Below are 144,179 nucleotides of genomic sequence, written 5' to 3'. Positions count from 1 at the left end.
AGGGGGGAAATGGGGAAGAGACATACAAGGACAGTAAACAAAAGAGTTAGAAGAAAACTAGAGGAAAGACAAGTTAGAGATCTACCTTCGACTTGGAGCACTTCTCCTTTACGGTGCACTCATTGGTGCAGACGCCCACCCTACCATGATCCTGCAAGGCCAATGTAAAAATCAATTTAAATGACAGGATCCCTTAGAGAAGCTCCTCGTCACTCAACCCTCCTCATACAAACGCTGCATGGTTCCAAATTTGAACAATTACTCGCACATACTAAACATTATAACAAATTTATTTAAATTAAGAAACATAAAGAAAAGGCAAATAAAGTAACAAATGAAAACATGGACGGAATATGAAATAACGACGTTGAAATATTAAAGCTAATTTAAATCTATTTCATAAATACTTAAAAACTAAATAAATAGATAAATAAAATAAATATGAATAATAGGAATAAATAGCCAATATTTCATTTTGCAATTTTTTTAAATATGGAGCGCTAATTTACTCATAGTTTTTATACGATATAAAAAAAAAACTATTTAATTAATGACCCATATCATAGTAGGGCAATGGACCAACGGCAAATGCTCAACGCTAAGAAACTTAAGGTTTCTCAGGTGCAATGAAATTAAGCTGCCAGCAAAAAAAAAAAAAAACAAACTTCTTTCGGACTATAAACTTTGCATTCAACAGATTCAATGCAAAAAGCTCTAATGCGTACAATATGTAAATAAAAAGTTATGCATAAGAAAAGCTCACTTACATCATTCTCCAGCGACGAAAGATCTTTCACAGCCGGTGATATGTGTGTGTGTGTTGTTTTTGTTGTCGTTGTTTCAGCTGTGGAGCAAAAGTTTAAAGCCCTGACAAAAGCTTTATGCTAGCATGGTGATCTGAGCTTTTATGCAGATGTTCCATTGTTTTGGTAAACAAATATAACTTAATTTTTTTAAATTGCAAATCTTGACAGAAAACATAAATATTGACGGACAAGATATATGTAGGACAACTTATTGTAACTCATGAAGTTTATTTACCTCTGATACATAGTATGTTATACCACGTAATCATAGGTAAATTTACAACACAGTTTGTCATTCAACATATATACATGTACGCAACCAATACATTAAATGAACAAAATATAATACAAAAACGTACTAATTAAATGGCAGAAGGCCCAAAAGATATAACGCAGATATACATTAACTAACAAAGCAAAACATCTATAGGCGCGGACATCAGCTGCGCCAACTCTCTGGGTGGTGCTAAGCCACTTTTGCAGGTGGTCGCACGGTCACTAGCACAAATCCAACATCCGTGGTAATGCTGGCGTCCTCCTTGCTAGTTCTCTCAGGGACAAATCTCAACGAAATTTCAGGTGGCGGCTGCGCAGTATCGCTGCAAAACGCTCCTCCTAATTTCTGCCAGATGGCAGAGCTTGCCTTTCGCTTGTAGCTATCAGCTGATCCGCTGTAGCTTCCGAAGCGGTCGTGCGAAAGCTTTCAAAGCTTTCGCGCAAGCTTTTGGCTGCCGGGTGACGATGCGGCGTGGATGTAATTTGTTTGGGTGGGTTATCAGAGCGTTATATGATATTTGTAAATTTTACATCTGCCGTCAGTAATATTTACCCTGCCTTATTAGACGGCACCATAGAAAACTCCAAAAATTCTATCCGCCTGTCGCCTGTTGGCTGCTGGCCGAAATGGGGGGGGGTGATTTCACTCAAATATATACATATTATATTTTTTTTTCCTTTTTCCCGCACTGTTCACTATTTATTTATGTATGTCACTTTTGTCTTTTACTTGGCGATATACGTATATAATATATTTTTTTTTCTCTACTTTGTGAGAACTGCCAAGACAAAATAAACAGGTGACTTGCGAGAGAATGACTAGCACGAATGAAAAATCTAAGCCTTGTCAAACGGACATTAAACTTTGATGCATTCTTATCTTCCCATTCTTTGCCATTCGCTGCCTTAAGATGCATCTATCGCGAAAATCTTTCTGCAATGTTGCTAAGCCCCACACACAGAGGGCGCTAATTAATATTTCCTAACAAAATACATATATCCTACAAGTTTATACTAACACTAAACCATTATTATACATCTAACATTTAACTAACAAAAATTGGATTTTTAACATATATAAACATAACTTTAATAAATATATTACATTAACTACTTTTTCTACAAAAAAGAGCCGGGGCGCTGACGTTTTTCCACTAGCAAAAAAACTTTGCCTACTTTTAGGCCCAACAAATAAATGTTGGCGGTCCAAGCGACCACTACAATCCCCCCTGCTAAAATCACACTTTGGGGTCATCACTCCAAAGAGTGATACTCGCTTGGACGAATTTCCTGGCTACCCGATTTATTGTTTTATATCTTTAGCATGATATTTTCCAATTAATCGCCCTTGGGTATCTTCTAACCCGTAATAACTATTGCCAAGCTTACGCTTAATACGAGATTTTACAAAAGTTGGTGCCAGTTTTGCATTAAAGCCTTTTGCAAAATTACTTTGCTGAAAATTACGTCTATAAACTTCTTGACCAACTCTAAAATCTACTTCTCGACTTCTAAGATTGTACTGTTTTTCGTTTTGTTCGTGCTGTCGTTGTATACTCTGTTGTGCAGTTTTCCTTACTATATCAAAGGAATCTTCTCGATCAAAACTAACTGTACGGTCTTCTAGAAGTTCTAGATTTCGTAGAAGAGGATAGGTATTACCATTCACTATCATGTGTTGTCCAAATGCAACACGATAGGGACTGTCATTGATTGCTGAATGTCTGCTGGACCGTAACGCGCAACTGATATGGCTAAGTTGCTCATCCCAATTTGTTTGATCGGGTTTAACGTAAGCCTTGATTGCAGCAATTACTGATCGATTTACACGCTCAGACGCATTAGCTTGTTGCACATTATATTTAGTGAGCAAAGCCTTAAATTTATGTGATTTAAATTGCACACCGTTATCTGACACAATGGTTTCAGGTACACCAAAACAATGAAATAAATCCTCTTCCATGAAACGAAGAATAGCATCCGTGGTGAATTTTTTACAGGTTTTAAAAATGGGTATTTGGACAAATGGTCTAACACTACGAATATACCAACATTTCCGGACTTACTTCGAGGATAGGGTCCCAAGAAATCAATAAACATCTTTTAAAATATTCGCTGCGTTTCCTTTACTGGAGCTAATGGTGGACGTCACGAACGATTGGGATGTTTGGTACATTTGCACACCACACATCCGTTTACAAATGACTTGACATCACACACTAAATTTGGCCAATAATAATATCGCCGAATTTTTTCCAACATTTTATTGATTCCACAATGAGACGCTAAAGGAGGCTCGTGACTTTGTTTCAACACCTCCAGCACAAGATATTTTGGGACCCACAACTTCCAGTGCAAATCGTCAGCAACTTGATCGCCGGACGCGTGCTCTGCACGACGATAAATATATTTATCGATAACTTTAACGTCAGGTAGCTGAGTCGGGTTTGCTGTTATTTTGTCCTTAAGCTCTTGGTAATCTTTTGATTCGAACTGCTCAGACTGTAAATCTATCAGGTATCCACACCTAATGATGACAAATCTTCAGTGTGCACACGTGATAAAGCGTCGGGAACAATATTCTGGCTGCCTTTGCGATGGAAGATCTTAAAAGCAAAACCTTGCAGCTTGAGTGCCCATCGAGCCAATCTGGAGCTTAAGTCTGTTTGAGACATGAGTCACTTCAATGAAGCATGATCGGTATGAATGGCAAATTCATGCCCTTCAACATATGCTCGAAATTTTTTTACGCACATGATCGCTGCCAAACACTCCTTCTCAGTGACTGAATAATTTCTCTGCCTTCGATTCAATTTACGAGACATAAATACGATTGGAACGTCATCAAAATCAGGACTATGGAGTACAGGTGCCATACATAGTTGCTCTTTCAAATTCTCAAAAGCCTTTTGCGCTTCGTCGGACCAAGTAAATGATTTTCGCTGCTTAAGGGTATCTGAAAATGGAGCAGCAATTTCTGCATAATTTTTTATGAACTTGTGGTACCACCTAGTGGTTCCTAAAAACCTTCGCACCTGCTTGCACGATCGCGGAACAGGAAACTCATGAATGGCTGCCACTTTATCGGGATCCGTTTGGATTGTATCATGACCAATAACATGTCCTAAATATTTAACCTCTTTCAGGCAGAATTTGCTTTTCTCTACATTTATGGTGAGTCCGGCTTGAGTTAACCTATCGGCTAAAGCCCTCAACACTTCGACGTGTTTGTCAAATGACTCGAAATTACCAGCAAATCGTCTAGATAAATGAATATGTAATTTCTCAGATCTGGTGGAATAACTTTGTCCATCAATTTCGACATCGTCTGTGGAGCATTAACCCAAACGGCATAACAGTAAAATGATACAGTGGTCTTCCCGGCACTGTAAATGCGGTTTTCTCGCGCGCTCTTGGAGTTAGCGGAATCTGCCAATACGCATCCTTCAAGTCGATACTTGAGAGAACTGCCAAGACAAAATAAACAGGTGACTTGCGAGAGAATGACTAGCACGAATGAAAAATCTAAGCCTTGTCAAACGGACATTAAACTTTGATGCATTCTTATCTTCCCATTCTTTGCCATTCGCTGCCTTAAGATGCATCTATCGCGAAAATCTTTCTGCAATGTTGCTAAGCCCCACACACAGAGGGCGCTAATTAACATTTCTAACAAAATACATATATCCTACAAGTTTATACTAACACTAAACCATTATTATACATCTAACATTTAACTAACAAAAATTGGATTTTTAACATATATAAACATAACTTTAATAAATATATTACATTAACTACTTTTTCTACAAAAAAGAGCCGGGGCGCTGACGTTTTTCCACTAGAAAAAAAACTTTGCCTACTTTTAGGCCCAACAAATAAATGTTGGCGGTCCAAGCGACCACTACAATCCCCCCTGCTAAAATCACACTTTGGGGTCATCACTCCAAAGAGTGATACTCGCTTGGACGAATTTCCTGGCTACCCGATTTATTGTTTTATATCTTTAGCATGATATTTTCCAATTAATCGCCCTTGGGTATCTTCTAACCCGTAATAACTATTGCCAAGCTTACGCTTAATACGAGATTTTACAAAAGTTGGTGCCAGTTTTGCATTAAAGCCTTTTGCAAAATTACTTTGCTGAAAATTACGTCTATAAACTTCTTGACCAACTCTAAAATCTACTTCTCGACTTCTAAGATTGTACTGTTTTTCGTTTTGTTCGTGCTGCCGTTGTATACTCTGTTGTGCAGTTTTCCTTACTATATCAAAGGAATCTTCTCGATCAAAACTAACTGTACGGTCTTCTAGAAGTTCTAGATTTCGTAGAAGAGGATAGGTATTACCATTCACTATCATGTGTTGTCCAAATGCAACACGATAGGGACTGTCATTGATTGCTGAATGTCTGCTGGACCGTAACGCGCAACTGATATGGCTAAGTTGCTCATCCCAATTTGTTTGATCGGGTTTAACGTAAGCCTTGATTGCAGCAATTACTGATCGATTTACACGCTCAGACGCATTAGCTTGTTGCACATTATATTTAGTGAGCAAAGCCTTAAATTTATGTGATTTAAATTGCACACCGTTATCTGACACAATGGTTTCAGGTACACCAAAACAATGAAATAAATCCTCTTCCATGAAACGAAGAATAGCATCCGTGATGAATTTTTTACAGGTTTTAAAAATGGGTATTTGGACAAATGGTCTAACACTACGAATATACCAACATTTCCGGACTTACTTCGAGGATAGGGTCCCAAGAAATCAATAAACATCTTTTAAAATATTCGTTGCGTTTCCTTTACTGGAGCTAATGGTGGACGTCACGAACGATTGGGATGTTTGGTACATTTGCACACCACACATCCGTTTACAAATGACTTGACATCACACACTAAATTTGGCCAATAATAATATCGCCGAATTTTTTCCAACATTTTATTGATTCCACAATGAGACGCTAAAGGAGGCTCGTGACTTTGTTTCAACACCTCCAGCACAAGATCTTTTGGGACCCACAACTTCCAGTGCAAATCGTCAGCAACTTGATCGCCGGACGCGTGCTCTGCACGACGATAAATATATTTATCGATAACTTTAACGTCAGGTAGCTGAGTCGGGTTTGCTGTTATTTTGTCCTTAAGCTCTTGGTAATCTTTTGATTCGAACTGCTCAGACTGTAAATCTATCAGGGTATCCACACCTAATGATGACAAATCTTCAGTGTGCACACGTGATAAAGCGTCGGGAACAATATTCTGGCTGCCTTTGCGATGGAAGATCTTAAAAGCAAAACCTTGCAGCTTGAGTGCCCATCGAGCCAATCTGGAGCTTAAGTCTGTTTGAGACATGAGTCACTTCAATGAAGCATGATCGGTATGAATGGCAAATTCATGCCCTTCAACATATGCTCGAAATTTTTTTACGCACATGATCGCTGCCAAACACTCCTTCTCAGTGACTGAATAATTTCTCTGCCTTCGATTCAATTTACGAGACATAAATACGATTGGAACGTCATCAAAATCAGGACTATGGAGTACAGGTGCCATACATAGTTGCTCTTTCAAATTCTCAAAAGCCTTTTGCGCTTCGTCGGACCAAGTAAATGATTTTCGCTGCTTAAGGGTATCTGAAAATGGAGCAGCAATTTCTGCATAATTTTTTATGAACTTGTGGTACCACCTAGTGGTTCCTAAAAACCTTCGCACCTGCTTGCACGATCGCGGAACAGGAAACTCATGAATGGCTGCCACTTTATCGGGATCCGTTTGGATTGTATCATGACCAATAACATGTCCTAAATATTTAACCTCTTTCAGGCAGAATTTGCTTTTCTCCACATTTATGGTGAGTCCGGCTTGAGTTAACCTATCGGCTAAAGCCCTCAACACTTCGACGTGTTTGTCAAATGACTCCGAAATTACCAGCAAATCGTCTAGATAAATGAATATGTAATTTCTCAGATCTGGTGGAATAACTTTGTCCATCAATTTCGACATCGTCTGTGGAGCATTGGATAACCCAAACGGCATAACAGTAAAATGATACAGTGGTCTTCCCGGCACTGTAAATGCGGTTTTCTCGCGCGCTCTTGGAGTTAGCGGAATCTGCCAATACGCATCCTTCAAGTCGATACTTGAGAGAACTGCCAAGACAAAATAAACAGGTGACTTGCGAGAGAATGACTAGCACGAATGAAAAATCTAAGCCTTGTCAAACGGACATTAAACTTTGATGCATTCTTATCTTCCCATTCTTTGCCATTCGCTGCCTTAAGATGCATCTATCGCGAAAATCTTTCTGCAATGTTGCTAAGCCCCACACACAGAGGGCGCTAATTAACATTTCCTAACAAAATACATATATCCTACAAGTTTATACTAACACTAAACCATTATTATACATCTAACATTTAACTAACAAAAATTGGATTTTTAACATATATAAACATAACTTTAATAAATATATTACATTAACTACTTTTTCTACAAAAAAGAGCCGGGGCGCTGACGTTTTTCCACTAGAAAAAACTTTTGCCTACTTTTAGGCCCAACAAATAAATGTTGGCGGTCCAAGCGACCACTACAATCCCCCCTGCTAAAATCACACTTTGGGGTCATCACTCCAAAGAGTGATACTCGCTTGGACGAATTTCCTGGCTACCCGATTTATTGTTTTATATCTTTAGCATGATATTTTCCAATTAATCGCCCTTGGGTATCTTCTAACCCGTAATAACTATTGCCAAGCTTACGCTTAATACGAGATTTTACAAAAGTTGGTGCCAGTTTTGCATTAAAGCCTTTTGCAAAATTACTTTGCTGAAAATTACGTCTATAAACTTCTTGACCAACTCTAAAATCTACTTCTCGACTTCTAAGATTGTACTGTTTTTCGTTTTGTTCGTGCTGCCGTTGTATACTCTGTTGTGCAGTTTTCCTTACTATATCAAAGGAATCTTCTCGATCAAAACTAACTGTACGGTCTTCTAGAAGTTCTAGATTTCGTAGAAGAGGATAGGTATTACCATTCACTATCATGTGTTGTCCAAATGCAACACGATAGGGACTGTCATTGATTGCTGAATGTCTGCTGGACCGTAACGCGCAACTGATATGGCTAAGTTGCTCATCCCAATTTGTTTGATCGGGTTTAACGTAAGCCTTGATTGCAGCAATTACTGATCGATTTACACGCTCAGACGCATTAGCTTGTTGCACATTATATTTAGTGAGCAAAGCCTTAAATTTATGTGATTTAAATTGCACACCGTTATCTGACACAATGGTTTCAGGTACACCAAAACAATGAAATAAATCCTCTTCCATGAAACGAAGAATAGCATCCGTGATGAATTTTTTACAGGTTTTAAAAATGGGTATTTGGACAAATGGTCTAACACTACGAATATACCAACATTTCCGGACTTACTTCGAGGATAGGGTCCCAAGAAATCAATAAACATCTTTTAAAATATTCGTTGCGTTTCCTTTACTGGAGCTAATGGTGGACGTCACGAACGATTGGGATGTTTGGTACATTTGCACACCACACATCCGTTTACAAATGACTTGACATCACACACTAAATTTGGCCAATAATAATATCGCCGAATTTTTTTCCAACATTTTATTGATTCCACAATGAGACGCTAAAGGAGGCTCGTGACTTTGTTTCAACACCTTCAGCACAAGATCTTTTGGGACCCACAACTTCCAGTGCAAATCGTCAGCAACTTGATCGCCGGACGCGTGCTCTGCACGACGATAAATATATTTATCGATAACTTTAACGTCAGGTAGCTGAGTCGGGTTTGCTGTTATTTTGTCCTTAAGCTCTTGGTAATCTTTTGATTCGAACTGCTCAGACTGTAAATCTATCAGGGTATCCACACCTAATGATGACAAATCTTCAGTGTGCACACGTGATAAAGCGTCGGGAACAATATTCTGGCTGCCTTTGCGATGGAAGATCTTAAAAGCAAAACCTTGCAGCTTGAGTGCCCATCGAGCCAATCTGGAGCTTAAGTCTGTTTGAGACATGAGTCACTTCAATGAAGCATGATCGGTATGAATGGCAAATTCATGCCCTTCAACATATGCTCGAAATTTTTTTTTACGCACATGATCGCTGCCAAACACTCCTTCTCAGTGACTGAATAATTTCTCTGCCTTCGATTCAATTTACGAGACATAAATACGATTGGAACGTCATCAAAATCAGGACTATGGAGTACAGGTGCCATACATAGTTGCTCTTTCAAATTCTCAAAAGCCTTTTGCGCTTCGTCGGACCAAGTAAATGATTTTCGCTGCTTAAGGGTATCTGAAAATGGAGCAGCAATTTCTGCATAATTTTTTATGAACTTGTGGTACCACCTAGTGGTTCCTAAAAAACCTTCGCACCTGCTTGCACGATCGCGGAACAGGAAACTCATGAATGGCTGCCACTTTATCGGGATCCGTTTGGATTGTATCATGACCAATAACATGTCCTAAATATTTAACCTCTTTCAGGCAGAATTTGCTTTTCTCCACATTTATGGTGAGTCCGGCTTGAGTTAACCTATCGGCTAAAGCCCTCAACACTTCGACGTGTTTGTCAAATGACTCCGAAATTACCAGCAAATCGTCTAGATAAATGAATATGTAATTTCTCAGATCTGGTGGAATAACTTTGTCCATCAATTTCGACATCGTCTGTGGAGCATTGGATAACCCAAACGGCATAACAGTAAAATGATACAGTGGTCTTCCCGGCACTGTAAATGCGGTTTTCTCGCGCGCTCTTGGAGTTAGCGGAATCTGCCAATACGCATCCTTCAAGTCGATACTTGAGATAAATTTCGCCTTTGGCAACCTACTCAAGATGCCGTCAATGAGAGGCATGGGATACGCATTTTTGACTGTTATGTCATTCACCTTGCGGCTATCTAAACAAAGCCGAACCTTGCCTGGCTTACGTACAATAACAACTGGAGAGGACCAAGGGCTTTCGGATTCCTCAATCACACCAAGTGCTAACATTCTGTCAAGCTCATCATACATTAGTTTTTCGATGGCCGGTGACACTGTATAATGGCGTTGTTTAATTGGTTTCGACTCGGTCACCTCTATGTCGTGCATAAGCCAGTTCGTCTTGCCTAAACCTTTTTCAGCAAATGACGGAAATACCTTAATAGTGGATACTAACACCTTTTGCTGCAACTCAGTCAAAGGTATTTGTAATGGGTCATCGAAATTTAACGCTGCTAACCTGTGTGCACTTGCTTTATTCATTAAAAACAATGGCAAGAGATTAAAACTTCGCCCAAAATCGATGCCTAAATATAACTCTTGAGTTAATGACGGTACGATATACACACATATTCTCTTTGATTCACCACGAAAACAGATTGACGTGTTAATTCGACCTATTATATTTTGGCTTTGGCCATCTGCACTTCGTACAGCTGCACGTATTGGTTTAAAACCACTGTGCGTTTCTGCCAATTCTTGCGCAAATCTGCCACCAATGCAACTTATAGAGGCACCAGTGTCCATCAAACCACTCATGGTTCTGTCAAATATGATAACATCAGCATATGGCCGCAAATCATTACAACTATTTACCACAGATGCCAATAGTGCTCTGCGAGTATCTTTATCTAGCTTACTAAAGGTCTTTCTACGTTTTTTTTCGCGTGGCTGTGCTTTTACACGTTCGTGAACTTTCGGCAAAGCCTGCTGCTCACGTTTGTGTAAGGGAATCGTCGGGATGTGGGGAAAGTCTGGGATATTTTCAGAAGTCGTTATATGATCAACTATTCCGTATTGGTCGATTTCGATATTAGTTTGCGTGCACGAGACCACCCGTTTTTTGACGCAGAACTTGTACATTTTCTGCAAGATGGCCTGTACGTATCAGCATCACCACAACAATAGCAAAACACAGTGCGCTCGGCTTTGCAGTCTTGGTAGTGGTGACCTGGCTTTCGATAATTCCAGCAGGATATCATCACTGCCTCAACAGCAAACGATTCATCCTCTTCCTTGTCAGAACCAGTAGCCAATTCCGCCTGCACTGAGATTTCATTGATCTGCGGGCGTGGACCAAAACGTCGTGTAGCTGGTATTGATCGTGTCGTACTCAGCATGAATCTCTCTCGCTTTCGTACAAATGCCGCAATTGCACTACATTATTGATGGGGACATATAATAATTCGTGCTGTACTTCAATTAAAAGATTGGCTCGCAGCACCTCTAACAATGACTGTTCAGACATGGGCTGTTCGAGCTTATCAGCCAGATTAACAATCGCCTTATAAAAATTGTCAAATGTTTCATTTGGCTTTTGTTTGCGATGTGAGATAGCAGTTCTAATTTCCAGGTCCGTTCGTCCGTCTGAAAACTGCGTTCTGAGCGCTATACTCAAATTAATCCACCGCACACGCGATACACTACGGTGATACCTCCAAAACCACTCGCTTGCACTACCTTCAAAAAGATTGCTTGCATACCGAGCTAGCATTTCAAAATCACCACCTAGTGTCTGATTTGTTAGCGCTTCGACGCGATAAAGAAAATCCTCTACAGTTATGGACGAATGACCAGAAAAACGTACCTTCCAATTATAAATGGTGTGACTAATTCTATCAGGCCGTAAGTTGTGCATCTCTTGAAACTCTGCATGAGGCGCCACCATCTCGGGCACTGGATTTCGTCTATCCACCCCATCTCTGTTAGAGATTCCAAACAGCTGCTGAAATGATTGATGCTGCTGTTGCCTGGCTGGAGACGATTGCCTAGAAGCAGAGTGAACTCGATCATTTCCACCTTGAGCCACTGAATTAAATGACAACCTGTGGAAGCCATCTTCGATCGCTTTCGACAACACATGCGTCTGCTGCGTCAGAGCGGCTGCCACCGCCTCAGCAATACTTTGCTGCAAGCTAAACATTGGTTGCACAACTGGTGCTGGCCCGGCAACCAATGCTGGGTTATCGGTCGAATTCTGTGGTACTGGTTCTGGTATACCTGTCTGTATACTATTGCTAGAACCTGCGACTAACAGATCTTGCGCTACTGTCTTGCTCTTGGACTTTGATCGCGTTTGTATGCCTGAACTGTGAGCTGCACTTAGTTCTTCTGCCAGACTCAAAGTTGATTTGGTTAACTCCGTCTTACAAATTGGACACACTTTACTATTTCCAGTCGCAGTACTGAAGCACACATGATGGAAATAGTGATTACATCCGGTTGCTAGCAGTTGAGCTGGATACTCTACTTCTTTTGAGCATACACAACAGAAAGTTTCTCCCGCCATTCTTTTGATATAGCGGGTTAGACTTTTCACTAACGGGTCTGGCCATCTTGAATATTTATAAATTGCTAACAAAAAAAATAACTTATGAACCACAAAACAATATTAAATAAATAAACAGTACTTGAATTCAAACTCGAACCAAAAAAATATACCAATATAACATGAATAAGTTTGGAACCATGCAACACTTATCGAAGGAAGAGTTGCTAACTAATAGTCGAAAGTAGATATTGAAAACAAAGAAAATAGGGAATCTGAAAAATTGCTTCAGATATAGCGGCAAGTTAAGTAGTTCGAAACCACTTACTTGTTCCAAGCGAATATCTTGGAACAATATCCAAATACAGATAGGTTTTGCTTCATCACTAACACTTGCACTCGTATCCACGCAAAAGATAACGACCATGTTCGTGTGTAGTCATCAACACAAAATCGAAAAAAGCGGAAGAACTCCATTGTTTACTTTGCATTAATTGCTATGTTTCTGTCTAGCGGCAAGTTGCAGTTTTATCCGCAAGAAGACTTGGCTCCAGCTAAGACTCCACATAAGCACCAATACACTTTGGTTCGCTGACAATGTTTTCTCTCTTGTTTTCACCATACAGCTCGTTGAAGCTCTCTCGAAAGACAAGTTACACTGCAGCTTTCGTCATGAACATTCTGCACACTTTGCCTAAAGTTTGATTGCAACCATCAGGCATCCAAGCTCAAGATATTCACAAGGAAAAGGAATAGGAATGAGTGAAAAGGATACATAGATGTAAGGGTATTTCAATATTGCTTTTTTTCGAAAACAGGCTAGCTAACATACAACAATATAATAAAACAATAATGCTAACCTGGCCTTACGTTTGGGCGCCAAATAATATAATTAAACTGTAACGTGTAACGAAGCTGGTTCGTTTAAGAAGCTGGTGGACTTGTAACGATACGAAAGGCGTACGCGATCACTACGGCTGAAGTCTGGTCGGATGGGTGTGGGCAAGAAAAATATCCTTTCCGCTACGTGCTTCCATGGATTAACTATACTATTAGAAAATTCGCGTACTTAAGGAAGGGGGAAAATGGGGAAGAGACATACAAGGACAGTAAACAAAAGAGTTACAAGAAAACTAGAGGAAAGACAAGTTAGAGATCTACCTTCGACTTGGAGCACTTCTCCTTTACGGTGCACTCATTGGTGCAGACGCCCACCCTACCATGATCCTGCAAGGCCAATGTAAAAATCAATTTAAATGACAGGATCCCTTAGAGAAGCTCCTCGTCACTCAACCCTCCTCATACAAACGCTGCATGGTTTCAAATTTGAACAATTACTCGCACATACTAAACATTATAACAAATTTATTTAAATTAAGAAAAAGAAAAGGCAAATAAAGTAACAATTGAAAACATGGACGGAATATGAAATAACGACGTTGAAATATTAAAGCTAATTTAAATCTATTTCATAAATACTTAAAAACTAAATAAATAGATAAATAAAATAAATATGAATAATAGGAATAAATAGCCAATATTTCATTTTGGAATTTTTTTAAATATGGAGCGCTAATTTACTCATAGTTTTTATACGATATAAAAAAAAAACTATTTAATTAATGACCCATATCATAGTAGGGCAATGGACCAACGGCAAATGCTCAACGCTAAGAAACTTAAGGTTTCTCAGGTCCAATGAAATTAAGCTGCCAGCAAAACAAAAAAAACAAACTTCTTTCGGACTATAAACTTTGCATTCAACAGATTCAATGCAAAAGCTCTAATGCGTACAATATTTAAATAAAAAGTTATGCATAATAAAAGCTCACTTACATCATTCTCCAGCGACGAAAGATCTTTCACAGCCGGTGATATGTGTGTGTGTGTGTGTTGTTTTTGTTGTCGTTGTTTCAGCTGTGGAGCAAAAGTTTAAAGCCCTGACAAAAGCTTTATGCTAGCATGGTGATCTGAGCTTTTATGCCAGATGTTCCATTGTTTTGGTAAACAAATATAACTTAATTTTTTTAAATTGCAAATCTTGACAGAAAACATAAATATTGACGGACAAGATATATGTAGGACAACTTATTGTAACTCATGAAGTTTATTTACCTCTGATACATAGTATGTTATACCACGTAATCATAGGAAATACCTTAATAGTGGATACTAACACCTTTTGCTGCAACTCAGTCAAAGGTATTTGTAATGGGTCATCGAAATTTAACGCTGCTAACCTGTGTGCACTTGCTTTATTCATTAAAAACAATGGCAAGAGATTAAAACTTCGCCCAAAATCGATGCCTAAATATAACTCTTGAGTTAATGACGGTACGATATACACACATATTCTCTTTGATTCACCACGAAAACAGATTGACGTGTTAATTCGACCTACTATATTTTGGCTTTGGCCATCTGCACTTCGTACAGCTGCACGTATTGGTTTAAAACCACTGTGCGTTTCTGCCAATTCTTGCGCAAATCTGCCACCAATGCAACTTATAGAGGCACCAGTGTCCATCAAACCACTCATGGTTCTGTCAAATATGATAACATCAGCATATGGCCGCAAATCATTACAACTATTTACCACAGATGCCAATAGTGCTCTGCGAGTATCTTTATCTAGCTTACTAAAGGTCTTTCTACGTTTTTTTTCGCGTGGCTGTGCTTTTACACGTTCGTGAACTTTCGGCAAAGCCCGCTGCTCACGTTTGTGTAAGGGAATCGTCGGGATGTGGGGAAAGTCTGGGATATTTTCAGAAGTCGTTATATGATCAACTATTCCGTATTGGTCGCTTTCGATATTAGTTTGCGTGCACGAGACCACCCGTTTTTTGACGCAGAACTTGTACATTTTCTGCAAGATGGCCTGTACGTATCAGCATCACCACAACAATAGCAAAACACAGTGCGCTCGGCTTTGCAGTCTTGGTAGTGGTGACCTGGCTTTCGATAATTCCAGCAGGATATCATCACTGCCTCAACAGCAAACGATTCATCCTCTTCCTTGTCAGAACCAGTAGCCAATTCCGCCTGCACTGAGATTTCATTGATCTGCGGGCGTGGACCAAAACGTCGTGTAGCTGGTATTGATCGTGTCGTACTCAGCACGAATCTCTCTCGCTTTCGTACAAATGCCGCAATTGCACTACATTATTGATGGGGACATATAATAATTCGTGCTGTACTTCAATTAAAAGATTGGCTCGCAGCACCTCTAACAATGACTGTTCAGACATGGGCTGTTCGAGCTTATCAGCCAGATTAACAATCGCCTTATAAAAATTGTCAAATGTTTCATTTGGCTTTTGTTTGCGATGTGAGATAGCAGTTCTAATTTCCAGGTCCGTTCGTCCGTCTGAAAACTGCGTTCTGAGCGCTATACTCAAATTAATCCACCGCACACGCGATACACTACGGTGATACCTCCAAAACCACTCGCTTGCACTACCTTCGAAAAGATTGCTTGCATACCGAGCTAGCATTTCAAAATCACCACCTAGTGTCTGATTTGTTAGCGCTTCGACGCGATAAAGAAAATCCTCTACAGTTATGGACGAATGACCAGAAAAACGTACCTTCCAATTATAAATGGTGTGACTAATTCTATCAGGCCGTAAGTTGTGCATCTCTTGAAACTCTGCATGAGGCGCCACCATCTCGGGCACTGGATTTCGTCTATCCACCCCATCTCTGTTAGAGATTCCAAACAGCTGCTCAAATGATTGATGCTGCTGTTGCCTGGCTGGAGACGATTGCCTAGAAGCAGAGTGAACTCGATCATTTCCACCTTGAGCCACTGAATTAAATGACAACCTGTGGAAGCCATCTTCGATCGCTTTCGACAACACATGCGTCTGCTGCGTCAGAGCGGCTGCCACCGCCTCAGCAATACTTTGCTGCAAGCTAAACATTGGTTGCACAACTGGTGCTGGCCCGGCAACCAATGCTGGGTTATCGGTCGAATTCTGTGGTACTGGTTCTGGTATACCTGTCTGTATACTATTGCTAGAACCTGCGACTAACAGATCTTGCGCTACTGTCTTGCTCTTGGACTTTGATCGCGTTTGTATGCCTGAACTGTGAGCTGCACTTAGTTCTTCTGCCAGACTCAAAGTTGATTTGGTAACCTCCGTCTTACAAATTGGACACACTTTACTATTTCCAGTCGCAGTACTGAAGCACACATGATGGAAATAGTGATTACATCCGGTTGCTAGCAGTTGAGCTGGATACTCTACTTCTTTTGAGCATACACAACAGAAAGTTTCTCCCGCCATTCTTTGATATAGCGGGTTAGACTTTTCACTAACGGGTCTGGCCATCTTGAATATTTATAAATTGCTAACAAAAAAAATAACTTATGAACCACAAAACAATATTAAATAAATAAACAGTACTTGAATTCAAACTCGAACCAAAAAAAAATATACCAATATAACATGAATAAGTTTGGAACCATGCATCGAAGGAAGAGTTGCTAACTAATAATCGAAAGTAGATATTGAAAACAAAGAAAATAGGGAATCTGAAAAATTGCTTCAGATATAGCGGCAAGTTAAGTAGTTCGAAACCACTTACTTGTTCCAAGCGAATATCTTGGAACAATATCCAAATTTGGTTTTGCTTCATCACTAACACTTGCACTCGTATCCACGCAAAAGATAACGACCATGTTCGTGTGTAGTCATCAACACAAAATCGAAAAAAGCGGAAGAACTCCATTGTTTACTTTGCATTAATTGCTATGTTTCTGTCTAGCGGCAAGTTGCAGTTTTATCCGCAAGAAGACTTGGCTCCAGCTAAGACTCCACATAAGCACCAATACACTTTGGTTCGCTGACAATGTTTTCTCTCTTGTTTTCACCATACAGCTCGTTGAAGCTCTCTCGAAAGACAAGTTACACTGCAGCTTTCGTCATGAACATTCTGCACACTTTGCCTAAAGTTTGATTGCAACCATCAGGCATCCAAGCTCAAGATATTCACAAGGAAAAGGAATAGGAATGAGTGAAAAAGGATACATAGATGTAAGGGTATTTCAATATTGCTTTTTTTTTCGAAAACAGGCTAGCTAACATACAACAATATAATAAAACAATAATGCTAACCTGGCCTTACGTTTGGGCGCCAAATAATATAATTAAACTGTAACGTGTAACGAAGCTGGTTCGTTTAAGAAGCTGGTGGACTTGTAACGATACGAAAGGCGTACGCGATCACTACGGCTGAAGTCTGGTCGGATGGGTGTGGGCAAGAAAAATATCCTTTCCGCTACGTGCTTCCATGGATTAACTATACTATTAGAAAATTCGCGTACTTAAGGAAGGGGGAAAATGGGGAAGAGACATACAAGGACAGTAAACAAAAGAGTTACAAGAAAACTAGAGGAAAGACAAGTTAGAGATCTACCTTCGACTTGGAGCACTTCTCCTTTACGGTGCACTCATTGGTGCAGACGCCCACCCTACCATGATCCTGCAAGGCCAATGTAAAAATCAATTTAAATGACAGGATCCCTTAGAGAAGCTCCTCGTCACTCAACCCTCCTCATACAAACGCTGCATGGTTTCAAATTTGAACAATTACTCGCACATACTAAACATTATAACAAATTTATTTAAATTAAGAAAAAGAAAAGGCAAATAAAGTAACAATTGAAAACATGGACGGAATATGAAATAACGACGTTGAAATATTAAAGCTAATTTAAATCTATTTCATAAATACAAAAACTAAATAAATAGATAAATAAAATAAATATGAATAATAGGAATAAATAGCCAATATTTCATTTTGCAATTTTTTTAAATATGGAGCGCTAATTTACTCATAGTTTTTATACGATATAAAAAAAAAACTATTTAATTAATGACCCATATCATAGTAGGGCAATGGACCAACGGCAAATGCTCAACGCTAAGAAACTTAAGGTTTCTCAGGTGCAATGAAATTAAGCTGCCAGCAAAACAAAAAAAAAAACAAACTTCTTTCGGACTATAAACTTTGCATTCAACAGATTCAATGCAAAAAGCTCTAATGCGTACAATATTTAAATAAAAGTTATGCATAATAAAAGCTCACTTACATCATTCTCCAGCGACGAAAGATCTTTCACAGCCGGTGATATGTGTGTGTGTGTGTTGTTTTTGTTGTCGTTGTTTCAGCTGTGGAGCAAAAGTTTAAAGCCCTGACAAAAGCTTTATGCTAGCATGGTGATCTGAGCTTTTATGCCAGATGTTCCATTGTTTTGGTAAACAAATATAACTTAATTTTTTTAAATTGCAAATCTTGACAGAAAACATAAATATTGACGGACAAGATATATGTAGGACAACTTATTGTAACTCATGAAGTTTATTTACCTCTGATACATAGTATGTTATACCACGTAATCATAGGTAAATTTACAACACAGTTTGTCATTCAACATATATACATGTACGCAACCAATACATTAAATGAACAAAATATAATACAAAAACGCACTAATTAAATGGCAGAAGGCCCAAAAGATATAACGCAGATATACATTAACTAACAAAGCAAAACATCTATAGGCGCGGACATCAGCTGCGCCAACTCTCTGGGTGGTGCTAAGCCACTTTTGCAGGTGGTCGCACGGTCACTAGCACAAATCCAACATCCGTGGTAATGCTGGCGTCCTCCTTGCTAGTCCTCTCAGGGACAAATCTCAACGAAATTTCAGGTGGCGGCTGCGCAGTATCGCTGCAAAACGCTCCTCCTAATTTCTGCCAGATGGCAGAGCTTGCCTTTCGCTTGTAGCTATCAGCTGATCCGCTGTAGCTTCCGAAGCGGTCGTGCGAAAGCTTTCAAAGATTTCCCGCAAGCTTTTGGCTGCCGGGTGACGATGCGGCGTGGATGTAATTTGTTTGGGTGGCTTAACTTAACGCCTACACCAACAATATCCAAAAGAAAATTTTTCACTGCGTGCCGTCTGATTTTAAGAGAAAAATCAGAGAGTTAATATGATATTTGTAAATTTTACATCTGCCGTCAGTAATATTTACCCTGCCTTATTAGACGGCACCATAGAAAACTCCAAAAATTCTATCCGCCTGTCGCATGTTGGCTGCTGGCCGAAATGGGGGGGGGGGGGTGATTTCACTCAAATATATATTATATTTTTTTTTCCTTTTTCCCGCACTGTTCACTATTTATTTATGTATGTCACTTTTGTCTTTTACTTGGCGATATATGTATATAATATATTTTTTTTTTTCTCTACTTTGTGAGAACTGCCAAGACAAAATAAACAGGTGACTTGCGAGAGAATGACTAGCACGAATGAAAAATCTAAGCCTTGTCAAACGGACATTAAACTTTGATGCATTCTTATCTTCCCATTCTTTGCCATTCGCTGCCTTAAGATGCATCTATCGCGAAAACCTTTCTGCAATGTTGCTAAGCCCCACACACAGAGGGCGCTAATTAATATTTCCTAACAAAATACATATATCCTACAAGTTCATACTAACACTAAACAATTATTATACATCTAACATTTAACTAACAAAAATTGGATTTTTAACATATATAAACATAACTTTAATAAATATATTACATTAACTACTTTTTCTACAAAAGAGCCGGGGCGCTGACGTTTTTCCACTAGCAAAAAACTTTGCCTACTTTTAGGCCCAACAAATAAATGTTGGCGGTCCAAGCGACCACTACACTTGGTCGAACGCTGAAGTATATTCTCACAAATGAATATAGCAAAACATAAATTACGTATTTGTATGAGCATTATAACATTAAATGCGATATTGCATATAAGGTTAGTTTGAGTTTAAACAATTGAAAATACGAGCCGATATAGCGACAGGTTGCTAGTCTCGCTAGGAGACTCCTACCAGCTAGACCGTTGAGGCGATTGAAGCGTCAAGGTTTCGCCAAAACGATAACCCAATCGTAAACTTCACATAATCTCCTTAAACTAATATGAGGTTTGGTTCAAAAAAAATACATTTTTAGCTGTGTTGTTATAGTACTATTTTCTTCCTGCTGTACTGGTTCGATACTTAATAAAGAAGCTAATTATATGAAAAAAAAAAAAATTAAAAAAAAAAATATTTATATATGTATTGGACTACATAGGCATAACAAATGTTGCCATAATTATGTACTTCCCTACGAGTACTTAGTTAAAATTTCAGGAAACGTAAAGTACACGGTACAGTTCTAAGTATTTTGTAATGTTAACAAAAGAAGATATAAAATCCTGTTTATTTAAATTTTTTAATTTTTAATTTCAATATTTTATTCTCAAATTATTTAAAAATGTACATACTATTTGAAAAAGAACATTTACAACATTTAGCAATTTTTTGGCAATTTTTTTTTATAATTTTTAGCAACTTTTTTCTTAAATCTAGCAACTTTTACTCCGGAAAATCTGGCAACTCTGATCGATACATACACACCACGTTTACCACCCAGCGTGACCGAATTGTGTACTTTAAATACTAAAATATTATTTAGCTCTTTGTAGCTTTTGGGTACTTGGTATTGTTTGGAGTAGAAAATGTTGAAAACCAGGTAAGGCAGATATATTGAATATTTCGAAATTCTTTAACAAAAAAATAGATCAGTATGCTAATATTTATTTGAGTTGTCTCTCATTATTTTAGACCGAAGTTAATTTGTACAAAGACGCGGGAAGAAAAAATCCTTTTAACGATTTGGCTTCACTTTCTGTCTTGCTCCTAAGCTTATAATGCTCAAATGCAATGCACATTGGGATGAAAGGCCTTTATTTTGGCAAAACCTAAAAAGTTCATGTTAATATATCAATAATGTTGCAATTATTTCAAGCTTAGAAATGTCCCTAGACATCGAAAATATTTAATTTGAATTTTATTGCGCAGCCCTCGTCTTGCACCAGCTGTTTAAAATCAGCTGTTCTTGCCACGTGGTGCGTGCAAGCTTGCTGACTAGTCAAATTTCTTAATTTTGGCGTTGTCGTATTTTTAAACAGTTTGACTTATTAAAATACCTTAAATTGGAAAATGTTCTTCATGGTATGTAGAAAATATTTGTATAAGTTTTTAATTATATTTGTTTTTGTGTTGTCATGTTTTTAATGAAATACGTAAGCATTAGTTTTGTTGGTTCTAACCTTAAAATATTTGTGTTTCGTGGAGCATATCTAGCAAGATACAACAGAATTCAAAACACAACTTATGTGGTAGTATGAGTTATTATGTGTATATTCAGGTAGCATTTAATTAATTTGCGGGAATTTGCGGGGGGGGTTAAATATTTCAATAGATACAAGCAAGGTTTCTCTTCGTCGGGGTGACTAACTAAAAATTTGGCTGGATTCAAATCGCAATGTCAAGGCCTCTTTTGACTGGGTAATTTCAAATGATTTTCCGGAAAACGATTTAGAGGTGAATAAAAAAAAAAAAAAAATAAAAAATAAAAACTAAAAAAAATAAAAAAAATCCGAAATTCACATAAGCAGCAAATTCTCCAAGTTTCAACTTTCTAGCTTTAAAATTACGGTTATGGCCAAAATAAAGGCATTTCATCCCAATGTGCAATGGTAGAACGAGTTGTTAGCTAGGTGAACCTGGTAAGTCATAAATTTTTCAGATATGGATTGCAACGAGCTGAAGATCGCTGTTTTCAGTACGAAGTCCCCCACATGATACAATAACACAAGATAGTCCCGTCGTCAAAAGCTGTCCGTTAACAATACGATACATAAGTGCGAGTGAGACGAGATCGCCTAGTGAGTGCGAAAGAATCGGCAGTAGGGCTTTCTGATTAACCTTTAAATGGTTCCATTATATTAAAAAGAGTTGAAAAAATAAAATGGCAATCTGACATTTTTGCCTTGCACAAGGGTTAAACATTTAGGGAAAAATCGTCTGCATACAATCTTTCCCTTCAACAAGCGCTAGCGCACTGAACGTTAATGGACTGAGACCGAACGATAAGGCGCGCGACGGGACTACCTTGTGTTAAGTGTCCTTCACAGATTGGTACAATGGGAAAGTTAAGCAATTTGCTTAATCATAAAATCATAATCATATCATAAGATAATCAGCACCTAATGAACAAAAATATAAGATTTTGTTATTTAACACTAACGGCTATTTTAATTTACTATTTTTGAAGAAATCTAGTTATCTTTGGCTATTTGTTTTAGCCTTCACTGCTATAAATGAACACTAAGAGTTGGCAACACTGATTGGGGCTATATCTATGATTAGGTCTTTAAATTTCCATTGCGACAGTTTCCGAAAGAAAAAAATTGGTTATCTATTGTTTAGTTTGTGGAACATCCGATTTGACATCCGCATTTATTTCAGCATCGATACTCTTTATTTATTTTGTGTATGTATTTCTTTTCACAAGAAAATGCCTCCATTTTTATTGTTTTGAAATTTATCATATTTTTCCATGTAATCGCTTAGCCGATATTAATGCGAAACAAGTTAGAAAGCTACAGTCGAGTGTGCTCGACTGTGAGATACCCGCTACCCATTTTGAATAAAAGCAAAATATTGCGTTATTATTTTTTAAATATACCGAAAATACTTTAAAAATGCTAAAAATATGACAAATTGTATATTTGGTATATCGATATAGTACACCATTCAAAATATACCATAGGCGGCACAATGTGCCAGATTGTCGGTTAAAGCAACTCAGACCCCTAGTAAGTAGGCGTTTACAACTATTTACCACAGATGCCAATAGTGCTCTGCGAGTATCTTTATCTAGCTTACTAAAGGTCTTTCTACGTTTTTTTTCGCGTGGCTGTGCTTTTACACGTTCGTGAACTTTCGGCAAAGCCTGCTGCTCACGTTTGTGTAAGGGAATCGTCGGGATGTGGGGAAAGTCTGGGATATTTTCAGAAGTCGTTATATGATCAACTATTCCGTATTGGTCGCTTTCGATATTAGTTTGCGTGCACGAGACCACCCGTTTTTTGACGCAGAACTTGTACATTTTCTGCAAGATGGCCTGTACGTATCAGCATCACCACAACAATAGCAAAACACAGTGCGCTCGGCTTTGCAGTCTTGGTAGTGGTGACCTGGCTTTCGATAATTCCAGCAGGATATCATCACTGCCTCAACAGCAAACGATTCATCCTCTTCCTTGTCAGAACCAGTAGCCAATTCCGCCTGCACTGAGATTTCATTGATCTGCGGGCGTGGACCAAAACGTCGTGTAGCTGGTATTGATCGTGTCGTACTCAGCACGAATCTCTCTCGCTTTCGTACAAATGCCGCAATTGCACTACATTATTGATGGGGACATATAATAATTCGTGCTGTACTTCAATTAAAAGATTGGCTCGCAGCACCTCTAACAATGACTGTTCAGACATGGGCTGTTCGAGCTTATCAGCCAGATTAACAATCGCCTTATAAAAATTGTCAAATGTTTCATTTGGCTTTTGTTTGCGATGTGAGATAGCAGTTCTAATTTCCAGGTCCGTTCGTCCGTCTGAAAACTGCGTTCTGAGCGCTATACTCAAATTAATCCACCGCACACGCGATACACTACGGTGATACCTCCAAAACCACTCGCTTGCACTACCTTCAAAAAGATTGCTTGCATACCGAGCTAGCATTTCAAAATCACCACCTAGTGTCTGATTTGTTAGCGCTTCGACGCGATAAAGAAAATCCTCTACAGTTATGGACGAATGACCAGAAAAACGTACCTTCCAATTATAAATGGTGTGACTAATTCTATCAGGCCGTAAGTTGTGCATCTCTTGAAACTCTGCATGAGGCGCCACCATCTCGGGCACTGGATTTCGTCTATCCACCCCATCTCTGTTAGAGATTCCAAACAGCTGCTCAAATGATTGATGCTGCTGTTGCCTGGCTGGAGACGATTGCCTAGAAGCAGAGTGAACTCGATCATTTCCACCTTGAGCCACTGAATTAAATGACAACCTGTGGAAGCCATCTTCGATCGCTTTCGACAACACATGCGTCTGCTGCGTCAGAGCGGCTGCCACCGCCTCAGCAATACTTTGCTGCAAGCTAAACATTGGTTGCATAACTGGTGCTGGCCCGGCAACCAATGCTGGGTTATCGGTCGAATTCTGTGGTACTGGTTCTGGTATACCTGTCTGTATACTATTGCTAGAACCTGCGACTAACAGATCTTGCGCTACTGTCTTGCTCTTGGACTTTGATCGCGTTTGTATGCCTGAACTGTGAGCTGCACTTAGTTCTTCTGCCAGACTCAAAGTTGATTTGGTTAACTCCGTCTTACAAATTGGACACACTTTACTATTTCCAGTCGCAGTACTGAAGCACACATGATGGAAATAGTGATTACATCCGGTTGCTAGCAGTTGAGCTGGATACTCTACTTCTTTTGAGCATACACAACAGAAAGTTTCTCCCGCCATTCTTTGATATAGCGGGTTAGACTTTTCACTAACGGGTCTGGCCATCTTGAATATTTATAAATTGCTAACAAAAAAAATAACTTATGAACCACAAAACAATATTAAATAAATAAACAGTACTTGAATTCAAACTCGAACCAAAAAAAAATATACCAATATAACATGAATAAGTTTGGAACCATGCAACACTTATCGAAGGAAGAGTTGCTAACTAATAGTCGAAAGTAGATATTGAAAACAAAGAAAATAGGGAATCTGAAAAATTGCTTCAGATATAGCGGCAAGTTAAGTAGTTCGAAACCACTTACTTGTTCCAAGCGAATATCTTGGAACAATATCCAAATACAGATAGGTTTTGCTTCATCACTAACACTTGCACTCGTATCCACGCAAAAGATAACGACCATGTTCGTGTGTAGTCATCAACACAAAATCGAAAAAAGCGGAAGAACTCCATTGTTTACTTTGCATTAATTGCTATGTTTCTGTCTAGCGGCAAGTTGCAGTTTTATCCGCAAGAAGACTTGGCTCCAGCTAAGACTCCACATAAGCACCAATACACTTTGGTTCGCTGACAATGTTTTCTCTCTTGTTTTCACCATACAGCTCGTTGAAGCTCTCTCGAAAGACAAGTTACACTGCAGCTTTCGTCATGAACATTCTGCACACTTTGCCTAAAGTTTGATTGCAACCATCAGGCATCCAAGCTCAAGATATTCACAAGGAAAAGAAATAGGAATGAGTGAAAAAGGATACATAGATGTAAGGGTATTTCAATATTGCTTTTTTTTTTCGAAAACAGGCTAGCTAACATACAACAATATAATAAAACAATAATGCTAACCTGGCCTTACGTTTGGGCGCCAAATAATATAATTAAACTGTAACGTGTAACGAAGCTGGTTCGTTTAAGAAGCTGGTGGACTTGTAACGATACGAAAGGCGTACGCGATCACTACGGCTGAAGTCTGGTCGGATGGGTGTGGGCAAGAAAAATATCCTTTCCGCTACGTGCTTCCATGGATTAACTATACTATTAGAAAATTCGCGTACTTAAGGAAGGGGGAAAATGGGGAAGAGACATACAAGGACAGTAAACAAAAGAGTTAGAAGAAAACTAGAGGAAAGACAAGTTAGAGATCTACCTTCGACTTGGAGCACTTCTCCTTTACGGTGCACTCATTGGTGCAGACGCCCACCCTACCATGATCCTGCAAGGCCAATGTAAAAATCAATTTAAATGACAGGATCCCTTAGAGAAGCTCCTCGTCACTCAACCCTCCTCATACAAACGCTGCATGGTTTCAAATTTGAACAATTACTCGCACATACTAAACATTATAACAAATTTATTTAAATTAAGAAAAAAGAAAAGGCAAATAAAGTAACAATTGAAAACATGGACGGAATATGAAATAACGACGTTGAAATATTAAAGCTAATTTAAATCTATTTCATAAATACTTAAAAACTAAATAAATAGATAAATAAAATAAATATGAATAATAGGAATAAATAGCCAATATTTCATTTTGCAATTTTTTTAAATATGGAGCGCTAATTTACTCATAGTTTTTATACGATATAAAAAAAAAACTATTTAATTAATGACCCATATCATAGTAGGGCAATGGACCAACGGCAAATGCTCAACGCTAAGAAACTTAAGGTTTCTCAGGTGCAATGAAATTAAGCTGCCAGCAAAACAAAAAAAAACAAACTTCTTTCGGACTATAAACTTTGCATTCAACAGATTCAATGCAAAAAGCTCTAATGCGTACAATATTTAAATAAAAAGTTATGCATAATAAAAGCTCACTTACATCATTCTCCAGCGACGAAAGATCTTTCACAGCCGGTGATATGTGTGTGTGTGTGTTGTTTTTGTTGTCGTTGTTTCAGCTGTGGAGCAAAAGTTTAAAGCCCTGACAAAAGCTTTATGCTAGCATGGTGATCTGAGCTTTTATGCCAGATGTTCCATTGTTTTGGTAAACAAATATAACTTAATTTTTTTAAATTGCAAATCTTGACAGAAAACATAAATATTGACGGACAAGATATATGTAGGACAACTTATTGTAACTCATGAAGTTTATTTACCTCTGATACATAGTATGTTATACCACGTAATCATAGGTAAATTTACAACACAGTTTGTCATTCAACATATATACATGTACGCAACCAATACATTAAATGAACAAAATATAATACAAAAACGCACTAATTAAATGGCAGAAGGCCCAAAAGATATAACGCAGATATACATTAACTAACAAAGCAAAACATCTATAGGCGCGGACATCAGCTGCGCCAACTCTCTGGGTGGTGCTAAGCCACTTTTGCAGGTGGTCGCACGGTCACTAGCACAAATCCAACATCCGTGGTAATGCTGGCGTCCTCCTTGCTAGTCCTCTCAGGGACAAATCTCAACGAAATTTCAGGTGGCGGCTGCGCAGTATCGCTGCAAAACGCTCCTCCTAATTTCTGCCAGATGGCAGAGCTTGCCTTTCGCTTGTAGCTATCAGCTGATCCGCTGTAGCTTCCGAAGCGGTCGTGCGAAAGCTTTCAAAGATTTCCCGCAAGCTTTTGGCTGCCGGGTGACGATGCGGCGTGGATGTAATTTGTTTGGGTGGCTTAACTTAACGCCTACACCAACAATATCCAAAAGAAAATTTTTCACTGCGTGCCGTCTGATTTTAAGAGAAAAATCAGAGAGTTAATATGATATTTGTAAATTTTACATCTGCCGTCAGTAATATTTACTCTGCCTTATTAGACGGCACCATAGAAAACTCCAAAAATTCTATCCGCCTGTCGCATGTTGGCTGCTGGCCGAAATGGGGGGGGGTGATTTCACTCAAATATATATTATATTTCTTTTTCCCGCACTGTTCACTATTTATTTATGTATGTCACTTTTGTCTTTTACTTGGCGATATATGTATATAATATATTTTTTTTTCTCTACTTTGTGAGAACTGCCAAGACAAAATAAACAGGTGACTTGCGAGAGAATGACTAGCACGAATGAAAAATCTAAGCCTTGTCAAACGGACATTAAACTTTGATGCATTCTTATCTTCCCATTCTTTGCCATTCGCTGCCTTAAGATGCATCTATCGCGAAAACCTTTCTGCAATGTTGCTAAGCCCCACACACAGAGGGCGCTAATTAATATTTCCTAACAAAATACATATATCCTACAAGTTCATACTAACACTAAACAATTATTATACATCTAACATTTAACTAACAAAAATTGGATTTTTAACATATATAAACATAACTTTAATAAATATATTACATTAACTACTTTTTCTACAAAAAAGAGCCGGGGCGCTGACGTTTTTCCACTAGCAAAAAAACTTTGCCTACTTTTAGGCCCAACAAATAAATGTTGGCGGTCCAAGCGACCACTACACTTGGTCGAACGCTGAAGTATATTCTCACAAATGAATATAGCAAAACATAAATTACGTATTTGTATGAGCATTATAACATTAAATGCGATATTGCATATAAGGTTAGTTTGAGTTTAAACAATTGAAAATACGAGCCGATATAGCGACAGGTTGCTAGTCTCGCTAGGAGACTCCTACCAGCTAGACCGTTGAGGCGATTGAAGCGTCAAGGTTTCGCCAAAACGATAACCCAATCGTAAACTTCACATAATCTCCTTAAACTAATATGAGGTTTGGTTCAAAAAAATACATTTTTAGCTGTGTTGTTATAGTACTATTTTCTTCCTGCTGTACTGGTTCGATACTTAATAAAGAAGCTAATTATATGAAAAAAAAAAAATTAAAAAAAAAAATATTTATATATGTATTGGACTACATAGGCATAACAAATGTTGCCATAATTATGTACTTCCCTACGAGTACTTAGTTAAAATTTCAGGAAACGTAAAGTACACGGTACAGTTCTAAGTATTTTGTAATGTTAACAAAAGAAGATATAAAATCCTGTTTATTTAAATTTTTTAATTTTTAATTTCAATATTTTATTCTCAAATTATTTAAAAATGTACATACTATTTGAAAAAGAACATTTACAACATTTAGCAATTTTTTGGCAATTTTTTTTTATAATTTTTAGCAATTTTTAGCAACTTTTTTCTTAAATCTAGCAACTTTTACTCCGGAAAATCTGGCAACTCTGATCGATACATACACACCACGTTTACCACCCAGCGTGACCGAATTGTGTACTTTAAATACTAAAATATTATTTAGCTCTTTGTAGCTTTTGGGTACTTGGTATTGTTTGGAGTAGAAAATGTTGAAAACCAGGTAAGGCAGATATATTGAATATTTCGAAATTCTTTAACAAAAAATAGATCAGTATGCTAATATTTATTTGAGTTGTCTCTCATTATTTTAGACCGAAGTTAATTTGTACAAAGACGCGGGAAGAAAAAATCCTTTTAACGATTTGGCTTCACTTTCTGTCTTGCTCCTAAGCTTATAATGCTCAAATGCAATGCACATTGGGATGAAAGGCCTTTATTTTGGCAAAAACCTAAAAAGTTCATGTTAATATATCAATAATGTTGCAATTATTTCAAGCTTAGAAATGTCCCTAGACATCGAAAATATTTAATTTGAATTTTATTGCGCAGCCCTCGTCTTGCACCAGCTGTTTAAAATCAGCTGTTCTTGCCACGTGGTGCGTGCAAGCTTGCTGACTAGTCAAATTTCTTAATTTTGGCGTTGTCGTATTTTTAAACAGTTTGACTTATTAAAATACCTTAAATTGGAAAATGTTCTTCATGGTATGTAGAAAATATTTGTATAAGTTTTTAATTATATTTGTTTTTGTGTTGTCATGTTTTTAATGAAATACGTAAGCATTAGTTTTGTTGGTTCTAACCTTAAAATATTTGTGTTTCGTGGAGCATATCTAGCAAGATACAACAGAATTCAAAACACAACTTATGTGGTAGTATGAGTTATTATGTGTATATTCAGGTAGCATTTAATTAATTTGCGGGAATTTGCGGGGGGGGTTAAATATTTCAATAGATACAAGCAAGGTTTCTCTTCGTCGGGGTGACTAACTAAAAATTTGGCTGGATTCAAATCGCAATGTCAAGGCCTCTTTTGACTGGGTAATTTCAAATGATTTTCCGGAAAACGATTTAGAGGTGAATAAAAACAAAAAAAAATAAAAAATAAAAACTAAAAAAAATAAAAAAAATCCGAAATTCACATAAGCAGCAAATTCTCCAAGTTTCAACTTTCTAGCTTTAAAATTACGGTTATGGCCAAAATAAAGGCATTTCATCCCAATGTGCAATGGTAGAACGAGTTGTTAGCTAGGTGAACCTGGTAAGTCATAAATTTTTTCAGATATGGATTGCAACGAGCTGAAGATCGCTGTTTTCAGTACGAAGTCCCCCCACATGATACAATAACACAAGATAGTCCCGTCGTCAAAAGCTGTCCGTTAACAATACGATACATAAGTGCGAGTGAGACGAGATCGCCTAGTGAGTGCGAAAGAATCGGCAGTAGGGCTTTCTGATTAACCTTTAAATGGTTCCATTATATTAAAAAGAGTTGAAAAAATAAAATGGCAATCTGACATTTTTGCCTTGCACAAGGGTTAAACATTTAGGGGAAAAATCGTCTGCATACAATCTTTCCCTTCAACAAGCGCTAGCGCACTGAACGTTAATGGACTGAGACCGAACGATAAGGCGCGCGACGGGACTACCTTGTGTTAAGTGTCCTTCACAGATTGGTACAATGGGAAAGTTAAGCAATTTGCTTAATCATAAAATCATAATCATATCATAAGATAATCAGCACCTAATGAACAAAAATATAAGATTTTGTTATTTAACACTAATGGCTATTTTAATTTACTATTTTTGAAGAAATCTAGTTATCTTTGGCTATTTGTTTTAGCCTTCACTGCTATAAATGAACACTAAGAGTTGGCAACACTGATTGGGGCTATATCTATGATTAGGTCTTTAAATTTCCATTGCGACAGTTTCCGAAAGAAAAAAAATTGGTTATCTATTGTTTAGTTTGTGGAACATCCGATTTGACATCCGCATTTATTTCAGCATCGATACTCTTTATTTATTTTGTGTATGTATTTCTTTTCACAAGAAAATGCCTCCATTTTTATTGTTTTGAAATTTATCATATTTTTCCATGTAATCGCTTAGCCGATATTAATGCGAAACAAGTTAGAAAGCTACAGTCGAGTGTGCTCGACTGTGAGATACCCGCTACCCATTTTGAATAAAAGCAAAATATTGCGTTATTATTTTTTAAATATACCGAAAATACTTTAAAAATGCTAAAAATATGACAAATTGTATATTTGGTATATCGATATAGTACACCATTCAAAATATACCATAGGCGGCACAATGTGCCAGATTGTCGGTTAAAGCAACTCAGACCCCTAGTAAGTAGGCGTTTTTGCCCATACAGAAGTATTTCTTTAATAACTTCCACAATTTTTATCTGATCGCAACCAAATTTTCAGGAATCATAACTACTATAGTAATTATTGTATATACCAAAATTCAGCTTTAGCTTTAAAATTACGCTTGTTATTCGATTTTTTTGATTTGCGGAGGCGGAAGTGGGCGTGGCAAAAATTTGAAACAAACTTGATCTGCGTGCAAACATAACAAATGCTGTCGAAAAAAAAATTATAGCTATCTCTTATAGTCTCTGGTTGCGATCAGATAAAAATTTCGGAAGTTATTAAAGAAATACTTTAGTATGGGGAAAAACGCCTACTTACTAGGGGTCTGAGTTGCTTTTGGTGACAATCTGGTATATTGTGCCGTCTATGGTATATTTTGAATGCGGTACTATATCGATATACCAAATATACCCGTTGGTACGTTTTTAGTACTTTTGTAGTATATTCGGTATATTTTGAGAATAATACCTCAAAATATATTGCTTTTACTAAAAATGGGTATCTCACAGTCGAGTACACTCGACTGTAGTTTTTTGTGAGTTATTTTGTTTTTAATGTTGCTTGTTTTTAATGTTGATTCAAGTTATTTTTGTTATTCGTTAATAAATTTATTATGTTCGTTTAATTGTTTATTTCTATTTGGAACCATGCATCACCAAGCAGGAGTAGGTTAACCGTCTTCAAGGGATCCTTCCAACATTTTTCTTGACATTTGCATGCAGGATCACAGTAGTGTGAGCGTCTCTACACAACAACACCAGAGAGAGCTCCGTCTTCTTTCTAAATAAACCTTGCACCAGCACCAAACGAATGCGTTATTCGGTACACTATGTTGAATATAAAAGTTTTATTTGTTCGTTCAATCAGCTAATAAAAAACAAGCAAATCAGATTCCATTTTGAGTTGTTGTATACAAGAATTGGATCATAATATTTAATTTTTTTTGATCAAGTGATCTTTCTCGAAATCAGACTTCTAAACAAACTTATCATACTACATGCGGTCTCTACTCAAAGGAAGGATTACAACGTGTGAGCAGTTTTAGGCTATGGATGAATCAAAACGATTTAGCCATGCGATATCGTCTCTGCTTCAATTGCTTATGGAAAAGTCACTAAATGGCGTATTGTGCATTAACAAATCGATGTCGTAATGTAATGTAAAACAATGTAATCACTCAGATTCTACTCTGCTGCATAATAATAACTCATCGCTTTCAATTTAATCACCTCAGACAACTTAGGTATAAGCCATCGTTCATTCCCATTCCCAACCTAACCATCCTACACATTCTCATGTGATCTTGGAAACCAGTATAGTCTTAGTTAGACATACGGTACATATCGGTTAGACCGATATCGCAGGTGAACTTTGTAACCGAAGCATTTGCGTCGATTGCGTCACGAGCAACATGGCATGCAGATTTGCAACATTGGTGAAGCCCATACTGATGTAAATGTACGGACAACGGTATCTATAAAGTCTTGTACATCAACGTGAAAGCATCAACGTGAAAGCTAGATAATGATCTATCTCTGCAATTCCAATCCTTCTCCAATTATTCAGAAAACGGATAGTGTCTAGAAAATTACAACCAAAAACTTCGCACAAACGTCGATTTGTTGTAAAGTGAGAACGGGTTCAATAAAAAATATTTTCAATCGACTTCGGGAAATTGACGTCCGTAACTTAGCCCACAGTCTGCTGAAGCCGGAACATAAAGCGGTTGAAGAGGATTACTCCAAAACTATGCTTGTGAATTATACTGGAAGGATCGTTGCTCGACTGACTTTTAAGGACGATCCTTGCTAGTTTGGAAAATCTTTCTAAATCGCTCGACGCATGTTCTCTAATCTGGACCGTTGGCTGCCTCAGTCACCGTATATACAAAAGCAGTCTTAACCATTTGTCACAAGAAAACATTAGCTGTCGAAATCACATTATTACATCCCGCACCATTGTGTCTTGTGTGAAGTTTGTAGGCTTGTATTTTGTATGGATATTTATTAGAATAATGAGATATGATGAAATTATAATTAAAGGTACACTTGTTAAAATAGATCTTGCTTTTTGCGTGCTTTCCCTTCTTCGCTCCTTTTTTAGAGTGTGTTCACATAGCGTATGATATCGATAAAACGATAAATGATACCCTAGCACTCACTGCAGGGCTCATGTGGCACTGTAAAAGTTATGTTGGTAACAGCTTCTGTTACCCGAGCTTTACATTCGGCCTCTCCTGACAAATCGCAGCGTCCTCGCAAGAGTCGTTTGCTGTGATCTCGCCATTGTCTTCTTCGTCTGATTCATCCGGCGGCAGCTGACACCAATGTTTCATTTTGCCGGAAGAGTAGTCAGATTTGCAATGTTTCTGCTTTCGTTTAACATGTGGCAAATCTTCGACTAGATATCTGTCGTTAGGCAGCACCTTGGTGATAATAAAAGGGCCTTTATAGCGAGGCTCCAATTTGCGGGAGGTACCCGTGCCAAACGGCTCATTCTCGACCAGAATAAGATCATCTACTTTATATACGTTGGCGTTGGCTTTATTATTGGCCAATTGCAATGGCACATCCTCAGATGTGTAGCCCGATTGGGAGGCATCGATGCTATTGATACGACTACAATGGGGATATTCCTGCTGCTGCTGCTGCTGTTGCTGCAGTCTTTGCTCGTCCTGCAGCAATGCCAGCTGCACCTTCATTTCTTCCAAACGTTTCTCTAGCTGTAATTTGTCGTTGTATGCTTTTGTACGTTCCACGATAGCTTTGGAGGCTTGTAAAGTGCTCTCGTCGACTTCTTTTTTGAGCAAGCGTGCAGTCAGCTCATTTTCAACAAGCGTTTGCTTAAGTTCCTTTTCACTTTCTTGATAAAACTCAACGGAACGCTGCAACTCGATAAGTTGTGTCTTAACCTCCTCGTACTTGGTCAATGCCACCCAGTTGCAAGTCAACTCTTCTTGCTGCAGCTTTTGCAGTTCCTCCAAGCGCTGCGCCGCTTTACGTTGGTATTGGGTCAATTCTTCCTCCATTTCTGCCATCTTTTGATGTGCTTCCTTCAGTTCAAGTTCAGTGATCCGTGCATCAACACGTAACGTATTTTGCGCCAATTGCAGCTGTTCAATCTGCTGTGTCCTCTGTTCAATTAATTGCTGCAGCTCAACTATTTCTTTATCATCATGACTACCAATTGCCTGCAGATCAGCAATCGAAGTTTCGTTTTGTGCGCGAAGCTTTTCCAACAACGCACGCATTTTGTCCTTCACTTCTTGTTTCTCGAAATTACCAAGAAGTAAGTCTGGAAAATTATCGCATGGAAGCTCTGCTGACATCGGTACTGCTCGGTTGACACTAGACTGGATCTTCTCAAAATCGAATGACAGTTTAGCGCTTACGATGACGTCTTGGCCCAACAGAAAATCTTCTGGGAGTATCTTATCTTCGACAATGTAAACTTTGGCGGAAACACTTTTTCCATCGATGACTATTTCCAACTGTATAGCTTCGGTTGACATACATGAACCTCCACAAATGCCTCTGATTTGCATGGCACACTTGCTGTGAACGGCTTTAATTTCTTTGGCTACTGACCTGCGCACAATACTAGCCTCACTTCCGGAATCAATGAACGCGACGTAACAGTGCGAGCTGACAACAATATTCTTTAGGAAGGGCATGTTTGGTTGCAAGGTGCCCACGCGCATTACAGTTGCAGACTGACAATTCTCATTCCGTGCATGAAACTTATTGCACTTGGAACATCTTGTTTTTGTTGGTGGCTTTGGACAAGAATTGGCAGTGTCCCGACTCTCCGCAATTATAGCATTTCAAAGCTTCCTTCTGCTTTGCTGATTTAGCATTGACCTCGCCTTTTTGATTGTCGCTGTAATCTTTTGGTGTCATACTCCTCTTATTCTCGCTGAAACGGCTTCGGTTCATGAAGAAGTTTTCAGTTGCATCCCGTAGCTGCTTCATACTATAAAACTGAATCGCTGCAATGCTATTTTGCAACTCTCGATGCTGTAGACCGGCTCTGACGTACCTGATGACCGCTGCTTCACTAAGCTTATACCGAACTCCAAGGGCTGACATATGAAAACAATATTCTTTAACAGTTTCGTTCGACTTTCTCGTTGCATTGGCCATAGTGAAGTGGATCTCTGCTTCGTTTGGTTCGATACCAAACTCGTCGTTTAAAGCTTCGGCAAAGTTACTCCATCGGATATGCACCACTGGTGATGAGTCGAGCCACATCTTGGCAGGACCCTTGAGGCGAGTGTAGATGGCGAGCAGCAAAAATTTCTGATCCCAATTGTAGGCATCAACTACTTTGTTGACCCGATCAATGAATTGTTTGGCAGTGATGGCGTTTTTGTCACTGGGGTCGAACTCTGGCAAGGTATTCGCTATTTCTTTCACTGACGCTTGCCTCGCTGTGTTAATTACTTGCTGACCTTGACTGCATACATTGTTTGAATCTGGTGATTGAATTTCACTATTGCTAGCGGTTGCTGGCTGGGAACTGTCGATGTATTCTGTTTTTGAACGCTCATAAACTGGGACATCATCTCCATTAGCTGTCTCATTTCGCCTTCTAGTTTCGAAATAGCTGTTGCCTGTGACGCAATTGAATCTTCTTGTTGACTGGCAAGACTAGCTGCTTGCGGCATCTCAATCTCTGTCGAACCCTTATGCTCGATCAGTCTCTGGATTAATTTAGCACGCGTTCCTGATATTGCTAAATCCACACCGCGAAGAAGGAATTTCAACTGATCAACCTTAAGATCAGTTATTTTGTGCATATTTTGTCTTTTCTGTTTAGTTCTCTTATTGTTTTTAATAATTCTGCACACACTCACACACGTACACTGCTGCTACGTATTTCACAATGTCTTGTATTTCGCAAATACACACACGCACATTGCTGCTATGTATTTCACAATGTCTTGTATTTCGCAAATACACACATGCACACTGCTGCTATGTATTTCACAATGTCTTGTATTTCGCAAATACACACATGCACACTTGTAGTATGTTCTCTAAGACTCCACCGTCTCTTGGTGTAACCACGACTTTGAATCCGTCTGCCACGAAGAAAAGGAACTAATCCGTTATTTGCAGTTTTCTTTGTCACACAGACCTTGAGAACACATCTCACTGCAAACTTTCAACGCCGACTATTCTTGCTGGTTTTCTCTGTCTCAATTTTGTCTTTTCCTATTTCATCATCCTTAATTTTCACGCTTTCAAATCCATACAACTTATCAGATCCCACTTCTGAACTGTGAAGTGATGGCTTTTTGTAGGCTTGTATTTTGTATGGATATTTATTAGAATAATGAGATATGATGAAATTATAATTAAAGGTACACTTGTTAAAATAGATCTTGCTTTTTGCGTGCTTTCTCTCTCTTCGCTCCTTTTTTAGAGTGTGTCCACATAGCGTATGATACTGCAGGGCTCATGTGGCACTGTAAAAGTTATGTTGGTAACAGCTTCTGTTACCCGAGCTTTACACTTGTATCCCAATTGCGAGTCTACTAAGCTCCGAGGACTCTCTTGACGCGTGAGATGATTTATTTAATTTAATTTCTAGTTGCACGGCTTGTGTGGTGACTCGATTCGACACTACGGTTGATGCATCTACAAGTATTTGCGTACAGAAACAGCATGCGGAAATGTTTACGTGGGCTTTTTACGACGTTATCTCGGGTAGTTCCTGTTTAAAAAAAAACGCTTCCAAAATTTGTTGATATACTTGTTAAGACAGTTCCAGATAGATACCCTTTGCTTTTTATTTTGGAACAGATAGTGATACTTCAGGATGTGAAATATTTTATTTGCTGGGATATGGCAATGAAAAACTGTAAAATTCCCTTGCATGAATAGAATGTACTGCTTATATCGTCAAATATTTTAGTAATGACGCTTCTCCTCCCGAGTCAAAGTATCATTCCTACGAATTAGGGACCCTGTTTATTTACCTATAAAACATTTTTCTCATTATTTATGGGGTACACATTTTGATGTTTTACAGATTTCAACTCACGTAAAGCATGAAAGACTAAAGATGAAATAGTGGGCCTATTTTCAATCAATTACATTTAAGTTACATATGACGGGTCAAGAAATCTGTTTTCATAAAATTTTGATTACCACAACTTGAAATAAATTGTCGAGTGTGCTCGACTGTGAGATACCCGCTAACCATTTTTAATAAAAGCAAAATATTGCGGTATTATTTTCAAAATATACCGAAAATTATACAAAAATGCTCAAAATATACCAAATGGCATATTTGGTATATCGATAAAGTACCACATTCAAAATATACCATAGACGGCACAATATACCAGATTGTCGGCCAAAGAAACTACGACTACAACCCCTAGTAAGTAGGCGTTTTTGCCCATACAAAAGTATAATATTTCTTTAACAACTTCCACAATTTCAAAATTCTGATCGCAACCAAACTTTCAGGAATCATAAATTCTATTATTATTATTGTATACACTACTCGCGGCTCTAGCTTTAAAATTACGCTTGGTATTCGATTTTTTATTTGTGGGGCGGAAGTGGGCATGGCAAAATTTTAAAACAAACTTGATCTGCGTGCAAACATAACAAATGCTGTCGAAAATTAGAACTCTATCTCTTATAGTCTCCGAGATCCAGTGTTTCATGCGGACAGACAGACATGGATAGATCGTCTCAACTGTTGACGCTCATCAAGAATATATATACTTTTTAGGGATGCCTCCTTCTACCTGTTACATACATTTCCTGCCAGCACAAAGTTATAAAACCCTTCTCATAGGGTAACCTAGCGGGTATAAAAAGAAAGAAAAGTAATTAATAAAAGCAAGTATTACAATTCCAGGCCAAACGATTAAACATCCTAAGTTGCTGTTGCTATTTATTCTATCAATTATTTGTACATCTAAAAACACTCAACAAGTTTAACTTCACTCTATTCAAAACGACCAATGATTCAACCTATTCAAATCAGGAATAATCAATTTACCTATATCTTTCGAACATCATTGCCTCACTGTAAACTTGTCACAAATAGAAAATTCTTTTGACTTATTAGTAACTCATAGCCATATCTTCAATAAATACCCTCAAATAAGATACTTAATGAATAAACTTGAAAAACAAATGACCGGTATTAGAAAAGCAAGTCGTACCAAACGTAGTTTATTCAATTTTATAGGATCTTCTTTTGAATTCCCTTTCGGTACATTAGATAATAAAGATAGAAAACAAATTAGAAATCAGATTAATATCATCGCCCATAATTCAATCCAAGTAAGCAATCTTAATGATTTTATAAATAAACTTAATCAAGGCATAAATATCATAAATAACCAAAGTAAAATCCTGGAAGAAGAAAGACAACTAAATTCGTGAATATTTAATACACTTTAATACACTTTACCGAATATATTGAAGACATAGAATTAGGATTACAATTAGCCCGCTTAGGTATCTTTAATCCAAAACTACTTAAACATGATCAAATAGATAACATGATCAAATACATATTTCATTCCAATTCAAGTAGCCAGCGATACCAGCACGGGCTTGTTGACGCGCGGAAAAAAAAATTAATTTGTGAACAGCATGCATTAATCGAAAACCGCGAATAAATATTAAAAGACGCTGGACAGCTAATTAAGTTAACTTAAAAATATGTTAGGATATATGTATAAGATGAAAAACAATTAAATACTCGATCAATATGCTGTTGATGCGAGCGCATTGTAGGTGAGTGGCACACTCTCCGTTCCGCCGACCGAAAAGCACTCGATGCTTTTCGCTCACCCGCAATGCGCTCACGCGTAAGAAAGCACTCAAGATCCTGTGCGCTCAATGCCGTTGGCATTTTGCCTCTCCAGTATCGATCTACGTTTGTTTCAAATATATGTATATATAAGGTTGTCAAAAAAGTCTTGCGGTATTTTTATTGGATTTTCAATTGTTCATAAAATTGGTTATAATAATGCGATTTAAGTCAAATATGCGCCGTTTTGTTCGATGACGAGTTCCCAACGAGATGCCAACTTGATAATGCCCCTATTTTAGAAGCTCGCTTCCCTATTGGCAAAAAACTCGGAGAGCCAATTTTCACAGGACTCTCTTGTGACCAACTTCCGACTACCAAGATCGTTCGCCATGGACAGAAATATTATAATAAAAATCGCGAGTGTTTTTATTCCAATTTGCGAAAGGGAAATTTGGAACTATCTGCGCCACCACAACATTTGGTCCTTTGAGCCGGATCTTCATCATCGTTTGCTTCTCCAGCATATCGCAGATAAGTTTTAAATCGTTTGTCCTTTCTTTACTCTCTCCTTTCCCACGGTCGAGCGGCCTTTACGTTCTGCATTCTTTTTCACATTGTCCGGATGACCTTTCCTCCATATTTTCCAATTGCTGTCTTAAATATCTTTAATCCAAGACATTTACTATTATTGATTTTACATATATTATATTATATGCATGTGTTTTTTTTGTGAGTGCAAGTGCAAGTGCATAATAGTGAAAAGTGAAAACTATTAAAGTGCAACATATATTGTATACTTCATACATGTAAAGTAGTATGTAGACACGCTAAGCAAGAAGCAAGTCGCAAGCAGAACAGTCATCGGATATTTAAGTTGATACAATTCGAAACATTTAAACTGAAACGTGTATTTTATATTACAAAACTCCCACCCGGTACTTATATTAAATAAAACTATCAATAATCTTACATTTGGGGGCTCAACCGGTCCGGTGTGCGTGAGTGTAATAAAAAATCGGTGACTTGAAAACAGATTGGAAAATTTATCTACGTTGAAGAAGCTGATTATTGGTAATTTGGAGTCAAAGTTGTAAAGTTGTAAAGTTGTGCATTTGTGAAACTAAGAAATTACAATAATAAGCCCAAAGTTGAAATAGAACAGAGAAGAACCAATTTAGTGTTCAAGGTCAAACGATCGCGTTGGTGTACATGCAGAACATTGAAGTCTCTATTGCGTGCAGTGGTGATATAGCGACAGAAACGGTGTACCAAAGCGCATAGAGAGAAGAAAGAACCGTTACAATTGTGTGTATTCGTCTGTGAGTTGGTGTTTGGTGTGTATTGCAGAAGAATACTAAACACAAGCATACACCAGTTAAAATAAAGGGGAAGAACACAATTTTAGGTATTAAAGAAGAAAAGATGGAAGGGGACCACGAAATAACAACAAACTGACAAGAAAGTTTGGACTTTCATATGGCGTTGCAGGGTTACATAAACGTATCTACCAAGTTGGAGCAGCTAATCCAACTAATGGCGCTGAAAGTGGAAGTAGATGAGCAAAGGGAGAATCGCGTCAAGATTGCGGCCAATGGTTTTGAGAAAATGATCAACGAATTTGACGGTACAACGGTGCCAGTGCTGAAATGGTTTGAAAATTTCGAATGCAATGCCGATGCATATGAACTGTCGGAAAAACAAAAATATGTCAAAGCTAGGCTTAGATGACTGGTGCGGCTAAATTGTATTTAGAATTGGAATCGGTGTGTGACTTTAAAAACTTGAAAGAGAAGCACTTGGAACAGTGCCGATATTCATCAATTGTTGCGCGATCGTAAAAAGAAAAGGTCTGAATTGTTCCATGAATATACTCTCCAAATGAAAAAGATGGCAAGTACAGGTAATGTCGAGGAGGCAGCAGTGATACGTCACATTGTCAATGGCCTACAGATAAAAAGCGAGTACAAATATGCTTTTTACCGGTGAAAGACATATAAGGTACTTAGGCAGAGTACGAAATCTATGAACTGACACAAGAACCTGAAAATAAAAGTAACGAGATGAAGACCAGTGGCTCAAGTACAGAGGGCGTTACTAGCAAAGATGAGGCAAACAAATCACGTAAAGAACATTGTTATAATTGCGGTTCACCAGATCACAAAGGAAACGAATGCAAAGCCGAAATTAAGTGTTTCCGTTGCAATGAGAATGGGCATATATCCCGCAATTGTACTCAAGGTAACAACAAAGAACACATTGTTGCAGATCAGCGCCGTCTACAAACAATTCTTATAAACGATGTGCGTGTTGACTGTCTTGTCGACACTGGCTCTGATGTCACTATTGTAAATGAAAACGTGATGGAAAAGATGAACAATGTTGATATGTTTAAAAGTGCATCTACCTTGCTTAGCCAATAAGTGCACAAAGCCAATAGGCTTTCTCAATGCTCGTGTAAGGATCGACCAGTTGCACACAGAGCGCAAATTCTTGGTGGTGCCAAATAGTGCGATAGAGTATAGTTCGCTGTTGGAATATGACTTTATCAAGAAATTCAAGCTTTCAGCTGATGCCAATGGATTCATATTCGATAGCCTTGATTCTGAGCAGAAGTGCTTAATGGAATATTCAGGTGACGTTCTCAGCGTATTCGAGGAGCACAATGACATTGCAGTGGCGCCTCAATACAAAGAAAAGGTAATGGAATTACTCGATAACAGTTTTCAAAGAGTTGGCGCATGAAAGCAGTGCCCAATCGAGTTGAGCATCACGCCAGATGGAGTTATAAAACCTTTTCGTCAGCGTAAGCGAATGGCTGGACAAAGGTATTGTGCGTGAATCGTTTTCACACGTAGCTAGTAGAATCGTTGTTGTTAAAAAAAAGATCAAACGCTAAGGGTCTGCGTCGATTATCGCAAATTGAACAGTATGGTGTTGCAAGATCAATTCCCGGTGCCACTCATTCAAGACGTTCTAGAAAAGCTGCAAGCCGCTAAGTATTTCACAATCATGGATCTCGAAAATGGGTTTTTGCACGTGCCCGTGGCTGGCCACGTGGCCAGCAAACCGTTCACCGCTTTTGTAACACGAGAAGGCTTATTTGAATTTAATAAAGCGCCATTCGGGTTCAGGAACTCACCAGCAGCCTTTATACGGTTCGTAAGCCATATATTTCAAAAACTTATAAACGAAGACGTGATGCAGTTATATATGGACGACATTGCCGTATATTCCAAAACCGTGAACGAATGCATGGAAAAGACAAAAAGAGTACTGGAAACAGCAGCCGAGTTCAACTTAAAAATAAAATGGAAGAAATGCAGTTTCCTGGAGCAGCGCATATGTTTTTGGAGCATATGGTAGAAAATGGAAGGATCTGGCCTGGATCTGAGAAGACAACAGCTGTTAGCCATTTCGAAACTCCAAAAAACATCAAACATATTCAGTCGTTTCTTGACCTGACAGGTTTTTTTCAGAAAGTTTATTCCACGGTACGCTGAAGTCGCTCGACCATTTACCAACTTATTGAAGAAAGACGCCGAGTTTAAGATTGGTCCTGCACAGATGGAGTCAATAAAATTGTTAAAAATGTTGTTAACTTGTGAACCGATCTTGCACATATACGCCAGAGATGCTGCTACTGAGTTACATACTGACGCATCCCAAGAAGGGTTCGGAGCAATGCTGATGCAGTGGATCGATGGAAAGCTTCACCCCGTCCACTTCTGGAGCAAAAGGCGTCCGAAGCTGAATCTAAAAGCAAAGCTACTGTTTGGAAATTAAAGCCGCATACTTTGCATTAAAGAAATTCCGTCATTATCTGCTAGGAATCCGATTCAAGCTAGTAACTGACTGTGCACTTTTTAAACAAGCAACGACCAAAGAAGATGTTCCAAGAGATGTCCAGCAATGGGTGCTTTACACCGAGCTGGAGAAAAGATGAAACACGTAGATCATCTAAGTCGCTACCCACAGAATGTCCTTATGGTGTCAACGGAACTTTCTGCTCGGTTGGTGAAGGCTCAGCAAGAGGATGAACATGTTAAGGCAGTTGTTCAAAGCCTTCAAGAAGGACCGTACGAACACTACAAGATGAAAGGAGGTCTAGTCTTTAAACAAGTCGCTGGAAACGAGCTTTTGGTGGTCCCAAAGATGATGGAGCGTGAGGTGATAGCCAACGCCCACGAAGATAGCCATTTTGCTGTACGGAAGACAATGCATAGCATTAAGCAGCGGTATTTTATACCACACTTGGAGGGTAAGATGTCGAAATTCATTTCTAATTGTATCCGTTGTATCATCCATAGCAAGAAGTTAGGCAAGCAAGAGGGCTTTTGCACTGCACCTCCACACTTTGCATATCGACTATCTAGGCCCCATGGATGCGACATCAAAACCCTACAAGAATATTCTAGCAGTGGTCGATGCATTCTCCAAGTTCGTATGGCTTTTTCCAGTTAAGTCAACATGATACGAAGAAGTTGTAAAGAAGCTAACCGAATAGGCAAGCATTTTCGGTTTCCCAATGCGCATCGTTAGCGACAGAGGTGTTGCCTTCACGTCAAATGGATTTGCAGAGTTTGCAAGTGCTAATATGGTGGAGCACGTTTGGTCGACGATAGGAGTGGCTAGGCAATGGTCAAATCGAGAGGGTCAATCGCACCATTCTTTCGATTATCGCAAAAGTTTCCGCAGAAGAGCCATCCAAATGGTTTAAGCACGTATCCAGTGTGCAAAGGGCTATAAATTCGCACATGAATTCGTCTACACACGCATCCCCATTTGAGATAATGTTTGGTAACAAGATTCGTAATAAGGTCGACGATAAATTACTGGAGCTGCTGAATCGAGTCGAACAATTTAACGAAGAACGTCAATATTTGCGTGCCGAAGCCAAACGCAACATTGAGAAAACTCAAGCAAGCTATAAGGCCAACTAAGATAAGAAGCGTCGTTCGGAAAGTATCTACAAGCTTGATGACCTCGTTGCCATCAAAAGAACACAATTCGTAGCAGAGCGTAAATTAGCGAACGAATTCCTGCGTCCATACAAAATCGTAAATGTGAAGCGCAACAGTCGATATGATGTAAAGAAAGGAAGGACCAAACATCACAGCGACAAGCTGCGACAACATGAAGCTGTGGAAGTTCGTGGCAGAGAATGAGGAGCTGTTATCATCCGAGACGGATGATGAGGATCAGGAGGCCGAGTTTAAAGTAGTATGTAGACACGCTACCAGACCGCTGCAGCAAGGTGTGGTATTAAAGGCTACGCAAAGGACGGTCACACAGCACGAAGAGGAGAACACAGTCGAAAAAGAACACCAAAGAAGCAAGTCGCAAGCAGAACGGTCGTCGGATATTTATGTTGATACAATTCGAAACATTTAAACTGAAACGTGTATTTTATATTACCCGGTACTTATGTTATATTAAATAAAACTATCAATAATCATACAATAATCTTACATACATATATACATAAATATATGCTTAAATAATTCAAATCCAAGCTGTGTGTACAAGCATTTCTTATTTCATTTAATTTTGTCCGTTTTTACGTACATACATATGTATGTCGCGATAATCGCCTTTGATAAATGAAGGGTTTCAGTCGGTTTGATTCAACTTGACTGAGCGTTTCGAGAGCAAAGGGTTGCTCGTAAACAGTCAGCTAAGAATTTTGTTTAATTTGCACGCCATTGGGCAAGAGTCGGGTTCCGCTATTCAGGAGCTGCAGAGCACAATTCAAGGGTGTTTGACAGCCTTAGAGTACTCAAAGATCAACATAGAGAACTGGGATTGCATCCTTGGAGCTCACCAAGTTAACCCTTTTTCTCTGGGAACAATCGATCCAAAACAAAAACGATATTCCAAACGATATTCATATGGCGTTGCAGGGTTACATAAACGTATCTACCAAGTTGGAGCAGCTAATCCAACTAATGGCGCTGAAAGTGGAAGTAGATGAGCAAAGGGAGAATCGCGTCAAGATTGCGGCCAATGGTTTTGGGAAAATGATCAACGAATTTGACGGTACAACGGTGCCAGTGCTGAAATGGTTTGAAAATTTCGAATGCAATGCCGATGCATATGAACTGTCGGAAAAACAAAAATATGTCAAAGCTAGGCTTAGATGACTGGTGCGGCTAAATTGTATTTAGAATCGGAATCGGTGTGTGACTTTAAAAACTTGAAAGAGAAGCACTTGGAACAGTGCCGATATTCATCAATTGTTGCGCGATCGTAAAAAGAAAAAGTCTGAATCGTTCCATGAATATACTCTCCAAATGAAAAAGCTGGCAAGTACAGGTGATGTCGAGGAGGCAGCAGTGATACGTCACATTGTCAATGGCCTACAGATAAAAAGCGAATACAAATATGCTTTTTACCGGTGAAAGACATATAAGGCACTTAAGGCAGAGTACGAAATCTATGAACTGACACAAGAACCTGAAAATAAAAGTAACGAGAAGCAGACCAGTGGATCAAGTACAGAGTGCGTTACTAGCAAAGATGCGGCAAACAAATCACGTAAAGAACATTGTTATAATTGCGGTTCACCAGATCACAAAGGAAACGAATGCAAAGCCGAAATTAAGTGTTTCCGTTGCAATGAGAATGGGCATATATCCCGCAATTGTACTCAAGGTAACAACAAAGAACACATTGTTGCAGATCAGCGCCGTCTAAAAACAATTCTTATAAACGATGTGCGTGTTGACTGTCTTGTCGACACTGGCTCTGATGTCACTATTGTAAATGAAAACGTGATGGAAAAGATGAACAATGTTGATATGTTTAAAAGTGCATCTACCTTGCTTAGCCAATAAGTGCACAAAGCCAATAGGCTTTCTCAATGCTCGTGTAAGGATCGACCAGTTGCACACAGAGCGCAAATTCTTGGTGGTGCCAAATAGTGCGATGGAGTATAGTTCGCTGTTGGAATATGACTTTATCAAGAAATTCAAGCTTTCAGCTGATGCCAATGGATTCATATTCGATAGCCTTGATTCTGAGCAGAAGTGCTTAATGGAATATTCAGGTGACGTTCTCAGCGTATTCGAGGAGCACAATGACATTGCAGTGGCGCCTCAATACAAAGAAAAGGTAATGGAATTACTCGATAACAGTTTTCAAAGAGTTGGCGCATGAAAGCAGTGCCCAATCGAGTTGAGCATCACGCCAGATGGAGTTATAAAACCTTTTCGTCAGCGTAAGCGAATGGCTGGACAAAGGTATTGTGCGTGAATCGTTTTCACACGTATGTAGCTAGTAGAATCGTTGTTGTTAAAAAAAAGATCAAACGCTAAGGGTCTGCGTCGATTATCGCAAATTGAACAGTATGGTGTTGCAAGATCAATTCATTCCGGTGCCACTCATTCAAGAAGGCTTATTTGAATTTAATAAAACGCCATTCGGGTTCAGGAACTCACCAGCAGCCTTTATACGGTTCGTAAGCCATATATTTCAAAAACTTATAAACGAAGACGTGATGCAGTTATATATGGACGATATTGCCGTATATTCCAAAACCGTGAACGAATGCATGGAAAAGACAAAAAGAGTACTGGAAACAGCAGCCGAGTTCAACTTAAAAATAAAATGGAAGAAATGCAGTTTCCTGGAGCAGCGCATATGTTTTTTTTTGTTGGAGCATATGGTAGAAAATGGAAGGATCTGGCCTGGATCTGAGAAGACAACAGCTGTTAGCCATTTCGAAACTCCAAAAAACATCAAACATATTCAGTCGTTTCTTGACCTGACAGGTTTTTTTCAGAAAGTTTATTCCACGGTACGCTGAAGTCGCTCGACCATTTACCAACTTATTGAAGAAAGACGCCGAGTTTAAGATTGGTCCTGCACAGATGGAGTCAATAAAATTGTTAAAAATGTTGTTAACTTGTGAACCGATCTTGCACATATACGCCAGAGATGCTGCTACTGAGTTACATACTGACGCATCCCAAGAAGGGTTCGGAGCAATGCTGATGCAGTGGATCGATGGAAAGCTTCACCCCGTCCACTTCTGGAGCAAAAAGGCGTCCGAAGCTGAATCTAAAAAGCAAAGCTACTGTTTGGAAATTAAAGCCGCATACTTTGCATTAAAGAAATTCCGTCATTATCTGCTAGGAATCCGATTCAAGCTAGTAACTGACTGTGCACTTTTTAAACAAGCAACGACCAAAGAAGATGTTCCAAGAGATGTCCAGCAATGGGTGCTTTACACCGTGCTGGAGAAAAGATGAAACACGTAGATCATCTAAGTCGCTACCCACAGAATGTCCTTATGGTGTCAACGGAACTTTCTGCTCGGTTGGTGAAGGCTCAGCAAGAGGATGAACATGTTAAGGCAGTTGTTCAAAGCCTTCAAGAAGGACCGTACGAACACTACAAGATGAAAGGAGGTCTAGTCTTTAAACAAGTCGCTGGAAACGAGCTTTTGGTGGTCCCAAAGATGATGGAGCGTGAGGTGATAGCCAACGCCCACGAAGATAGCCATTTTGCTGTACGGAAGACAATGCATAGCATTAAGCAGCGGTATTTTATACCACACTTGGAGGGTAAGATGTCGAAATTCATTTCTAATTGTATCCGTTGTATCATCCATAGCAAGAAGTTAGGCAAGCAAGAGGGCTTTTTGCACTGCACCTCCACACTTTGCATATCGACTATCTAGGCCCCATGGATGCGACATCAAAACCCTACAAGAATATTCTAGCAGTGGTCGATGCATTCTCCAAGTTCGTATGGCTTTTTCCAGTTAAGTCAACATGATACGAAGAAGTTGTAAAGAAGCTAACCGAATAGGCAAGCATTTTCGGTTTCCCAATGCGCATCGTTAGCGACAGAGGTGTTGCCTTCACGTCAAATGGATTTGCAGAGTTTGCAAGTGCTAATATGGTGGAGCACGTTTGGTCGACGATAGGAGTGGCTAGGCAATGGTCAAATCGAGAGGGTCAATCGCACCATTCTTTCGATTATCGCAAAAGTTTCCGCAGAAGAGCCATCCAAATGGTTTAAGCACGTATCCAGTGTGCAAAGGGCTATAAATTCGCACATGAATTCGTCTACACACGCATCCCCATTTGAGATAATGTTTGGTAACAAGATTCGTAATAAGGTCGACGATAAATTACTGGAGCTGCTGAATCGAGTCGAACAATTTAACGAAGAACGTCAATATTTGCGTGCCGAAGCCAAACGCAACATTGAGAAAACTCAAGCAAGCTATAAGGCCAACTAAGATAAGAAGCGTCGTTCGGAAAGTATCTACAAGCTTGATGACCTCGTTGCCATCAAAAGAACACAATTCGTAGCAGAGCGTAAATTAGCGAGCGAATTCCTGCGTCCATACAAAATCGTAAATGTGAAGCGCAACAGTCGATATGATGTAAAGAAAGGAAGGACCAAACATCACAGCGACAAGCTGCGACAACATGAAGCTGTGGAAGTTCGTGGCAGAGAATGAGGAGCTGTTATCATCCGAGACGGATGATGAGGATCAGGAGGCCGAGTTTAAAGTAGTATGTAGACACGCTACCAGACCGCTGCAGCAAGGTGTGGTATTAAAGGCTACGCAAAGGACGGTCACACAGCACGAAGAGGAGAACACAGTCGAAAAAGAACACCAAAGAAGCAAGTCGCAAGCAGAACGGTCGTCGGATATTTATGTTGATACAATTCGAAACATTTAAACTGAAACGTGTATTTTATATTACCCGGTACTTATGTTATATTAAATAAAACTATCAATAATCATACAATAATCTTACATACATATATACATAAATATATGCTTAAATAATTCAAATCCAAGCTGTGTGTACAAGCATTTCTTATTTCATTTAATTTTGTCCGTTTTTACGTACATACATATGTATGTCGCGATAATCGCCTTTGATAAATGAAGGGTTTCAGTCGGTTTGATTCAACTTGACTGAGCGTTTCGAGAGCAAAGGGTTGCTCGTAAACAGTCAGCTAAAAATTTTGTTTAATTTGCACGCCATTGGGCAAGAGTCGGGTTCCGCTATTCAGGAGCTGCAGAGCACAATTCAAGGGTGTTTGACAGCCTTAGAGTACTCAAAGATCAACATAGAGAACTGGGATTGCATCCTTGGAGCTCACCAAGTTAACCCTTTTTCTCTGGGAACAATCGATCCAAAACAAAAACGATATTCCAAACGATATTCATATGGCGTTGCAGGGTTACATAAACGTATCTACCAAGTTGGAGCAGCTAATCCAACTAATGGCGCTGAAAGTGGAAGTAGATGAGCAAAGGGAGAATCGCGTCAAGATTGCGGCCAATGGTTTTGGGAAAATGATCAACGAATTTGACGGTACAACGGTGCCAGTGCTGAAATGGTTTGAAAATTTCGAATGCAATGCCGATGCATATGAACTGTCGGAAAAACAAAAATATGTCAAAGCTAGGCTTAGATGACTGGTGCGGCTAAATTGTATTTAGAATCGGAATCGGTGTGTGACTTTAAAACTTGAAAGAGAAGCACTTGGAACAGTGCCGATATTCATCAATTGTTGCGCGATCGTAAAAAGAAAAAGTCTGAATCGTTCCATGAATATACTCTCCAAATGAAAAAGCTGGCAAGTACAGGTGATGTCGAGGAGGCAGCAGTGATACGTCACATTGTCAATGGCCTACAGATAAAAAGCGAATACAAATATGCTTTTTACCGGTGAAAGACATATAAGGCACTTAAGGCAGAGTACGAAATCTATGAACTGACACAAGAACCTGAAAATAAAAGTAACGAGAAGCAGACCAGTGGATCAAGTACAGAGTGCGTTACTAGCAAAGATGCGGCAAACAAATCACGTAAAGAACATTGTTATAATTGCGGTTCACCAGATCACAAACGAAACGAATGCAAAGCCGAAATTAAGTGTTTCCGTTGCAATGAGAATGGGCATATATCCCGCAATTGTACTCAAGGTAACAACAAAGAACACATTGTTGCAGATCAGCGCCGTCTAAAACCATTCTTATAAACGATGTGCGTGTTGACTGTCTTGTCGACACTGGCTCTGATGTCACTATTGTAAATGAAAACGTGATGGAAAAGATGCACAATGTTGATATGTTTAAAAGTGCATCTACCTTGCTTAGCCAATAAGTGCACAAAGCCAATAGGCTTTCTCAATGCTCGTGTAAGGATCGACCAGTTGCACACAGAGCGCAAATTCTTGGTGGTGCCAAATAGTGCGATGGAGTATAGTTCGCTGTTGGAATATGACTTTATCAAGAAATTCAAGCTTTCAGCTGATGCCAATGGATTCATATTCGATAGCCTTGATTCTGAGCAGAAGTGCTTAATGGAATATTCAGGTGACGTTCTCAGCGTATTCGAGGAGCACAATGACATTGCAGTGGCGCCTCAATACAAAGAAAAGGTAATGGAATTACTCGATAACAGTTTTCAAAGAGTTGGCGCACGAAAGCAGTGCCCAATCGAGTTGAGCATCACGCCAGATGGAGTTATAAAACCTTTTCGTCAGCGTAAGCGAATGGCTGGAAAAAGGTATTGTGCGTGAATCGTTTTCACACGTAGCTAGTAGAATCGTTGTTGTTAAAAAAAAAAGATCAAACGCTAAGGGTCTGCGTCGATTATCGCAAATTGAACAGTATGGTGTTGCAAGATCAATTCCCGGTGCCACTCATTCAAGACGTTCTAGAAAAGCTGCAAGCAGCTAAGTATTTCACAATCATGGATCTCGAAAATGGGTTTTTGCACGTGCCCGTGGCTGGCCACGTGGCCAGCAAACCGTTCACCGCTTTTGTAACACGAGAAGGCTTATTTGAATTTAATAAAGCGCCATTCGGGTTCAGGAACTCACCAGCAGCCTTTATACGGTTCGTAAGCCATATATTTCAAAAACTTATAAACGAAGACGTGATGCAGTTATATATGGACGACATTGCCGTATATTCCAAAACCGTGAACGAATGCATGGAAAAGACAAAAAGAGTACTGGAAACAGCAGCCGAGTTCAACTTAAAAATAAAATGGAAGAAATGCACTTTCCTGGAGCAGCGCATATGTTTTTGGAGCATATGGTAGAAAATGGAAGGATCTGGCCTGGATCTGAGAAGACAACAGCTGTTAGCCATTTCGAACCTCCAAAAAACATCAAACATATTCAGTCGTTTCTTGACCTGACAGGTTTTTTTCAGAAAGTTTATTCCACGGTAGACGCCGAGTTTAAGATTGGTCCTGCTCAGATGGAGTCAATAAAATTGTTAAAAATGTTGTTAACTTGTGAACCGATCTTGCACATATACGCCAGAGATGCTGCTACTGAGTTACATACTGACGCATCCCAAGAAGGGTTCGGAGCAATGCTGATGCAGTGGATCGATGGAAAGCTTCACCCCGTCCACTTCTGGAGCAAAAAAGGCGTCCGAAGCTGAATCTAAAAAGCAAAGCTACTGTTTGGAAATTAAAGCCGCATACTTTGCATTAAAGAAATTCCGTCATTATCTGCTAGGAATCCGATTCAAGCTAGTAACTGACTGTGCACTTTTTAAACAAGCAACGACCAAAGAAGATGTTCCAAGAGATGTCCAGCAATGGGTGCTTTACACCGTGCTGGAGAAAAGATGAAACACGTAGATCATCTAAGTCGCTACCCACAGAATGTCCTTATGGTGTCAACGGAACTTTCTGCTCGGTTGGTGAAGGCTCAGCAAGAGGATGAACATGTTAAGGCAGTTGTTCAAAGCCTTCAAGAAGGACCGTACGAACACTACAAGATGAAAGGAGGTCTAGTCTTTAAACAAGTCGCTGGAAACGAGCTTTTGGTGGTCCCAAAGATGATGGAGCGTGAGGTGATAGCCAACGCCCACGAAGATAGCCATTTTGCTGTACGGAAGACAATGCATAGCATTAAGCAGCGGTATTTTATACCACACTTGGAGGGTAAGATGTCGAAATTCATTTCTAATTGTATCCGTTGTATCATCCATAGCAAGAAGTTAGGCAAGCAAGAGGGCTTTTTGCACTGCACCTCCACACTTTGCATATCGACCATCTAGGCCCCATGGATGCGAAATCAAAACCCTACAAGAATATTCTAGCAGTGGTCGATGCATTCTCCAAGTTCGTATGGCTTTTCCAGTTAAGTCAACATGATACGAAGAAGTTGTAAAGAAGCTAACCGAATGGGCAAGCATTTTCGGTTTCCCAATGCGCATCGTTAGCGACAGAGGTGTTGCCTTCACGTCAAATGGATTTGCAGAGTTTGCAAGTGCTAATATGGTGGAGCACGTTTGGTCGACGATAGGAGTGGCTAGGCAATGGTCAAATCGAGAGGGTCAATCGCACCATTCTTTCGATTATCGCAAAAGTTTCCGCAGAAGAGCCATCCAAATGGTTTAAGCACGTATCCAGTGTGCAAAGGGCTATAAATTCGCACATGAATTCGTCTACACACGCATCCCCATTTGAGATAATGTTTGGTAACAAGATTCGTAATAAGGTCGACGATAAATTACTGGAGCTGCTGAATCGAGTCGAACAATTTAACGAAGAACGTCAATATTTGCGTGCCGAAGCCAAACGCAACATTGAGAAAACTCAAGCAAGCTATAAGGCCAACTAAGATAAGAAGCGTCGTTCGGAAAGTATCTACAAGCTTGATGACCTCGTTGCCATCAAAAGAACACAATTCGTAGCAGAGCGTAAATTAGCGAGCGAATTCCTGCGTCCATACAAAATCGTAAATGTGAAGCGCAACAGTCGATATGATGTAAAGAAAGGACGGACCAAACATCACAGCGACAAGCTGCGACAACATGAAGCGAGTTTAAAGTAGTACGTAGACACGCTACCAGACCGCTGCAGCAAGGTGTGGTATTAAAGGCTACGCAAAGGACGGTCACACAGCTCGAAGAGGAGAACACAGTCGAAAAAGAACACCAAAGAAGCAAGTCGCAAGCAGAACGGTCGTCGGATATTTAAGTTGATACAATTCGAAACATTTAAACTGAAACGTGTATTTTATATTACCCGGTACTTATGTTATATTAAATAAAACTATCAATAATCATACAATAATCTTACATACATATATACATAAATATATGCTTAAATAATTCAAATCCAAGCTGTGTGTACAAGCATTTCTTATTTCATTTAATTTTGTCCGTTTTTACGTACATACATATGTATGTACATTTGTATGTCGCGATAATCGCCGACATACATATGTACATACACACATACTTTGTGCACTCTCTCTTGTCCGCAAGCGCACCGGCTTGCAGCCGCGCTTGCGCTCTCTCTCTCTCTCTCTCGTCACACACACACATACTTTTGTGCACTCGCTCTTGTTCGCAAGTGCACCGGTTTGCAGCAGCGCTTGCTCTCTCTCTCCGAATACATAGATACGTGCACTTCGTCTGCTCAAACGTTTGGCAGCGCAGTGCAGACATACATACATCACTACGTACGTACTGATTTGCATGGAGTAACAGCGGGCACAAGTACTTAATAGATTAGCAGGGCAGAAGTAGTCGCACTCGACATACCCTACCCTTTGTTTTTCCAAGTGATATATTCTGTGTGTGTACTATAAGATTAACTCTCAGCTCAATTGTCTGTGTATGGGCTTTACTCCAGCCAGTGTTCAAACATACACAGACATCCACACACACATACATTATGATACTTCCATACACACGTAATATAATTTATTTTTATTTTCTGTTTTCCGATCCAACAGCAATTGAAACAGTTGTCGTTTCAAAATACCAATATATACCTACATTTTTGTTTTTTTTCCAGCATCTTGTTTTTTGGTATTTTTTTGTGCAATTGTTCAATTTTTTTGCTCTTTTCGATGAATCTTTTTTTTGATTATTGCGGGAAATTTCGCTTCTGAGAAAAATTAGTGTACAGTCCGTATCCTTGTCGGACTGTAAGAGCGCCCAGTTAGTTTTCATCCTCTACCTAAATCCAAGAAGGAGTCGGCTCTTCGTGCATCCAGCACTTCGCCGTTTCGGCACACAGCTCGGGCTCTGATCGATTCTGGATCAGAGGCCACCTTCATTTCTGAACGATTGTTCAAGCGCTTGAAGATGCCATACACATCCGTTCAAGCCCACGTCTCTGGGCTGACTCAAGCTGTAGCAGCCCACCCCCGAAAGCATTGCCAATTCCTAATTGGCTCCCCGTTGCGACCAGATCTACAGATTGAGGCGTCGGCTTTCGTCCTTCCTCAATTAGTAGGAAAACGGCCCTCATGCTCTGTCCCACAAACCATCCTCGACAATCTGCCAAGCATCCCGCTGGCCGACCCCAAGTTCTATGAGAGTTCGCAGATAGACGTGCTTTTAGGTGTAGGTATTCTCATTTGTGGGACCCTATTGGTCAAGAGACCATTTTCGGTTGGATTTTGACCGGCCCAATGTCGGGATCCACTTCTAACTCCATCTCGTCCTTTTCGACTCGACTGTCCGTCGATAAAACCCCTACGATTGGTTCTGTGACAGGACCCCCCTCCAAATCTATATCAGTCTTTTCGGCTCGACTCTCCGTCGAACGAATCTCTAAGATCGATCCTGTAATAGAACCCCACTTGAAGTCTATTTGGACACCTTCGGATCGACTACCTATACGATTGGTCCTGTGACCTCCCTCAGAACCTCTTTCAGCTCGAATGTCCGTCGAACGGTCCAGGACGAAGATGAATTCCTCCCCGGCACCGATGGCACCAATCACTCCAATCGGGGTTTCCGTGCCGCCCGGCACCCTCCAGAGAACAACCACCAAGGACGTCCCATGTCAACGTTTCCCAGGCCGGCATCCACAGGCCCACGCACCAAGCCCGTGCATAGCCCCGCCATAACACTGACGGCACTCCCCAGTGCAAAGGAGTGAGTATACGCCCCACCGCGGCGGTCAGGCTCGACACGGGGACGGCGGCGTTCGAAACGCGAGTGCTTTTGGATCCGTGTTGTCCCGTAAGCCGCATTAGCGAGTTGACGCCAGGGGCCTTGGGCCTCTCCATCCCTCTCGTGGGCGCTGAAGAAGTCTGCACGACGATGTTGCGCTTTAAGACATCACTCACTCTATCTATCCAGATATTGTCCTGCCGGGTATTCTCCCAAGTCTGATATTCTTTGCAATCCCAATATTGCAAGTGGGGGAGAATGTTGATGCGAGCGCATTGGTGAGTGAGTGGTACACTCTCCGTTCCGCCAAGGTTTCAAATATATGTATACAATTCGGGAATGGGAGATTTGGAACTATCTGCGCCACCAACCACAATATATGCTAATAATAAGGTTTTGAGCAGAGGAATAGATTTACTGGAGCAAACTACGTTATTAAGATTATTATAATTCACACATAGAATACGAAAGAGATTATGGCAAGCAAAGTTAGTAGTTCTAGGAGAAATGAGAAGAGGATGAAAATTCCTGACCGGAACTGCAAAACTAATTTGACTTAACAGCTCCAAGGAGTCTATTTCACCATTAATTAGTCTCTGTATGAAAACAGCACCTTGCATAGTTTTACGATCAGAAAGAGAAGGAAGGTTTAGTAATAAAAGTCTACTGCGATAAGGTGGTTATCTAATATTAGGACTACAATTTAAGCTACGAAAAGCAAATAACAAGAATTGTTTCTGCACCGACTCAATCCTATCTTGATAAACCCTGTACTGGAGATTCCAAACAAGAGATCCGTACTCAAGGATAGGACGAACCAGTGAGACGTACAAAGTTTTGGTAATGAAGGGACAGAATATGTTTATAAAATTTTAGCTTTGCATTAAGCAGAACCCCCAAGTCATTCACAACTTCAATTCGCTCTAAAGAAGTATCATATAAAACATAGTTATTTACCTTGGAAGAACCACTACAGAAGGTCATAAACTTACATTTATTGCAATTGAGATGCAACATACTTAATCTGCCCCAAGATTCTAAACGATTAAGGTCACATTGCAACAGTGACATCGCAAAATTATCATTAAATGTCAGGCAAAGTTTAACGTCATCAGCGTATATAAGTACACGGAAATGCTCAATAATAGAAGAAAGATAATTTATAAACAAAGTGAACAATAGAGGACCAAAATGACTACCCTGGGGCATACCAGAAGTAACTTGGACACAAAGCCATTGAATTCTGTTGGAAAGGTATGAGGAGATCCACTCAATTAGGCTATGAGGAAACCCTAAAAGATTAAGTTTATACACTAAGAGGTGATGATATATTGAGTCAAAAGCCTTACTAAAATCGGTGTAAATGACATCTGTTTGCATTTTATTCTCAAATCCTTTAATTACGATAGAAGAGAACTCCAATAAGTTAGTAGAAGTAGACCTAGATTTCACGAACCCATGCTGGTAAGGTGAAATTATAGATTTACATAGGTGTTGCAGTTGAGATGTTATGATTTTTTCAAATGTTTTCGGAATCGCAGACAATTTACATATACCGCGATAATTTTGAACTTTAGATATGTTCCCTTTTTTTAGGATAGGTATAATGTATGACTTTTTCCAGAATTTTGGAAAAGAGCATGAGTTTACGGATAATTCAAACAATTTAAAAAGCGGTTTACAGATACTACTAGCACAATACCTTAGCACACAACTAGGCACTCCATCCGGACCTGCCGAAAAAACAGGTTTTATAGCCAATAGTTCCGTTAAAATAGAGCTTTCAGTAATTAAAATACAATTTAACTGATAAGGATAAGAAGAGAAATTTTGAAAACTTGGAACAGAATATGTCGTTTGGAAAAAGTCTGTAAATAAATCGGCAATACCAGGACCATTAGATACTGTCATATTCTCCAAAAACATAAATGAAGGCGATGACGCAGATAAAATCGTTTTGGATCACGCTGAAATCTTATTCTGCACCTACTCAAACAATTATTATAACACTCATCGCTTTTTTGCTTAAGCAACAGTATCGCGGACAAAATCAAAGAAAAAGCCAGTTTTCTTGTATTTTGTGCAAAGTCTCGACTTACTATTTTTTATCTTCGATAATTTCTTAGTAATCCATACAGGCTTATCAGACCTATGTGGAATACTTAATGGACCACAACCCTCAAATAGCAAGCTCAAAGTAGATGAACAAAAATTAAACCGCTATCCATGCTCGTACACAAAGAAAGTAGCGACCAGTCATTCTGAGATATAAGCAAGGCGAGTTTCTCAAAATCGGTTTTCCGAAAACAACGAGAACGCTCCCCTAAGCGTATACTAAGATTCGACACATTAGATGGCAACTGCAGCAAAAACTCTAAAGTGGTATGATTGGAATCTTCATTAGAGGATATTGGAAAGGTTCTCGATAAAGAACATGAATCAGGACCCACAACCCTGTTAACGCCATTTAGAATATCATTTATCTGAGACATTAATAGACCGAAAAAGATGTCACTTAAAACGCGCTTACTGTCTGTGCTATGTTTGTTATGTGCTCTTTGTAAGGACGGATCACATTAAAGCGATCAGAAACAAATTGTTGAAGCTATCAAATGAATACTTTTGTATGTTCAAATACCCCTAATTTGTAGGGGTCTTAGTTGCTTTGCCCAACAATCTGGTGTATTTTGCACTCTAAAGTCGCATCAATATACCAAATATACAATTTTACACATTTTTTAAAAGTATTTTTATGGTATATTATTTCGGTGTATTTTTAAAATAATACCGCAATATTTTACTTTTATTCAAAATGGGTAGCGGGTATCTCACAGCACACTGGACTCTAGCTTTCCAACCTGTTCCAGTTACTCGTGTGCCCAATTCAGTTCCTCTGCATTGATGATCTGGATATTCCTTAGATCATAAACTTAAATTTTGTGGCCATATTTCAAAAATGAGCAATGAAGAACGTTTTGAATATGTTAAACAAATTTTTCTACCTTTTGTTATGTGCGGATTGAATTATAATGTTTAAGTGAGGCAGCCATATATAGAAGATCGCTTTTAATTAACCTACTTTTCCTTGCTAATGCTTAGTATTAATTATACCCGCTACCCATAGGGTAGAAGGGTATTATAACTTTGTGCCGGCAGGAAATGTATGTAACAGGTAGAAGGAGGCATCTCCGACCCTATAAAGTATATACAGTAGATTCCGGTTATAGCGACTTTCAAGGACCGACGATTTTACGTCGTTATACCCGGAAGACGCACTAACCGAAAGGAGCAAAAAACATTTTTGTTTTGTTTTTTTTTTATGGTTGCCATGTTCGTAATAGGTTTTTAATACAAAACAAATTAATTTTTAAACAAAAAAAAAAAGTACAAATTTAATTAAATAGCATGGTTGTTCTTGCATGTACTTGCATGTTCCATAGCATAACCTAAGGCGTCAGCTAAAACTAACAGAGAGTAGTGAGAATATAAGAACCTTCCTGTCGCTCCTACGAACACAAGCAAGAGTCCCGATCACTGTGAAATACATACATTTCTAACAGCGTCGTTTGATGCTTAAATTTTTCGCAATATCCGGTTGAATTCTGAAAAATTTCGTCGGTATAAGCGGTTAGTCGCTAAAAGCGGAGACGTTCTAAGCGGAGGCCCTTTCATATAAGGTTGTATGGGGACCAACCAAGCCATCGACTTTTCGTCGCAATAACCGGACGGACACTATAAGCGGAGTCGTTATAACCGGATTCTACTGTATATTCTTGATCAGCGTCAACAGCCGAGACGATCTAGCCATGTCCGTATGAAACACTGGATGTCAGAGACTAAAAGAGATAGAGCTATAATTTTTTTTTCGACAGCATTTGTTATGTTTGCACGCAGATCAAGATTGTTTAAAATTTTTGCCACGCCCACTTCCGCCTCCGCAAATCAAAAAAAATCTAATAACAAGCGTAAATTTATAGCTAGAGCTGCGGTATGTGCAATGGTATGTACAATAATAACTATAGTAAATGGTGATTTCTGAAAATTGGGTTGCGATCAGATAAAAATTGTGGAAGTTATTAAAGAAATACTTTTGCGTGGGCAAAAACGCCTACTTACTAGAGGTTTTAGTTGCTTTGGCCGACAATCTGCTATATTATGCCGTCTATGGTATATTTTGTATCTGGTACTATATCGATATAACATATATATCTTTTTGTATATTTATTAGTATTTTTGTTATATTTTTAAAAATACCGACATATTTTGCTTTTATTCAAAATGGGTTTCATTAAAATGATTTAATGAAAAATAATATATTGTTTCACAAATATGTAGCTCTTATTTGCAGTTCATGGCGGATGAAATCAAATACATATATTAAAACGTTTTTTTGATTATACAAATTTATAGCAACAGGACGTGACCGACGCCACCCAGCACCTCAGCTTGACTGATGAGACGGAGGAGGTGGGGGAGGAACTGTCCATGCACACGCGAGTTTGCTAACCTCTAATGAGTGTGCTGCAATTCAACCTCCATAAGTCCAAAACGGCTTCGGCGAAGCTACTCCTTGCCCTGGAGGAAGTGTCCGCCTACGCGGCTTTGGTCCAAGAACAGTGGATAGCGTCGGGCAATACGGTTGCTGGGCTGAAGTCGCCTAACTACGATTTATACGTCCCGACATTGGTAAGTATATCAAGAACTGCCATCCTTGTAAAAAAGGGGCTAAAAGCTCATCTACTACCTAATTACAGCAATGACGATATAGCCGTGGAGGTACTGGAGAGCCGTGAAGGATGTTTGCTGCTGGCATCCTGCTACATGGCCCACGACATGCCGGCTCCACCTGACGAGCAGCGGAGGCTGGTGGACATGGTCTGCTCCTCCAACAAACATCTTATAGTCGGAATGGACGAAAACGCCCACCATAGCGTCTGGGGAAGTCCCGACATTAATGACAGGGGTGAGTCAGTTCTAGATTTAATTCTTAACTATAAGCTTAGACTAGCCAACAGAGGCGAGGTATCTACCTATGTAGGTCCCACCTCTTGTAATGTGCTGGACTTAACTATTGCGACTGAGTGTACCAATGTAAAAGAGTGGAGGGTCCTGGATTGACCCTCCTTCTCGGATCATAAGTACACTCAATTTACCATTCCTTTTAACAGTGTACCTGCTGCTCAGCCGTTCAGACATCCCCGTAATACGAACTGGGCGAAATTCTCTAGCTTTGTTTCCAAGTCTCTTGGTCCGCCGGGTAACATCAACTCGGTACAGGACCTAGAAACAACTGTCAATGTCCTCTCAGCAGGACTACTTTCCGCGTTTCGCCAATCCTGTAGGCTCTCAAGACCGACGAGAAGATCGAAGCCACCGTGGTGGAACCCAGATCTCTCATCGCTACGTGGGGAGCTTACTAGCATGTTTCAACTTGCTAAGAAGGCGGACAACGAATATGTCTGGGACGAGTACAGGTCTCTCCTTAAGTCCTACAAGAAGATTATCCGATCATCTAAAAGGTCTTCATGTAGAACCTTTTGCTTAGACCAGGATAATATTAAAGACACCTCCAGACTGAGGAAGCTGCTGTCCAAGCTCCTGCCCAAGGCGGTCAAATGCAGTCATGTGGTTCCAAATGACTTCCGGCCTATCAGCCTTACCTCTTTTCTGCTAAAAACATTGGAAAAGCTACTTGATTTGCACATCAGAAGCAATTCAATGCATCTATTGTCCCCAAATCAGCATGCGTATACTAAGGGCAAGCCCATTGAGACGGTTCTCCATGCTCTAGTAGCCTCCATCGAAAAAGCAGACCATTACAAAGAATATGCCTTGGGTGCATTTCTTGATATTTCAGGCGCCTTCAATAACGTCACTACTGACGCTATTATGAAGAGCCTTACCTCAGTTAACACAGCTCCAGCGATCCACAGGTGTGTCAACTGCCTTCTTTGCGACAGGCGGGTAGTGGCTACGTGGGGCGATGCGGCCATTACAAAGGAAGTGCGAGGTGGCACTCCCCAGGGTGGGGTTCTCTCGCCTCTCCTTTGAAATTTGGTCGTAAATAGCATACTTCAAAAATTAACTAGACGGGCCCCCAAGTTAATTACCTATGACGATGACATAAGCATTCTGATAACCGGGTAATGCTCCGCCACCATCAGTTCCGTAATGGAACTTACTTTACGGTAAGTTAAAGCATGGGCCGAATCAGCCGAGCTCAGCATTAACGCAGACAAAACGGAAATTATCCTCTTCACGAAAAGGTATAAGGACCTGCGTGGTCCCCCCCCAAAAAAAGCTGCACTCTGCTAAAGCCGAGCCAAGCAGTAAAATACCTAGGTGTGGTACTGGACAGCAAACTGTCATGGAAGCTCAACGTGTTAGAAAGGGTGAAGAAGGCCACCGGAGCCTTGTATATGGCGAAAAAGATGATTAGTTGCACTTGGGCCTCTCTCCTAATCTAATGCGGTGGATATACATCTCAGTTATTCACCATATCCTCACCTATGGTGTTCTAGTGTGGCCACGGAAAAAAGGACGTACCTATCCATCATGGAAAGGACACAGCGTCAAGCGCTATTGTGTATCATAGGCGCTATCAGGTCGACCCCTGCTAAAGCCCCCGAGGTAATAGCTGGTGTCGAGCCGTTGAACCTATACGCGCAATCCATAGCCGCAAAATCGGCCCTTAGGATTGCTGCAACAGGCAATCTGGGTCTACTAGGCTATGGTCACAGCGCCATTGGTAGCGAGACAGACTTGGACTGAACTATCCCCCTTACCAGTATTGACCACATAAACACGATATATGTACATGGAACCAGACTGCTGGCGGGAAGGGTTATGCATTCCCGAACCCCTCAACCTCTTTACGTCGAGTCGAAGATGGACGAAGGAGTCGGTGGGGCCGTATACTGCCCACACCCAGTTTCCAAACACTTCTATAAACTCCCTAACCATTGCATCATCTCCCAGGCGGAAGTCTTTGCCATTGGCAAGGCTGCAGAAGTGGCTCGGGGTTTACATCACAATCACAATTCGATTAATATCTTTGTTGACAGCCAGACTGCAATAAGATCAATGCACTCTGATGTGGTCAAGTTCAAAGTTATCCAGGACAACTTTTAGCAATAGAGTCGCTGAGTGCATCTGCGGTCGTGCGCATCTATTGGATCCCAAGCCACCAGGTCATCGATAGCAACGAGATCGCAGACACTCTCGCCAAAGAGGGGGGTGGGCTCGACATCGGTAACATGTGCAATGTTTCGATATCCCTGTGAACTCTAGCAGGGAAATTGAAGTGCGCTTTGGACTTCAGTGGAACACGAGCTGGCGCAATACCAACTCGTGCTAAACTGCAAGGCTGACGTGTGCTTCAATAAACAATAACTTCATCAAATTCGTCATGCAGCTTTCAAGAAAAGACTGCAGGCTAATGCTAGGCATTTTAACTGGTCACTGTATGTCGGCTGTCCATGCTGTAAAGCTGGGTACCACGAACAGTGATCAGTGCAGGAAATGCAACGAGTCCGGAGTTAAGGAAACACTTGAGCATCTTCTCTGGCTTTTGCCAAAAATGCATACCAAAATGCAGACGAAGATACTGGTCTATGCTTTGCTCCGAACAGGGGCAGCCGGTCCCACCTATACCTATAGTCGACGCAGCATTTTCCGATCCTTCGCAATCCGTATCTGCATATTAAAATAAAAATGAATGAAAAATGAAATTAACACTTTACTTCATGCTTAGAATACTGTTAGTCGTGCTGAGGCCTATCAAATTCCTTAACTTGGATTTAATTAGGTTAACATGGCTAAAAACCCTTTCTATTTCCGCGAGAAGGGCAAACACAATATTTGGATAGCTACAGTGTCAACTCAGAAAATCTGTAGTTTTTACCAGAATCTTTAAAGAATAGCACCTCAAACCAAATGTTGTTTGTGTCGTTGATGTTGTTCCACTTGAACGAATTGTGTTGTTGCATTGGCGTTAAATTTCAAAAATATTCTTACATTCCAGGAACTCTAAAATTTCTGTCGCCGCGCACAATATCCTGGTGAAGGAATACGTGTAGTGGTCGGATTTGACCAAAGCGGTTGTTTAGGTCGACACTGTTAATTTGGATTCTGTTAGGTCAGATTCTGTTAAAGTACATTCTGTAATTTTTTTATTCGGTTAGGAGTTCTGTTAAGTCAGTCTGTTAAGTTTGCTTTGCTGTTCCTCTGGTAAATCTGCTGATCCGTTATTCCTATCTATTTTATCTGCTAATTTTGTTTTGTTCATAATTTCTGGTCGATAGCGAGGCAGCGCAGGCTTACCGCGTCTCCCCCCCTCCTCTCTATTCTTGTAGTCGCGGTCTCTTTTGGTGTTCAAATTTGTTTGTCACCACCCGTGCATCGAACGATTATACCGTTTCTTGTTTGTCACCACCCGCGCATCGTACGATTATACCGTTTCGTATCATAGATCGTTGTTGGTAAATTCGTAAATCGTTCGAGGCATTGGCTGGACTGGAGCTGAGCTCACAAAATTAGTACAGCTTAACTCTTTGGGGCGCACAGAACAAATCCGTAAACAGCAGGACAAAATTCCAAAGTTGTGCAGTGAAATAGTTTCATCTTAAAGTGAATAATTATTATTGGCCAGGTATGGATTTTGATTCTTGATTGAATCCATACTTATCTTTGTTTTTGTATTTAGTGCATTTTTTTTGCCAGTGCCAGCGGTTCCCGCTTACGCATTGAAGTGGCTCCTACGAGCAAGTGCCTCCACTCGCACCTAAAAGGGAATTATGTTGCTTCGTCTATTCGTCTACGAAACCTCTTCTCAGCTATAGATAATTGATGTTTCGTCCGAACGTCATCATCATTTCTACCATACGTGATCATCACTTTCATTATCATCTTTACTTCATCATGCATCTGTATTGACTTCGAATAACATCATCATCAGCTTAAAGTGCACTTACAACTTTATTTTGCTTCGAGGGATTACTATCGCTGCCGCTCAAGAGACGGTCCCAGGCTGACCTTTCCCAAATCTGTGCTAGGCTGAATATTATGTTTATATAGAATCCAGTTTTTGGAAGTTAACTAAGTCTTATTGTTATTTTTTTTTTTGCTCTCAAGAAGTTGACTTCTAACTCGGCCATCTCGAATGTGGTGCCTTCAAATTGTGTATAAACTGAAGTGAATTTATTTGTATGTTTATGCACATTATATACGGAAATCTAACTAATTTGCTTTATTTATATATATATATATTCTTATATAACTTTTGCTTCATGAATTAACATCGAATTGAAATTTATATACCTCGAATTAATTTGAAAAAAAAAAACTAACTTATGTAATCTTAATTATGAATTTGTAACTTTAACTAAATTGAACTTTAAAAGATTTTCACCATTTAATTATTTAACATTGCCGAGTATGTCAGGGTAAATTTAAGGTTTAAATTGTATACTTATTTTTACACCAGTCTCGTCAATTGAGCTCTACGACGCAGTGATGGGTGAGTCCAAAGTGCCATTTACATCTTAAATTTGTTTTTCCCAAGACATACCTTTATTTTGCGCAATCATTTTCTCAAAAAAAAAAACGTATTTAATTCATCTATGAGAAGACTTAGAGTTCAATTTCTAAACCTTATGTTTCTAATTTCTTTTATTATTAAAAATTAATTTGTTATTTGAAAATGAATAACTAACCGTCGCCAGTACTCCAGAGGTCATGCCTGTCCAAAGCTATTTACTGGTAATTACCTTTATAAAAAAAGGGGCAATATTTAAGATCTATGTTGCCATGGTAGGGTGGGTGAAGAAGAGGATCCATCGCCATCAGGTTCCTCTCTCTTAAGAGCCAAAGTCTTGTCCGTTTAATGTTTTCCTAATATTTGATTTTCTATTATTTATTTTTTTTTTTGTCCGACACACAGTGCACTTATTTATTGTTAAGTGTGAATGTTTTAAAGGCAGAAAGATCCCCGCCCCAATCCGTCGAGCTTAGCTGGAGCCAAAGCCAGAAGTGCACGAATTCTGTTCTTTTAAAACATACTCCACTCACACGTTACATACGCCACCACATTTTCTGGGTTATTTGTAAGTGACTAGCTGCCACTTTTTCATATTTTATACTTAAATATTAACAACACAAAAAAAATCGGGAAAAAGCCATAGGAATTTCTACAAAAGCCAGAATTACCGTTTTTTTACAATTCCCGCTATTCACAAATTTTCCCGCGTTAGCCTTCAAGAGTTAAAGCATCTATGTATGATATGGTTAGTGGTTATATCATTATTTATAAATACTCAATTGTAAATGTATTTATTTAATGTATTTATTCATTATAATAAAATAATTACCAAAAAAATGCAAGCGATAATGGTTTCTAAAAATTTATTTATTAAAGAGATGAAAAATAAACTCAAAAAAATTTATACTTTTACAAACTTATATAAATATAAAAATTTGTTCTTTCAACAATAATGGTGAATAACAAAATACATAAAAAACATTTGGTTTTTTTCTTGACATTATTATCATTCTTAGCTTATTATGCATAATCATATTTAACTAATATGTTCTCTGCTTATCTCAAGCAAAATCACAGATGCAATTGTAATTTTGACTTTCCTTTCAGCATCATTAATATAAAATTACTGGTATTATTAACATGTATTATTATATGAAATGAAATGTCTCCTTCTTCCTATATAGATATAATTATTAATAGAGTTAGTTCAACTAATTCTTTACAACAATAACCAACTTCAACTGGATAATTAAAAAAGGTCACATCAGTACCTTTCGATTCCATTTCGTTATATATACATACATAGTTCCAGTTATTCAATGTTTTAAAATATTTTAAAGTAACAGCATGGATGTATTCAAATCACTTGCCCAAGAAGGTGGTCTTCAGCTGCTGATACTCTAGAATTCGCGCAATGCCATATTCCTGCGTAACATGAAAAAAAAATTAATAATTATGTTTTCGTACTAATAATTATCTATTAAATTACTGATTTATTTTAGTTTATTGTGAATTTCTCTGGGTCCCTGCAAGTACTAAAATATGTCAAATTACATCATTCTCACCTTTGCAAGTTAAAAGCATAAGTTGCCGATGAAATAAAGGGATTTCGAAAATTTGAAAATTTCTCAAACCATACCTTAGATGCCCCAAAATTTTTAAAGTACTGCACTATATAAATTGGAAAATAAAAAAAACCTATTTTAGATTGATAATAAATTCAATACAGTTAAATTAATTAATTTGCTCTGACAATAACAACAACAATACTTTTAGCTGTTTGAAAATAGGACGATTGTCTGTGAATGTTTTGTTTGCATTTACGCAGAATGCAAATCAAATAGATTTTCATAATTCGATTATGCCTTTTAAGAGATTACTGGCAAGTGATAGCCTATGTAATTGAAAGTTACGAAGAGAAAAATACGAAGCAAATTGTCTCACGCACATTGGATCCATTGGCTATTACTGATATCACATAAGTATGTATGTACATTGTACATGCATAGGTTTTCATATCCGCTACCCAGCAGTATTATTATTGTGTGCCATGGAAGAACCAAAAAGATGCATCTCCGAAACCATATATTCTTGAACAGCATCAGTGGCCGACGGCTCCTATAAATACACGCTATCAAGATAGAATTCGATTTTTGATACGTCCACGTCCGCCGCCATACAAAAAAAAACTAATCCAGTAAGACCAATTTTAAACCTGACGTAGATTTTTGGTACATACAATAATAACTACATTTTAAATATACCATACAGTATAAAATATATCAGATTGTCAATCATAGCAACTAACCGATCGTAATAGTCGTTTTTTGCCATACAAAAATATTTCTTGAATAACTTCTACAATTTGATCGCTACCAAATTTGCAGGAATTATAGATTGTTATTGTAAGTCGCCGTACGATTATTTTCAATTTGCGGTGGACGAAAAATTTTAAACAATTTAATTTGCTTGCAAGTATGCTGTCGAAAAAATGTATAGCTCTATCTCTAGTTAGACATGCCTATATCGTCTCGGCTGCTGACGCTGATCAAGAATATGTACACTAATAGGGTCGGAAATGCCTCCTGTGTGTTAAATACATTTTCTGCAGGCATACAATTATAATACTCTTTTACCCTATGTAGCGGGTATATAAACAAAAAGAGAAATAAATTTGTAGAAAACCATGGGCCGTGAGTTATACGGCATTTTGACTTTTCTTTGTTCTGACTCGCATTCGCATGGCTCGGTTTTGCTGGGTTAAGTTCCCGTTGAAGTTGTCTTGTCATTTACACTGTCCTTATTTTAGTGTTTTGCCATTCTGTTCGTTATTTCTATTAGGCTGTTCAATAATTTATATAATTAAGTGTTTAAATTATTTTGTCTATTGTTGTTTGAGATTACTATTGTGCTCTTCAAGTTATATAAACCCATCACGATCAAAGCTGAACGCCACATATTTCCATTCGCTTCCCAACATCTCTAAAGCTATACAATTTCTTTTATTTTTAATAATTTTGTTCTTCCTCTTCATAAAAAAAGAAGCAAAACTAACTCGAAAAGTTATAGAGATATATAAATTTTCTTGAATGCCAAAAGTTTTTTACAATATCGTAATTAATCAAAGAATAAATCATTCTTTTGAGCTTACTTCGTTTGTTAATAAAGGTTTTCGTACTAACGACAAAATTTTGTTAGTTATAGAGGTTTTAGTAGAGCTTTTGGATTTTTTGGATATCAAACTATCTAAAGCAAATAACCGAAGACGTTTTCTTTAATAATTTTGTTTTTAGTACATTTCAAGTTACCTCTGAAGTGCCTTAGTGCAGTCGTCTCAGTTCTTTGCTTTTAACGCAATTTCGGATACTGATGTACGTATATAAAGTTAAAATACTATATACATGCAATACAAGGATAAGCCATGGCATATCAAGTTTCAGAAAAATGTTTTTTACTAATAAAATATTGTGAATTTGTCCAAATTTATTAATAAGAACGTGTTAAACCCGTTAAACAGTTTTAAATTTTGCTGTGCGCTGCTTGAATATTGAAATTATTATGCCATCGTATAGAAGACTTTTCTATGCAGATCAGACTTAGCTTTGCTTGCTACTATTCGAATTCGTCCACACCTGCCCATTCTCGAATTTTATCGCATTTTTCTGTCTAAACGCTAATCGTTTCCTTCGCCTTGTGACGACCCACCTCCTTATTTAGTAACGCGCATTTGCTTTAAGTAACTTGGGCCAATGTCTAATAAAAAAACAAAGTTTTATGGAGTTCGACCATTGTTTAATAAGTGCCGCAAGGATAGAATGAAGACCTGATTGATATAAAAAATATTACTGCTTCGGAAAGCGCGTTGTTTTAATAAATTTTTTTTAAATCTCCTTACAATATGCCATTGGCTGTTACAGTACAAAACTATAAAAATCTCTAGAGTGGAATGGTTAGGATCTTCAGGAGAGAATATTGGAGATGTTTTTGATAAAGTACATGAACCAGGTCCCAAAACAAATGAACGAAAAAGCTGTCAATGGGTTGTGGAGGGGCACTTTCCATTAAAATTCTTGGTGGAATGCAAAAAGATACCAAATATGTTAAAATCATCAAAAACTACAAAGTAATCATGATCAGAAGTATTATTAATTATAAAAAAAATTAGCTAAATAGAGAGCATTTTCAGAAAGTAATAAAGTAATAAAAATGTTCAAACTTCCAAAGGATAATTTTATAGCTATCAGTTCAATATCTGAAGTGGGATTGATCAGTTCAGATTAGAGGTGGGCACGGGCCGGGCTTTTTTTCGTGACCCGCGGGCTTACACAGGCCCGGAGCGGGTTCGGGCGGGCCCGGGCCTTAAAATTAAGATTCGTACGGGCTTCGTGCGGGCCCGGGCCTTAGCAAAAAAAACCCGAAATAGGCCCGAAAAAATTTTGATTTGATCGAATTAGAACCGCCATTTGTCGCATTTTAATTGCTTATCGATGCTACTATTAATTTGCTTATACAATATTTTATTTGTTTGCACACCACTAATTCAAAATTGGCGGCTTATTGTGAAATTAGCAAATCTGTGAAAAATAAAAATGTCGCGACAAACAATTCAGGACGCTGTAAATAAAAAAAATTGAATGTGTAAAATTTATACAAAATGAAAAGGGCAGGAGTGAAGTGTGAAAGCTTTTCGATTGCGTTAATTATAATGGCAATAATGTTTTCTTATATGTGTAAATAAGTTTCGTGCCGGGCCGGGCCGGGCCCGGGCCTTGATGAAAATGTTTCGTGTTCGGCCGGGCCGGGCCTCTCAAAAAAGAGTTTGTTTTCGTGCGTGCCCGGGCCTCAAAATACAGGCCCGCGCCCACCTCTAGTTCAGATGCAATTTAAGCATCTACAGCAATTAGTCTGTATAAGGAAAATCTACTTGAAAAAATGTCAGTATCAAGAATGTCACGCTTTAACCATATTTCAGTAAAGCCAATGACATTAAAAGAAAAAGATATTCTATTTAAATATATAAAAAGTTTACTACAAATGCTTACATTCTGATAGCCAAGAAGTGAAATGAATGTTAGTTTTTCGAACTGACAAAAGGATATTTAAATTTAATTCATTGCTACTACTAGAAAGTGAAACCGGAGGCTGATTTTTCTTAGCAGCAAATTCTTTAATTAATAGGTGTTGAGGCTAATCTTGCTAAATTATTCAGCCGGAACACTTATTTTAAATAAAGAAATTTCGCGTTCGTAGGAGAAATTAAATTTGCCCACCTTAACACTGGTTCGAGATTTGGACTTAATATAAGTCCGAACATTATCAGATGTCGTATAAGGAGCAAGCCTTGAAGCCAAAATCTGTTAGGCGGTGGCACCGCAACAAATATATTATGTACAACTAAAGTAGAAGCTGGAGGCGATTTTTCAATAGTTGAAGGACTGAGAGTTGTGAAGATTGAATTTCTTCAACCATCGTCACCTCTGCAGACACTAAAATCGAAGCAGGAAAGTCAACATTGAACGAAGCGATGTCGTTATGTGGAAGAGCTACTGACGGTTGAGAAAACGGACAACTATATGACTTTAGTTCTCCAACAGGTGGTGCAGACAAAAAGAAAAACGCGAATTGGCCTTTTTTCGCTTCGGAGAATTAGTTAAGAGCACCTTAGCCCTGACTGAGATAAAATTAAATCAATAATTCGGCCGTTAAAGGTAGCACATTTATCATGCACTACGTTATCGCACAGCCAGCAATAAACCAAACCCATATTAGGACAAGCAGAAACCCTGCATTTAGTGTTATAGTGTTAAAAACAAATCGAATTGAACTAAAAAATCGAAAATAAAAATGATAAAATAAAAGATAAAACTAAAAAAATATGTATACAATAAAATAAAATTAATATTGGCACTCTAGGGTTAAATTGCAACTACTATGATCCGCACTTACACAAGCTCAGAGAGTAAGCGCGGGTCAAGCAAGACAAAAGCCACCAACAATATTAAGAAAGGGAAAGTTAACTACCAGCGTAGAGAGCGCGAGGTAGTAAAAAGAAGGGCCCGAAAGTGAAAAAATTACAAAAAAATCAGTGCAGTGCAGACGAAAATAAATGTTGAGCACAACAAAGCAAAGTTTGACTAATTTGTTTAAATTTTTATAAAACGTAAATAATAAGTTAAATTGCATAGTTAAGCGTATGTAATTAGAATTAGTTAAGTTAAGTTGTATACAATTGAAGTTTTAGGAGGAAGAACACAAAACATGTCCGACTGAGAGAGCGAGCGAATTCCAAAAGTAATTATTATACTAAAAAGTGGAGGCTAGTTAGAAAACTACGCCACTTTTGTCAATTTGGGTAGGCGAAAGATGGCGTGAAAAAATTCCAAAACAAACTTATTGGAATCCTATATGGGCATATCCGTCAAATGGTAAACCACGACCGAAAAAAAAATTTTCATATTCAGGGTATTTTTTTGTATAATTTCATAAAGAAATGTCCAAATTTTGATAATTTCATTGAAAACTGAAAAAAATGTAATTTATGTACTTTTAGTTACTTTTAAATGCTTTGTTATGTTAAATTATTTTAAAAGGAAAACATAAGATATGTTTGCACTTTATCTAGCAAATCTCTTTATTGTAATAATAAGAGAAAAAGAAAGAGAAAAATGCAAAGAGAGCGAACAAATGTTCAACTAACTGTTAATTTCTATTTTGCTTTTTATCTATGTTCTAATGGTACATGATTTTATTGTAATTGCTTCGCATTAAGTACAAGCAGGTGGATGAAACTTCACGTGTTAAGTTATTTTGGGATAAATATATTAAATATACAAAATCCATGAGGTTACTCTAAAGCTTTTTTTATTGACTTTCAAAATAACGTACATTCGCGACCTTAGCTATAAGCAAGTGTCGATTTTTACTTGGGTCGCATGGATGTTTGAAAAAACTATGTCGTTTGCAGTAATAAGTGATAGCTTAAGTCACAGCAAAATAAATGTGTACATTTTTATTAATACAATTGTTGAACAAATTAAAGACCAGCACGGTAATTTTGAAAATAAATTTATTTTTTGAAGCTTACCCGATTTAAGAGCTAACTTCGGATGATCTTCCCATGGGAAAGGTGCAGCCGATAGAGCTGGTGTGGTTATAAAAAGAAAGGTTTGGTCACTAACTAAAACCACGAACCAACAACACATAACGCTCGGACCTCGGCTTCTTCATTGAAAGCCAAAATATTATGAATGTATCATTACGTTATTTCTTATTATTATTTATTACTTATTACTTATTACTTATTACTTATTACTTATTACTTATTACTTATTACTTATTACTTATTACTTATTACTTATTACTTATTACTTATTACTTATTACTTATTACTTATTACTTATTACTTATTACTTATTACTTATTACTTATTACTTATTACTTATTACTTATTACTTATTACTTATTACTTATTACTTATTACTTATTACTTATTACTTATTACTTATTACTTATTACTTATTACTTATTACTTATTACTTATTACTTATTACTTATTACTTATTACTTATTACTTTACTTATTACTTATTACTTATTACTTATTACTTATTACTTATTACTTATTACTTATTACTTATTACTTATTACTTATTACTTATTACTTATTACTTATTACTTATTACTTATTACTTATTACTTATTACTTATTACTTATTACTTATTACTTATTACTTATTACTTATTACTTATTACTTATTACTTATTACTTATTACTTATTACTTATTACTTATTACTTATTACTTATTACTTATTACTTATTACTTATTACTTATTACTTATTACTTATTACTTATTACTTATTACTTATTACTTATTACTTATTACTTATTACTTATTACTTATTACTTATTACTTATTACTTATTACTTATTACTTATTACTTATTACTTATTACTTATTACTTATTACTTATTACTTATTACTTATTACTTATTACTTATTACTTATTACTTATTACTTATTACTTATTACTTATTACTTATTACTTATTACTTATTACTTATTACTTATTACTTATTACTTATTACTTATTACTTATTACTTATTACTTATTACTTATTACTTATTAATATTACTTATTACTTATTACTTTTTTTTTCTTGCTATTAATAAATTTCTGTACATATTTCATATTTAATAAAAATTAATTTCTTGCTTTAAATGTTATTAGACACATTAAATTAAGTTAAATCCGTTTTTCCGTGTTTCCGTGTTTTTTGAAATATGAAGTTATTCATAAAAAAAAGTAGTGGCAAACAAAATTAATAAATAAAGCAACATGGAAAAATCGTACGTTCGCGACCGGTACTTTATTTAATTAAAAATAAAAAAATGGAGATATTTTCTTGGGAATAGACTTGATAGAAAGCTACATGAATCTTTTTTAAAAGTAAAATTATTTCTTTAGAATCTTAAGAATCATCTTAATTCGCAGATTTTTACATTTTACATTAAGCCACTGCATGTTTTTTGGCAATATTATGCAAATTAAAACTCGATAAGCTCCATAATTTACACTAAAAAAATAGCTAATCAAATGCTATCGAAAAACAAAAGAAAAGTTTCAGGAAACGTTTGTTTCCAATTTTATTTTTAATTTAACGCGTACGAACGTACGTTCGCGACCCGTGGAAATGCCCATATGCCTTCTTCTGACTGATACAAAAGCAAGAACATCAATACCGTTATCGCTACCCCAGAGAAACCGGGCTCTGCAGAGACTGCGTTTCATTCCAAAAATTCAAAATTCGAACGCCGAGGAAAGTTTGTGAAAAATAAGACACAATGCGATATAACTTGTTATATATTGTTATATAATTGTTATAATTGTCTTAATATTACCTTAAATTATCTGAAACTCACCCAATAACCGAATTGAATGGCAGAGGTCACATTCACCACGGACCAAAGGCTCCAGAACAGATGTGAGAGCATAGTAAAGAGTTGTATCTCTGTTTCGATCATATTAAGTTCTGATGTTGTAGGTTCATATAGTTCATCCTCGTGAAATTTCCTCAGATAGGTGACAATAAAATCACGACGTTGTGCAGCCGTAGAATATTGCTGCTGAATGTGATAAAAATATGGAAATTGGGGATTGGTATAGTCGAAGGTCCATTCAATGAAATGATTAGCCAAATCAAAGCCTCTATAATTATAGGCGCAATATTCAAAGTCAATGATGATTAGATCCGGCTCGTGCTCGGATTTAATACTGGCTGAGTCGTCTGTAGTATCGAGCTCATCACAAGACGAGGGGCTGCCAAATGAATGAAGAAAAAGTTGATTAGTTAAGTGTAGAAGTGTTCTGCTATAATTGTTAGTTTTAATTACTAATCTAATGCTGAGTTCAACTCACTTTTGCATTGACTCTAAATGGTTGTTTCCATCCGAACTATAACCCAGTGTCTCATTAAAATTAGATCTAATTTAATATAAATATAATTTACATTATGCGATTTAGTTGTTAATATGCTAACCAACCTTAAAATACTAATTGATTCCAGAGGAGTCCGTGTCTCGCGTGTTCTATTCGTTTCACGAAGTAATATGTTTCCCTCCTGTAGATCATTGTGACAGAAGACAACGGGATAGGCACCAGCATCAATCACCGATCGCAGCCATGCCATTTCCTTAACATAGTCAATAGTACCCATTAACTCGCGTTGCTTTTGAAGTACGGTCGAATTAGGCTTGGATTCAATTTTTCCTTTGATAATACTATCAACACTTGTTAGCCAACGGTTCATACAATTCCAGATCCAATCTGGTTCCTTCGACATAGGTATATTTAGACTATGAATTTCACCCATTTTTTCTGCTATCTTCATTGAAATCTGCGCATTACTCATTTCCATAGTTGTTAAGGAACGTGCCTATGTTGAGAAGAGTTTTTAGTATTAATAAATTTAATAATACCGTTAGACATGCGATGCCATTATTCCACTCAAATTTTCAAGTGTTTCACTTTCCAAATTCTTTTAAGCTTTGAACTTTGGTCAACCAATAGATTAAAACAATTGTCTAAGAGCCAATTCTTATGTTCTTATGATTTTGAGAAATATATGTTATGGTACCTGATACAGTTTAAGCTTAGAAACGATTCTTGTTTTCAGATTTGTTTTGGTTTTCAATGATAAGCGACCAAGTCAAAATTAATGAGCTTTAAAACCATATTTTAGCAAATAAAAATTTGATACTTTTAATGACAAACTATGCAATTCTCTCGCTTTTGAAGTCGTAGTCATACGTGCTTTTTCTTCATATTAAAACTTTAATTGTAAACAACTTAACATTTCTTGGAATTCATATACATAATTCTTGCCAACTAACCTGTGCTTAACTACGGATCGTTAAATCACAGTCTGTATACTTTAAAATTTATTTATTAATTACATTTTATTAAATGAGTTTGATTTGTAATCGATAGTTGAAAGAATTATATGTGTTGTTTACATGACCATTGTGACGCTCACATCGTATAGTATCTAAGCAGATGTCTGAAAATGGCGCGTTCCTGTTCAGAATTAGAGGAAATCCTTGCGAATAAAAAATTACATTTTAATAAATGAGTTTGATTTGTAATCGATAGTTGAAAGAATGATATGTGGTGTTTACATGACCATTGTGACGCTCACATCGTATAGTATCTAAGCAGATGTCTGAAAATGGCGCGTTCCTGTTCAGAATTAGAGGAAATCCTTGCCAATAAAATCCTGTCAATCCTGGTAAAACGGATTGCCACGCATCTTCTAATTCTGTCGGCGACAACCATTTTCTTTTATTCGCATACCACATCCGCGAAAATCGAAAGGCAACTTTAGGTGGAAATTTAAATAAACTTTGAGTGCCGGGTGATCCACTATTCTACTTCAGAAAGAGAGTTGCTAACTGGTGATTCTCTGGGGCGAAGAATTGTTGATGAGATAGCGAGAGCGAAGGACGGATCAGTGAGACCCTGGTTGCGAGTCTTTTAAAGAAGATCGCTGTTAAGTGATCCTTTGTTGAGTAAAAAGGTACAGTTAAGCGTGAGTAAAAAGCAATCAACAGTTACGATGCCAATCGACAATGATCAGAGTCGACACACTTAAGTGGAAATCTACCGCCATATAGCTTATGAGTGAAAACCGACCAGTGCTTGTGTGAGTGGGCTGACGGCATCAGGGCCATCTTGCTTCATGACCGCCAGTAATTCGAGGCCTCATTACACACAAGTCACTGAATTTGCACCATATGTCAGCCCAAGAATGATTTATGCACCGACACCATCGACTATAGTTCTCGGATCAAGTGTTCGTTAACTGCCGAATCTGCCCGTGTTTGGCTGATATTTGTTTACGCGTTTACGGAAACCACAGCAGCGTCCTGGTATGGACGACCTGATCAGCTCATACGAAGCCAGTTACAAAGCGTGCGAGATCTGCAGGCTATTCACTAACAGCATTTAGCAAAGATCGTGCCATTTGCTAGTCACATGAGTAACCTGGCAGCATTTCTACAATCGCTACCAAGTGGAGAAATCCATTTAAGCAACCCGACGCTAATGGAGGAACTGGTTGCAAAGCTGTCACCAGGAAGGAGAGTTGAATAGGTAAGGTATGCCAACACTCTGCAAGTTTATCCGACTGTCACGCATTTCAGTAGATGGCTCACTAAATTTGCATGTAAATGCAGACCTACAGGAGCAACGTTGGAGCAAGCATGGCTCAATATGCGAAAGGCAACATAAAGATGCAAATTGCAAGGAATTCCAGAAGGCCTCTTCATCGACTCTATAGCGACTTCTACAAGAGCATCGTCTATGTTTCTCGTGCTTGAGGGATGGCCACATGATCAGGTGGATGGCTGTCAGGTGGATGTCTCTGCACGAGACGTGGAATGGAGAACATCGCCACCAGTGAACGAAAACAAAAGTGAGAATGAGTCGCGGTCAGTGAGCTCAAGCAGGAATACGGCTCGAAGGACAATCCCGAGAGCCCTCAAAAGGTCCACGGATCGGAATCCCAAAGCTGCAACGAGTCGCCTATCGAAGGGTAACGAAGGTTCATCCGTCTCGATGATTGATGACGAATTAAGGAGAGAGCTGAACCTAACTGTAGAGCGACGGTAGTTAAATATGAATTGGTTTGGATGCAGATTATGTCTTCTTCTTTTGAATGGACTGGATCATGCTCATGGTGAATAGAGAATAGACACAATAGACAAACGGGACCTATACAACGGCCACCAAGCTGGGGTGGCTATGATATTTGCCAATAAGCCAGGGAATTGCGACTGGCGAAAGTTGGCGATGTATCGCTAAATTCGGTGCTGGACAAGGGTCCACAACACTACTATCCGTGACCACCCGTTCTCTATCACTTCAAAGAAGGAGCTGTCGGAGTCTGCGCCGATATCAAGATGTTTCGATCTTTATTTAAGAATAAACCTTCTTGGTTCAAATTTGATAAAATAATCTAGATTCAAGATTTTATTCTTGATTTTAGCATGTTTTTTCTTTCTGTGAAGGCTTGCTGCTTATTTATCTGATGATATTCGAGCTTATATTATGTCCAAATACCGAGCCAGTGTTAAGGTGGACAAATTTAATTTATCCTACGAACGGGAAATTTCTTCATTTAACATAAGTGTTCCCGCTTAACAATTTAGCTCAATTTACTGCAGAGTTTTGTCTTCAACGCATATTAATTAAATAATTTATTAAATATTCTAATTCTAACACATAGGAGTGTGTCAGTTAAAAAAAACTAATATTCTCTGCACATCGTATTTTTGCTTTGGACCCTGATTCACGTAATTTATCGAGATCCTCTCCTGCTGATTCTTACCATCCCACTTTAGAGAATTTACTTTAGCTGCCATCCAATGTGTCAGAGTCTAGTACATGTTTAGGCGAGGGTTTTCGGAACTTTTCGAAATTTTCTTTGTGTACGAGCATGGATATAGCGGCTATATTTTTTCATCTACTTTGAGCTTGCTATTTGCTACTTGTATTCCATTAAGTATTCTACGTAAGCCGTTTAATAATAAACTATTAAACTTAAAAAATCGTAAGTCGAGGCTTTACAAAAAATTCAAGGTAACTGACTTTTCTTTTGATTTTCTCCGCTATACTATATGGTCAAGCCACTTTCCGCCCTCATAATAATCATTGCTATAACGATTATTTGACTAAGGTTTCACCGTGATCTCAAACGTTTCTATGACTTCGTTAACTGGCAGTACAAAATGGCATCATCGGGAACAGAACTTATGGCAGGTCCAGATGGAGTGCTCGGTTGTGGGATAAGGTATTGCACTGGTAGTATATGTAAACCGCTTTTTAAATTTTTAAACTGTCCGTTAATTTATGCCAAAAATCTGGACAAAATCATAGGGAATAAATCCAATGTTCAAAACCATCGTGGTTTTTCGCTGATAATTTCTGCGATTCCGAAATGCATAACTTCCAACTGCAACATCTATAACAGTCGCTTGTTGATATTGCACATCAATGGTGGGGTAATCTAAGATCATTCACTCGAGGAAGGAGATTGCAGGACGCCATAACAAGCAGCACATACAAAATTCTTGCTACAGGAGACCCAATTTTCTACTCATCGAATACACAGCTTACTCCCTAGACACTTGACTTCTTCATATATAATGGAATCGCGACCAACAAGATATCTGTTCAACTTTCACATGAGCTCTCGTCGGACCACTTACCAGTTATAGCAGATCTACATCAAACACCATAGGTCAAACAAAGGAAGAAATATATTCTCCCACATCGCTGTCGAGCAGAGGACTTTAGAACAGATCTAGAGAACAGAATAAACCTGAACATGAAAATAAACAGCTCAGAAGATATAGACGATGCAATCTCTATTGTTGCCGAGCTCCTGAGCATGACAAGAGTAAGAACCGGAGATTTACGTGTCTACAAATTCTACAAAAGATTGCCTAATCGTGTTCAAAAATCCCTTGCCAGAGCTAAGCAAGTCAAGATAGACGGAATTCTAGAGAAAGCTAGTCCGGTTGTATCCGCAAATTACTCTCTTTAGAGACTTACAAGTCGCCTGAAGAGGCAGGCAATTCCAGAAGCCCCAATTAAGAGCCCCACTGGTGGATGGTGTTTCTCCAGTTAAGAAAAGGATGAAATATTTGAAGACAGCCTTGAAAATAGATTTATTCCATTTAACTTTACAAACGAGGTTTGACGTTGCCTGAAAAACCGGTTACGCTGCAAGAAGTAGACCTTCTTATTAAAGCGCTGAAGGCCAAAAAATTCCCTGGCGAGGATCTTCTAGATAACAGAATGTTGAAGCTTCTACCAAAAAAAAGCAGTTATTTATAGTGCTACTTCTAAACAGCATACTTAGGCTGGATCATTTTCCCAGCATCTGGAAGAATGCGCTAATTACTATAATTCCGAAACCAGAGAAACAGCTTACTGAAGTCGATGGATACCGGCCAATCAGTATTCTTCCAGCACTGGGAAAGATGACAGAAAGGGTTATTTTGAACCGCATCCTGGAACTTGAGTCGGTGGCACGACGAATTCGAAAGTGGCAGTTTGGTTTCCGAAGAAAATTTATGGCACTCTGGAACAACTCAATGCTCAAGATGTGCGCAGTTTCGGTGTTTATGGACATCAAACAGGCGTTTGATAGAGTGTGGCATTAAGGTCCTTACTCCAAAGTTGTTTCAGCTCGTCAGAAGTTTTATCCTGGACAGAAGTTTCAGAGTTGTCGTTGATGGAGTAAAATCAACAAAACGTCCTATCAACGCAGGTGTCAATCAAGTAGAATACCTATGTTATTAGGAGACTCATTTCTTCCTCAAGAGTATCATGTAGTACAAAATTATTATTATGGGAGAGCAAGAGCAAGCAAGAGACTCTTGCTGTCTTCATTTATGTTTTCTGTTGAGCGCTTTTCGTTGAGCACTTTGTATTTCGCTCTTCAATGAGCAGTGCGTAAAGATCGGAACGAGAAACGCTCGCACAATGAGAGTCAGCAAAAGACCGATTGACCGAAAAACTCAACGCAAACGGTCTTCACATTTCACATTTCGTTGTTGTTGCAATTAATATATTTCGTCTGCAAAACAGACTCTTAACGATTTGGTTGCCTATGCGTGTGTATGTATACCAATAAATACGCAAAAGACTTTTTGCTTCACTGAACACGACAAAACGGTCTTGGATCAACCAGAACAAATCAGAATAGAAAAAAAGGGTTTCGGTCTGAGCGCGAGCGATCTCATTCAAGAACACATAAATCGGTTGGTCTTTGAGTCTTTTAGATTTATTGTGATACTGTGAATTATTGAACGATAAGCAAGAACGACAAGAAAACCCAAGCTATTATACTGGGGTACACCAAGTTTCTCAAATTTCAGTATTCCGTAAACAACGAGAACACCATGAATTAACGAAGTTTGTTGAGTAGAATGGTAGGTTCTTTAGATCTCTAGATCTAAATCTTGTATTGAAATACTATATCATACAAAAAAACCAATAACTATCAAAAGATCGCAATGGTAGAGCATGCCAGATATGTTATTAAGGGGAAATAGCTAAATAAAAAGTGCCATTAAAAGCTGGTGGCCTATACAAATAAGAAATATAAATATTTAAGCTACTAAAGGAAAATTTATAACCAAGAATTAAAAAGGATGCGGTTAAAAAAACCCGACAAAGATAGAAAGAGGCTTTAGAATAAATTATTGCTACTGTTAGAAAGTAAAATCGGAGACTGATTTTTCTTTTCAGCTACAAATTCTCTAAAACTGAAAACTCTTTGTTGGCGCAGTTGGTTATGTTAATTTAAGAGTATCAAAAATTAAGTTGTTAGAATTAGGGCGACGCGAGAGCGCAATAAAGCTTCATGTTGATCTCTGAGCGAATTCGCCTCGCTTCGCTACATTACTTAAGTTATACTTAATGTAAGTTAACATGAAATTATAAAATCAGTTGAAAATCAGAAGGCTACAGTGCGTCATCATTTTCGCTTTCGTTTCGCTGTCGTTGTCGTTTTTCGTTGCCCAACAACAATTAGGTTCATTTTTACTCTTGTAATTTTTCATGGCATTGTTGTTGAACGCGAGTGACTTTTAAAACAAAAAACAAAACAAATTCGCGCCTGTCGCAGAAAAACATAAATATTGCCTTTGTGCTGTGCCAGTGCTGTGCTGTGTTGTTGTGTTCGCTGGAGGATACCCTGTATCTGCAGAATACTCACAGGAAAGAGGATGGGATCATTACAGATCGCCAAATCCAGGTACTGCGTTAAAAATTGAAAGTAAACAACAGAATTGGGTGCCAATTTGCAAAATTCTAGTGACGCTTTAAATTCTTGGCACATACGTAATATTAGAGCATTTGTACTTAAATTTTTAAATTTAAAATTAAATTGTGAACCGCTTAGGCAGAACATTTATCACCGAGGACAACTATGAGAAAGCAATGGCAAGTTTGAAAAGAGTATATGACAATGATTGTTTGATATTTAATGAAAATATCGCTGCTCTTTTCAATTTGCCAAAGATTTCGCAGCCCTCCGCATCAGCGTTGAGAAACTTGATTGACACTGTAACTGCGATATACGGATTAATGTTGCCGATGGGTGATGATAAGATAGCAAATGCAATCCTTATTTACCTGGTCATGCATAAAGTTAATGCAGTGACAAAAAAGAAGTGGGATGAGCAGCTAGATTACACGATGATTCCATCATGGAGTGAGTGTGAAACTGCGCTTAATCGTCGATATCAGTACTTGTCAGCTGAGAATTCGACCAAGACAGATAGTCAACTTCGCATCAAAAAGCGGATGCGAATTTGCGTTCATAACGCCGAGGGCTCCTCACTTCGGAGGACTATGGAAGGCAGGTGTGAAGTCTGCAAATCACCTACTCCAACGGACGGCAACGCTCTGCTCACGGCCGTGGAGCTGCAGACCATGGTCGTGGCGGTCAACTCCCGCCCGCTAGGAGTCGTCAGTCAAGATCCAACCGACGGCGAGGCGGTTAACCAAGGGCACCTACTGTTGGGCGGCCCACTGGTGGCACCAGCAGCGTCCAGAACCCCGGATCAGGATGGTCTCAGCTGCTTAAGGCGATAGAAAGCTGAATCGTCGCTCAGGCGAGCGTTATGGCAGCGATGGTCCCGGGAGTATGTGCTGGACCTGTAGGCACGAGCCAAATGGGACCAGTCGCAGCCAAATCTGCAAGTCGGAGAGCTCGTCGTCGTCGGAGAAGACAACCAGCTGCCGATGTAGTGGATGGTGGGACGAGTCGTGGCGGTGTATCCAGGGATGGACGCGTGGAATTTTCAAGCGGCTTATCCACAAACTGGCGGCTCTGCCAATTGTATGAAGGCACAGCCGTTCATAGGGGCCGGTGTTGGCACAGTTGATTATCTTAATTTAAGAGCATCAAAAATTATGGCGAAGCTAGAGCGCAATAAAAAACATTCAAAATTCAAATTCAAAAACGAAAGAAACAAAAATAAAATAGACACATTTGGGACACACTTGGACAATTGGCGCAATCGTTTTTTTGTAATTCACTGTTCTTAACAGAAAATTACACTCTTCCAGAAAAGGAAGCATGGCTAATGTTTAGTAATATAGACGTATATTCAATTTTTACTTTTTTTTAGTATGATATCATCGATTAATCAAATTAATTAAACAAATTTCTATAAGGATTCGAAGTAAAAATACTGTAACCCTTCAAACTTTTCCGTTCCATGATATTCCAAATATCGTTAACAACGAGGCAATTAAACAACGTCGTTTGATAGTGCTGTCATTGGGACAATACACAGACCAGTCAATTTTTGCGAATATGGACCATATGGAAACGAGAATAAATTTCCGAAGGAAATACTTATCGTAATCGAGTGTATTTGTAAGAAGCGAACTATCTGCATTAAATTTGCCTATACCTACCGGTATATATTGCTCAATGCGTCCTCCAGGAAAAATGCCATAGAGCTTAGGTCCAAAGTTGCGTTCACTTAACAATGTAAATACAACCGATTCAGTAATCATACTTTCCAAAGCATGATCGCCATGAGTTTGTCCATAGATCCGCAGCAAAACCTGTCAACAAACATAAAATGTTATAATATTTGTACATAGATATAAAAGGTTGTAAATAATTCCGACCTACCTCCCGAGGTTCTTGCTTTGCGGTGTGTAAACGTTTTAAGAAAGTTGAATCCCCGCAGTCACTATCAAAACGTCGTCGTTTATTTGCCTGGTTTACCCTTTGAGCTGTATCGTCATCATCATCAGCATTAATATCGCCATCACCATCAGAAACAATGTCCAGAATTAAAGTTTCTGGCGACTCCACAGCAACTTCTTTTGTCTCATTGGATTCAGTGTATATATTGTTATTCTTAGCAAATGGCGATGTGACTTTGACTTGGTTGCTAATGATATTATTACCTTGCGTATTATTTTGCTCTTGCTCTATCTTTAACACTTCCTGCTGATCTAAGTCGTCTAAGTCTGGGAGACTTACATAATACAGAAAATTGGATAAACCGCCACTAAAAGTGTATAAAATCATATACTTTTATCGATATTGGCTCGTTCATTAACTCACCTAATCCGCTTTACCACGAGTTGCTCTGGGGTTGCTACCTTCCAGCGTCCGGTGAGATAGTCACGACAAATTCGAGAAAAGGCTTGTCGAATTTCTTCAAGTGTGGCCTAATCGAGACGATGATACCACGTTGAAAAAAACAGAGAAAGCATAAAAAAGTGGGGAATGAAATTAAAATTTATTTATAGTAGTATACATAGACATTTTCCCCCCTTCCCGCGATAAACAAAAGAAATTTTCAATTTAGTGAATTGATTACAAACGTAAGATGTTTTAAATTAAAAAAACAACATTATATTATATTATAGTATTAGTACTTATTCTTATTCACAATTAATAATGTAATAATAACAATAATGTACATATGTCAGCTAAATAACATACCAATTAAAACAAGTGTGGAAGCCACTTGTAATAAAAGCAAAACAGTGTGATTTTATTCAATAAATTTAACGAGTTAATGCTGTTGCGAAATTAAGAATAGCACCACATATTTCTATTATGTGTTTATTAAATAAATAATGGTTAAGGTGAAAAACGGTAGATGGAGTCATATCCGATCCCATAAAGTATATAGTCTACCTGATTATAGTTTTTATAATTATTGAAAATTTGGTAGCCAACAGATACAAATTACAGAAAATATTTAATACTTTGGTATGGACAAAAACGCCTACATACTATGAGTCTTACAGCGGGGATCCGGTTTACACATGACATTTCGTTTTCGTTTTAAAAACAAATTCAAAAAAATTGGTTCTCCCGTTTTCACTTGGGAAACTTTCTTTCGATTTGCAAAACGAGCAAGTTTGTCTTGCCGAAATGAAAAATAAAAAATAAATAAAAATATTATAACTTTGTGCCGGCAGGAAATGAATGTAACAGGTTGAACGAGGCATCTCCGACCCTATAAAGTATATATATTCTTCATCAGCGTCAACAGCCGAGACGATCTAGCCATGTCCGTCTGTGTGTCTGTCCATCTGTCCGTATGAAACACTGGATCTCAGAGACTATAAGAGATAGAGCTATAATTATAATATAATTTATATATATATATATATATATATATATATATATTTTTGCCACGCCCACTTCCGCCCCCGCAAATCAAAAAAATCGAATAACAAGCGTAATTTTTATGGTAGAGTTGTGAATTTTGGTATATACAATAATTACTATAGTACTTTTGGTTCCTGAATTTGGTTGCAATCAGATAAAAATTGTGGATGTTATTAAAGAAATAGTTGTGTATGGCAAAAACGCCTACTTACTAGGGGTCTTAGTTGCTTTAGCTGACAATCTGGTATATTGTGCCGTCTATGGTATATTATGAATGCGGTACCAAATATACCATTTGGTATATTTTTAGTATTTTGCAGTATATTAGAGAAAAATATCGCAAAATATATTTCTTTTTTTTAGAATGGGTAGCGGGTATCTCACAGTCGAGTACACTCGACTGTAGCTTTCTTACTTGTTTCTATATAAAATCGGATATTATTTGCAAAAAAAAATTGTTGACTCATATAACTTACATCATACGTCATTGAAGGCGACACCTATTTGCACTACTACTACGACTGCTGTTAGTACTGGTCTTACCTATTCAGTTGGTTCAACTTCGGCACAATATTTTTACCCTACTCCTTCTGTCATCAACGTTATAAGCTAACGCGCCCATCGCTAACTTCAGAGATAGAAACTGTGTGCTTTTTTAAATGTCCGTGAACTCATTGCGCAGAAAGCTTTAAAATTTAAGAGTTACAAATCGTTTAAAGCAAACAGCCAGTTGTCAGTTCTGCTCATGCCTTTAGATGCATTGACAAGACATTAATACTTAATAAGAGTCAGTTTTCGCATTACCAATAAGGGCAAGAAAAAGCATTGAAATTGGTTGTAAAGGGTTCACGTCCAAATGTCCCACAGGAGCTGATTAAGAGGTATTCTGAACCTTGGTCAGGAGTCGCAAGCGTTTGTGCTAATTGTGGCGATAATCGTGTCTTCAGCTACAAAGGTTCCAAAATAAGGACTGACCTATCAAAAAAACTCAAACCACGCCAGTATCTGCACGAAAGGAGTATAGTATATCTAATAATGGATTCCGTGACCCAAACCTTATGACTAAAGTAATAACTCAAATTCAAATAACAGATTTCCTCAGCGTTGTTTTGCGTCTCGGATCAAAATGTTTACCTATTAGGATATTTCACCTATTTCGGTAATTCATCCAGCAACAACTGTCAAGGGGGAGCTGCACTCTTACTAAATAATAACATTGTGCATTTTCAAAATGAAACAACCAATAGAGGAGAGCGTTGTCCTTCAAGTCAACGTTGAAAATATAACGATAGCTTTATTTTATTTTCCTCGAAGCCAAGCATTAATAATACTGTTTTTAATGATACCTTTTGAACGTATGACTTGACGCCAGTGTTGCCAGTCGCTTTTTTCCCGTCAAAACTGGCTTTTTTCAAATACCATTTACTTGAAAAAATTGCAAACAGCGGGCAGCGGGAATTCTAGCTTTTTTTTTTACTTAAATGATTTATTTTAGATTTTTTTCTATTTGCCCAAAATTATGGGACAATATTTGCTGTAGCTGTTCTGTCGATGCTTGCAAACATTTTTAGTGACAAATCGATTGCATAGGGTTGTTAAGCAATCTCAAAGAACACGCCAATTCTTATCGTAGCGTCACTAAAGGCGAAAGTGAATTGATCTTAAGTTCAGGGTGTTTTGATTGTTTTAAAAAAAGTCAAAAGACTTTAAACAAAAATATCGGACGACACGGAAGACAGTTACTGCAAATGTACTATCACCGCATAACTCTCTGATTTGCGCGCCCATGTTTTGACCAAAAAGCATGAAAGTGCTAGAGGCGGCTTTAAGCAAACAAACCAAATAAATTTTGTAGCTTTGACGGCTATGGAGGAAAAAGCAGTGCTGTCTTTTTGTGGCCGAGCGTACATTGTTGGCTCATTTGGATCATTTAGGAAACCTAGTAGTTAAATACTTTGAAGACGACAGCGCTGTTCGTTTTTCTACCCGTTGTTTTCTACTTAAAATGAAAATACATTTTATTCTAAATCATGCATTTATAGTTATGGCTTGCTCAGACTTGACAAATGCTGATATAGATGTTCCTTCCTAATAAATCCCTAAAAATGATAAGAGCTGGATGAACATATGACAATAAAAATGAGGAGAATGAGGATAGTTTTAAAGAAATTCTCCAAATACTGTGAATATTAGAGCAGCTGCTGTACAAATTCTATACATATGTTTCAATATAACCGATTTCGTGCGCTCACCCTGTGACTATCAGAAAAATATAGAGGATCCAATGAATTGAAAAATCAGCTTTTTTATAGTTTTTTTCTAATTTTTCAGCTTTTTTGCATCGTTCTTCCCGTCAAAAACAGCTTTTTTTCTCAACAAACTTTGGCAACACTACTTGACGCATACAATACATAGGTATGGTTAGTGGCAAAACGGTTAATGCACAGGGTGACTCTTTCACTTGTGAAAAATAAGGGGTATGCGCCACTTGTTTTTTCAAAGAGTTCGACCACACTAACCATGTAATATAGATAGATAGATACTCCAAAGCTGTTTTGCATGACCAAAACTGGAAACCACTCAATTTTGCAGGAGCCTGTTATGTTGGCTATTTGACAAAAATAATTTGCTATTTTTTTAGCTATTTTAAATAATTTGAAATATTTGGTTATATTTATTTATTTAAAGTCGACAAAAAACAGTCGAATTTAAAATTTAATGCTCTAACAATTTTCTGAAATCATATATTGGCAATAGAGACATTGTTTGTGGCTATCGATACCAGTGTTGCCAGTTTAGCAATTTAGTTGCTAGATCTAGCAACTTTTCAAAAAAATTTGCAACTTTTTTTTGAAAATGCTATTAGCTACAAATTTAGCAACTTTTTATTATTTTTTTTTTAGCAATTTTAGCAATTTTTTATTTATACTTAAAGCCCTTTTATTTTGTATTCTCTTTTTGCCATGCACTGCAAAAATTGCGATTAATAGTTCACAATGAAATCGGAACTTGTATTTAACTCAACGGTTCGATTATAAGAGCTACTTGAACCAAAACCCTTCTAGTGATTTAGCAAATTTTGCGCTCAAAATCTTTTCCCTACCTTGGTCGAACGCTGAAGTTGAGCGTATATTCTCACAAATGAATATAGCAAAACATAAATTAAACCAAAACGATAACCCAATCGTAAACTTCACATAATCTCCTTAAACTAATATGAGGTTTGGTTCAAAAAAATACATTTTTAGCTGTGTTGTTATAGTACTATTTTCTTCCTGCTGTACTGGTTCGATACTTAATAAAGAAGCTAATTATATGAAAAAAAAAAAATATTTATATATGTATTGGACTACATAGGCATAACAAATGTTGCCATAATTATGTACTTCCCTACGAGTACTTAGTTAAAATTTCAGGAAACGTAAAGTACACGGTACAGTTCTAAGTATTTTGTAATGTTAACAAAAGAAGATATGAAATCCTGTTTATTTAAATTTTTTAATTTTTAATTTCAATATTTTATTCTCAAATTATTTAAAAATGTACATACTATTTGAAAAAGAACATTTAAAAGATTTAGCAATTTTTTTTATAATTTTTAGCAACTTTTTTTCTTAAATCTAGCAACTTTTACTCCGGAGAATCTGGCAACACTGATCGATACATACACACCACGTTTACCGCCCAGCGTGACCGAATTGTGTATTTTAAATACTAAAATATTATTTAGCCCTTTGTAGCTTTTGGGTACTTGGTATTTTCACAACATTGTTTCGCGCTCACAATGCTATCGTCTATGCATTCAAATTTAGTGATTTTTGAGTTTGTGAGGGGTCGTTTACGAAAAATTCTTAAAATGTAATATATAAACAAAAAGTTCACCATGCTTGGTTGGAGTATCCCCAATTTAAGGACGTATAATGCGTATTCATTGAATGCAGTTACATTTTAATTAATTTATTTTGTTTTTTACATTAGACTACCAGATAATTTTGAAATCTTGGAAAGAATACATTTGTTTGGAGTAGAAAATGTTAAAAACCAGGTAAGGCAGATATATTGAATATTTCAAAATTCTTTAACAAAAAATAGATCAGTATGCTAATATTTATTTGAGTTGTCTCTCATTATTTTAGACCGAAGTTAATTTGTACAAAGACGCGGGAAGAAAAAATCCTTTTAACGATTTGGCTTCACTTTCTGTCTTGCTCCTAAGCTTATAATGCTCAAATGCAATGGTAGAACGAGTTGTTAACCAGGTGAACCTGGTTAAGTCATCAATTCTTTCAGATATGGATTGCAACGAGCTGAAAATCGCTATTTTCAGTACGAAGTCCCCCACATGATACAATAACACAAGATAGTCCCGTCGTCAAAAGCTGTCCGTTAACAATACGATACATAAGTGCGAGTGAGACGAGATCGCCTAGTGAGTGCGAAAGAATCGGCAGTAGGGCTTTCTGATTAACCTTTAAATGGTTCCATTATATTAAAAAGAGTTGAAATGTTTTTTATAATTTAATTTTTAATAGTTTAGAATTTGACAGTAATAGTTGTTTTTGTTTTTGATTACTAATTTTTTTGTTCAGGTTCTTAATTCTATCATAAAGTTCAATTTTTTATGTCTATATTAATATTCACATCCATAGTAGTAATATATATATATATATAATATAATAATAATTGTAATCTGACATTTTTGCCTTGCACAAGGGTTAAACATTTAGGGGAAAAATCGTCTGCATACAATCTTTCCCTTCAACAAGCGCTAGCGCACTGAACGTTAATGGACTGAGACCGAACGATAAGGCGCGCGACGGGACTACCTTGTGTTAAGTGTCCTTCACAGATTGGTACAATGGGAAAGTTAAGCAATTTGCTTAATCATAAAATCATAATCATATCAAAAGATAATCAGCACCTAATGAAAATATAAGATTTTGTTATTTAACACTAACGGCTATTTTAATTTACTATTTTTGAAGAAATCTAGCTATCTTTGGCTACACTAAGAGTTGGCAACACTGATTGGGGGCTATATCTATGATTAGGTCTTTAAATTTCCATTGCGACAGTTTCCGAAAGAAAAAAATTGGTTATCTATTGTTTAGTTTGTGGAACATCCGATTTGACATCCGCATTTATTTCAGCATCGATACTCTTTATTTATTTTGTGTATGTATTTCTTTTCACAAGAAAATGCCTCCATTTTTATTGTTTTGAAATTTATCATATTTTTCCATGTAATCGCTTAGCCGATATTAATGCGAAACAAGTTAGAAAGCTATAGTCGAGTGTGCTCGACTGTGAGATACCCTCTACCCATTTTGAATAAAAGCAAAATATTGCGTTATTTTTTAAATATACCGAAAATACTTTAAAAATGCTAAAAATATGACAAATGGTATATTTGGTATATCGATATAGTACACCATTCAAAATATACCATAGGCGGCACAATGTACCAGATTGTCGTCCAAAGCAACTCAGACCCCTAGTCTTTTGCCCATACAAAACTATTTCTTTACTAACTTCCACAATTTTTATCTGATCGCAACCAAATTTTCAGGAATCATAACTACTATGGTTATTATTGTATTCGCAGCTCTAGATTTGAAATTACGCTTGTTATTCAATTTTTTTTGATTTGCGGGGGCGCATGTGGGCGTGACGAAAATTTAAAACAAACTTGATCTGCGTGCAAATAAAACAAATTCTGTCAAAAAAAAAAATAGATCTATCTCTTATAGTCTCAGTCATACGGACGGACGGACGGACAGACGGACATGACTAGATCGTCTCGACTGTTGACGCTGATCAAGAATATATATATTATAGGGTCGGAGATGCCTCCTTCTACCTATTACATACATTTCCTGCCGGCACAAAGTTATAATACCCTTCTACCCTATGGGTAGCGGGTATAAAAAAGTTTGCCTATTTCTTCCACATTCCAGTATCGAAGTATCGATATCCTTTATTTATTTTGTGCTGAGAACTGCGGAACAAATGCCGCCGCGAACATTTTTTACCATGAAATGCCGCCGCGCCATGTTTATGAAAAATTTGTTCTTTATAAAATTAAACAGCAATAAGTCAACTTAGTGCCTAACTTTAAATCTCATGAATTAAATATTTAATTTTGGATAGATAATTAGCTATACTCTGACTATTATTACTTTAAAAAACTGTTTACGGGTTTTTCCCGTATTTTACCGTATTAATTTAAATTTGCTACACTCCAAAGTAAACGTATCAACATATTAAATTGTTTTGAGAATTTGGTTTATAAATATAAGGAATATATATCCACAATTGCGTTGCATTTGTAGCGACACGTGATTTGCATCGTTGTCGATAAAAATAGAAACAGTAATTACAATTGTAGCAAAAGGTAGCTCTATGGTCGTCTCTGAGAGAAAGAAAATTTATCGAAGTGTTGTAGAAAGCGGGTATTCAGTTAAGTGGATGGTGAATGTGACACGTGTTAAAAGAAAAAAAATAATGTTGGTTGTACTCATAAGTTGAGGAAACTTATCAACAAAGAACGTCAAATAACAATGTATTTAGGTGGAGGGCAACTGCCGGTAGAGCGCGATAAGCGTTTTCTGAACGATTAACAAATATCAAGCGTGAAGCGACAGCCATAAAACAAACACAAGTAAAAAACATCGACCCCTTACGAACATTTCGTATGCCACATTCAAAAATTAACGAAATAACTAAATTTGCAATAACACAAGATTGTTTTTCTTACTCTAATGAGTCAAATTGTATACATCAGTTTAAGTCATGATGGCTAAAAATAGTAAACTCATGTAATTTAAAAGGAATGAGTTGGGATCATAATTTAAAAAAACAATTATAAATTGTAATTATGACATAGTATGTACAAACATATGTACATACATACATATGCACACCTAAAAGAGATCGAACGTAACCGCAGATGAGTACGCTTGCTATATTTTTGTACGGTACTAATTGTTATCACTAGTACGTTGCAGCTGTCGGGCCAATAAGTATATACATATGTAGATAATGTGTGTGTGTGTGTCAAAAAAAAAAAACAATGTAACCCATTATTGAAACAGGAAAATCATTATTTCTTCTTACCGATTGCAAATCATAAAACATATTTTGCATATAGTATTTTAACGATGAGTGTAGTTTCTATTTGTCTTAGTCCTCCTCATCAGCAAGTGTAAGAAATTGATGTACAGGAATAAGTTGATTAATATACTAAGATAAGAAATTAAATCACTTAATTGAGAAGAACGTTAAGCCGCCAATAATTCTAAAGTTTAATATAATTAAACAAATTATATAAATTAAATGTTATAATTTTATTATATATATATATATATATATATATATATATATATATATATATATATATATATATATGTATTTTCACTTTTGTTTTGATGTTAGAGGGCTTTTTGCACACTACCGCTTCTACAACCACTCACTCACAAGCTTGAATACTTACTGTGATCGAACTTTAGGCTGACAATGTTAGATGGGATTGCCATTTGGCTTGCTCTCCCTTCTTCGTCTTATCACTCATTTTCAACTCGTCAACAAGCAGTCTTTATCATTTTCAAGTAATTATCGATACTTTAATCGATATTTTAACTTCTGTAAGCCGAACGAGTTTTATTATATCTTGTACAGTCCAACAAGGCAATTCTATCCTTCATATGTTATGTATAACATTTTGTATAACCACTGGTAATAGATGCCCTGAATCGGGCATATTAATGGTGCTGTTTTAATTCTAATTTAATATTTACACATTGCCTTCTCTACTCTCGAACCATTATAAAATCTGTATAGTAGTTTACGGAGTTAGGTTTTACCTTTTCTAGCAAGTTCGCAGCCATGAATATGTACATACATATGTACATGTATGTTTATATGTACATACATATGTATGTGCAATGCACATTGTGCATATAATTGAATGTCTGCCCATAAACATGTCACATCCCAACGAAAGTTATAACTATAATGTTTAGAATGTAAAAATACTATATGGTATACATAGAATATATTTAAGTACATACATATAATTGTATGTACCTAAATTTGTATGTGCGCACACATGTGAGTTTATGGAGTGAGTGACCTTGGGGAAAGCCCTAAACATGGCTAGCATGTTTTTATATGTATAATGTGTACTAAGCTAAAAGCTTTATAGTAAATTATCCAATAATCAGTGATTTAGAGGCTGGTTAATGAGCTTTTCTATGTGTTATTTGCTTGTTTTTCTATATACATGCATACATATATGTGTGGGAATGGGCAAGTGAATTTCCTATATTTTTTATTCGCCTAGAAGCACTGACTCTCGACTGACCTACATACATATGTATTAGTTTCGGGCCGGTAAAACAGCTGCGTCAACATGTATAGTGAAGAGGGCTCGACAATTTTTATACCCGCACCCATAGGGTAGAAGGGTATTAAGGGATAGACAGCATTTGTTATGTTTGCACGCAGATCAAGTTTGTTTCAAATTTTTGCCACGCCCACTTCCGCCGACAAATAATATTCTCGAGCATGTTGGCACTGAGTTGGCGAGCATATTCGCAAACATGCTCGCCTGTGGATTTCCTGCTTTATATTTTAAATAACCTTTAAAATTTTTATCTGGTCGCATCCAAATTTTGAAGAAACAAAACTATTGTAGTTATTATTGTGTACTTTAAAACTACTCTTAATATTAATCTTTTTTAGACATAGCCAAATATATATAACAAACTTGATCTGCATTACGAGTGCTCTTGAAAAAATAAAGCTTTCAGAGTCTCTGAGAAATATGTGCATATGTACAGACAGATAGACGAGCATGGCTGTATTCGTCTAGGCTGTTGGTGCTACCCTATGGGTATAAAAATGAAATAGTCGCCGAATCATACAGAGCAACATTTTCACCAAATCTACTATTTTATGGTATAGTCAAAAGCATTTAAACTTTGAAATAATGGATTATTGGTAAGAAAAAAGTGTAATAAAATAAAGTGTGGATAAATAGTCAGATTTATCCAATTTAGTTTTTGTAGATCTTATTGATTTATAATATTTTTGGTGTTGTTGTCCTCTTATGTTTCTTTGCACCAAAAATGAAAATAAAATACAAGTGGAAATAATTTTCAATTTAAAAATGATATTAAATAATATCCCAGAATACGCCAATTATGATCAATCAGTTTCGCCTTTGTGAAAAAAACAAGTTAGAATTTCATATGTATAATCCCTTCTTGAATTCATTCTAAGAATTTTTACCTGATTGCAACATGTTAAATATAATTATAATTTACTGACTAGTATTAAAATTACTAAACTATCTGTCTTATTTCTTTTATTTTACGGGTGCTGAAGAGGAACTGGAAAAATCTACAGCAAACTTGACAATTCGTGCAAGAATAAAAAAAATATTAACTTGACAATTCGTGCAAGAATAAAAAAAATATTAACTGTTCCACTAATAAGCGCTTTTTATGCAATGGTAAACCAACGAAAGAAATGTTCGTATACATTTTTTTTGTTCGTTTCCCAGTTTCTGAGCATTGCAGAACGTTTGTGCAAGTTTAAATAAAGGCACAACATACTCCAATAGAATAATTTTATTTGGTTTCATTTGTTTTAAATTTATTTGTAATATTCTCGAATGCTTTAGGAATTTTGCAGCCTAATATTCCAGTATCCAGTATCGAATGTAGAAATTATGTCATCTAATTTTCAATAGATAAATCAAATAATCTAGTTTATGATTTGAGCTGCTGCCCTAATACTACTTTAACAGTCCACCTATCGCCAATTGTGATTATTTGTTAAATGGGGCGGGCGAACAATCTAAGCAGATTAAATAAAACTCCAGTGTCTCGTGAATTTTTGTATAAGAATTATGTATAGGTCGGTCCATCAAACAATTTAAAGCGCGATTTTTTAATTTTTACAATATATTTGCACTAACATAATTGCTGTGCTTGGAATGATTTTTCTTTTTTATTAAATTTGCATTCCAATGTAAAATAGAAGAGGGCAGCTTTCTGTTAATTGTGACTTCTTAGGATTTATCGAGTTTCATACATAAAACCGTTGTTTATATTAATATTCATATTTAATATAGGATCATACATACAAATAAGAATGAAATCTTAAAAATGATAAAGTAGAATTCGTAATTTGGATTTTTTTCATTTACTTTTACAAGATTTGCAAGATACATTTCTACTTTTATTATCATTATATTTGATGCCATTTGTTTACAGCTTGCTTATCATTTCGCACAAAACGCATCTGTTTCTTTTTTAAATGTATACTTTGATCTTTAAAGTTAAGTTTTTTGTTTAGTAAATTTTAAATGATAAAGGAATTTTTTTGTTTTGTGTTAGTATAGTCAGAGAGAATCGGTACATTTTTAAGACTATGCTCCTATGAAAGATTGCTGTTATAAGAGAACTATGCGCCGCACACCCATATGCATACATACACAAGTTTGCGTGTGTGTGTGGGAGCCCATTTTGTGTGAATTTTGTATGTTGATTGATGTGTATATGTAAATTGTATATTTAGTAACGCGCCGACTTTAGGCAGCCACCTCGCTGGCTTCGGTACCGTTTTGAACATCATCCTTCGTGCTGGCGGCATCGTCCAATTTCGCTTTCTTTTCCGGTGTGGCAATGACCTCATCAGATTTGGCAGTAGTCTCATCGACCTTTCGTTTCACGGCTTCAGCGGCAGGCGTATTATCTGTATTAGAATTTCAATGTTAATTAGCAGAGGTATTAAAACTTAAGAAGTTACACACCTTTCGAATCACCGTTGGCTACCTCTGTCTCATCGGCGCCATTCTCCACACCGGCTGGTGCTTCCTCGCTGACCGTTTTGGGTTCAGATGTCTTATCATCAGCAACTGGTTCCTCCGCAGCTACTGGTACTTCGGCCTTTTTTTCAGCTTCTACAGCATCATCAGCAGCGGGAGCAGATTCGGCACTAGTCTCGGTCCCATTTTCCTTGGCACCGTCAGCGCTGCTACTTGAATCCTCTTCAGCAGCAGCACCATTTTCTGTAGTGGTGGACGTTTCTACTGCTGCTGCTGCATCTTCGACTGCAACGGCCTCTTTATCCGTTTTTACGTTGTCAACCTCGACGGCCACCTTCTCTACCACAGGGTTTTCGCTAATAAAAAAAAGTAAACGGATGGTTTTATTTATTTACAGATCATACAAATATAAATCACAATAGTTGTGAGAATATTACATGCAATTGATGTAAAAAATATTAAACGCAATCTAAATAGTAATTTCACTGACATGTGTTGGTCAAAATTTGTTGTGAAAAGGTGGTATGTGTACAATTTCCCACTGTCCCCCAATCAACACAACATCGTTAATTACAGTAAAATGTCCTCTATTAAATACTTTTATTAGCCGGACACCTACTACCTATTTGACATTTGGTATAGTTTTCAAATGTAAAATCGTTTCGACGATTGAATGAACAAACTAAACAAATATTTTTAGTATTTTTGTGAGGTATCAAGCAGATTATGGTATTAATAAACGCAGCGAGTTAACCAGTATTCTGCACTAAACTATTCACAATTACCAAAGTTATTTAGTTATTTATTACATTTTATTAAAGATGGCGCACTCTTCATAATAAACTAAAATCAGAATAAAAGAAAAAGTAAAGCACGCAGAAAAATCGCGACTTATTAAAAATATAATGTGCAAACTGGTTTTTATATGCTATATATATATATAGACTATATTCATCTCCCTCATACGCATACCTCATCGTCCGATATGAGAGCCTTTCGTGTATAAGAGAATTACTTAAGAGAGCAAGAAGAGAGAAATGAAGTGTAAAGCAAGCGGCAAAAAAAAAAAAAAATAACGACCAAAATGTATTCTGAGAAGTACCCACCACAATGTAATCAACCCCTTTCAACCAAGGTAACCTAAGCAAATGACAAAAGGATTTAATGCTAACAATAATGGTTATTCTACACACATAATGTACAATCCAATCCTCGAGACAAGATTAATGATTTTTTGAAGTGCCAAACCGCGTGAAGAACGAATTTGAGCAAATTATTATCTCGGATCCAATAACAATAACACCAATATTTGAACGTATTTAGAATTATAACAAAAATTAATGAGACTACAGTCAACCTACTAAAGCAAACAAAGTAGAACGATAGCTAAAGCAGCAAGAAAAAAGAGCGGCAAATTGGATACATAGATGTACACACGTATGCATGTGTGTACATACTTACATGTATATATTTGCTCACTCCGCTTTGTCCATACACCTAACATGTTATTTCAATGCCTTCACAACCGCTGCCTCAGTCATATCTACCAACCAGCTTTCTGCCGACGCTGTAGACAGTGTTTGCCGGCCGGAGTGTAAGCGAAAAAGAGTACTGACGCCGCGCCAAATTCAACGGCGTCATTTTTTGCGCGCACATTAAAGACGCATTGGAGTAAAAGAGACAACGATATGCATTGTCCAAGCATTTTACGTAGATAGACACAAAATTCAAAAAAAAAATTCCAAACTGATGAAGAAAAATTGTGTACGCACACCACACTAACAATGACAATATACAATCTTAACGTATTAAATATACACATTAATATTAAGCAGTCTCATTTGCACACAAACTAAAAACCATTACTCACTTCTTTTTGTCAGCAACATCAGCCATTTTAATTCTTAAATTTGCTTTTCCCAGAGAACCGCGAAGTATATATTTGAAAATTACTCGCGTACGTGAACACAAAACTTAGATGCAATTAAAATCGGAAGTGTTTAATACTCGCAAATTTTGTTATCGTGCAAATTTTTTCCTGTTTGGTCTGCTTTTAAACTGAATATTTTATGGATTTTTGGTTGCCGATTTTAAAACGTCTACACAGTTCCACTGAAAATCGCCGAATGAGACAGATAGAGCAGTTGAGGTAACTTTATATAAGCTACACATTGTGATCAGTTATCGATATTCCGATATATCGATATAAATGTTCATGTCCCAAAAATTTTTTTCGATGGACAAATATCTCATTTTATAATTAAACAATAAAATGTATAAAAAATTTTTGACATAATTACATATACATATGAGGAATATTTAGACAGACATTGTACATACATACCTACGTCCGAATCAAAACCTCTAGTTTTTCAAATATACATATGTACATATATATATGTATGTATGTATGTATATGGGTAATATTATTGTTAATAAACACTGTGGAACATTGAATTAATAAATTAAAGCAGCAGACGCTGTCTGTAAGTTACTTAAAAAAAAACTTGGAAAAAAACTTTTAGGGAAATTGTTCAAACTAATAAGAGAGCATAACAAAAAAAACAAAACAAAAAACATGATTTTAAATCAATTTTTCCATTCCTAAAACGTCTAGCTATCCGACGAATCGTTCCATAAACAACGTGTATGGTCAATCTTCAACGAATCTGATAGTGTAGTCGTTTTTTTTTTGTATCAAATTATTTACATAGGTAATTTTATATAATGCAAAAGGCAAATAAATAGTCAATTAATGAATAATAGATTGAATGTATTCGAACATATAGTTTTTCATTTTAAACAATGCCACATTTCATTATCGATTGATTTATTTTAATTTTTCGATTGATTTTCCATTTGTTTGAGGTCCATCTAAAAAACATCAACCGTCAAAAATTCTACCGACAGTTCAACATCTATGCTGTCTCAGGACGTCATAAATAAGGAGCATAAAAATTATCGATATTTGCGATAATGGACATTAAATCAGCTGTTATTAGCGTATTTACACCAAGCGCATCTGCAAAAATTATGAAAAGTAAACACAAAATTCGCATCGACTGCTTAAATAAAAGGTAGTAGAAACAAAGTGGAAAGTAAGGTTCAAAAAGGTATATGTTTGAATACAATTAACTTATATTCATATGCAACATTTTTCGGTTTTGCATTCTGAAGCGATAAAAACATTTTCTCATCTCTTTGTTTATTTTCATTTATAGTTTAGTCTATAGTTGATTTTATTAATGCAAATTTTACGGAATAATTAGTTTACAGACTGTAAGTATTGTGAACTAAATTGCATTGTTTCGCTTGAGCTTTATATAAATCAATAAAAAAAAATTGAAAAATTATGTAAGGACGTACGCGTCAAAGGTATGCAAACATTGAAAGCAAGGTTGCATCGTACCATATTTAGGACCTAGAGCATCTGCTACAATGTTGCGATTCTATGATGTAAAGTCCCAGTACACGAACAACTGTTTAGGAGTCAAAAACTAAACAAACTTATGTGGGAAGAAGAATTAAATCATAGGCAGTATAATCAAATCAACATTGAAAAGTATAGGATATTATTTATTTTTATATTTTATTAATTAATTGACTCTACTTATATCTGTTTTACATCATAAAAAGCAACTAGCCCTGCAAAGTTAATATTTTTATACAATGTTGTCATATTGATCGTCTTGGTGATTTTTTGCCCTACGCATTATCCGACGAAGTAAAAATAATCATATAATCGAAAAAATTCAAATGTATTTTGGAAATCGTCTCTACCGATTTCGATAATACCTAAATTTGTATTGGAATTAAATACAATTCCAAATATATAGCTTAATTGTTTAAGTTTATTTTGTTCTTGCAATTATTACAAATATATTCATACTTTTCCCTAAAATCCAATATTTGTTGCTTCACACCACTGTGCTACGATTACGAAACGATTCCGATCTGTCTGGTTTTGGGCTGAATTCAGCTGCAAAATGAACTAGTTTGAGTGAAATGACGATAAAAACACTGAATTCATTTGAACTCTCGCTTTAGTTATATTTGACAGATTTATTTTATATGGAGCTCAGCAAAAATACGGTGATTTTGTGTACGTGGGAAGACGTCTTTAATAAGAAAAAGATAAAAAAGTTTGCAAGTTACAAAATTCCTATTTTCTCTTGTCGAATTATCTATTAAGAAAAAAATCTACACTAAAAAGAATTTTATTATAGATATTTGCGGGATGCAGATCAAGAAATATTAAAATTTGAATAGCATCGAATATCAGCGACCGATAAAACCGTCACCACGAGTTAACGCCTAGGCTGACGTACTTTTTTTGAAATGAAAAAAAAAAACAAGTTAAAAATTCTTGTGTAATAAAACGGATGGCATTACTTTTGTTGAAGTTGCGTAAAAATTGTTTATTAAACAATTAATCTGTTTAATTTATTTAAATGCTAAAAATGCATAAAAACAAGCAGTTGAAATCACCGGAATGAAATCGGTTAAACAGGTGGCATCTATTCTTTGTTGGAAACAGCAGATTGCCGCTCCACTGTTTTTTAATTTTTAATTAAGTTAATAAACTTTATTTGTGAAAAAGATAAAAAAGTAATATATTAATATATATCTGTGCAAGATGAATTCATCGTTATGCAAGTTCAATCCACGCAGGAAATTGAAAATACGAAAGGCATTTTTCCGCGTTGTTTACATCCAAGAACACAAGTCAGCTGTTTCAGCGGTAAGAAATTAAGCGTTCCTTTAGCAAAAACGATAACGAAAAGTGAAAACCGGAGCACGGATGCATCTCTTTTGTATAGGTAGCATTTTTTGCTTATTGTATTGTATCATGATAGATACAATTCGAAGAAGATTAGTGCTATGCTAAATTGTCATTATTAGCTTTTAATTATGCAGAATGCAGATGCTAAAGCACAACATACAACTGATAGAGTGATTTTAATCGTAACGCCAACAGCCATACCAACACGATGATTTTAAAGAAAATAATGGAGAACGACAGCTCTGAAATTTGGCAATTTACAAATTTTGTTGTGACCGTAAACAAATGTTACATGATTAATTTTATATAATTTAAAGTTTCAGAACATGGTTAATAATCCATTGTTTTTTTTACATGACGATGAGGTTGCAAGGAAAAATACACGCACAGAGGCCTTTCCATTTAAAGCAAAGACTGAACCAGTTTGCTCTGCTCATATACATAGATGACAGTAATTATAATTTCTTTTAGGGTCTTAGCGACCGAGGATTTGCAATACCATGTTAATGTCATGAATCGGATCAGCAAAAACCATGCAGTGGCACTTTCCACATTCTGCTTGCGCTATTAATGCAAAGATATGGTCATAATAAAGCCGCCAAACAATGGTGAGTCATTTAAATAGCAAGTTAAACATTTTAATAAATTAATTTTTATGTAAAATAATTTGGTGCTACTATTGCATTATATAAATGACAATATGCGACGATCTATACCGTTTTACCTACATTGATGTGGGTGCTTTCGGTAGCGAGGGAAGAACTTTTTTATCCGCCCGAAAATGTGTTGAATAGAGAAATTGTTCCCTATTTTGTTGTTATGGATGATCCGTTAAAAATTCTGAACTTACTCAATTTGCTGATACTTTTAAGTCCTACACAATACGAAGCTATTGTGGATAAGTTTTGTGTTTAACGCAACTGGAGATGCACAGTCTGCAAGAAAGGTGGGACTATCCTAATTTTATTAGGAATACAGTAAAAGCATATGAAAACTCAAATAAGCCTCTGTTCCTTGAGAAAGTGTGTCAGCCGGCATTTTCTTAAAAATAAAAAAACATATTTTCAAAGATTCATCAAATTGGAGCGGCCAAATAATTCCCACCCTGGGTCGGGTGGTAACTTAAACACAAAAAAAAAAAAGATTCATCTTATTCATTCTTTTGAATAGCTTTGTTTCAATTAATAGAATGCAGCAAATTCGTGATTTGCTCCTTGCATCTTTTGCGACCTCTCTTGGCAAGTCGCAGAGAAGCTGATCCCAATAAGGAAAATGGGTCGCCTTGGCCCACTTAAATAATTGACAAGGGCTCACCATTTTTTTGACAGTTTTTCTGTTGTTTCATTTGGCAGCTTAATGCACATGTCAGTAGATTACAGACTTGCTGTTGCTACTCAAATTTTGAGCACTTACACGTTGGAAGAGCTTTAGCACATAACGGGTCTTGTTAGATCAACCAATTAGAATTGCTCGTTTCTTATTAGCATTAAGTTTATCCAACAATATTTCGTAATCCATCGACGAGTGTCCATCCGGAAATTATTCCCTCGGAAACTGCTTCCATTACATTATATCATCCATATATTCGTAATTGCTATAAAGGAATAAGAAACATTTAAGTTATACAGTTACTTCTATTAAATACAGTGACTTCTCAAAGGCAGTGCAAGGACTTTTCAGATACTTATATGTATGTATATCTGAGGAATAGATGTTTTAACATCCACATACCTTCCGGCATCGGAGAATCGATACGCTTTATTTATTTTCGGCTGAAAATTGCCGAACGAAATGCCTCAGGATTTTTTTACATGCAGTTACGCGGAAAAACCAGCGCTTAAGCGGGCTCTCTTGCCAAGAGGAACTGCTCAAGCAAATATATTGAAGCCGTCATTATCACTTATTATCAAAACCAAATATATCAGAGTTATGAATACACATTTTTCCAAAGAGTTCATGGATGAAGTCTCAAAACTTGACTGTGAGATGTTTAGTTAACTCGAAAAGTTAACCGAAGTTTGTATGTCCACCACCAGTAGGGTCAGGGTATATTATAACTTTGCGCCCCCAAAACAAATGTTGCATTCATAGTATGAATGTATTACATACATACATACAGGCATAAGGAGTCATCTCCGACCCCATTTTGTGATATATTAATTAAGTATAGTTTAAGAATAATGCCGCCTAGTTTTTCTTTTATTATAAATGGGGAGGGTATCTCCAAGACGAGCACACTTGATTTCATACAAGTTTTTTCTGTCATCTTAAAGTGAATTGTATGTAGTGCGATCAGTTTTTAAGGCAACCGATTCAACCTAATAAGGATGTACAAGTAAACGTTTCAGTTTCTCATTCTTGTTCGCAAGATGGGGACATCAGGACAAAAAGTTTAGAAAGCTAATTACGAAAGATATTTGCGAACCGTTGATAAAAAGATTGGCAATTAAAAGAAATCAGGGAGATTGCCTTAAAGACCTTAAAGAATATGAAAACAAGTAAGAAAGTTCGACTGTGTGCTCGACTGTGACATACCCGCTACCCATTTTTAATAAAGACAAAATATTGCGGTATTATTTTCAAAATATACCGAAAATACTAAAAAAATATACCAAATGGTATGTTTGGTATATCGATATAGTACACCATTCAAAATATATCATAGACGGCACAATATACCAGATTGTCGGCCAAAGCAACTAAGACCCCTACTAAGTAGGCGTTTTTGCCCATACAAAAGTATTTCTTTAATAACTTCCACAATTTTTATCTGATCGCAACCAAATTTTAAGGAATCATAACTACTATAGTAATTATTGTATATACCAAAATATACTCTAGCTTTAAAATTACGCTTGTTATTCGATTTTTTTGATTTTCGAGGGCGGAAGTGGGCGTGTCAAAAATTTGAAACAAACTTGATCTGCGTGCAAACATAACAAATGCTGTCGAAAAAAAATTAGAGCTCTATCTCTTATAGTCTCTGAGATCCAGTGTTTTATACGGACAGACACACAGACGGACAGACGGACATGGCTAGATCGTCTCGGCTGTTGACGCTGATCAAGAATATATATACTTTATAGGGTCGGAGATGCCTCCTTCTACTTGTTACATACATTTCCTGCCGGCACAAAGTTATAATACCCTTCTACCCTATGGGTAGCGGGTATAATGAGATGTGTGAAGAAAGTCAAATTAAACAAACAAAAATGACGAAAAGGTCACAGAACGTCTAGAGATCTCGACCTAAGAAGATATTCTGGCAACACTATTGTAAATTGATCTTATGCATGCCAATGTTATTTAGATTTGTGTGCAAAAGTGAAATAAATTTTATTTTATTTGATTTGATTTTTTTTTTTATTTTGAAGTGTAAGGTAAGGAAAATGGCAAATAAAGACAAAAGTTGTGAACTAAAACAGATGTTAAATGTGTCTATCTCAATAATTCGACCTGAATAGAAGTCAGCACTGATTGTAACGACCCTCACACTTTTTGGTAAAATATCATAAGCATATTGTTGTTCCTGCTGTTATCAAGCTGCACAGATGTAACGTTATCAGACGAATACTAGACCGCATGCGCTCAAAAAGCTCAATGCAAGGTCGACTATATTAACAAAAAAATAGAAAATTACTTATAGAGAGAGCTTTTGAATGATTCTTATTGTTGGTGGTGCTGCTGTTCAAGGGCCAACTCTCCAAAATTTCAGCCTTACAGTCAAGATTATAGTGCGTCTTAGCTCAGTAGCTCGGCTGCAGCAGATACCAAAGCAGTTAAAGTTGAGTTGTAAGCAGAATTAAGGGTTGACGAAATTCAATTAACGGGAGTGCAACACACAATATTTAAATAAATGGCTATTTCATAACATGCAAACCTAGACCTATAAAAAAAAGTTTTCCAGCTGTGTGCTTTGACTTAGTGTACATCCTACCAAGCAAATTTCTCGCAGCTTTTTAAGGCAACATTATATTCAACAATACATATATAACATCACAATACATACACAACACTTTTCAGTATGTATGAATGCACAATAGGGAAAGGCATTTTACCAAAATCAACATTCCTTAAAAATCGAACAGAATTTAGCTACATTAACATTTTTCTAAGATATTTTGACATCATAAGGCAAAAAAACGGCATATTATTTCATAACTATGTATACGTCATTGAGATATTTGTGTACACACATATGTTCATTGTATATTGTATGTGCAGGTACAGACCGTAATGTACAAAATTATAAAGCATTCAAACAAATTTGACGAATTAGTTTAAGCCCCAGAAATATGTATGCAAATTTATAGGAAAAACTCATTCAGCTAGAGGAGCTTAGTAGGAATTAGAATCCCAAGACATACATATGTATGTAGATGTTTCTTTCTTATTTAATGAGAGGTTATAAGGAAATTGCAAAATTAAATCGAATAATTATGCATAAACGTTTTTTGTAGAAAGTTTTGCTGTCTATATGTATACATACATACATACATATGTATGTACAGAAATATCCAAATGCATCCTAACGTTGTCTTATTTACTTCGCATTTATCAAGGTATCTCCCTACAGAAGTTTCAACTATTTCAAATATTAAGAAGCTCGACGAAAGAGAGCTGGCTATGGATTCCTTTTAAACTGAAATTGATAATATAAAACTTTGAGCTGCTGAGAACTCTTAATATGCAGGAAGTCAAAGTTGCAGCAACTTCATCTGGCAATCTGGAAAATGGTCAGCTTACTGCATCTCCAACTTCCAACAAAGTTGAGCGCAAGAAGATTTCATCTCGCATTCGACAACCCCCCGAGGGAGATGTGGTTGCCGGTGGCATAGGAATCACTGGCGGTGGAGTTGTCATCCTACCACAACATGTACTCAACGAGCTATACCACAATTACTCAATTAAACAGCGGCGCAGCGGACTAAAATGGTTTTTACTTGCCGCTGTACTATTTAATTTTTGGACAATTTGCATTCCTTGGGAGCAAGAATACGCAATAAGGAGTAAGTAGTCTAATTTTTCGACTTTCACTTTTTATTGAAGCCTATTTATGTACATACATATGTCGCGCGTTTCCTTTCACGACCCTAAAGTAAAATTTGGTTGACATTGGTTGGTTGGACATTATTGCAGTTGTGCCAGGTTATTAATTCTCTGAGAACATTCGTGCTTCGTTTTCGTGACATTTGTGGCTAAGAATTCCACTTAAGAACTATCGTTGATCCCAACTCTAATGACGTTATTGAAATTCATCCTAAAATTAATAAAAAAATGTTTTTTTTATATACCACAGAACTGTCGCAGTATGTATATACATATGTATGTAAATTGTACTTACGTTGGTGTGTTAAATTTATTTTGTTGTTTTTAACAGATTTTGATATAATTATTTTGTAGACAAACACTCATTTCCAATAGTTTGTGCATAAATTCAAGGAATGTTTTTAATTCAGAATGGTATACAAATAAGTAAGAAAACTTCAGGCGAGTGTACTGAACTGTGAGGACACAAAAAAGTGTCCAGAGCTAGGAGGTGCAATTATGCAAATAATACCATTTTAAATTTCTGAATAATTTGAAACTGTCTTGAAACCATTGTCCAACTATGTTGTTGTAATTGATTTTGTTAGGTTACAGAGAGTGATAAATTGTAATGAGATATGTTACATATCATATGAATGTTATAATTGTTGGTAATGTTAAAACAATATCACAGAATTCGATTGAAGTAACCCTTCATTTTAAAACAAAAAAATGTTGACACACATACTCGTATGTAGGTACTGTTTAAATAATTCCTAGTGGTTTTAAAATGTGAAGCAATCTCAAATTTTTGGGTATTTTGCTAGTTCCTTAAGGGGTTACAGTGTAACCCCTAATCTAGATCAGTTTTTCAACTAAAAATCGTCCAATCAATTTATATAAAAATCCATACGATATTCTCTGCGTATTCGCAATCCAAAAATATTGTCGAAATTTTAAGCGACAATGTTATTATAATCTAAAAAAATTTAAAAAAAAGGTAGCATAAGCTTTAAGTGGTGGCCAGAATATTGGGTATTTAAGAAAGTTATATAAGCATAACTTTTTCTAATAATGGGGCAATATACGAAATAATGATAATAATGATTAAGAGCTGTTCCCGGATGAGCAAAGTTGTAAACTTGCGGAAAAGCAATATAAGTAAGTTCCACAATTTTTCTAGGGACCGTTTTTGGCAACCTGTTTGACCTAAATGGCAAAAATCAAATATGAAGGGCCCACTACACTCAAACATGTAAATATTTAATAAGTGCAATAATTGAAAACAACAGATGAATTCACACGTTTTATCAATATCTACGGCGACAATATTGAAACATGGTTGCAATAGTAATTCTATTCACAAGAAAATATCTCCCCACGCTTATTTTATATCCATGGGGTAGAAGGGTATTATAACATTGTGCCGGCAGGAAATGCTACCCATATGTAACATATGTAAATATTTAATAAGTGCAATAATTGAAAACAACAGATGAATTCACACGTTTTATCAATATCTACGGCGACAATATTGAAACATGGTTGCAATAGTAATTACAGTAGTTAGTAACATTGTGCCGGCAGGAAATGTATGTAACAGGTTGAAGGACCGTATATATATTATTGATCAGCGTGAACAGCCGAGGCGATCTAGCCATGTCCGTCTGTGTGTCTGTCCGTATGAACACCTAGATCTCAGAGACTATTAGAGATAGAGCTATAATTATTTTTTTCGACAGCATTTGTTATGTTTGCATGCAGATCAAGTTTGTTTAAAATTTTTGCCATGCTCACTTCCGCTCCCGCAAATCAAAAAAATCGAGTAACAAGCGTAATTTTAAAGATAGATTTGCGAATTTTGGTGTATACAATAATATCTATAGTATTTATGAGTCCTTAAGATTTGATTGTGATCAGATAAAAATTGTGGAAGGTGTTAAAGAAATTCTTTTGTATTGGCAAAAACGCCTACTTACTGGGGATCTGAGTTGCTTTATACGACAATTTGGTATATTGTGCCGTTTATGGTATATTTTGAATGTGGCTCTATATCGATAAACCAAATATACCATGTTGCATATTTTCAGTATTTTTTTTAGTATTTTTGGTATATTTTAAAAATAATAATGCAATATTTTGCTTTTATTAAAAATGGGTAGCGGGTATCTCACAGTCGAGCACACTCGCCTTGTTGTTTTTTAATTTCCATCTTGATGCTTGTCTTTGCCTAGGGGATATGAGTGCGGAATAATGGGTTGCTATTTTTTCCATGTGGAACTGCTGATTTGACATCCACATACATTCCAGAATCGAAGAAGTGTTCTCTAACAATAATATAAATTTGAATTTCAATGGCACAACTAAAATAATGTTAAATAGACTTCCAGCATAATTTATATAGTGTATCTAGGATTCCGAGTTCCACAAATTTTAGAATGTCAGTTTTTAGCAACCATAGTGTGCTAAAACAATCGCCTATTAAATAAATGCAATTATTAAATGAAACAAATAAACTTTGCATATTTATATTTCTATTGAATAATATCCCTAGCAAATTATATTGTAAATTGTTTGTTACATTTCTTTTTTTAATTGTGTTGCGCGGAAAAAAGTGATTTAATTTATATATTATAGTAACCGTGATATAAGTCTCTCTCTTTATGTCAAATCTTTAATAATTTGAAAAGTGTAGCCGTAGTATGGCTAATATTTCGGCGATTAACTTATGATTACAGTCCCTAATTATGCAGTATTTAATTTACTTTACATTTTAAGGATTTATAATACTTAAAAAAAAACAAGATTAAAAGATTTGTGGGTGGGTGAGTGGTGAGTTCACTAGTAAAAAATGTCTTATAACCATTACAAAAGACGTAGAATTTATTTGTCTAAGCATATTCTGATGTAAGAAATCGCCCTCATCTTTAACTAATGCGATAAAATGTCTAATTTGACTCCAATCTACAGTGATTAATTGCACCATGTTAGTGGCATACTTAGCCCTAATAGCTCTAATGCATATTAGTCATCAGTCGGAAAAGCCAGCACTAAGAAGGTTCCATCATTCACTATTGACAATTATTCCACGAGCTCTGTGGTTTATCTCCATGTTACATTTTGCTTCCTATGTAATGCTGCAATCAAGCATTTCTCCGCGGTAAGTTAAGACATATATGTACGTGTATATACCCTGTCTAGTTCTGCCGCTGATCTTAGTATTTCAACCTTTATTACAGAGATGTTCTTGGTTGGACTATTTTGATTAATTTTCTAATATACGTCACGTTGCCATTACCATTGATTTTCCTCGGGCTTGTCGTTGGATTTTGCACGTACTTTAATTGTCTAAGCCTTCCAGTAGGGTTTTCCCGACCGGACCCGTTAATTTCGGATCAGGCTGCTGCAAATGCGGTTCTTATAGCTACAGCTGCGTTAATTGGCTTGTTGTACTACTTCATGGGTGAGGCCAAGCAGAAACGGGCATTCTTGGAAGCAAAAAAAAAAGCTTGGAGGTAAAAATGGTGATCGAAGAGCAATCGGCGGAGCAGGTGAACATATAAAATGATAAAATACTTATATTTAGCAATTTAAAAATTTTCTGTATTCGCAAGGAACGCTTATTATTATCTGTGCTACCTAAGCATGTGGCGATTAAGATGCGTGAGGATCTTGGTTCATCCAGCTCTGAGGCTTTTAAAAAAGATATACATGAGTCGGCATGAAAATGTTAGGTAAGTGGAATGTAGAATAATAATAATATTGTTATAATTTAAATATATTAATTTATTATACAACAATTATTTGTTTTCAAAATAAGTTAACAATACGTTAGCCTAATAAACAATTTTGCATTCCAAACAATTCCTTATGATTTTAATGAATTATATTTGTATTCTCACTACCCATAAGGTAGAAGGATATTATAACTTTGTGCCAGTATAAAATGTATGTAACATGCAGAAGGAGTCATCTCCCCATGAAGCATTCATATATATTTTTGATCGGTGTTAACATCTGAGACGATATCACACATTTCCTGTCAGCACAAAGGTTTAATGTTTAATACTATTCCATGAAAATCTTGAACCTCACAAATTGTGTTCCAATAACTGAAACTTATAATTATTTACTTGAATATAAAGCTTTACAAATCAATTACAATAAAAAAATTTAAAATAATTTTTTTTTAATTTTTTACCACTACTTTTGTAAGCAGCTACTTTAAGCTATCATCAAACTCGAAGCAAAAAAAATACGTATAAATCTCGTCACATCTTATTTATCGAAAAACCAAATAACCTAAGAAAACTTTTAACTTAACAAAAAAGATTTTTAATAAAAAAATTGATATGTATACACAAACATGTGGGATATAGTAACAAATTTGTGCTTTTATTTATTTTATGCTAGTATTTATTATTATTTCATTAGTTTTTGCTTAATGGAAACAAAACATGTGTTACTATGTGTAATATAAGGTTATACGTCTTTCTATTTTAATTGAAATACTCTTTACCGACCGAAAGTATACTCTATGCGGATATTGTCGGTTTTACTGCCATCTCATCAACATATAGCGCACAAGATCTTGTGAAAATGTTAAACGAACTTTTCGCGCGCTTCGATCGACTTGCTGAGGTAACGTGAATGTGAAAGTCTTCAATATTTTCTCTTTCCTTTTTTTGGTACTTGTTTTCTTAGTTTTCGATTTTCCAACTTTCGGCTTGATTCCGTAAGAAGCAAAAATATAATTATTAGAATATTGTAAAGTACACCCTAGACCGTCTTTTTGATTTTCTGTTCGATATTCAAAGATTAATATGAGGAAACCAATATTTACACAATACTATACATGTATAATATATATAATTAGCACATGTATAATATATATATTTAGCATCTAACAATAGTTAATTTATCTACATATGGGCAATTGTCTGATGCCAAATGCGACATTTTGTGCTAAGACTTAATTTTAGACAGAAAACAATTTCAAGCAATAATTTCAGCGAAACGTGATGGAAGATTTGAATGTAATTAATTTTAAAGTGTTGGGTTCATTACTCTTTATAATACATTTTGTTTGACTTAAAAATATTAAGTAGTTTTTTAGATTGAATTCTATTCACTTTGTCATGCGTCAAAAAACAAGCCAGTAAAGGGTCAAAAGTGACTAGAAACGCTGCGCTTGCATTGCAAACACTAACAATTTTTTGTTTTGCTTTTACTGTTTTTTTCTTTTATATATTGATTTAAAGTGGTATAGTATATCTCCACGTAAAGACAAATACAAAATAAAGTAATTGGGATTCTTCTGTATTTTAAAGGACATGCTGGGTTCACACTATATAGTTTTATACAAAATGGGTATCGTGTATCTTATAGTCGATCACAATCTACAGTAGGCTTCTTTTTTGTTTTCAATTTAGGTTTGTGTCTATTGTTGCAGGTCCAGACTCTCAACTATTTTCCCTTAATTTTCTTATTTGTTTTTTTCTTAATCAATGAATAAGTTAGTTTTCTAAAAAGTATTTGAATTTACACTATGCATAGACATCCGACTAGCCTCTCCTATTATTTCGTCTACAGAAGTATCAGCAATTACGCATAAAAATTCTCGGTGATTGTTATTATTGCATTAGTGGAGCTCCCAATGAAAGGCCGGATCATGCTGTGCTCTGTGTACACATGGGACTATCAATGGTAAAAGCCATCAAGTAAGTTGTAGAAGAAAGCACCAGCTATATCACTACCTACGTTTAGTTTAATGCTTGTTTAATTCAACAAAAATGTAATTTAAACATTTAAGGCCAACTGATGCAATGTGGCTATTAATAGTTTAATGATTATATTTATTGAGTTTGAATAACAGTATCCCTTTGTCTTAGATATGTTCAACAAAAAGCTAACTCACCTGTTGATATGCGGGTTGGGATACACACTGGAGCCGTACTTGCTGGAATCCTTGGTCAGCGACAATGGCAGTTCGATGTCTACTCCAAGGATGTTGAGCTAGCGAATAAAATGGAATCGAGTGGCAAAGCTGGGTGAGCACCAATTTTTAATCTATTGATAACTTTTCTTTATCAGGGGGCAAGTATAAATCATTTAATTAATCGTGAACTTTGAATCCTTTTCCTTCAGACGTGTGCATATTTCAGACAAGACCCTAACTTTTCTGAATGGAGAGTTTGAAGTAGAGCCCGCATTTGGTGAAAAGCGCGAAGAGTTGCTTCGTATAGCAGGCCTAAAGACCTATTTTATTACAAAAGTGGTTAAGCCAGTAAGTTACTTTTTTTTTAATAATAACAAAAAAGTATAGCGCTTTTAAAGATTTTTCACTTTGATAAACGCCTTCTTTTGAAGTGCAATTTTTGTTGTTAAATTTTGATAAAAAAAAAAAAAATTGTTTATATAGCAATGTACTCGATTGTTTAGCAAATTGTTCATATTAAAGAAGACATAAATTTTCATTTTGTTCAGCCTTTTATAATTAAGGTTTAAAACAAAGCTGTTGAGTAGAAGTGGAATATATCAAATAACAAAATGAATATATTACAATCCAATTCAAATCAAATACATTTTTTTTTACCATAAAGAATCGTGTGGCCGTCCTTCTAAGTCCAATAATTTTACATTTTACATTTTTTTGCTGTAGTTTTTATTCAAATATTCACATATATGTATATAGGGTATGTTAATATAAAGTATATCATTTAAGGATTACGTTCTAGTCGAGTATACATGTATGGGAAAATCTCATTTCTTGTATCAGTGCTTAAAATTTTAACTTTCTTCTGACCTAAAATTTACAAATCAATTATCGAATAACACGAGTAATAAAAGGCGTTATTATTTTTTTTACTTCAATAACTTTGAGTATTATTATGCGTCAAAAATAATTAATATTTTGTTGAGTACTAAAGCATAACTTTTGTTAGCTTTATGAAGTGCATTATCATATACTCAATGAACTTTTCTACAGTTCGCTTCGCCATGCAACTTACATCCGGACCATGTTGATGCCAATCGCAGTCCAGTAGATTCAAATATTTCCAGTAATGGCAATAATGATAACAACGAAAATTTCGCTGGTAATGACACCGACGCCACCTTAGATGATGAAGAACTTCTTGCCCAAAGTGCTGTAGCTAATGATCATGATGTGACCGCGAACAACGACGATGAAGAAGAACAAATCAAATTGCAGAACTTTAAACAGCGCTTGAAAGATGAGCTTGTCACACGCGATGGACATGAGTAAGTTAGCGTGTGCATGTGTGTGTTGATTATCGGCGACTATCCTTATAATGGTTTCTATAATATTATTTTAGAAATCTGACCAAGGATACAAATATTTTTCTACGCTTTAAGAATCCGCAACTAGAGCAAGCTTATGCTGTTTATCGAGAGCCATACAGCTCACTGCCATTGCTGGCAGCTTTGTTGGTGCAGTGCATCGATGTTCTTTATTCCTACTTGGTACTTCCGCGTTCCACCTTGCACTTCATCAATATTGCAGCTCCACTTGTACCCATTGCAATGCTGGTAGCCGTTAGCATTGCTGAAAGCTTTAGCGGAATGCTGCCTAAGTTTTTTGTGGATATAAGTAAGCGATTCAATGACATTAGCTTCGTGCGGGAGCTGGCGGCAATAATTATAGCACTTACCATTGGACTTAGCAATGTCATAGACATGGTTAGTATTGTTCGGTAAAACATCAAAACCTCAAATGCTTAAGCCAATTTTAATATTATTTTTTCTTTAAAGTTCTTCTTTGTCACCTTCGTGCGCACTGAGCACATCGTAAGTGAAAGCGAATTTAATGCTACGGCCGGCTTGGAGGAAATGCCTACTGCTGAGCATATTCTACCTGAATCGTTTGTTAAACAAATGCGTGAAGCGGTTCCAACAGACCCCATCTTATATCCGTCCTACTTGAGTAATTACAGTATCTTAATTCTCATAGCAATTGCCGTAATTGCTCAGCTCACACATTTGACTAAAATTGTACTCCTGCTATCTATTGCAGGTAAAATACATACATGCATATATAGTTATTTGGTATATGCAAACTTCAATTTATTTTATTACTTTTTCAGCTTTGCACTGTTTTTTTAATGTTTGCATTATGCAGGACTTATATGCACTTGAAGATAGTTTAGCCCATCAGCCGTAAGTATATTATATTCACATATGTATACATTAAAATCTCTTGGATAAAAGAGGCAACAATATAATTCACAAAGATTTTTCTGGCATATAACCAAAATCGTTGTTACAAATGCATATTAGAAAAAAAAAAACGTGTGAAAGTTGTACAATACGATTTGACTTTCAGGACAATATCAACACGATATTGTGCATCTGGTTTGCTGCTCGTCGCCGCATTATCTCTCAGCTTTTTAGCGCGACATGTGAGTATATCAAAATCAATACTTTCAGCAACTCTTCTACCATTCCTTTATTTTTATCAAATGTGAGTAACGCAGTAGCAATTTTGAAATTTATAATCTCTACTCCATTAAATATTAATTAGATCAGATATATGTAAATTACGTTACAATAAGTTAACTATATTTAATCCATCCTTTTCCATCAAACAAGCCCACCGGTTATTTGTCCAATAATATTTTTCTAATTTGAATCTAGAAATTTCGAATAAAATTCAAGATATTACAATTTATTAAAATTTGATAATTCATTGCCTAATACTATCTGCTCAGAATGGGTGAGACATGACATGAGACATTATGCACAAATTTTATATCAATTTCTATATATTATTTTATTTGAAAATTTTTCTACAAAATAATGATAACATTTTGTTTAAGGACCTTTTCCCCATATCAAGTTTGTTTCAAATTCTATCCACGCCCACTTCCACCCCACAAATTAACAAAACTCGAAAAACGAACGTAATTTTAAAGCTAGAGTCGGGAATTTTGGTATAAACAATAGAAACTATAGTCTTTATAATTCCCGAAATTTTGGTTGGTCAGATAAAAAATTTTCGAAGTTATTAAAAAAATAATTTTGTATGGGAGTCGATGGCCTTAGTAGTTATAGCCTTATTTTAGTTATTATATTATTTTTGTATAATAAATACGTAAAAAAATAAATTAATATACTTTTGTATGAGGATAAACACCTACTTAGTAGGGGTCTTTGTTGCTTTGGTTGACAATCTGTTATATCTATCTATATAAATATACCGAATTTACCAATTGTATGATATGTTTTAATAATAATACTGCAATATTATGCCTTTATTCAACGTGTAGGGGGTATCTCTCAGTCGAGCATACTGAACTGTAGCTTTCTTACTTGTTTTGCTTTTCTTCAATTTTATGAATTAGGATATATGTAAACGCAATTAAAGTGATAATAATAAAAATTGTCACATTCAAGCTGGCTAGTCCCTAATAATATTTAAATATCCTTCTAATTAGATGGACCACGAAGATCGGGTAATCTTTAAATGGAAAACCGAGGTAGCCGAACAAAAGGAAACAGCTAATGACATGCGTCAGCGAAATGAGGCATTAGTCTACAATGTACTCCCAGTACATGTGGCTGAACACTTTATGAAGAACACTATGCGCTCCCACGATGATCTTTACTCGCAAAGCTATTCGGAGGTGGGCGTACTATTTGCCAGTATGCCCAACTTTTCGGGTATTTCTCTCATTTGAATTATAAATTTGTGACTTCATTACAATGGGAATTGTTTTCTTATAGATTTCTACTCAGAAGAAACAGTTAACAATCAAGGTCTTGAATGTCTCCGTTTTCTGAACGAAGTCATTTCGGACTTCGATGCAGTAAGCTTTTAAATAATTTTACAAGTAGATGTGCGTATCTTAATGTCTGTCGACTTTCAGCTGCTGGAATTGCCCCAATTTCAGGATATTATTAAAATCAAAACCATTGGCTCAACGTATATGGCCGCTAGTGGAATTAGTCTTCAACGCACTATACGAAATGATGCGATCATTACGGAGCGCTGGTCTCACTTAGCTGTGCTAGTGGAGTTTGCCCTGGAGCTGAAGCATGCACTGCAGGGCATTAATGAACAGTCCTTTAATCATTTTGTCTTAAAAATGGGCATCAATCATGGCCCTATTACGGCTGGTGTTATCGGTGCTCGAAAGCCACATTACGATATCTGGGGAAACACAGTGAATGTGGCATCCCGAATGGAGAGCACCGGTAAAGCTGGTGCTATTCAGGTCACCGAAGAGACTTGCGTTATTCTCGAACAATTCGGTTACACGTTCTTGCAGCGAGGATTGGTAGCGGTTAAAGGCAAGGGTCAGCTTATGACCTACTATTTGCAGGTGAGCCAATTTTTTACCACATATCATGTTTCATTATTATGAAGAACTTATACTATATATACATAATATTTGAAGGGCAAATCGGAATCAAGAACAGTAGAGCCTAAGGCAGCGCTTGAGCGGTACGAGTCCGAAACGACTCCAGAACGACAAGGGGTTGATGGCCAGAAGTGTACCATAGATAAGGAGGTGGATATCAAGACACCTCTGCTAGTGCTTAAGACACATGAAATCTCAATGGAAGGTACTACAGAATCTGGACTGGGAAACGGCACAATAGGTGAATCTCAATCATTGTTAGAATAAGTAAAAGCTTTATGCTTTTGATTCGAGATAGCTCAATATTAATTCATGCGTGTGCGAATAGCAAAATTTTGACTGTGTAATTAAGTAAGAATCCATGAGTGTGCAAAGAGAAAGAGTTTGACTATGTATAATATTTAGTAAAAAGGGAATAATTCACTTTGAACTCAATCGTTAATCGTACTACATTTAGTACCGGCATGAAAGTAATAATCGACTCTGATCGATCAGATACTTATACATCGATTCAGTATATGTTCACACATATAATCGCATAAAAATTAATGTATACTAATAATAAACTCTTAAAAGTATTATTTTGTGCTTTAAGGAGCCGAAAGATACGTGACAGAAACTGAAAAAAAATATGATCTACATTGAACCTGCAATATTGGTAGCACTAGCTCAAGCTCTTGAAATCTGTGACCTATTACAAAATCACGTCACATACAAAAATTGATTAGGGATTATATGACACCAACAACATTCTGATTGTGTACATAAATGGCATTTTGAACTGCAATAAACTTATTATTTGAATAGATTATATTTATGTGAATATTTAACATTTATTAAAAATGAATTTAAAATTATTACATTAAATTCAGGCATCCGTAAATAGTAATAATTGAATACTACTATATTCATACATGTATGTATTTAATGATACGTCAAAAGTTGTAATCCTTCTAGGGCATATTTTTTATAATAAGAGTTGCCACAGAAATCAAAATCAACTTTGTGAGATTTAAGGGGCCATAGCGCTATAATAAAGACGATTTTCAAATCTCCATCAATAATATTAAACCTCTTAAATATATAAGGTAATACTGTTCCAGAAAGTTCACCAAAATTTCCGAGTTAATGGGATAAACACATTTGCTTCAAATTTTTAGTTTAACTCATAATTTGTGCTCATGCAATATCCATACAATTTGCCATTCGATGTTCCGTAAAAAATCGTTTGATATAATTACATCAAGAACTGGCGAGTTTTATGTGAACTTAGGACAATTTTCATTACAAGATTTTATTAGTGAATATCTATGGTGAGAGCATTGAAGTTTACATTGCATTGAATTTTATTTTTGTCTAATACCATCATAAATGGGAAACACTGTCCACCCCTTTTTATCTTTCACGATAATGACAAGATGATTTAATATGTTGAATAAAAACTACATTAAGGTATTTTTCTGGGAAAATTTGAGACATTTTGAAAAAGATTAAATTTACTTTTATTTATTTATCAGCACAAAAGTGTGCAATCTTTTTTCGTATTCTAATAAATTTTATACAGATCTGACAATTTTGTCCAATAAAAAAAGCGTGTTGCATAATTAAAGGATTATTTTTAGCAATGACGACAAATTAAAAATATGCTTGCTTCGGCTATTTAAGCTTCCTCCATGTTTTTCCATTTAATAAAGAAAAATATATTATTACCACAAATTTGTTTATAAGCACCAATAAAATTAAAAGTTTGGTTAATAGCAGTCTGATAGTTTATTATTAATTGCAATCATCAATTAAAAATGATTGTCTTAAATCACAGTTATCTAAGAAAGTTTTCCAAATTTCAGCACTTTATATCCAAAACTATGGAAATTGTGAATTTTAAGTATGTAAGAAAACTCATTTCTTTACAGCAGGTCATCATATATCGGTAAAGACTGTGTGCCAAAAATACTTGTTTGTCTTCACGATACTTAAATGTATATGTATATATGTTATATTATATATATGTTACCTTTTCCTTCGACACCTATTCTTTAAGAAGTTTATCAATTGCCAGCTAAGTTGCTGAACACTAACTTTTTATCAGCAAACTCATGAGTCAAAATATCTAGAGATTTCTATGACACCGGTATATATGTATATACATACCTGTGCTTCGTGTGTTGAAAGTCATTTTGAAATATTTTTTTACAAAGACATTTAATTCCTGAAATCTGTATTTTTTAAAAAGTCCTTTGGTTGTTGGTTTACTAAGTACCTAATACAATCGTAACGGAATTTAAGTATTACAATTATTGTTACAATTGGTTTATACAGTGTTTTATTATTTTAATATATAAGCAAAATATATAATGTTAAATAATAATGTAGAATGTATTTATAATACGGACAAGAAATCAATAAACACACCTTGACAAAAATAACGGGATGAAAAATCTCTTTAAAATTTAAATGCACTTACCAAATTAAAAATAAATTTTATGTCGCAGCTAATCATAATTAATATAGTACATGTCCCACCACATAAAATGTAACCTATCTAATAAGTTTTGTGGATAGCATAATTCTACGTACATATGTATGTATGTATGTGCATCAGTGGCGTGCACGGCTCACTTGGGTACAATTTTATCTGCCGCACACAATACAAACATTAGTTTGCTATGACAACAAAGAACAACAGAAATACATACATATGTATGTATATGGGAAGAACCAATAATTTGAGAACAACTTCAATTATTGTTTAAATTTACTGTTTTTATTTTTAAATTTACTGTTTTTATTTAATTTGAAAACAGTTTTAAGCCGTGTAAAGTTATTTGTTCTCTTTTTAAGGTTTTCTCTCACACACACATCCAATATTAATATGAGAATGTATTGGTGCCGTCCCGTCCACTTATTTTACACACATTCATATGTACATATGTATGCATATATGTAGTGAATGTGAAACAGTAGTAGACAACCAAAAGTAATGAATCAAATTTAACACATACATACATACGTAAGTATGTATATACATATAAGAAATTAAAGGTAACAGAACTAGAAAATTTTACAAAACAAACATTTACTTACAAAAAAAAATTGTTCTTACATATTAAGTAGTACATATGTACAAGTGTGCGTATATTAGCCAAGTAGAATAATTTGCTTGCTTGCTGGATAAATTCAACGAATTGATAGAAAAACAAATTACATATGCATGTACATACGTATGAAGTTACACGCATTATCTGTATAAACTTTTTACTATAAAGTATTGATAGGATATTTTGTAGAACTTTTGATAATTTTCAACTTGCGTTTTTAAATGGCTTCAAGCCTGACAATCAACGAAGAAAATAAAATTTTAAAGTGTAAGCGATGATTGTTAAGTGAGAATCGTTTACGCCAATATTTAATTTGGTCTCCTATAAAAAGATGTTTACTAAATAGTAAAAATAAACAAAAGAAAAGAATTGTCACCATGTGTTTAATGTTATATTTTAAGTTACTACCTATAAATTTGACGTAAAATATTCTCTAATATGGGAAAAGTATACATATATAGAGTCCTTAATAAATTTAGATTTTACAAAAAGTAAAGAGTACTCATAAACAAATTATTTAAAATGGTTAAAATGGTACAATAAGCAATGCGTAAGTAACGTTGTCATAATTGTGTAATCTGGTTCCAATCGACACTGTATGTTTAGACTTTTACCAAAGCCCAACGAATGAAAATGAGCCATATTCACTAAATTATTCAAGTAAGCCAAATACAAAAAGTCTAAAAAAACAAAGGTATCCTAAAGTTTAAGAAGTGAGACACATTTGTAATTTTTTTGCTGGAATATAAGAACTATAGTTGTGTGTAGTAAAAATCGAGAAAAAATCGCACACTAAAATGTGAAAACAAATAAAATCATAAATGTATATTTACGCAAACAATTAATTCACGGTAAATAAAAATAATATATTCTTATAAAGGCGCGATTCTCAACCATAACAAATATCTTATTTTAGCTAGAGCTATTTAATTTGTCAGAATCGAGAAATAATGGGAAGAGCGTTTTTACCAAACAAAGTCAAAACATGATACATATGTATATCACACCATTTACATTTCGTTTTCTATATTCTGCCTAATACCATATTCACGCCAAGCACATTTGCTTGAAAGTTTGTGCGTGAAAATGCACGCAGGATCAAGAAGGATCGACGAACACCAAAATATACAAGAGAAAATAATCACATGCAATAACTGGGAATGGGAACTGAATGCAATGAATAAATATATTTCGTATATATTAATGAAACAATAAATTTTCAGAACGAATTGGTCTGTTTGATCGCCCCGATTTTATCCTAAAAGCCTATTAAAATACTTTCTTATTTCTTTGTTTAAAGCTCTGATATCCCTGAAATTCCAAACTTCGGTAGGACCTGAGATGGTGCTCCACCACCTCATGTAAAACTGCCAGGATTACGCATACTTTAACTAACAAGTGCAAGCTAATGCCTGACATTTTAATATAGTTATTGTTTTGCTCGATATGCTGCATTTAAAAATACTGCAAAGTACCGAACGTTATAAAAATGAATTCAATTTAAAGTGTCTAAATTTTTAAATGCACTAGCTTTGATATGGCACTTCTTGCAAAACAAATTCTTCAATCATGCGATTTTATGACGTGTTTGACCCAAAACTGCATTAGAGAGAAAACAGCTGTTTAGAGGGAAAAGGTAATGAACTCATGCAGTAAGAACATGAATATCAAATTGTATAGAAGCAAATCAAACAAAAATGATAAATATATGTTTATATATTTTTTATTTATCAATTGATTCTACCTATTTCCGTTTTCCATCTTACTAAGCAACTCGCTCTACAATGATCATACTTCTCTACAAAGATGTCGAATTGATCGCCTTGGCGATTTTCTTTTTTATTCTGTCTATTTCTTTTTAATTTTTTCAATTATTGCTTTTTTTCTAAGAACTGCAAAACATTTTAAATAATTTTAAGGAGCCTAAATTTGTAAATGAAATTATCAACTGATTTCGATCGATATCACTCTTTGTTCGAAAAGTATACCAACATATTAGCCAAAGTACTGCCATATTTTCACTCATTGCCGCATGATCAATCAGGATACACGAAGCCGCTTATGGTATGATGTAAGTCAACAAAATTTAAGAATGAATAATAAAAATCATTAGTGAAATTTGCATACCTCCACGCACTTTTATTATCGTTTTGTTTTGCTACATTAGGCCAAATTAAATCCCATCAGAAAAAACATTTTTTTTACAAATATTTTATTTATAAATATATATTTTTTACACAAATGTTCAAGGCCCACCTCAAACAAAGCTCACTACCCCACAATTTGAAAAACACGCACGCAAGGCTATGAAAATTACTACATATTTTTCTATGTACATTTACATTTATTATTTTAAGTTTTTTTGATTCTTTAATTACACTCTTTGACATAATTTAGATTTTAAAGTTTGTACACAATCGGAGCAGCTGTTTTTATTCAGAGCGGTCACTTGTTGCTGTGTAAACAGACTTGATTAAATGTGAAAAAATGGTGTGGCCATGGAAAGGGTATAATTACATGTGAACTGGTGAACATGTTTCATTCCGTCACAGAATAAATATACCGACAAATTTGTGCCGTTATTTTACATTTTTCAAGCATTTGAAAAAAAATAGGTTTATTTTTTGGAATTTCACATAAGATACATCTGATATATGTATGTATGCTCTGTTAATACAGCTACTAAGGTTTTTCACATTTCATAGTTTTTCCGCAGAAAAATGGGGCAACGGTAAATATTTAGTGTGGTTGCTCTAGGGCGAAATTAGTGCCCAAAATGTAAGCAAGCCTTTACCAGTAAATGAAAAATTCGTTACCCTTATTTAAATTTCAAAATTGTCGAACAATTAGTAGTTCAATTTGCTTAGCTTTGCACGCATTATTAGTATTATTATTTGTTGTGGTGAGTATTTTTTCGATTTCACCTCGATAAGATATCGACTTCAAAGATATACCGATATTTTCACATTTGTGGCCGATATGCGAAAAAGAGTTTTTATATGAGTTTTAATATCGAGCAATGTGATATTTTAAATATATAAAAAATAAAACCGAAAACAAACAATTTTTTTCTGGTGTAACAATAGGACATAATTCGATGCATAGTTTTGGTATTTTTTTTAAATAGTATATTTGTCAATTCAAGTTGAGGTCACGCTGAAGCAAAGTTATCTTGAAATGCACTGGCAACTCTGTCGCGTAACATAGGATTTCATTTTGGATAGTAAAAGAGTGGAAAAACTAAATTTTACGCATAATTAATTAGTTAATAGTATAATAAAAAGAGCGCGTAAGTTTTATTCCCTTCGTTGCATTTCAGTTATCTACAGTTTTAGAGGTCATTGTGGCGGCGGGTCAATCTTGAAGACGTTTGTCATTTGGCCAGGGACACTACTGATTATGCTGTAAAGCATCGTACGAGGAACTACGCAACTTTTGATATATTATATTAATAATTACATTGACAAATTGCTGTTTATGGTGACCTATATTTTCATAATTTTGCTTACTGATATAATTTGTATACAACTCTATTACTAGTTATTTATAATGTTGACCTATCCACTTGCCCGACAATCCAAACAGCACACATAAACACGTCCATCCAACACCCTCACACCACACCACATTACCAGCAAATATGTCACTTAAACCAAAAATAGTGGAATTTGTTGATGTTTGGCCCCGCTTGCGGTGCATTGCCGAGTCAGTGATAACATTAAGCAAAGTTGAACGAGCCGTGTGGAACACGAGCTTTAGGTAAGTGCCTTCCGTTATTTTAAGAGTGAATTGTAACGAAACTCCTTCAAAATTAATCAGAATTTAACTTACGAGAAACATTAAATTCAATGATCAATTATTACTTTTTAACCAAAAAGTGATTGATTTTTACATACGCGTGGAACAAATTGAGTTTGCCCCACTATTCTGCATGATTTGCCAAAAATGAGATTGTTCATATGTATATATTAAAAATAATTACTTATTACACGTACACACGCCATTGCTTATACACACTTGTGCGTTCAGTGACGTTTATACTCTATGCGTGGCACAGCCAGAACCGATGGCGGATCGACTCTACGGTGAGACGAAACACTTCTTAGAGTCTCATGTTCAGGATATGTTGGCCAAGAAAGTATTGACCGAACATGATTCAGACAATGCCAATAATACCAATAGCAGACCGGACCTGCTACAACGCTATTACTCTACTTGGATGGAATATAGCCAGGGCATCAAGTATTTACATCAGTTATACATGTAAGTAGACAATTTAATTAATTAATTACTTTTTACAGAAAATTCTTGCTTCTTATGCAGTTACTTAAACCAGCAACACATCAAAAAGCAAAAGATTACCGATACTGAATCATTCTATGGTAATCTGACCAGTGATGCAGCAGAGCAAATGGAAATTGGAGAACTTGGTTTAGACATTTGGCGATTGTATATGGTTGAGTATTTGGCCCAGGAGCTTGTGCGTCATATACTCGAAGGAATAGCAGCTGATCGGGCCAGCAATGGTACCCTTGACTCCCATCGCGTTCAAATCATTAATGGAGTCATTCATAGTTTTGTTGAGGTGCAAGATTATAAAAAGACCGGGTCATTGAAACTATACCAAGATCTGTTCGAGGCCCCCATGCTGGAGGCTAGCGGTGCCTACTACACGAACGAAGCAAACAAGCTACTGCAAAGATGCAGTGTATCGCAATATATGCAAGAAGTTATTAAAATACTCGACTATGAAAGTAGACGGGCCCAAAAGTTTTTGCACGTAAGCTCGTTACCTAAACTACGCAAGCAGTGCGAGGAAAAGTTTATCAACGATCGACTTGGCTTTATCTATTCGGAGTGTCGTGATATGGTGTCCGAGGAACGGCGCCAGGATCTGCGTAATATGTATATTATTCTGAAACCCATACCTGATAATTTGAAGTCTGAACTAATACAAACGTTTCTGGAGCACATCAAAAACGAGGGTTTAGAAACAGTCTATGCTTTGAAGGGCGAGAACATACATATTGCCTTTGTTGAGAATATGCTAAAGGTACATCATAAGTACCAGGAGTTAATAGCTGATGTTTTTGAGAATGACTCGCTATTCCTGAGCGCGTTAGATAAAGCTTGTGCCAGCGTCATTAATCGTCGTCCCACCGAACGACAACCGTGTCGTAGTGCTGAGTATGTGGCAAAATACTGTGATACTCTGTTGAAAAAATCGAAAACCTGCGAAGCTGAAATCGATCAGAAACTCACGAATAATATTACTATATTTAAATACATTGAGGATAAGGATGTCTATCAAAAGTTTTACAGCAGACTGTTGGCCAAGCGACTTATACATGAACAAAGTCAAAGCATGGATGCTGAGGAGGGGGATGATTAATCGATTAAAGGTAAATTATATGCAAATATTTGTATGCCATAAATTAAAGAAATTACAATTTTAAATTATTTAAGCACAACTATTATTGTAAATTAGGATTTGACGGTTTTGATTCATTATGACAAGCAAAGAAATAATGCTTTTACATCAAATCGAAAATTTCAGGAGTTTGCGAATTATTTTGATAAAATTATTTTAATTTACTAAAAAAAATGTACAAGATTTAGAAAAAAATTCGAAAAGTGCGAAATTGCCATTGCCATTCACTTATTTTGCTGTGATTTGTACCTTATACAGAGTATTGAATTACTTTTAGCATGAATGATGAAAATGAAAACCATAATTCCTAGCAAATGATTGTCTTGCATTGATTTTACATCAGTATTAAATTTTCATGTGGATTTGGAATCAAGTGGAAATATGCACACATAAATCCCTAATTTTGGCATTATTTCTGGAAACGCTTATATACCTTTCGAAATCTTGCTAATAAATATTAATATTGATTACGGCTATATTTGCAGCAAGCTTGTGGCTATGAGTTCACAAATAAGCTACACCGCATGTTTACTGATATTTCAGTCTCTACAGATCTGAACAACAAGTTCAACAATCATTTAAAGGATAAGGATATAGATCTCGGTAAGTCCCTTATTAGGTTGTACATCTATTGAAAGTGTTGTTTATTAACGATCTTTTCTTTTAAAAGGAATTAACTTGTCTATTAAAGTGCTTCAAGCTGGCGCTTGGCCCTTGGGCTCAACACAAGTCATTCCATTTGCTGTGCCACAGGAATTTGAAAAATCAATTAAAATGGTGTGTTAATAATACATTTTTATTTGTATGTATTTACCTTAACAATTTCATATTCCCCAGTTTGAAGATTACTATCACAACTTATTTAGCGGTCGTAAACTAACTTGGCTGCATCACATGTGTCATGGCGAATTAAAGCTAAGTCATGTGAAAAAATCGTATATTGTGACAATGCAAACGTATCAAATGGCAATAATATTGCTATTTGAGACCTGTGACACTTTAAGTTGTCGTGAGATACAGAACACACTGCAGCTGAATGATGAAACATATCAGAAACATATGCAGCCAATGATCGAGTCTAAACTGCTGAACGCCAGCTCAGAGAATCTCTCAGGTGACACGCGGATCGAGTTGAACTTTGATTACACAAATAAACGAACAAAATTTAAGATAAGTTCGTCGCTACAAAAGGAAACTCCTCAAGAGGTAAATTTATGTTTCATTAATTGGGCAATGGCTTTAAATTAACATTTGTCTGTTATTTTTTAGGTGGAACATACAATAAATTCTGTGGACGAGGATCGAAAACTTTTCCTACAAGCTGCCATCGTGCGAATTATGAAAGCCCGCAAAGTGTTAAAGCATAATGCACTGATACAGGAGGTTTGTGAATACATCAAAACATAATATATTTTTTGGTTTTACATTTTTCTGTTTTGCAGGTTTTATCATTATCGAAAGTTAGTTTTACACCAAACATTGCGATGATAAAAAAATGCGTGGAATCATTAATTGATAAACAATATATAGAGCGTACGCCCAATTCTGGAGACGAGTATAGCTATATGGCTTAAACTGCTTTAAACGGACGACAGCTACTATAGATTACTTATTCAAACTCTTTACTAATTGAATTTAAAATAGAACTAACCACATAATTATATTACTTGTATAAAAATCTTCTCCAAGGCATATTTTGTTTATAGAAAAAAATTCATGACACCATTACATAAACAAACTATCAACATCCAACAAAAATTGAGTATATTTATAAATTAACTTAAGCTTCAATGCGAAAAGCTTACCAGTTTTTTAATATATCTCTTATATAATTCTGCTTGTAAGTGCAAGTTTTAATATATTTCTTATTTCATTTTTAACCTTCGATGCTGTTAATTAGTTCATTAAATCTTAGACGTTAAAGTTGTCCAAAAAGGCTTAAGCTATTAAAGAAAAATTCTTAATGATTTCCAGCAGTTTTCTTAATTATTTATTGTATATGTATATTCAAATTGGTACATAAATAGTCAAAACGATAGTGCCATGACTAATACAGAGTATGTAGTACTTACTAAACTGAAAATATTTGTTTATTTTGCTCGTCCCCGAAATTTATATCGATTTCGTAATCAGTTATTAATTGACTGAACCTTTTAAACAATTTGTGTAGTGAATTCAGAATGCGGAAGTCTGATAATCCTAATAACCTGTTCGAATAATCAAAATAACTATTTTTGAAACTAGATGATATTATTCTTAATTTAAATTACCAATAAGGCCCACTTGCAAGCAGTTCATAACACGGATAAGGCTCCTATGTAAATATGATCCCTTAATCCCAATGTAAGCATAGATACAGTTAAATATAATAGAGTTTAATGTATTTATACATATGTCTTATCTTTGTTAATACTAAACATGTCAGAAACCTACAGTCGAGTGAGCATTTTCAATAAAAGCAAAAATGTTCGAAAAATGTATTTTCGTTAAAATATACATAAAAAAACGTTATTTTGTACATCGTCATACCCTTACATTTAAAATTAACCGATTAACAATTTATATGAGATTGTTGAAACCTATTAGGGCCCGACAGCTGGAGTAGATTTTTGTAATATTCATAAAATAATTTCTAAAATATCTTTTAAGCTTTTTATATGATCGCAAAATTTTTCGGAATTATATTATAGACATATCAATATACGATATACATGTAACCGGGCTGCTGGCGGGAAAGGCTATGCATTGTCGAGGCCCTTAACCTCTTAACCGATGGGACGAAAATGGTTGAAAGAGTCGGTGCGGCCGTATACTGCCCCAACCCGGTTTCCAAGCACTCTTACAAACTTACTGATCATTGCAGCATCTTCCAAGCGGAAGTTTTCGTCATTGGCAATTTTGCAGAAGTGGCTCGAGGTATACAATATAACTGCAACTCCACTAACATCTTTGATGACAGCCGAGCTGCTATAAGATCTATGTTTTTCGTTGTGATGTCCAAGGTTTTCCTGGAGAATTGAAGAGCAATAGAATCGCTGAAAACAGCTGCGATCGTGTACATCTATTGGATCGCAAGTTCCCAGGACATCGATCCCAATGAGATCGCAGACACCCTTAAAAAAGTGAGGGTAGGGGGCTCTATATCAGAAACATGTGTAACGTGTAATGTAATGTACTGTATGACTGAGGCAAAGATACATACCTTATACCTGCACATCCGCGGACACCTACTCGTCTACGCTCCGCCCCTAGTAGGGGCAGCCGGTTCTACCTACCTACCTACCTGACATGTCTCATAGGCTCTGATATCTAGGTGTTCATACGGAGAGATTGTCAAACGTATGAATTAAGAATATATTTTTTTATACTTATTATCTGACTAAAGACTAAGCTTAAATTCTTTTGTAATACTATATAACAAAGAGGTCGTAGTCCATTTTATACCTCCTATAATTGCAATATTTATTGGCAAATTTGCAGCGCATCCTATAGACAAATATGCATGCAGTATCTTTTGGCGATAACTTCTAGATTTCGGATAAATTATAGGTATATAATGTTCTTCTGAATTGAACGATTTGATACCATTTATAATGGTAAACAGTAACAGTAAAAACAAATAAAATTAAAAGCAATGTAATCTTTTGTTCACTTTGGCGCATATTAAAAAAAAGTTTTAATTGATTAACGATAAACAGGTAACTATTTACAGCTAACAATTATGTCATCAAAATTATTTATGTGTAGATATATGGCGAATTTAAGATTTAGAATTTTTTTAATTATCTTAAAATCTATGGCATTGTTATCTCTAACAATTGTAATTTTTTTGTTTGAAATTTCGTATAAGCAAAAGTTTTTAATTAAAACAAATGTATTAATAATGTTGAAATCCAATAAATTTAGAAATTCAATTAGCTTCGGAACAGCAACACTTTTTGTATAGAAAAGGGGCTGTCCATATATTACGTAATCACGTTTTCTGCGATTTTTGACCCCCTCCCCCCCTGGTCATCAAAAGTAATCAATTGATGAACACCCTCCCCCCCTAACAATGATTACGTAATCACAAAAAAAGAAAAATATGAAAATTTGTTCTTTTAATCTGTGTTTTCAAAAGAAGATTCCAGCCAATCTTTAATATTTTTTATTATCGGAAGTTGGCTTGTCAAAATCTCTTTATATCCGCAGGTATCATCTTAGTCTTCGTCGTCTACATAGTCCTCGTCAAGCCATTCGAGGTCTTCACATCCTTCGTATGACTGAATTACTAGGCATTCTCCCTATCGCCGTCCAGCCACACGGTAAAAGGGTTTCTTTGATTTCCAATCAAAGCTTACAGCTACATTTATATGAATTATTGCATTCGGTACTTATCGACAGATTAATCGTCGCTAAACCAATTTTTGAATAAATACTTTTAACAACAAAATTTTTATAAAATGATTACGTAATCATTGTCCAAGAAGCCTCCCTCCCCATGTAATCAAACATAATCTTTTCCTTGACCCCCTCCCACCACCTAAGTGATTACGTAATATATGGACAGCCCCAAAGGTTAAATATTAGTGAACTAGAGCAAGTTCGTGGAAAAACATCACCATATCGGTAGGTAAAATCTTTGAGTGGACACTAAACGCACCTAATTAACTTTATAGCCACGTTTACATCAGCTTTGACATCGAATCGTGAGTTCAGCTCAATATAAGAACTTAAATACGGATATGAATCTAAATGGGTTTCTACACTTACTGAGCGTTGGTTTAATTGGAAGCGCAACGATGATCAGAAAAAGAAAAAGCTTGTGTCTTTTCGTAACTAAACATCAAAGTGTCTCAGTTGTTTGGTATATTTAAGCTAGTATGTGAGAGTGCGTTTATTCTAATTCCATTAGGTGTCACATGTCGACGTCCCCATTGAGTGCGAAGTGAGTTGAAATTGATCGTAAAATGAGATCCATGAAAATGCTTCCATGAACCTTTCCGTCCTGATAAATTTAATATTTGTAGTAGTCACGATTTTTTAAAATGTATTTGTTTGTACAAGACGTGTGATTATTGTTAAGGAATTGAGCAAGCATAAGTGTGTGACTTGGGCCCCGTTGGCATTCTGTATTTTTATACCCGCTACCTTTGTGCCGGCAGGAAATGTATGCAACATGTAAAAAGAGGCATCTCCGACCCTATAAAGTATATATATTCTTGATCAGCGTCAACAGCCGAGACGATATAGCCATGTCCGTCTGTCCGTATGAACACCTAGATCTCAGAGACTATAAGAGATAGAGCTATAATTTTTTTTTCGACAGCATTTGTTATGTTTGCACGCAGATCAAGTTTGTTTGAAATTTTTGCCACGCCCACTTCCGCCCCCGCAAATCAAAAAAATCTTATAACAAGTGTAATTTTAAAGCTAGAGCTACGAGTTTTGGTGTATACTATAATTACTGTAGTAGTTATGATTCCTGAAAATGGTTGCGATCAGATAAAAATTGTGGAAGTTATTAAAGAAATACATTTGTATGGGCAAAAACGCCTACTTACTAGGGGTCTGAGTTGCTTTGGCCGACAATCTGGCACATTGTGCCGTTTATGGTATATTCTGAATGGGGTATATCGATATACCAAACATACCATTTGGTATGTTTTTAGTATTTTTTTTAGTATTTTCGGTATATTTTGAAAATGATACCGCAATATTTTGCCTTTATTAACAATGGGTAGCGGGTATCTCACAGTCGAGCACACTCGACTGTAACTTTTTTACTTGTTATATTTGGAAACAGGTATTCTCCCGCAGCTTTTTTCAGACGAAACACTTTAACCCCAGTAATATTCAGCATCAATGTTATTTTGAACTTCAAGCCCATGTTGACAAAAATCCAGCATTGCGTGAGCTCGCCATTCCTCGTCTAATTTTTGTGCTGTCACAAATTTATAAAGGAGAGGAAATCAAAAAATGTAAAAATCCCCGCATTTTCCCCACATAATGTCAATCCCCAATAAATCCCCAATCAACTTAAAATTCCCCGCACTTTGGGGAATTCCCCACAAATTGGCAACGCTGATCTGTATGCATAGAGGCACTGCGATAGCTCTATTGCATTGTGCCAGCAAGCGATTTTTCGACGAAAATTAAAGTTTTAAAGCTAGGTTCTTCAAATTTGGTACATATGATAGTGTCGATGCACATAAAAATATATCTAAGTTTCCTAGCCGCCCATATGAGATAGGTTTCCTCTTATTGATACTTGTAAGCTAATAAATAATGCTCGTTAAATTCAAAAAAATTTATTTAATTAATTTGTTTAACACTTAACCTTAATATTAATAAATAAGAAATAAAAATGCATTCAAAATGACTATAAATAAGCATTTTTCATTTAAAAATATTCCTAACAGTCATCTTCTACATTAATTTTTATTGAAAACGGATTGCTAGCATCACAATCGGGAACATAGTTATTATTGTTCATGTTACAAGAATATAGCATGTTTGGTGATTCCAAAAGTTTGATTACGTCTGCTGGTAGGGGTAGTTTATTTTGCTGACCCAATCTTTTTGTTAGATACATAGATGCTCGACCCAAGAGGATCTGAGGAATCCATTGCTCTGTGAAAAACGTCTGCCATGTTGTTCTGCCGTGTATTCTTTCGAGCATGTAACCTCCAGTCACTCTTATAGTATTTGATGCGAGCCTCTGAGGCGTTCTCGCCGAGAACACCTAATGGAAGGATTGATACTTCTATTATTTGGTAGCCGTGAATTAACACTTTATGGACTGTTGCCGACATTGGAAACCATTGAAACAAGGACATATATAGTGTTATGGTTTTCTAACAATATTTTTTAGGTGGCAAGAAATGGCAATTAAAATATTGTTAAAATATGCAATGAGAATTTCATTAAGACCTAGGATTTCAGCTAGTAACTTAGGTTGTGCAAACGGAGGGCGTTTGCTGTATTGCTGTAGTTGGTATTTCCATTGCCATTCTTCTTAGGCCTTTCCACATGTAAGGCCATAGCATTCCACATCTGCTTCTGAATCGTCTTTTTTTGTTTCGCAATTTATTTTTTTCCATTTTCATCTCTCACTTGCCATTTTTTAAGTTTCAGTCTGTATGCAATTTTAAGAACGAAATCAAAGAAACGATTCCAACCATGTAGAGGACTTATGCCATATTTTAATGCTTCATGTCTTGGCTTAAATTTTGGTGAGTCTATTTGAACATTTTCCATGTAGACTTTTGGACTCGCTCCACATATCGGACACAATTGGCAAGATTTGGTTTCAGTCAAAATGTTTAAAGCCTTTCCATCTAAAAGTGTCATTCGAAGATCATATTTCACTGAAATTGATTTTCCATTTACAACGGAGCAGATATATGAAGACAAATCTTTTATTTGACTATCCAAATTTGTTTCTCACCAACAAGTATTGCCAAGCTACTTAAATATATATTCGTACATTTGAATTATACGGCATCTAGTGTGGTCTAGAAGACTGCAGCGGAACTTCAGCAACTGACTCGGTTACATTAATATCAAAAGGTCTACATATTGACTTAGCTTCTCTGACTTTGTTGTAAGCAGGAAAATGTTCACAAGATCGGGAAATGCTGAGCTCGCGAAAGTTGTTGTACTCACTTTTAGTCAATGAATTTTCAAGCAGATATGCTAAAGCTTCATCCTCCGTTAGTCGAACTGAGTCATTTTTCTGAGAAAATAATTGTTTCTAGCCTTATTAGGGTCACTCGGAGTAAGAAATGTATTTTTCAACACAAGGGCTGTATGTTTCTCGTTCGTTTTTTTCGGCCGAAACTGTGGCGAAAAGCACAAGAAAAGATGTGTTGTGACCCTGATTAACAGCTAAATCGGATTCCACTTATGTTTTCTGACGGGGACCGGCGTTAACATATTCAATGGGTGGGCGTCAACTGGTCTTAATGTTGACGGCTTTGGATATGAAGACAAGAATGAACTTACTGTTATAGCCATATTGGACAGAAGCCATTCGGTATGCTTTTTCTTAAATCTGGCAATACTTCTGTTACATTTTGCCAAGTTCTTATGTATGTAATGAAAGCTTCTCACTTTGGTGTTAATTTCCTCCTTTTTTCTTCGTGCTTAAGTCGAATTCTTTCAGTTCATCATAAATCCAACTCGAAACGGCAGATGCGCTACGATTGTTTGGTATATAGATATCAAGCAGTTGCTCATAGGCGAACTCAACCACATCTACAACATGTGGGATTTATAAATATCGGTACAAAATGGAGCAAAAAAGATTAATAAAACAAGTAAGAAAGCTACAGTCGAGTGTACTCGACTGTGAGATACCCGCTACCCATTTTGAATAAAAGAAATATATTTTGCGGTATTTTCTCAAAATATACCGAAAATACTAAAAAATACTAAAAATATACCAAATGGTATATTTGGTATATCGATATAGTACACCATTCAAAATATACCTTAGACGGCACAATTTTCAGCCAAAGCAACTAAGACTCCTAGTAAGTAGGCGTTTTCGCCCATACAAAAGTATTTCTTTAATAACTTCGACAATTTTTATTTGATCGCAACCAAATTTTCAGAAATCATAAATACTATAGTTATTAATGTATATACCAAAATTCGGAAGCTTTAAAATTACGCTTGTTATTCGATTTTCTTGATTTGCGGGGGCGGAAGTGGGCGTGGCAAAAATTTGAAACAAACTTGATCTGCGTGCAAACATAACAAATGCTGTCGAAAAAAATTATAGCTCTATCTCTTATAGTCTCTGAAATCCAGTGTTTCATACGGACAGACGGGCAGACACACAGACGGACAGACGGACATGTCTAGATCGTCTCGGCTGTTGACGCTGATCAAGAATTTATATACTTTATAGGGTCGGAGATGCCTCCTTCTACCTGTTACATACATTTCCTGCCGGCACAAAGTTATATACCCTATGGGTAGCGGGTATAATTAGATTATATACACTGTGCACTTTAACAAAGTCTTTTTTAATACAAATATTCTACATACCTTTGTCTTTCTTTTCCATAATTTTAATGAAAATTGCTTAAGTCACAAAAATTTTGGCACGCTCGCAAGTAAACAAAATTTTTACAGCGCTTTTTAGTTTCGCACGCATGCAATCAAACAGCTGACTATGCAGGGCTGCCAAAATTTCAGGGATGCATCAAAACAATTAAAATATTTTGATTCATTTTAGTCAAAGTATACACTATTCTATTTATTCTTAAAATAGGTTTACTTTCTATGAAGAATTTGAATTTTCGTAGAAAAATGGGCTAGCTGGCCCAATGTGTATTGGTAGAGTGCAAGCATGTGCGTGTTGTGGTACTCGGGGTACTCGGGTTCAAGCCCGCTCGGGGTAAAAACTTTTCTTTTTTTAACCACCCAGTCGGTGGTGGTCGTGTTCAAATCCCGATCGAGAATACATGCATATTTCTTTTTTTCTTTTTAACACTAGATTTACCGTGAAATTTTTATACTTATTTATACCAACACCAGTCATTTTGACTGGAAAAAAACGTTTTGAGTGTGTAAATTGTGTGTGCTGTAATGTTTTAAATAATTCATAAATAGTATTGATAAAATTTTAATTGTTACAGTTCTTCCTTTCATGGTAAAAGGCTCCAGTAGACTCATTACTACAAATTCACTGAGGGGTGTTGACAAATTTCGTATTTCATCTTGTTCATCTACTGTAATATTTGCTCCTTGTTTGCAAGAGTTTTGGCTGTTGACAATAAATTTATTCCAAACAGTTGACACTAACGCAAATTTATCAGTTTGCAAGCGTTGACTCCTTTCATTTCTTTTATCGAATCGAATGAAACGTAATATTTCTGTAAAGTCATGTCTGTTTATAGTTTTAGAATAAAATTCAGAAACCCATTTCTGGTTCCATAAGTATGACAGCTTAAATTCCTTAGCTTCGTATGCACCTCGTGCATACAGTTTTCCAATGAAAGCTTTCAGTTTATCTTGTGAAATTGTCCATTCCTGCTCTGAAACTCTTGAAGCTTCTAATTCGGTGCAAGTTTTGATATGGTCTAATATATATTAGTCAATCAATAGTAAAAAGGCACTGATTTGGCTTCTCTTACATTATATTTCTTTCATATGCTGTAGGCCCAGATAAGTATTTGAATATGCAAAGACTTGGTAACCTTCCTACAACACCTCCTTCTTTTATATTTTTCCAAATAGTTCCAATTGCAGAAACTTCAAATTGTGCATCATCCACGCTTTGATTATCTTCTTCAGCAATGCACTATGGGCAAAAAGTCGCAAAGTGCGGCATTTTTACATTTTTTTTGTGTTTGGTATCATTAAATTGACTTTATTTTTTGAATTAGAATACTTCAAGAATACTGAAACATATTTTTAAAAAATTTTAGACTTCGTTGGTAATTTGTTATTCGCCCATATTTAAAGACTATGGACCCTCTAAAAAAAAAATTGTTGGGAAAATTTTGTGATTTTTTCTGTCAATTTTATATTCAAATATTAAATCAAAGAAAAAAGTTTGAATATGGAATTTAATCGTCAAGGTATGTAATATTAATTATTGGCACTAAATTTGTAGTACATGTGAAATATTGTCCAATCGTGCAATGTGTTGTTTTTAGGTCCCTGGTAACAAATGTATTTGTGTTTCTGTGGAGTGTAACTAGTGCGTCTAGGCCGGTCGAGGCAATATTAAAGCTGAATGTTATTAACCAAACTGTTAACAATCAAATAGTGATTAACATGGTTGCCCGTTTTTGCCCGATTTACGGCAATACTCAATGTTGCAGTTGTATTTACGTCTTATTTTTCAACGTTGCTTGATTTTTGGAGCAAAAACCAAAAACTGCTGTGAAGCAGTTTGTTTTGCAAAATATCGATGAAAATTAATTAAGTGATGTTCAGGAAATCTTAATAAAAGATAAGCTTATTCAGTTTTTTGGATTGAATTACACTAATTTACGAAAATGCAACAGAAAAGCCTGCGCAATGGCTTGCATCCTCGTTCATAATTGAGTTTCTTAAGGTGATGTTCCACGCGTAAAGTCTGGACGTAAACGATTGACGTATACTTAGGCAGGACCAAGGTTATAGTGAAAATTAGCATTTGAACTAGTCTATGAAACAGAAAAGTCAATGCTATTGTTGCATGACGTTTTGAAAAGTTTTTATATAATTTTAATTGCTACATAATGTGAGTTTGAGGTATGCCCATCAAAAGTTAAAGTGGGTACTTGATGTACTTATACGTTAATACTTATAAGTGGTATCCAATGTCTCAAATTTTGCATAAAGTACTAGTACATTGGCACCAAATTATGGAAACCTCCGTACTTCTTCTAGGAGCTCTCCGTGAAAATGTGTCAGAAGAGCGCAACAAATTGTACAAACTCGATATGTTTTCTCATGCAAGGAAAAACTGCCGCCTGAATACTATATCATATGTGCATTTGATTCCTCTGACCCACTGCTTTCAACTATAAATCTAAAGGAAGGCCAAAGATTAAACTATAAAAAAGCCTACCAAGAGATGTTATAGCTCTTTTGGAATCTCCTGATATTGAGCCTCCAATAACATGGGCATGTGTAGACAATAATGATAATCAGTTAGAAGAAGGCGGAGATAATGAACTCGAAATTTTCGGGCAAAGTTCCCTGGAGTTGGAGGAAGAGCTTTGTGAAGAATAAATTAATAACTGGGCACCAAGGTATGGAGTCACAAAACATAATATTGGGCTCTAATTAATTTTTGATTTAATTTTGCATGGATCCAAATCAAATTTAAAATGCGAATTTGCTAAAAATATATTAATTTAATAAATTTAGTTTAATTTTGTTAAATATATTACATTAAAATATTTTAAAACAAATTTTTAGAAAAAAAAAATGGAAAATTATAACCTCATGGTAAGGTGGGCGGGAAGAAAGACGTGGTCCAATTGAAAAAAGAAAAAATCCGAAATTCGATCTTTACTTTTTAGGTATATGTACAAAGTTTTATGTTTCTATTTTTTGACTATTTCTGACTATTTGCCCATAATGCAATGGAAGGAGACCGCATACACATTTGTTTTTGTAAATTGAGCAAGGGAACACTGTCTTCTTCATCGCTAGACTTTCTCCATTATTTTCATCATAACTGCTCTCAATATGGAAACTGTTGTTACAATTATTATGTTGCTCACGCTGCCACCACCGTACTTAACTGCTGGCGCAAGGTTATGCATATCAAGGGCTGTGCCAGGTTTGCGCCACTCAAATTTTCGCCCTTTTATGTCAAATTGCTCCAATAATTGAAAATAATTTTGTTCCAAAAGGCTAAAGGCTCTTGGATGTATTTTTTGTAAAATCAAAGCGCTTCGCTTTACTGAAGGGTGATATGAGAATCTTCTTCCGCGCAACACAGGCATGAAAGTCCTACTTTTTGGAAAATTTTATCATGTAAATCCTTCTTATAGTGCTCCTTTATGTCCTGACCAATTTTTGCGGCAGTTGACCCAGGATTACGCCTCACCGACATCAAAATCTCCCGCTCTTCTCGATCGGTCAGCTTTGGAGGCCTACCAGAATGTGGCTTTGATTGAACTGTGCCGGTTTGATTCCAATTTTTTTTGGACTTTTTTAATCATAGAATGCGTTTTAAAAACAAATTTGACAATTTCCCGCTGAGATTTCCCTTTTTGGTCCAGTTTGACGAACAGTTTCCTCCCTCGGGAGCAATTTTGGATGAGTGGATCGAAATACCACCAGAATTCAACAAAAATTGGTTTAATCAATGCCAAAACGCTTGATTGGCACAATAAACCTTCCTATTTATCCTACCTCGTACTAATTTTTGTAATATTTTATTAATAAATGGCTTTTTTTAAACTAATTTAAGTTTGTACGCAGACTTTTTCTGATTCGAAAAGAGTTGTATTTTTTGTTTTTTGATTTTAATTAAAAAAGTTGCTGATGGAAATAATTGGAGACTGGTTATAATTTTTCATAATAGATATGTTGTTAATTTAAAAAAAAAATAAAGCCAATATCTTCAATACAACTATTTTTATTTAACATCAAAGTTGCGCGTTAAGTTTGTACGCAGACTTTTTCTGCTTAGTGTATATATATATACTCATATAAAACATGCGTATATAGATTGGTAAATAAATACATATGAACCACCCGAACGCGTTACCTGAAAAAAAAAGTTGTCCTTTACGCCGTAGTGGCCATTTGTTGTTTCGCTCGTCCTGCTGCGTGATCTTTGATCTTGTTCCTTTGCCATTTTGTCTAAATATTTGTATGTTATTTGTAAAATAAAAATAAATAAATTAAATGTTAGTGATTAAGAAAAATTCATGAATTATATATTAGTACTTACGATGAACATGGTTGTGTAAGTTTCTCAGCATGGAAGGGAGGGGGAATTCCACAGCACTACGCCGGATGAGGAGCAGCCACTGATATAGTGGCCAACGCAAAGGGAGATGGCGCCGATGTGGCCATCTCAGGCAGGGTGGGTACGCCAGGGTCCAGCTGTGGCCCTATTCAAACACAAATGGATCAGTGAGTTGTATATTATGGTCGTTTTCTTTACTTACCGTCGTCAACAGTTTGTTTTTGAATTTCCTTTTTGTTTAGCGCAATTTTTAATTGCGCGGCAGCTGTTTTGTTTTTCTGTTAGTGGTGTGTTTTTCTGTTAAAAAACAGCTGTTAATATCGGTGGACTTATCGATTGTGCGGACTGCGGGCCAGGGATGGAACTCCACCTGAGTACCGATGAGCCAGCCGGCGCGGCCCCAGGGAAGACAACCAGTCCGAAACAACTTTGACTAAAATGAATCAAAATATTTTAATTGTTTTGATGCATCCCTGAAATTTTGGCAGCCCTGCATAGTCAGCTGTTTGATTGCATGCGTGCGAAACTAAAAAGCGCGGTAAAAATTTTGTTTACTTGCGAGCGTGCCAAAATTTTTGTGACTTAAGCAATTTTCATTAAAATTATGGAAAAGAAAGACAAAGGTATATAGAATATTTGTATTAAAAAAGACTTTGTTAAAGTGCACAGTGTATATAATCTAATTATACCCGCTACCCATAGGGTAGAAGGGTATTATAACTTTGTGCCGGCAGGAAATGTATGTAACAGGTAGAAGGAGGCATCTCCGACCCTATAAAGTATATAAATTCTTGATCAGCGTCAACAGCCGAGACGATCTAGACATGTCCGTCTGTCCGTCTGTGTGTCTGTCCGTCTGTCCGTATGAAACACTGGATCTCAGAGACTATAAGAGATAGAGCTATAATTTTTTTTTTCGACAGCATTTGTTATGTTTGCACGCAGATCAAGTTTGTTTCAAATTTTTGCCACGCCCACTTCCGCCCCCGCAAATCAAGAAAATCGAATAACAAGCGTAATTTTAAAGCTTCCGAATTTTGGTATATACACTAATAACTATAGTATTTATGATTTCTGAAAATTTGGTTGCGATCAAATAAAAATTGTCGAAGTTATTAAAGAAATACTTTTGTATGGGCAAAAACGCTTACTTACTAGGAGTCTTAGTTGCTTTGGCTGAAAATTGTGCCGTCTAAGGTATATTTTGAATGGTGTACTATATCGATATACCAAATATACCATTTGGTATATTTTTAGTATTTTCGGTATATTTTGAGAAAATACCGCAAAATATATTTCTTTTATTCAAAATGGGTAGCGGGTATCTCACAGTCGAGTACACTCGACTGTAGCTTTCTACTTGTTTTATTAATCTTTTTTGCTCCATTTTGTACCGATATTTATAAATCCCACATGTTGTAGATGTGGTTGAGTTCGCCTATGAGCAACTGCTTGATATCTATATACCAAACAATCGTAGCGCATCTGCCGTTTCGAGTTGGATTTATGATGAGCTGAAAGAATTCGACTTAAGCACGAAGAAAAATGAGGAAATTAACACCAAAGTGAGAAGCTTTCATTACATACATAAGAACTTGGCAAAATGTAACAGAAGTATGGCCAGATTTAAGAAAAAGCATACCGAATGGCTTCTGTCTAATATGGCTATAACAGTAAGTTCATTCTTGTCTTCATATCCAAAGCCGTCAACATTAAGACCAGTTTGACGCCCACCCATTGAATATGTTAACGCCGGTCCCCGTCAGAAAACATAAGTGGAATCCGATTTAGCTGTTAATCAGGGTCACAACACATCTTTTCTTGTGCTTTTCGCCACAGTTTCGGCCGAAAAAAACGAACGAGAAACATACAGCCCTTGTGTTGAAAAATACATTTCTTACTCCGAGTGACCCTAATAAGGCTAGAAACAATTATTTTCTCAGAAAAATGACTCAGTTCGACTAGCGGATGATGAAGCTTTAGCATATCTGCTTGAAAATTCATGACTAAAAGTGAGTACAACAACTTTCGCGAGCTCAGCATTTCCCGATCTTGTGAACATTTTCCTGCTTACAACAAAGTCAGAGAAGCTAAGTCAATATGTAGACCTTTTGATATTAATGTAACCGAGTCAGTTGCTGAAGTTCCGCTGCAGTCTTCTAGACCACACTAGATGCCGTATAATTCAAATGTACGAATATATATTTAAGTAGCTTGGCAATACTTGTTGGTGAGAAACAAATTTGGATAGTTAAATAAAAGATTTGTCTTCATATAGTTTTGTGTTGATTGCCAACTTTCTCAGTTGGTACAAAAATGCTCTCGTGACACTTGTAATTTGTTGTTTAGTTATTATATGCGGATTTATGTTTATAGTATAATTAATAACTTTATTAATTCTTCAAGTAACTCAACTCTGAGTCGTGATCAGCTTAAGACTAACTTATAATCTAAGCTTTCGAAGCTGTGAAGTTCTGCGAGGTAAAAGCTCACTTATACAGCATGTGTACATACATATAGGATTTCAGTGTGTATGCATGTAAGTATATATGACACCCCGCGCGCAAGTTTCGACAATATCTTTGTTGAAAATTAATTGTATCTTACAATATTTTTATCGAGCTTATATATTAACGTCTTGGTGGTTATATATTCGTTTAACTTGATCTTTATAAATTTTATGATTTGGGTTGTCGACAGATACGAGATAATTACCATCCTGCTCATAACCTTCGATACGTTTATATTTTGGTTGTGATTTACCTACTTTATTATTTTTGACAAAATCGTTCTTAAAATTATCATTAGATTCTATAAGTTGTTTTGACATAGGCTTTATTTTATTAACTGCTATCTTTTTAGATAGTTTTTCAATGTCTTCAGAAGAGAGTAAATTATTTAGAATATCGATTGGCCTAATGTTAGTTGTATTATGGATTGTGTTGTTGTATGATATTATGGCCTTTAAAACTTTGTCTTGCACGCTATCTTTATTGTTAGGATCCGCATTGAATAACCGTATGTGTTCGTTTAAAGTTACATGAAGGCGTTCAATATCTGAATTTCCAGTTTTTTTGTATGGGGTCGTGAAATGGATCTGGACATCATTGTCCTGGAGGTATTCCTTAATTGCTAGTATATTAAATTCATTGTCCGTAACAATTTTCTTAGGTTTTCCTAGATATTGGAGTCTTAGTTTAATTGCGTTAAGCAGAGAAATCCATGATCGGTCTTTTAAAAAATGTGTTGTTGCATATTTACTTAATTTATCGATTGTAGTAAGGTACATGATATTTCGTTGTGGAAACCATATATCCATATGAATTATATCATTCAGTTTTTCAGATGATTCGGTTATACAATAATTATATCTGATTGGGCTGCGATCATATTTAGCTGTGTTGCATATATTGCAGTTATTAATATACTTTTGAATTTTTTTTAACAAATTAGGGTAATAATATAATTGCTTAATTTAATTTCATTTATGCCCGTGGTTGTTTTTTAAGTGTTCATTTTCTATAATTTTTAACATTTTCTCTCTATCTGTAACGTCTTTTAATAGTATTCATGATTTCAGTACTCTTAAATTTCTATTGCTGGAGAAATATTGTCTATAGTTTTTTTGGAACATTAAATATAATTTTGTGTCTTCGCAATAAATTACAACTAGTCTGTTGGCGCATTTGATTTAGATAATTAAGAGCTCGCTCTCGCATTCGCAGTCGGACGTGTTTTTTTTTTCATGTTCCAGATCATGACATTACGTCATTAAGATTGGAGTCGCCGGCTCCGGCTTCGATTTTGTTGCCGACTGAGATGGAGACGGTTGAAGAAATTCAACCATCACCATCCTCTTTTGAGATCGTTAGTGCTGTAACGATACAAGAATCGCCTCCAGCTCCTACCTCTGTTGTCCGCAATACATTAGTTGCAGTGCCGCCTCTTAAGCAGATTTTCGTTTCAAGGCTTTCCCCCTTATACGACATCTGATGATGTTCGGGCTTATATTAAGTCCAAATCCCAAGCCAGGGTTAAAGTAGATAAATTTAATTTCTCGTATGAACGGGAGATTTCATCTTTTAAAATAAGTGTTCCCGCTGAACAATTTAGCATGATGTGCAGTAAAGAGTTTTGGCCGGAACACCTATTAGTTAAAGAATTTGTTGCGAAAAAGAAAAATCGGTCTCCGGTTTCTCTTCCTAGTAGTGGCAAGAATTTGATTGCAAAGCCTTCTTCTATGTCTGTCAGTTCAAAAAACTAACATCCTCTTTACTTCTTGGCTATCAGAATGTAAGAGGTATTTGTAGTAAACTTACTGACTTATATTTAAATAGTGTATCTTTCCATTTCAATGTCATTGCCTTTACTGAAACGTGGTTAAAAAAATGACATCCTTGATACGGAAATCTTTTCTAGTAGATTTTCCTTATACATACGTGATCGCAAGGTTCGTGGTGGTGAGGTTTTAATTGCAGTAGATGCTCAATTTGCTTCAGAATTGATTGATTACACTTCTGATATTGAGCTATTGGCTGTAAAATTACCCTTTGGTAGTTTTAACATTTTTATTTCTTGCTCATATATCCCCCTGCTTCAGATGATGCTCTATATTTAGCTCATTTTTCTATTATTAATAACATTTCTAATATGCTTTCTAATCGTGATCATTTTATAGTCCTTGGTGATTTTAATATAGCTGGGGTGTCATGGCATTCAGCCGAGAATATAAATGGACTTTCCCCCTCTGTATCCCATGTTTTTATTGATAGTCTCTTCGGGGTATCATTGTCTCAGATTAATGATATTCCAAATTGCTTAAACAGGTCTCTAGATCTTATTTTTGTTTTAGACCCAGATTCATGTTCTCTATCGAGAATATCTCCTATATCTTCCCCTGAAGACCCTTACCATCCCACTTTAGAAATTACGTTGGAGTTCCCATTTATTGTGTCAGAGTCGAGTGTACGTTGTGGTGAGCTTTCTCGTTGTTTTCGGAAAACCGATTTTGAGAAACTTTCTCTGCTTATATCTCGAACTGACTGGTCCCAACTTTCTTTGTTTACAAACTTGGATATAGCGGTGGAATTTTTTTATTCTACTTTAAACTCGCTATTTGATGCTTGTGTTCCATCAAGTATTCCACATTTGTCTGATAAACCCTTATGGTTTACTAAGAAATTAGCGAATTTAAAAAATCGTAAGTCGAGATTTTACAAAAAATTCAAGGGAACTGGCTCTTCTTTTGATTTTCTGCGTTATTCTGTTGCACAAGCTGCATTTCGCACTCATAACAATGAGTGTTATAATAATTATTTGAGTAGGTGCAGAATAAGATTTCAGCGTGATCCAAAGCGATTTTACGACTTCGTTAACTCGAAGCGTAGATCCGCGTCATCTCCAGCATTTATGTCTTTGGAAAATATGACAGTATCTAATGGTCATGATGTTGCCGATTTATTTGCGGACTTTTCCAAACGACATATTCTGTCCCAAGTTCTCAAAATTCCTTTTCTTATCCTTATCAGTTAAATTCATCTAATTGTATTTTTGGTCCTTTAATTACTGAAAGCTCTATTTTAACGGAACTATTGGCTATAAAACCTGTTTTTTCGGCTGGTCCGGATGGAGTACCTAGTTGTGTGCTAAGGTATTGTGCTGGTAGTATCTGTAAACCGCTTTTAAATTGTTTGAATTATCCGTTAACTCATGTTCTTTTCCTAAAATCTGGAAAAAATCATACATTATACCTATCCTAAAAAAAGGGAGCAAATCTAAAGTTCAAAATTATCGCGGTATATCTAAATTGTCTGCGATTCCGAAAGCATTTGAAAAATTATAACTTCTCAACTGCAACATCTGTGTAAATCTATAATTTCACCTTACCAACATGGGTTTGTGAAGTCTAGATCCACTTCTACTAACTTATTGGAGTTCTCTTCTATTGTAATTAAAGGATTCGAGAATAAAATGCAAACGGATGTCATTTATACCGATTTTAGTAAAGCTTTTGACTCTGTTAATCATCACCTTTTACTGTATAAGCTTAATGTTTTTAGGGTTTCCTCATAGTCTAATTGAGTGGATATCCTCATACCTTTCCAACAGAATTCAGAATGTTTATTTTAATGGTTTTGTATCTAAATGTGTTCAAGTCACTTCTGGTGTGCCCCAGGGCAGTCATTTGGGTCCTCTATTGTTCACTTTGTTCATAAATGATCTTCCTTCTGTTATTGAGCATTCCCGTGTACTTATGTACGCCGATGACGTTAAGCTTTGCCAGACATTTAATGATAGTCTTGCGAGCTCACTGTTACAATGTGACCTTAATCGTCTAGAATCTTGGTGCAGAGTAAATATGTTACATCTGAACTGCAATAAGTGTAAGTTTATGACCTTTTGTAGGGGTTCTTCCCAGTTAAATAACTATATGTTATATGATACTCCTCTTGAGCGAATTGAAGGTGTGAATGACTTAGGGGTTCTGCTTGATGCAAAACTAAAATTCGATAAACATATTCTGTCTGCTGTAAATAGGGCCATGGGTGTTTTGGGATTTATAAAACGCTGGTCGAAAGAGTTCAATGATCCCTACATCACTAAGACTTTATACGTCTCACTGGTTCGTCCTATCCTTGAGTACGGATCTCTTGTCTGGAATCCCCAGTATAGGGTTTATCAAGATAGGATTGAATCGGTGCAGAAACAATTCTTATTATTTGCTCTTCGTAGTTTAAATTGGAATCCTAATATTAGATTACCACCGTATCGAAGTAGACTTTTATTACTAAACCTTCCTTCTCTTTCTGACCGTAGAACTATGCAAGGTGCTGTTTTTATACAGAGACTAATTAATGGTGAGATAGACTCTTTGGAGCTGTTAAGTCAAATTAGTTTTGCAGTTCCTGTCAGGATCACTAGGAATTTTCTTCCTCTTGTCATTTCACGTAGATCTACTAACTTTGCTTGCCATAATCCCTTCCGTG

At 36.3% G+C, this 144,179-nt stretch overlaps 5 protein-coding genes across 7 annotated transcripts; 2 read left to right on the top strand and 3 right to left on the bottom strand.

Moving 5' to 3' along the window:
* Nucleotides 1-33,494: 33,494 nt before the first annotated feature.
* LOC133850308 (centrosomin-like) lies at nt 33,495-35,045 on the bottom strand. Its single transcript, XM_062286362.1, has 2 exons — nt 33,700-35,045; nt 33,495-33,667 (listed from the first exon to the last, which is right to left on the bottom strand). Exons 1-2 carry the CDS (start codon nt 34,955-34,957, stop codon nt 33,636-33,638), a joined length of 1,290 nt encoding a protein of 429 aa, XP_062142346.1. The 5' UTR covers nt 34,958-35,045; the 3' UTR covers nt 33,495-33,635.
* Nucleotides 35,046-65,392: 30,347 nt separating this feature from the next.
* Nucleotides 65,393-91,658, bottom strand: LOC133843071 (choline/ethanolamine kinase). 3 transcript variants are annotated; one of them, XM_062276451.1, is made up of 9 exons: nt 91,641-91,658; nt 91,340-91,465; nt 83,162-83,268; nt 82,721-83,105; nt 82,498-82,650; nt 74,043-74,434; nt 73,918-73,983; nt 73,422-73,818; nt 65,393-65,924 (listed from the first exon to the last, which is right to left on the bottom strand). In XM_062276451.1, the coding sequence occupies exons 2-9, from the start codon at nt 91,367-91,369 to the stop codon at nt 65,862-65,864; spliced, it is 1,593 nt and encodes a 530-aa protein (XP_062132435.1). In that variant the 5' UTR covers nt 91,370-91,465; nt 91,641-91,658; the 3' UTR covers nt 65,393-65,861. The 3 variants fall into 3 exon arrangements, with proteins under 3 accessions (XP_062132435.1, XP_062132427.1, XP_062132445.1); XM_062276443.1 differs by lacking the exons at nt 91,340-91,465; nt 91,641-91,658 and adding an exon at nt 86,743-86,799; XM_062276461.1 differs by lacking the exons at nt 73,918-73,983; nt 91,340-91,465; nt 91,641-91,658 and adding an exon at nt 86,743-86,799.
* Nucleotides 91,659-94,589: 2,931 nt separating this feature from the next.
* Nucleotides 94,590-97,190, bottom strand: LOC133841720 (uncharacterized). Its single transcript, XM_062274410.1, has 3 exons — nt 96,928-97,190; nt 95,043-95,413; nt 94,590-94,984 (listed from the first exon to the last, which is right to left on the bottom strand). Exons 1-3 carry the CDS (start codon nt 96,951-96,953, stop codon nt 94,821-94,823), a joined length of 561 nt encoding a protein of 186 aa, XP_062130394.1. The 5' UTR covers nt 96,954-97,190; the 3' UTR covers nt 94,590-94,820.
* Nucleotides 97,191-104,382: 7,192 nt separating this feature from the next.
* On the top strand, nt 104,383-116,251 carry LOC133842508 (adenylate cyclase type 3). Its single transcript, XM_062275623.1, is given in 19 exon segments — nt 104,383-104,849; nt 107,839-108,028; nt 108,108-108,366; nt 108,369-108,419; nt 108,483-108,566; nt 108,568-108,602; nt 109,398-109,509; nt 110,461-110,588; nt 110,760-110,918; nt 111,016-111,154; nt 111,857-112,131; nt 112,206-112,569; nt 112,642-112,903; nt 112,974-113,046; nt 113,213-113,288; nt 114,324-114,549; nt 114,613-114,695; nt 114,756-115,211; nt 115,287-116,251. Coding segments are annotated over 19 exon segments (3,525 nt in total). The 5' UTR covers nt 104,383-104,527; the 3' UTR covers nt 115,518-116,251.
* Nucleotides 116,252-121,508: 5,257 nt separating this feature from the next.
* On the top strand, nt 121,509-125,748 carry LOC133841360 (cullin-2). The gene is given in 10 exon segments (XM_062273779.1): nt 121,509-121,637; nt 121,889-122,107; nt 122,378-122,611; nt 122,672-123,728; nt 123,730-123,750; nt 124,265-124,382; nt 124,450-124,556; nt 124,617-124,985; nt 125,049-125,162; nt 125,222-125,748. Coding segments are annotated over 9 exon segments (2,271 nt in total). The 5' UTR covers nt 121,509-121,637; nt 121,889-121,988; the 3' UTR covers nt 125,354-125,748.
* The last annotated feature ends 18,431 nt before the right edge of the window (nt 125,749-144,179 follow it).

This window comes from Drosophila sulfurigaster, chromosome 2L (genome assembly GCF_023558435.1).
Source record: "Drosophila sulfurigaster albostrigata strain 15112-1811.04 chromosome 2L, ASM2355843v2, whole genome shotgun sequence".
NCBI classification, from domain to species: Eukaryota; Metazoa; Arthropoda; class Insecta; order Diptera; family Drosophilidae; genus Drosophila; species Drosophila sulfurigaster.
Note: the sequence above shows the minus strand (reverse complement) of the source record. Positions and strands in the feature narration are given on the sequence as shown.

Excerpts from the sequence above, each read along its gene's own strand:
- LOC133843071 (XM_062276443.1), bottom strand. The coding sequence starts at position 86,784 with ATGCAAAACAGCTTTGGAGTATCTATCTATCTATATTACATG. Across the intron at positions 82,651-82,720 it reads CAAAGCAAGAACCTCGGGAG|GTTTTGCTGCGGATCTATGG; the intron begins GTAGGTCGGAAT and ends GTTTGTTGACAG. Across the intron at positions 65,925-73,421 it reads CCATTCAATTCGGTTATTGG|GAATATGGCATTGCGCGAAT; the intron begins GTGAGTTTCAGA and ends CATGTTACGCAG.
- LOC133841720 (XM_062274410.1), bottom strand. The coding sequence starts at position 96,953 with ATGGCTGATGTTGCTGACAAAAAGAA. Across the intron at positions 95,414-96,927 it reads GATGTTGCTGACAAAAAGAA|CGAAAACCCTGTGGTAGAGA; the intron begins GTGAGTAATGGT and ends TTTTTTTATTAG. Across the intron at positions 94,985-95,042 it reads AGCCAACGGTGATTCGAAAG|ATAATACGCCTGCCGCTGAA; the intron begins GTGTGTAACTTC and ends ATTCTAATACAG.
- LOC133850308 (XM_062286362.1), bottom strand. The coding sequence starts at position 34,957 with ATGCGCGTGGGCACCTTGCAACCAAACATGCCCTTCCTAAAGAATATT. Across the intron at positions 33,668-33,699 it reads GGAGCCTCGCTATAAAGGCC|AGATATCTAGTCGAAGATTT; the intron begins CTTTTATTATCA and ends CTGCCTAACGAC.